Below are 119508 nucleotides of genomic sequence, written 5' to 3'. Positions count from 1 at the left end.
AGACGTTCTCTGAAGTTGACTGCTGCAGGCAGATTTATTCTTATACAGGTTTGACAAAGTATTACTATGAAACATATTTACACTGTAGTAAGTGAAACTATAAATGCCATACTTAGAAATTTGGATGATGTAGATTTTAGTACAGCTAGCACAAAACAGTGTCATGAGTGAAGGAAGTAAGGGTTTCTCATTGCATCAAAAGATTCCATTTCATGATTATCCAAAAGATTTCGAGGCGCAAGAGAGAAAACTCGCTGGGCACAATACTTCCTACTATAGCGCACTTCGGGGAATTGTATGCACTGATCATGTTGTGTGATTAAGTGTACAAAACAATTATTTATTCTTTTTGATTTGTTGCTCCTAACATAAGAGAGAAGGTTGATTTCTTAAAAATACGTTACTAAGTTCATGACCCATAGTAAGACACAGAATATTAGGCAAACGCCATATGCCTGGATATTTCTCTTTCTCTCTCTCTCTCTCTCTCTCTCTCTCTCTCTCTCTCTCTCTCTCTCTCTCTGTGTGTGTGTGTGTGTGTGTGTGTGTGTGTGTGTGTCGGGGTTTCTATAGAATCAAAGCCTGTGGCTTTTGTTTTCAGTAAATGAATTCCTAGAGATGGAGTGGGAGTTAAATACTGTTCAGTTTCAAATGAATTTGTGTTAGGAGGTAGAGCAGACAAAATGAAATGCTTGTCAAGTTCCTACTGACAGGTTTCTACATGTCTCACCTGCTAGTGTGAGACATGGCTTTGTCTGTGAAAATGGTGCTAACTTCTAAAACCTCATGTTATTACTCAAATCTTACACTGCTTGAACACAGAGAGAATCTTATAAAAACATGCAACACTTAGCAGAAACATTATCACCCCATATTTCAGTTATTTAACAAGACTGAAGATGAGTAAAACAATATATCTCTGCATTTATTACATCAATCGAAACAGAAACAAGGCTTTTAATGTTCATCGGTAGTCATGAAAGCGGTCCTGTTTTCTACTTTGGCATGCTTCAGGTATGGTACTGAGTCGCAGTAAAAAGTTTATGATTAAGTCCAATAAATAAATAAGATTTTCTGTCACACACACACACACACACACACACACACACATGTGCGCGAGCGCGCGCGCGCGCATGCACGCACACCACATTCTTAACTAGTTTCAGAAACTGAACAATTTAAAAGTCTGTTGCACATCTTATTTACACGAGAAAGAGGAATTCACACTACAGATAATCTCCGCTTTTTGTAATCAATTCTTTATTTTCTCATACCACTTGAAGTCTCTAAATTTTACATTTTGCATCTGTTAAACACTTTGGCATGTTCTACATTATTTGTCTAATTATTGGTGTTTTTTAATTTTTATGTTCAAGCAGCAAACATATATGTTTAATGTTTCTGAACTTTTGTATCATCAATTAGCAAAACTCTGTTTGAAGCTACAAAAGACCACAGTACACTGAAAACATCCATTTTGAAATTAAAGTGAACATGAAAACTCTTACATTTGCAATCGAATGCTTATCACATTTTCAGATGAACACATTGTTATTGAAAAGACTATTTGCTGCATAAATATAAAACGGTGTGAATCACAACTTACAGGCTCAATCTTTTGCTAGTAAATGCTTTTAGTGACAAATTTGGCACTAGTAGCTCAAGGGATGGGCGTGGCTTCAAAAGGCAGACTTTCAATGCCGACCTCATTGACGCCACGAATGATTCTGAAGTATCCATTTTCACCCCATTCCTCTCCCCAGCTGTTCTTCACTATCCAATACTTCTCATTAGTCTCATCATCTACACCATAACCCACCAGCAGTACAACATGATTCGTCTCCTAAAAAGCAAGAAGGAATAGATTATGCAAGGATTATGAAATTATTTATGAAATACCAGAGCTCTAACACTATATGATGATAAACTGAATACGTTTAACATAATGATTTATTTTTAGCAACTACAGCAGTACATGATACTTTACTCACACAGGCCTTGTAAACAATAGCACAAAGATTCTTGTAATGTGGTAGGTCTATGCATCTTTATTTGGCATACAAAACAATCCAGATGAATATGAGAACGGACACTTATAAATCATGAATGGTTGTCAACATGGTTTTGCATTTTGCTCACAAATAGACTTTCACTGCCACGTTGTTTATTGTTTTCCCAGAAGAGGCAACAATGGCTAAATAATACTTAGATTCTATGGTTAAGGACACCAAGGAAGACCAGGTACTTTACTCTGATGGTCATCAAAACATGGGCGTTTTCTGTCTTGTCTTTTCATCTCGAATGAGTTAATGTCCTGCTGAGAACAGCCGGGGCCTTCTTCAACAACGAATGAAAATAGTCATGTAAATTTATTTCACAGGCCTTACTAGTAAGCTTACCCTTCAGTGCAACCATAGACCTACTGAAAACAATTATATGAGGTTGGATCAAAAAGTAATAGTTTCGTATAAAAAAAATTAATAGTGAATATATAACAGTGGAATTAGTACAGATCGTATGCTGAACTATCCTCTAAACAAACTACCATCCAACATACTCACCATGCATTTCTACACATTTGTGCCTTTGCTGAACAAAGCATCAAAACCAGTTTGGGAAAAATCATGGTTTTGTTTCTTGACCCATTATTTTAAAAATCCAGGTTTTGTTGTTGATTACAAATGCTTAACATATCTGTCTCTTTGAATACTTCATCAGCATGCCCTCACTTGGCATCTGTGCCAGCCACTGTGCAGTTTATCTGTGATATACGTTTCTGCATTAACAGATTTCTTCATCCCAAGCTGCACATTGCTCACGTACATTACAGTCCCCATATGCTTTCTTCATGGATGAGGTTAAAATCACTTTAAAATCTTGGGTCAAGAAGCACAATCCTGAATTTTTCCAGACTGCGTTCAATGATGGTGCAAGTGTGTACAAATGCATAGTGATTATGTATAATGTTGAACTGTAATGCTGTGTAGAAGTGCACCATCTACCCCTCCAAGAGTGTCAACACAACAGTTATGAGACTGAATAGTTAAAATTTCTACCCGGCTGTACTTGTTTAGATTATTAGTGACTTTGTGACACCAAATGCGAGTGTCCAGGTGGTTTGTAAAACAAGCACAGATGCTGCATCTCCAATAACTTGAAGATTTCTTTCTTAACTGTGTATCACAGTGAGAAGTCAATAAAATGTGTTTTTGCTATTTAGCAGTCTGATCAGTATTCAGTCACCCAACATTCAACTCCGTTGGCTATGAGAAGGACACTGGAATGAAAAGTGTGTGTTGAATTTGATGAAAAACCTAGCATTTTCACCTGTCTTATCATAACAGATTTTTCAAAAGGTTCTACATTAGTCAATAGGAATATATTTTGTAACATACACTATCGTAAATTAATGTACATTCAATATTTGTTATGTTCAACATAACTGAATGTAGCAGGGATTCATTGCCCTTCTACCAAAGAATACCACAATTTTACAATTTGTGTATTGCACATCTCTGCATTTCTCTGCATAAGGTAGCTGTCAGTCTTTGTACCAGGGTCATATTTTGTGGTGATCTAACGAGAAATTACTAAATTTTGATACAAAAGTATTTCCTCATAGATAACCCCATCACCTCCAAAGAGCCTGAGTTACCTGCGCACACTACCTGCTAAAACATTGATACATAACCTTAACAGTAATGACCCTAGAATGAGATTTTCACTCTGCAGCAGAGTGTGCGCTGATATGAAACTTGGTGGCAGATTAAAACTGTGTACCGGACTGAGACTCGTATTCGGGACCTTTGCCCACAAAAGGCAAAGGTCCCCAATTCGAGTATCGGTCTGGCACACAGTTTTAATCTGCCAGGAAGTTTCATATCAGCGCACACACAACTGCAGAGTGAAAATCTCATTCTGGAAACATCCCCCAGGCTGTGGCTAAGCCATGTCTCCGCAGTATCCTTTCTTTCAGGAGTGCTAGCTCTGCAAGGTTTTCAGAAGAGCTTCTGTAAAGTTTGGAAGGTAGGAAATGAGATACTGGCAGAAGTAAAGCTGTGAGGACGGGGTGTGAGTTGTGACTGGGTAGCTCAGTTAGTAGAGCACTTGTCCGCGAAAGGCAAAGGTCCCGAATTTGAGTCTCGGTCCGGCACACAGTTTTAATCTCCCAGGAAGTTTCAGTAATGAATCTATTACACCTTCCTGGGGTACATTAGATACTACTTTAGTGTCTGTACACAACTCTCCATCCAGAATAATGGGCTACATCCTGCCTGTTAGGCAATTTTTGATGCAGATGCAAAACTAGTAAGCGATCCCAAAGGTACTGAATCAGATACCCTCCAAAAGTCTAGAGAAAGTGAATCAAATTGATTTCCTCTATGCATGATAGAGAGAATGTGCACTGACGAGCCTAAACATAATGATTGCTGCTCATAGTAAGACTAAATGTTGCCTGGTAGCACTGTGGGCACAAAACACAATAAGGAAACTATGTAAGTGGAGTAGACACAAATCAGACATCAATCTTGTGATGATAAAGGCCACAAATAGGAAAATCCATTGATATAAGTGACTTTGACAAAGACCAGATTGTCATGGCCCAGTCCCGAGGAATGAGCACTTTAGAAATAGTGAAGCTGTTTGGTTGTTTTGGGGATATGTGGAAACTGGTTGAAGAATGGTCAAACCAGGGAAAGATGAGAAAGTGTTGGACATTGGTGCCTCATCACAGAATGTAGAGGTAAGTGGCAAAGTGTGTCAGATTTGATAACAGAGTACAATGGTGGTGCAGGCTCAAGTGTTACAGAGCACTATGTTGAATGTGGGACTCTGTAGCTGTCACCCCTTAGTTGTTCCTAAGTTGACCTAATGACATGATCAATTACAACTCCAGCAGACACGAGACCATTGAGATTGGAATGCGGATCAATTGAAATGTTTCTGCTGGTCAGATGAATTATGATCGTTGTTACACTGGCCTATATCTGCATCTACATCTATACTCTGCAAATGACCATGATGTGCATGGTGGAGGGTACATCCCACTGTACCAGTTATTAGGGTTTCTTTCTGTTCCATTCATGTATGGAGTGCAGGAAGAATGATGGCCCGAATGCCTCTGTGCATGCAGTAATTATTCGAATCTTATCTTCATGATCCCTATGTGAGTGATACATAGGGAGTATTAGTATGTTCCTAGAGTAGTCATTTAAAGCTGGTTCTTGAAACTTTGTTAATAGACGTTCTCAGAATTGTTTATATCTATCTTCAAGAGTCTTCCAGTTCAGTTCCTTCAGCAGCTATGTAATACTCTCCCACAGATTAAACAAACCTGAGACTATTTGTGCTGCCCTTATCTGTATATGTTTAATAACCTGTTAGTCCTGTCCGGGATGGGTCCCATACACTTGAGAAATATTCTAGAACTATTCGTACAAGTGTTTTGTAAGCTATCTCCTTTGTAAATTGACAGTATTCTATCAGTAAACTGAGGTCTACCAACTGCTTCACCCATGACTGAAACTATGTGATCACTCCATTTCGGCCGGCCACTGTGGCCGAGTGGTTCTAGCCGCTTCAGTCTGGTGGTGATGGTGGTGGTGGTTAGTGTTTAACGTCCCGTCGACAACGAGGTCATTAGAGACAGAGCGCAAGCTCAGGTTAGGGAAGGATTGGGAAGGAAATCGGCCGTGCCCTTTCAAAGGAACGCTTCAGTCTGGAACCGCGCGACCGCTACGGTCGCAGGTTCGAATCCTGCCTCAGGCATGGATGTGCGTGATGTCCTTAGGTTAGTTAGGTTTATGTAGTTCTAAGTTCTAGGGGACTGATGACCTCAGATGTTAAGTCCCATAGTGCTCAGAGCCACTTGAACCATTCGAACTCCATTTCATATCCCTACAAAGTGTTACATCCAGATATTTGTATGAGTTGGCCAATTCCAACAGTGACTCACTGATATTATAGTCATAGGATGCTGCATTTTTTCGCTTTGTGAAGTGCAAAATTTCAATTTCTGAACAGTTAAAGCAATTTACCAATCTCTGCACCACTTTGAAATCTTATTAAGATCTGACTCAATATTTATGCAGTTTCTTTCAGATAGTACTTCATTATAGATAACTGCATCATCTGCAAAAAGCTTGATTTTATTATAAATATTGTATGCAAGGCCATTAACATGCAACATGAACAGCAAAGGTCCTATGCACTTCTGTGGGGCATACTTGAAGTTACTTCTACACCTGACTAACACTCTCCATCCAAGATAACATGTTGGATCCACCTCAATCCAGTCACAAATTTTACTTGATACCCCATATGATTGTGCTTTTGACAGTGAGTGTAGGTTTGGTACTGAGTCAAATGCTTTTTGGAAACCAAAAAATACAGGCTGATGGTTGTGTCTGGGTACATGGTAATCCAGGTACAATGCTATGGGGGACATTCACCAGGCCTTCCATGGGACCTGTGATAGTAACCAAAGGGACCATGACAACTGTGGACTACATGAACACGATTGTGGACCAGCTAATTACCTTCATGTCTGACGTTTTCTTCGAAGGGGAAGGGATCTTTCAGCAGAATAACTATCTGTGTCACAAGACCAGAATTGTGTTATAGTGGTTTGAGGAGCATGATAATGGACTCACATTGATGTCTTAGCCAACAAATTCACCTGATTTGAACCTAGTGGGACACATCTGAGGTGCTATTGGGTGCCATCCCTGAACTAAAAGACCACTGAACAGTAATTTAAGCAAATGGTGTGACCTGTGTGTAGACATTGAGTGCCACATTCTCTGGAAAATACTCACCTTCAGGAGGACAACTATTTAATCGCCATTTGGCCATCCCAATTTAAGTTTCCCATGATTTCCCTAAATTGATCCAAGCAAGTAAATGCTGGAATGGTTCCTGTGAAAAGAGCACAGCTGATATCCTTTCATAAGCTGAGTTTGTGCTTCATTTTTAATAACTGTGTTGTTAATGAGGTGTTAAACCCTAAATCTTTGTTTCTTCTCTGGAAAGCAATCCAGAATTTGTCAAACCCATGCTATGCATTATCATTGTTGTATTGTGTTCCAGTGGTCCAGTGGTCGACCAGTGAATTATTAATCAGATGGTCTAATCATTTGGTTCATGAGTGTATGTAATGATAGAGATGAGTTTTCCATGTTCAGCATTTTCGGAACTCAAGCTGATTCTACTTTAAATAAATCTGAGTGATATATGATGGTAGTTCTGTCAATAACTTCCACTTCCCTTTTTTTATAGATTGTTATGATCTGTGCTTGTTTGCAATTATATGGAATATACAGACAGTGGACAAAAATGTGGAAACACCAACAAAAAACACAATAAATTACCATGCCTAATTTGGTGTAGAAAAACGTTGGCATCAAAATAGCTTCCAGTCATCTCAGAATGGATAAATACAAGTCCTGTATGATTTTAAAGAGAATCTTACACCATTCTACCAGCAAAATTGTGTCAAGTTCAGGTAACAGTAGTGGAGGTGGATAGTGGGAGTGCATCCTTCTCTTCAAATCAGTCCACAAAGACTCAATAATACTGAGGTCTAGTGACTGTGGTGGCCAGGGGAGATGTGACAATTGGTCCTTGTGCTCACAAAAGTAGTCCTGGCTAATGGAAGCTGTGGGACAGTGGCCCTGTTGTCTTGGAACACAGCATTACCATTGTGGAACAAATATTGTACCATGGGATGGACATCATAAGCCAAAGTGATCACATAATCCTTGACAGAGTATCCACAGCACCCAAGGAGTACCACGGTATTGCTGCACAAATCATAACTGAATCCCAGCCATATTTTATTCTTGGGATGTAAACTCAGCCTGAAGTTAGAGACAGTGTGCAAGTTCCCTTCCTACTGAATGACTTACTTCCGTAGTTCCATAATTCAGATTTTTTGCCTTTCGCACCATGTTCTCCTGCCATGACATTTGAATCACTGCCAAGTGGTTTTGATATTCCAACTCACCCTCTAGTTCCTTGCTTATGGAGCTCTATTTTGTGTTGTTTTCGTGCTGACAAAGTTCGAAGATGCCACATTCAGCTCTACAGTGACTTTTGTGGCTGTCATCCTCTTTATTTTTTGTCATAATCCTCATCAATGACCATCTGTCACAATCATTCAACACACACTTTCGGACACATTGTGACTTAGTGGATGATGTTTTTCCACTTTCCCTGTATGTGGTGTAAATTTTCAGTTTTGTGCATCTTGAAACACCAATCACATCAGCTACCTTGGCTATGGAGGCATTCGCCATACATGCACCAAGAGGTTGCCTATGTTCCAGTTCATTTAGGTCCAACATAAAGCACCCATAACTACACAGAACACTGCTCTGGCCATGACTAACACTTGCAACACATTCACAGCTGCTGTTTATGGTCAAATACAGGAGCACAACCAGCAGGCTTGGCTAGCATCTGCATTCATGTTCAAGCATTCATTTCTCTTGCTGTTTATATAATTTTGTCCAACTCTGTAGGGCTGTACAAGAAATCTACAGTAAATTATAGAAGTTACCAGCACAGGTGCAGTGCGGAGTTATGAGCTGGGATAAACTGTGATCACATCATTAGGCTAGATCTAATGCTAACCCAACTAACAGGACCAATCTATCTAATTTTTCTCAGATACCTTCTTCCTACTGTTTTAAATAAGGTACTACTGGAAATTCATTGGTAATGTTGCTGAACATGACATAATTGCAATTCTTTCTGATGTAGAACCGTGACACCACTGGTCACCTCATACTGAAATAATGTATTGGTAGAAGAGGACATGTTCCGTGACCACTATATCTTATCTGTATTGATTGTTTTCTGTGGGGTGCAATGATGACTCGTGGATTTTACTCTTGTAACATCTCCTTATCACACAAAGCTACACTAGAATTGAAACACCAAGTGCACAGCCACACTTTTTTCATTTTGTGCTTCAGTCTCTACATTGCTTGTTTACACTCTACATTAAAACAGATCTCAAAGTTTTGCACTTCTTTTTACAATTACAGCATGAATAGTGCTATAATGGAATTCACTATATCTGAACTTGTGAACCATTCTCAAACATGCAAGCACAACAGTGCCCGTCAAGTGGTTTTCAGACAAGGGTTTTCGTGCAAGAACAGTGAGGTTACTGCTCCTCCCAACAAAAGTTTCACAAGTGTAGTCATTGCATCTATTTTATACTGATGGAAGGGTTTCAATAAACCTTGACACCACCAGTCTGAAGCTTCGATGCATATTTGGGCCCAAACTATGTATTTTCGGACAACCCATCTGAATATCCATGTGTGTTAAAAGTGCTGATTCCATGACAGGGAGGTTTGATGGCCCCAGATCGAATCTGCCTGGTGGATTAATAACGCTGGATGTTGTTTTTTAGATGGTTTCCCACATCCTACTAGGTGAATACTGGGCTGGTATCCAAGTCCTGGCTCAGTTATATGATTTGCAAACATTTAGTAAACTTCAGTCATTACACACAGACAGTTGGGATGCACATATTCAACCTCAGAGGGAGGAGGGTGGAGGGGTAATGGGGTGGCAACAAAAAGAGTGTTGGTTGCTTTTGACCATGGTCATGTGTGGACTAGCTATACACACTAGGCAGTGGTCTGCTAATGAAGTTGTTTATTTGTGCATCACAGTGTTTGTGTTGTATAGTGTTAATCAATATTGTACCTCATGTTGCACTCTTACCACTGAGTGACACTTAAGTTACATTCCATGACAAAATTACATGAATATGCACTTATGAAATTGAACAGTTCATTCGTGAAGAGCTGCACCTGGTCTCACAAGAAGTGATAGGTATTTACTTCTCTATCACCAGCAGCATCATCTACATTAAAATGACTATGGAGGAAGCATGCACTGATGTAGTTCGAGAGCACTCACACGGACGAAAGTTTAAACATTCTGACAGGCAAATTGGGGAGGTGATGGAAGACCACACTGGTTCTGGTTTTCGAACATTTTGGCTGTTCAAACTCCCTTTTGAGAAGGCACAATATGTGATTGTTGAAGCCTTCCGATCCTTTGGCAACATTGTGGGCCACATTGCGGAAAAATGGCAGATGTTCACAACATACCACATTTTAAATGGTGTCTGAGCGATCAGATTGAACTGTCAAAACATGTACCATCCTACCTGCTAACAGATGGTGCGTGAGCCATCATCATGTACGATGTCCAGCAAAGACATATGCGGATGTGGACAACAGGACAATGTTAGGTCTGATTGTCTCTGTTGTCATTTGTTCCAGATCCCGACTGGTGACATAGCTCCCAAACTGATGGTCACTGCTTTACGTAACACCTGCGCATCAGCCATGCACAACTTGAATGCGTCACTTCAGGAAACACCTGTTCTCCTGTTGGAACTTCCCCTATGAAATGATGGAGCAAATGAGACCTCACTTGCACCATCTCCTCTGATGGCAATGAGACCAACAACTCTACAGAGGTCAATGAACAGCCTGTCCACTGCAATGGACAGCAAACTAAGTGTGGTGCCTACCTCTGCTTTCCTTCAGATGGGCATAAGTTCAGATGACAAAATTCCAACAAAGAACAGCACCTCTGAAAGCAGAGGGCACCCCAAAAACAAAAGAAGCAAAGTCAAAGCCCACCAACAACACACTTCTTCATGTAGCATCACGGGTAGTCAACCAGATTCCAGACACAGATCTACTTTGAGCACCCTGACAACAATAGTGGCTGCTCCCAATGTCCCGTCTGGGGAGCATCCTTTCCATGGCCTGTGATCCCACCTGATAATGACAGATTACATGGAGGGAGGTTCCCCAGATCTAACCATGGCAGTGTCACCAGCCTTAGCCCTCGATGGGTGTGGCAGTCATCTGCCACAAATTTTGATCTCCTCGGCTGACAATGTTGACGATGTAGCAGATTGGGATGCTGGTTCACCTGTCAGGGTGTGCGCCATGTTGATGCCCAACCCAGCTTCCAGCCAGTGATTGCAGCCACAGTGGTTGCACTGAATGTTTCAAAACAGCTGGACATCTCTGCAGGACCCTCTGTGTCATTAGGGAGAGCCCATCCACTACACTACCACATTATGATGATGAATCGGGCCATCACTCAGGCTCCACATAAACTAGCAATGTTCAGAGACATCATGTACACTGCTGATGTCAACATCGCCCTTCCCTGAGAAGCGATCATTACTGATTTCTATGCTCCAACTTGCTATACGGCCCACATCTCCCATGCCTCTGATAATGGTAGTGGAGTCCTGCTCCTCCTCACAAGGCCCCGTGTACCTTTCTGATGCCAGGGGTGTGACCCTCACGCTGTTTGGTTTCTGGATCCCAAATGTATATGCACTGTCCAGCTGCAGTCAATGTCAGAATAACACATCTTCTTTACTGACAAAGTAAGGTCACATTTTTAGGGTCTCCTGGATGACATGGTTCTCGGTAGGGACTTCTACTCCACACAAGGGCCTACTGATCAACTCCCATGGCATTTCCTGCATGCACCCCTCTCTGTCATCATCGACCAACTTCAGTTTATCAGCACATAGGTGGAGGTTCATGGCACCCATGCAGGTTTCATGTACTATACGGCGCATTTATCCAGGTGACTATACATATCTCACACATTCCCTTGCTGGAGACACTCGACATGCCAAAATTTAGCTTCTGGCTTTCTCTGACCATGAGGCCTACATTTGCAATGTCACTCTCACTTATCAACAGGTGTGGCACAGTTGTGGACTGTGGAAATTAAACATTGCCAACCTGACTGTCCCTGACTGCTGACAGATTGCTGAGGATGTGCGGGCCCTCTGTCATTGGCGTCACCCTGCCTAGACATCCACCGTATCCTGGTGGCTATCCTGCATGAAACCGGCTCTATGCAGGCATTGATGAGTTATGGCTAACACGTCAAGGCTTGGCATGTGAGCAACATGGACTTCTACTACAAGATCCTACATGACTGCACTTCGATGACATTTTCTCCTTTCCATCAGGCGATAATGCATCATGCTAAAGTGCAGATCACTTCACTCACATGACATTTGGAAGGGACTCTTGTCCGGTTCTGCTCCCATTACTGTATGACTCACAAAATACCATCAATGTAACACCTCCTCATAGAACACTGGCCTCGTCGTCAAGATCTCATATACAACCTCATCAATGCGGAAGGATGACGATATATTATGCAATGCACCACTGATCACGCTTTCCATTCATATTTCACCTGGCCGCTGTATGCTGCCATCCCACATCTCCCAAATTTAATTGAGGAGGTAGAGGCACTCACTGTTAACACTATATACCAGAGGACGTGGTTTAAGAACTTCAGGAAGACATTATAACGATAGAGCCAAGACTCTAATGAAGAGACTGATACCATCTTATCACCCCCCCCCCCCCTCTTTCCTTCTTCTATGCATCCAGGTGGCTGTCGTACGAGTCAGTGCTTCCTATATATATATATATATATATATATATATATATATATATATATATATATATATATATATATATATATATATATATAGTTTGCTAAAACACTTGATATTCATTGTGAAAGCATATAGAATGTTCTGGAAGGACGTATATTATCATGATTGTCAGGGGATTGTTGTCAGCCGGCCGGGATGGCCGAGCGGTTCTAGGCGCTACAGTCTGGAACCGCGCGGCCGCTACGGTCGCAGGTTCGAATCCTGCCTCGGGCATGGATGTGTGTGATGTCCTTAGGTTAGTTAGGTTTAAGTAATTCTGAGTTCTAGGGGAGTGATGACCTCAGCAGTTAAGTCCCATAGTGCTCACAGCCATTTTTGATTGTTGTCATTAACAAAATTATGTACAGGCGCTGAGTTACATGTTTAATCAAGAAATGTTGGCATAAGTGGTTGTCACCTCTAATTACCTTAACTGCAGTTGATTGGTGGGTTGACACAGAGAACATCATTATCTCGAGAAACAGCTTAAAAGTTATTACCAAGCGATGTATTTTCATTTGTTATCTATTTTTATGTCCTCTTCTGTAATTAGTATCCTTTGTAATTACATTTATAATTAACTCTCCAATTGTTTACACCACACAACTTTCCGGTTTTCGGAATTTAAGGCCTTATTTGTAAAATTTACGTATGTAGTCAGATAAAGCATGAGATTTGTACTGCCATCGAATGTTAGTAATCAAATTCAAACTGTAATTAAAGTTCAGACTGATTTTTAATATTTAAAACTACAGATAATACTAAAAAAGTTATGTAATATGATATTGTATTTTATACCTTATTCGGCAGTAACATCAATTTCTTTACTTTTGTAAATTTTAATTGTAACATCAAAATTGTACAAAATTAATAATGGGTTATTTTGAAATTTATTGTTAAAATTCTATATAAAGCGATTCAGCGAGGCTGGAAGTTAATCGTTGAGTTGTTGTTTTCAGTCTGTCAAAGAGATCTGTGAAGTATGTCAGTCAGTGTTTTTGTTAACGTGACAAGTATGCAATTCAGTTGTCAATAAATTTTGTAAAGTTGGCAACTGTTATATTCTTTCATCAAAATGAACTCCATGCAATAGAAAGTTAAGTTAAATGTCACTATCCGAGCAGAACATTATAACATGACCACAGATGAAATCATAGAAGCTCTCAAGGTGGGAGCTGCCGATAAGTTCGCAGGCCTGATGGTCTTCTCCTCGAATGTTATAAGTATTTTAGTTATGTGTTGGTACCTACTTGAGCATCCATCTGTCGTGAACTGATGTCCCTAACAACGACGATCCCAGCCACCTTCCTTGATAGTGTCATCATCCTGGTCCCTAAACCGATTGGAGGGTCATGGATCTGTGATTACTGGCCCTTTACTCTACTCAACAGCGATATATTCATACAGCCCTTTGCTGTTACAGGGATGTGATCACACTCACCAGGTCGCGTTGTCTGCCTGGTGCATTTTCATAATTTGACTTCAGTTAGGCATTTGACTGTGTCATTCACATGTTTCTGAAGACAGTCCTCCAGCACAAGGGTTCTCTGGCTCATATAGTAACAGTAGTAATACACCTCTTGATTGGCGCTACTTCAAGAATACTCTAGAATGGACGCCTCACCGTGTCTCTAGTGATCGAGCGCTCTGTCCAACAGGGTTTTCCACTTTCCACGATACTGTACACTTCACAAGCATCTGGTGGGCCTCTCAATAATGCATATGTACTACTTCTGTTGTATGTCTTATGCTGATGATCTCGTTCTCTACCTACACAACGAGGATGATGCCCACTTGGCTCTATCATGGATGACAACGTATGGGAAGGCATCAGGCAGTTCTCTTAACTTTTTCAAATAGCAGATTCTGCTCATTGTTGAAGGCTTACCTGAGAGATGTGTCGCTCCTATAAGTGTGGCCACCACTGTGTGCTACTTAGGTATTTATTTTATGAATGATCTCCACAGTTTGGAGACGACAAACAGCAGACTCTCCTCCAAATGATCTGGGTGGCCTTGTTGATCACTGACTTAGATCCCTCAACACTGTGCAGCACATATGAAACGTGAGTGTATACTGTACCTCTCGCATCCCTCATGTGGCACGAGTGTCCCTGTTCCTGATTACCCTTGCCCATTGTATGTTGATGATGATGGGATCCTTTGTCTGTACTGGGATGCTATTCAAAGTTCAATATGCCTCCCTTGCCCTCCCATGGGGGCGTGATGGGGTTGGCTTATTCCACATGCCAGGCAGAGTTACATCCCTTCCTGTTAGCTGCCGGCTGACCGGTGTGGACGCGTGGTTCTAGGCGCTTCAGTCTGGAACCACGTGACTGCTATGGTCACAGGTTAGAATCCTGCCTTGGGCATGGATGTGTGTGATGTCCTTAGGTTGGTTAGGTTTAAGTAGTTTTAAGTTCTAGGGGACTGATGAGCACAGATGTTAAGTCCCATAGTGCTCAGAGCCATTTGAACCATTTGTTAGCTGCCAAATGAAAGTCCGGGCCCATTGCCCGACGAGCCTCGCTGGACTGACTTCACACGAATATGCGCCAGTCTGTCATGTTATCGAACATTCCATTACCCTTTTATCACTTTCGGTATATCTTTCTGGAATTAAGTTATGTCCTCCACTCCTTACCACTTCCACTAATTCTCCAGACACAGATGATCCATTAAAAAAGTACCGGGCCCTAATCCCACTGAACACAAGTTTCCCCAGGTGTATGGAGAGTGGTACATACAGGCTTTCTCAAAACCAATGTCCAATCAGCCTGTTTCCCACCATCAATGGCAAGCAGGTCAACCAGTTTCGTTTGCACTGCATCCACCTCGCTGACACACCCCTATGTGTGCACTGTGGTGTGGACGACACAGATGCCCAGTGATTCTCATGTGGTCCATCGTCTGATGTCTGGAGGCTTGCAGAGCGTATCTTGGGTTTCCTTATCTGACATACACCTGCTCAGATCACTTTCCAGACGCTTTTGTTCCAAGACGTGATTCATTATCCTGCAACAAATGCTGACGCTGTGAATTGGATACACGACCATACCTTTTCGGCCCCAACAAGAAATTGGAACTGGGTTACTGGACGTACCTTAATGATCAACACTGTACACTTATTTGCAACCTCAGATACAAGCAGTTCTCTTCAAATTTTCTATGGAGCGTCTTTCATGATCCACCTTTCAGCTGGAACGTCCAAGCTGTGTGATACTAATGCTTATTTTGCCGTCATGATGCTAAAGAACTACAAACGGAATTACCATTAAAATATCGAAAAGATACGTTTGAATGTTCCACCATCCGAAGGTGTGAGCGACTCCTGGAATTCTGGTACATAAAAAACAAAGAAGCCCCTACACAACTCCTTTCACTTTCGTCGCTCGCCCGTGTGTCCTCCGCCTGATTTCTTTCTTTCCTACTTCCGCCCCCCCTCCCGCCTCCCCCCCCCCCCACCCCCACCCAGTAACAGGGAAGTTGTCTTGGGTTAGGCATAGATAAGTGTCAACGCCTGAAGAGGTTCATTTCTTCTTTTTCTTAGGACACAAGTGGCGGTGGCAAGTGACACTTTTTGTGTCGTTACCCTTCCCGTTCAGGGGCGAAAAAATAAGGATTAGCTGTGCGAGTTAGAATCGCCGCTTCCGCGACACGGAGGTTTGTTGTTCCCATATCGAATCCGACAGGCAGATTAACGATTAGCGTTGGCGTGCCGGCCACCCTGGATGTGGTTTTTAGGTGGTGTCCCACACACTGCAAGGCAAATACTGGGCTGGTACCGAAGTCCCAGCTCAGTTGCACGATTCGCAGACATTTAGAAAACTTCGGTTACTTTCACATGAACAACACTGCATGCAGAGAGTTGGAGTGCACATATACGGTCTCAGGGGGTAATTGGATGGTAACAAGAAGAGGATCCGACCACGCCTCAAAAATTAACATCGGAAGATCGGTTTATAACAAGCCAGCTCTGTGCCAAAGCAGGACAAAGGCACAGTACTGCAATAATGGTTTGATGGGTGCTGTACTATAATGGCGCCATGAGATGCCGGCTGTTTCAGAGGCGAAGGTGTCGGCTGTTTCAGAGAAGAGTGGCACGGTAAGTGGAAAGTGCCTTACGTGCATACGCAACACGAATAGTGAATTTTTGCGATAGAAAATTTGCCGTCTCAGTGTGGTAAGTGGGCCAGTGTTGGTAGTTCAGGCTGTAGCGTCGGCGGCAACTGCAGTGTCTACAAGCTGCTGCGATTTCTACTGGCGCAAGTGCAGCGTTAGTGCGTTGACGCTACAGCTTGAACTACCAACATTATATAGCTGACAGTGAGATGGTTGATGTTTACCTCAAGGACTTTGTTACTTTTGCTGAGCACACGTGTATGTGCACTGGGAACTTTCCTCTTAATGTGCTTCTCACCTCTATAACCTATCGTGGCCATGATAAAGTGTAGTCCATACTTACGACGAACGGGTTGAATTCCCGTGTCGAGGCTGATGTTTCGACGTGCTTGTAGATGCCGCTAGTGTAGGACCGGAAGTCGTTTAACACCATGAAGTCGACGACGAGAGGTCCACGCTGCACAAGTGCTTCTTGCATGAGAACCTCGTTCCCCGCACCGTAGTAACCTGTGAAAGTAAACCACAGGGTATTGCACTGATTTCTATAATGCATGCCGCAGAAGTCTCATAAGATGAAAGATGAAACATTTTACAGGCTACTGATGGTGCTATTGCTACAATATTGTTGCACAAAATGGACCGCATATAAACCAGCGGTGCAGCAATGCACATCCATTTAGAGGTTGACTAATCCTCTGGCAGCAGCCATGTTTTTCCTAGATTACATGTGGGACGGACGATTAAACATCGACGCTAAGTGATACCAACATGGATTTGATCTGTGCACCAGAGCAGCTCTTACAACCTAGATCTGATATTAGATTATAGTCTACAGGTTTCGGCTATATACACTGACAGAAATGGAAAGTGTTAGACGTTCGGTGGCTGATATTTATCAAACTTCACTAAGATGTTCATTAAATAATGAGTACTAAATTATCTAACTTTCATTTCATTTAGAACTGGTGTCCATCATCATCAACGCATGAGGCGTGACTTCCATGGGCACGATTATCCTCTTGTATTCACTGTAGCATGGGAGCAAACAGCCTACGAATGACAGCTTGAGGAATCGACGTATGAGGTGTTACTTCCATCGGCACGATTATCCTCTTGTACTCATTGTAATATGGGAGCAAACAGCCTACGAATGTCAGCTTGAGGAATTTCTTGCATGCTTGAAACACCTACTGTGTCGCTTCACGAAGATCCTCGGCTGGCAACTTAGATGAAAGTATACATCCTCCTATCACATCTCAGACTTGTGCTAGGGGTGACGAATCAGGGCAGGCCACTCAGTTATCCATATAATCCTAAGGGCATTTGTGGTGTACACTTCAGTGAGGGGTCTTCTGTTATCACGCTGGAATATGCAGTTAGGTATTCTGATCAGTCATTAAGATGCTGTGTCCCTTATGCCAATGATTCGACTTTTTAGAGTTCGAAAGATGGCGATAAGCATCCTTCATCTGTGATGATGGTAGTTTTCTGTACTAAAACTAAGCCCACATAAGGATGAAAAGTTAATCAACATATGCTGAAGTATAAGTTTGATAGTGCACAGTCAGTGTGTCTTCGTGTAATGCTTCCATTTTCTTTTGTGTTTTGAAATGAGAGGGTAAATGATACAGCCTATCACGAAGCAATGTTTGCGTCTCATGAATGAAAGAATTAGTCACATAATTCTGCGTTTTGGAAATAAAGAGAATCAAACTGAAAAGTAAGTTTATGTTTCCATTTTTAGAGAGATAGGGGCGATTTCATTGCTTGCTCAATGTACGGATTGAACAACATGGACGATAGGCTACAACCTTGTCTCACAACCTTCTCAACCAATGATTAATATCTGTCGACTCTTATAACTGCAGCCTGGTTTTTGTACGAGTTGGAAATAACCTTTCACTTCCTGTATTTTATCCTTCCTACCTTCAGAATTTCAAAGAGCGTATTCCAGTCCACATTGCCAAAAGCTTTATCTAAATCTACAAATTCCATAAACGTAGGTTTGTCTGTCTTTAAATTACCTACTAAGATAAATTATAGGGTCAGTCCTGGCTAGTACTCTTCTACATTTCTCTGGAACCCATTCCCATCTTTTGCGAGGTTGACTTCTATCATTTTTATTTTCATTGTTCTGTAAATAAGTTGTGTCAATATTTTGCAACCATAACTTATTAAACTTTCTTGAGGTCTGAGGTCCTGTGGCGTATGTCTTCCTGACCAAGTGGAGTAGTTTCGACACGGCTGGCTCCCTAGGAGGTCAATAGCTCTCAGGGAATATAATCTTTTTCTAGGCCTTTGTTTCGACTTTTGGACTTCAGCGTTCTGTCAAATTCTTCTTACAGTATCATCTTTATGTTTACTTATATTTCGAGTCACTCAAATATAGAAACCTTGTTGAACATACGTTATAAAGATGTATCGTCAAAAGTGGCAAAAAGCAGCTAACGAGCAAGTTTAAGAGCCACAAACTGAAGAAATTTTATCTGGTCCAATGCAAACACTGAGAAAGTTCGTAACGTAATTTGATAATACTTTTCAACATAGTATTAGTTATTTGTGACTTGCAGTTTGTAATGAAGAAACTGAGAAATTGTTTTCATGACCTATGTACTGTATGACGATTGCTTGATTATAAAATATTGATTTTTTAAATTTCGTCTATTAGTAACATAAAAATTGTACATTGAAATTCTGTCAAGTTCTTGTATAATGGAGACCATGAATTATAGAATAAAACAATTACTACAGACTTATTTGTGGTTTTCTACAAGGAGAACAGTCTTCTGTCCTCTACTATTCTCTAGAAGTAATTAATACTTCCAAGCATTTAAGATTCGTCCTAACAGATAAAGTTTTGCTTGAAGCTGACTGAGGTCATTACTGCGTTGTGCAGAAGCAGATGTTATAGCTGTGCTGGAGAAAAGCGTACGAAGCAGTAGATAACTACGAGAACGAATATTTGTAGTTTCCTTTTGTGGCAACATAATCAGCGCGCTAAGGTGCACAATAACTTAAGGTAGTGAAGGTTTGACATACCTCGCAGGACAAGAATTTTGCAAATGATGTGAGAGGGTGAAGTTCCAGGACTGATTTTCTGAAGCAAGAACGTATACCTAGCATGCATCACTGACTGCCTCAACCACGGAAGTCGTATAGGTACCTCTTCAAGGAGATAGCCATTTTAACTACGCTGTCACAATACATACGAGGGTCACTTCAAAAGAAATGCACACTGTTTTTGTAAAAATACAGTTTTCATTCCGTTTGTGTGAAAGTTTTACAGTGTGTAGATACATCCTTCCCGCTTGTTTTCAAACTTAGTTCAACCTGTTCCCGTGAGTGGCGCCGTCACAGCATGACTTCAAGGTGGCTGCTACACTTCACGTTCTTCAGAAGCAACGTGTTGTCATAGAATTCCTGTGCTGTGAAAACGAGACAGTGAGAAACATCCACAAGAGGTTGAAAAAGGTGTATGGAGAAGCTGCTGTCGATCGCAGTACAGTTAGTCAGTGGGCAAGCAGATTACGTGATGAAAGCGGGCATGGCGATATTGAGGATTGTCCTCGCAGTGACAGGCCTCGTACTGCACGCACTCCAGACAATGTGCAGAGAGTTAACGAATTGGTGACTGCTGACAGAAGCATCACAGTGAACGAATTGTCACGCTACGTTGGGATAGGGGAAGGAAGTGTTTCCAGAATACTGAAAGTGTTGGCGTTAAAAAAGGTTTGTGCCAGGTGGGTTCCCAGGATGTTGACAGTGGCTCACAAAGAAACAAGAAAAACGGTATGCAGCGAACTTTTGGAACAGTACGAGAATGGTGGAGATGAATTTCTTGGAAGAATTGTGACAGGTGATGAAACATGGCTCCATCATTTTTCACCAGAGACGAAGAGGCAATCAATGGAATGGCATCATGCAAATTCACCCAAGAAAAAAAATTCAAAACCACACCTTCTGCTGGAAAAGTTATGGCTACGGTGTTTTTCGATTCCGAAGGACTCTTGCTCGTGGACATCATGCCAAGTGGAACCACCATAAATTCTGACGACACTGAAGAAACTTCAAGCTCGACTGAGTCGTGTTCCACCACATCGGCAAAAGCAGGATGTTTTGCTGTTGTACGACAGTGCACAGCTACATGTCAGTCAAAAAACCATGGAAGCGATCATAAAACTCGGATGGACAACACTGAAACACCCGCCTTACAGTCCTGTCCTGGCTCCATGTGACTATCATATCTTTGGGAAACTGAAAGACACTCTTCGTGGAACAAGGTTTGAAGATGATGACTCCCTTGTGCACGCTGCCAAACAGTGGCTCCGACAGGTTGGTCCCAGAATTTTGCTGTGCTGGTTCCAAGATGGCCTAAGGCAGTTGAGAGTGATGGAAATTATGTGGAGAAATGAAAATATTGTTCCTAAAGGATGTATCTACACACTGTAAAACTTTCAAACGTGTAGAATAAAAGATGGATTAAAAAAAATAGTGTGCATTTCTTTTGGAGCGACCGTCGTATATTCGTGAATGAAATTTGTCATAAATAATCCATCGAAAAGCTGATAAGAGCAGTGTTATACGTATCAACAACGCAAGCGAGAAAAACGACTTTTATTAACCATTGTTAAAGCTGTCAGTGGCTCAGAGAAGACTTCAATATGCAGCAACAAACATTTTTGATTATTTGCCTAATAATATAAAATGTCTGACAAGTAGGGAAGCAAATTTTGAATATAATTTAAAATCTTTCTCCTGGACATCGCCTTCTATTCTATTGGCAAATCTCTACTTAAAAACTGGTATCAGAGAAAAAATTAGTTGCATAAGTAGGACTAAAATAATAATGTATTCATTAACGTTAACATTAATGATGTATACATATCCTGTAAACTGACTCATTCCACATCATTTCAACGAAAGTATCATTTAAATGATCTATGGAACAAGTAACTAACTAAATACCTGCCATCTACAGAATTGGTAATAAGATATATCAGACATGGATGTTATGCGGATACCTAAGGCCCTGCTGTACGGAGAACTTCATGAGGGCAGATACCCAGCTGGAAAATCTAATGTAAGAAGGTTTTAAAAGAAATGGCGTCACTTCTTGCCAATGGAAACTTATTATAGATGACAGTGACTCCTTGGTGACTGGACGTGCGACACAAAACCCAGGCAAACAGAGGTGGAATGAACTAGCCTCGAAGACAGCTAGTTGTAAAGAGACAGCAACTTTATTTCAAACACTTAGAACTTAAAGCATGCAATGAATCAGTTCACTAGAGATAGCCGCATTCGTCACTTCCGAAAACGAACAAATTAAACCACGGTCCTTTAAGGACCGTTGGAAGTCTACAAATTATTTTCTTCTTTAGTGAAATAACTTAAAAAAGATCAGTTACTGAAACTGGCCATATATCTTAACAAAAACATTAACTTACGTACAATATTTAGCAATGGTTTCACCGCCTTACCTCCAATATACGTGTAGTCAGAAACGTAATGCCTGCGGCAGGAGCTGTCAGTGGTACACTGTGCGTCTGTTCCCTGATACGGATTACAAGACTCTTCCACGAGTCCATAGTCCTGAAAAAAAAAGTAGTGTCAGGAGCTTCATCACATTCCTTTTGTAGTAGGCGGTTCCTGATACGTGAGAACTGCATCAGCAGCAGATCAGAGATGCCAAAGTGTACAACATAATGGTCCTCATTTTACTTAGTTTGTAATTTAACATCGTAAGAGATACTGCAGAAAATAAGGCTACAAATAATCTCATGAACAAAATTTATTCGACGACAGTTGTTTCGGTACACTATTATTTTACTCTCACTTATTCACTCACATTCAGCCATGTGTTTTCCAAGTTGTGAGGGAAACAACAGCTGAGGCTAGTGCAATAAACAATCAACACTTCATTGTTTGCTTGCAAAGCAACGCCAATAACATTCCCCATCTCATAAAGTTGGTTGAAGTGTTTCACTTTGATTAAATAAATAACTGCACAATGATAACACATCATCTATTAGGTGTTGCGTTTTTCGTGCCGGTCAGTTAAATTGCAAAGAAAAAAAATTCGATACGTTGTGCCGTTTCCGAGTTAAGCTCTGAAGTTAGCCAGTCAGGTCGTCGTGCGTGCAAATTCAAGCATCCAGCCAGAGGCCATATGTGTTCTTCATTTGGTTAGCTGAAACCGAACGAGAGAGCAATACAAAAATTAAACAGTTGATGGTAGCAGGGATCGAATTCGTGTTTTACTGTCTTTTCCTCGTGTATATTTCCAGAATTTCGTGCGTGTTTCCGTTTACGAGGTGTAAGCCCACAGTTTTTAAGTGTAAATTCGGGCAGTCTGTAACGCAATTTTCATTCCTTGCGAACAGCCAGCAGCGAATTCGTTGTTCACTGAGGCGTCAGCGTCCATTGGTGACAAACCAGGGGAGTAGCAAGTTGCATATCTATTTTATCTGTTTTTACAGTTTACTTTTTCAGTTAGTCTTGCTAGGATGGGCAGGATGTGTGCATGCAATGTGCAGACGCTGTAGGAGCTAGCCGCAGTTGGCGAACAGCTGAATGCGGTTTTGGCTAGGGCCACTTACTTTCAAGCTGCTGCCTTGGGGTGTTGCGGTGGCAGAGAATCTGGCGCGTCACATTGAACACCTCAGATGTTGCTTGTTTCTCCCTCGGGAACTGCTACCGAGGCACCTCCTAGTCTACGCGACGCGGTTGATATGCCCTTACAGCAGAGTGAGTGGCGGGTGGTTACACGTTCGCGTCAAAATGGTTCAATTGGCTCTGAGCACTTTGGGACTTAATATCTGAGGTCATTAGTCCCCTAGAGCTTAGAACTACTTAAACCTAACTAATCTAAGGACATCACACACATCCATGCCCGAGGCAGGATTCGAACCTGCGGCCGTAGCGGTCGCGCCGTTCCAGACTGAAGCGCCTAGAACCGCTCGGCCACATCGGCCGGCAACGTTCGCGTCGCTCGAGGCAGAGGGCCCCTTCACCCTGTGAGTGCACAGGTGTCCGCTCCTTCAGCGGGGTGCGAGCAGACACACGAGGAGTACGGTTTAATGGTTATCGGGAGCTCCAACGGTAGGCAGATCAGGGCTGGAAAGAAAGCCGATGTGCAGTCAGTATGTCTGCTGGAGGAGCCTCATCTGAGATGTGGAGGTGATCCGCGGTTATAGAGCATGCAGAGTGCAGTCTTCTGCAAGTTGTGGCTCATGTCGGCACCAACGACGCCTGTCGCATGGCCATCCTCAGTTTATACAGGCGGCTGGAGGCAGTGGTGATGGCTGCTGTCCTCACGCGTGAGGTGCAAGCAGATCTTGCAATTTGCAGCATTGTTCCCACAGTTGATCGGGTCCTTTGGTTTGGAGCCGAGTAGAGAGTCTCGACCAGAGGATTCGTCGATTCTGTGAAGGTCTTGACTGCAGATTTCTAGACCTACGTTATCGGTTGGGGATTTTTAGGGCTCCCCTTGATAGGTCAGAGGTGCATTTCACAAAGGTAGCGGATACTCGTGTATCAGAGTTCTTGTGGAGTGCACATTAGAGTTTTTTTATGTTAGGCGGTAGTTTGAGGTACTCTGATGAACACGCGCTAGTCAATATGTAGCAAGGGAAGGCCGACTGCTTTCAGAGTAGACACTTTTTATCAGAAAATTGTCGAAATATTCTTAACGAAGTTTCCAAATTTATTGTCCTCCAGTAAAGTTCTGGCGCCTAAATTATTCTAGGGAAAGAAAGGCGGCTGAAGCCCAAAATGGGAAGCTCTGAGATATTTAGCGAGTCGTAGAACGTATATCGGAAAGACAGATTAGAATCTGTAGGAGGGGGAGTGTTCGCTGCAGCTGATAAAAATTCAGTCCCTATTGACGTCGAAGTTGAGCGTGACAGTGAAGTTATCTGGTCGAGTATAACAGGTCTAGGAGAAACCAATTTAATTTTTGGATGCTTTTACTGGCCACCCGGTTCTGCTGTGACAGTTCTAGAGTCATTCAAAGAATGTTTATGATCACTAGCGCGCAAATACCCAGATCACCCATTGCTAGTTGGAGGCGACTTTAACCTGCCGAGAATAGACGGGGATGTCTATAGATTCATTGCAGGGGGTACAGACAGACAGTCATGCAAAGTAATTTTGAACACGTTTTCTGCCAACTGTCTTGAGCAGCTAGTTCGGCAGCCCACACGCAATGGAAATATCTTAGAATTTGTAATTCCGATTAGGCTGGACCTTATCGATAACATCAGTATAGAAACAGGGATTCCCGATCATAATGTCATCATAGCAACTACGGTTACGAAAGTTAATAAATCAGTTACGAAGGCTAGGAGAGAATTTTTGCTAGAAAGAGCAGATAAGCAGTCGCTAGCATCTGACTTAGACAGTGAATTGACTTCACTTAGTTCCAGCAAGATGTACGAAGAGGAATTATGGTCAACGTTTAAGCAGATTGTAAATCGCGCTCTGGAAAATTATGTCCCTAGTAAGCGGATTAAGGAGATTCGGAAACTGCTGAGGAAGCGGAGGCTGTTGCACTCTCGGTTCAAAGGAGAACGCGCAAATGATGACAAGTAAAGGCTAGTGGAGATTAGCGCGTCTGTGAAAAGAGCTTTGCGTGAAGCATACAACTACTTCCACCGTCATACCTAAGCAAAAGATTTGGCAGAGAATCCGAGAAAATTATGCTCCTATGCAAAATCGCTAAGTGGGTCTAATGTTTCCATCCAGTCACCTGTTGACCAATCCGGTATGGCAACTGAAGATAGCAAAACGAAAGTCGGAGTTTTAAATTTCACGTTTAAGAAATAGTTCATGCGGGGGACTCGTACAAATATACCGTCGTCTGACCATCGAACAGACTCCCCTGGCGTGGAGAAACAACTGAAGGAGTTGAAGACAAATAAGTTACCAGGTCCAGATGGAATCCCAATTGGGTTTTTCAAAGAGTACTCTGTGACATTGGCTCCTTACTTATTAATCGCGAATCTCTATCCCAGCGCAAAGTCCCAAGCGGTTGCTGGAAAAAAGTGCAAGCGACTCCTGTGTTTAAGAAGAGCAAAAGAATGTACCTACAAAATTACAGATCAATATCCTTAACATCATTTGTTGCAGAAATCTTGAAATGTTCGCAGTTCGAATATAATACATTTTTTTGACACAGAGAAGTTCTGTCCAGGAATCGGCTTGGTTTTAGAAAGCATCTCTCGTGCGAAACTCAGCTTGCCTTTTTCTCACGCGATATACTCCTATGGGTGAAGGGCAACAGGTAGATTCCATATTTCTCGATTTCCGGAAGTGTTAGACTCAGTGCCCCACTGTAGGCCGTTAAAGAAGGTACGAGCACATGAAACAAATTCACAGACATGTGAGTGACTAGAAAACCTCTTAAGTTATAGAAACCAATATGTAGTCTTCGATGACGAGTGTTCGGCAGAGACAAGGGTTGCATCAGGTGTGCCCAGGGAAGTGTGATAGGACCGCTGTTGTTCTCTCTACACACAAATGATTTGGCGGGCAGGGTGGGTCGCCATCTGCGATTGTTTGCTGATGATGCTGTGGTGTACATAAATGTGTCGGACCCGAGTGACTATAGGAGGATACATGATGGCTTAGACAAAATTTGTAGTTGATGTGATAAATGACACCTAGTTCTAAATGTACTAAATGTAAGTTAATGCGGATGAGTAGGAAAAACAAACTCGTAATGTTCGGAAACAGCATTAGTAGGGTCCTGCTTGAGACAGTCACTTTGTTTAAATATCTGCAAAGCGATATGAAATGAAAGGAGCATGTGACGATTGTCGTAGCAAAGGTGAATGGTAACTTGGTTTTATTGGGAGAATTCTAGGCAAGTATGGTTCGTCTGTAAAGGAGACTGCATATAGGACGCTAGTGCGACCTATTCTGGAGTACTGCTTGAGTGTTTGGTATCCGTATCAGGTCGAATTAGAGGAAGACATCGAAAAAGTTCAGAGACGAGCTGCTATATTTGTTATTGGTCGCTTCGAATAACACGCAAGTGTTACGTACATGCTTCGGGAACTCAAACGGGAATCCCCGGAGGGACGGCGACATTCTATTGAGAAAATTTAGTGAATCGGGATTTGAAGCTGTTTGCAGAACGATTCTGTTGCCTCCAACATACATTGCGCATAAGGACTACGAAGGTAAGATAGGAGAAATTAGGGCTCATACGGAGGCATACAGACAGTCGTTTTCCCTCGTTCTATTTGCGAGTGGAACAGGAAAGGAAATGACTAATATTGGTACGGGGTACCCTCCGCCACTCGCCGTAAGATGGACTGCGGAGTATCAATGTAGATGCAAATGTAGATGTAGATGGAACAATGACAAAGGTAGGCATGACACATATTTTCACAGCTGCGAACGTAGTGGTTCGATAGCGCGTTATCGGTATTCCTTCGACGTATATGCCTATATGCATTTAGAATACGGCGTGCAGGATCAGAATGCACTGGAGGCCGCGCAATTTATAACACAAGATTGCCAAACTGCATAATTCCAAGTGCGAATACGTTTCAAGTAGTCGTTAGACAGTTAAGGGAGACCGGGAGTTTTGTTATGAACGAAGGTGACGCTGCACAATACTACGCGTTGACTATATAGTTTGAAGATAACGTTCTTGATATGGTTGTTTCAAATTCTGCTACCAGCTCGAGGGCCATGGGCAATTCGTCAGGAGTATGTAAGGTTAATCCGGTGTTCTTACTGTATGCCTTACAGTATGGTGAAACGTATACGTTTGTTTTTCGCTACAGGTTTCGCACGCTGTAGTATTGGAAGTCCTACGCGACAAATACATATTTCCATAACACCAACAGGAAGTGCAAGATTTGGTGGAAGAGGATTGCGCTTCTAGGAATCAGTGTTCCCTGTGGTTCTTAAATCAATGCATCGACATTCTAAAGCCGGCCGGTGTGGCCGAGCGGTCCTAGGCGCTTCAGTCTGGAACCGCGCGACCGCTACGGTCGCAGGTTCGAATCCTGCCTCGGGCATGGATGTGTGTGATGTCCTTAGGTTAGTTAGGTTTAAGTAATTCTAAGTTCTAGGGGACTGATGACCTCAGATGTTAAGTACCGTAATGGTCAGAGCCATTTGAACCATTTGACATTCTAAATTTCGAAGGGGAAGTGATGTAGACAGACGAGACAAGTTTCACCAGAGAAGGGCCATTCAACTCTCAAAACAGCCACATTTGGTATGACGAAAATACGCGTAGCACATATGTGAAATCGTACCAGCACAAGTTTGGCGTGAACATTTGGGCAGGTATGGCAGGCGACTCTGCGTTGAGTTCATTTTACTTCCTCCCCGTTTAAATAGACGGACTTATTTAGCATTCCATGTAAACATCCTTCCGTTGCTTTTAGAAGACGTTCCTTTGGCGGTTCGTCAGGTAATATAGTACCAAATTGACGGCGCACTCCTGAATTTTGCTGTTGCGATACAGGAGCATTTAGATGTTATGTATCGGCAGAGGTGGATTAGTCAAGGTGGTCCAGTTCCCCGGCGAGGTCGTTCGCCAGATATTACACCCATATGGATTTTTATCGGTGGGGGCATTGAAGAAAATTTTCTACGCGACTCCAGTGGACACCATCGAACAGATTCTTGCAAGGACAATTTTAGCCTTTGATGAAATCAGGGAAACGTTTGGTTTCGGAAAACTTGCGGTTTCCATGATGCAGCATTCATGTTGGAGAGGTATTTTCATGTACGAATATCTATAGTGTCTTTTTATTTAACGTATCCAGGCATTCTACATGTGTTTTACATTGCATTTATTACAGTAAGCATCTTAAGCTAAATTTAGAAAATAAAAATTACTGTAGTAAGTTAAAAAATACATATAGTTTATATTCGTACATGATAAATACTACAATAATTAGAGATACGGTAAGGTAGGATTTTAATTATGAGTGCTAGCGTCAATGGACATGGAGAACAGGGTGGATGAGGGAGGGAAGGAGGAATGTGATAACACACAATTAGCGAATATAGGGAAAGAGATGACGGCGTGACTCATAGAGAAAAAAAAAACTGGGAGAAGATTGAAGCATTGGCTTTACTAATAAAGTTAATGTTTGGACGTTCATGTTGCTTTACTAACAGCTACAGCCAAGATGAAATTATATTGACACCAGAAGCCTTGTTACTTCAGTTCTCAAATTCACTGGTGTTTAACTAACCCACAAGCTGAAATTATACTGACTCCAGAAACCTTGTTACTTCATTTCTCAAATTCACTGGACAGGTGTTTAACTAACTCGAAAACCAGAATACGGCGATGGTGCTTCGAAATTCAGCCACGAGGTGGCAGTTGAATCTTGCTAATCGATAACGGGCTAAGGAATGGGGCACTACAAAATTAAAGCGACGTTAGTGACGCAACAGTAACGTGGCTATTCCACAAGCAACTTCGATGACGTCACTCTAATGGCGATCTTACGGCGCCACTTCAGTTGCATATGGAAACCTGGCTGAGCTCCACGCTCATTGGAGTGCGTAAGCCTACGCTGGAATTTGTATGTTGGAAACTTACACCGTAGTTCTCTTTCTCGTTAGGAAGAAGGAAGATAGCAAGTCTATATTTTAACGTCCCGCAGGCAACGAGGTTGTCAGAGATGGAGCACAATCTCAGACTAGGAAAGGGAATTCTTTGCATCCTGCGACACCTTGTCCTGTGGTTTTTGTAGAGTTAGGTTCCAGATTCATGTAAGTGGTAATGTCATGATAGAGATTTGGAATGGTATTGTTTCTATTTTGTATATACTACCAAAGCAAACGTCAGGAAATGGTCATTGTACCTTTCAACATGAAGGCGTGTGTTTCATGAAGTAAGATTCCTAGGGGATAATTTAATGGTAAAGAGTATACAAAGTATGAGGAGATTTCGAAAGCGAGTGTCACATCGGTCAGCAATGATCTATGCCAGTGCTTCCTGACATTGCTATTTTTAATGAAGACTGGGCTGCCAAACATTATAGAGGTAGAATCAGAATCAAATGTTGACTGTATGAAGCAGTTAGTTATGTTCAAGCAGTGTGTGGCAGTCTTACACCACACGAAGATAAACTATCTCGCTCACGAAGTGCAAGCCTCTATTTCAGAAGGATGATGAGGCTAGCTTTTGCAAGGATCAGTAAGGGGTACAGAGCAGTTTAATGTTCATTTAGAGGGACAGTTCTGACAACCTTCCAACAAACGTCATGGTGACAGAATGAGATTTTCACTCTGCAGCGGAGTGTGCGCCGATATGAAACTTCCTGGCAGATTAAAACTGTGTGCCGGACCGAGACTCGAGGAATATCCTTTCTTTCAGGAGTGCTAGTTCTGCAAGGTTCGCAGGAGAGCTTCTGTAAAGTTTGGAAGGTAGGAGACGAGGTACTGGCAGAAGTAAAGCTGTGAGGACGGGGCGTGAGTCGTGCTTGGGTAGCTGAGTTGGTAGAGCACTTGCAAAGGCCCCGAGTTCGAGTCTCGGTCCGACACACAGTTTTAATCTGCCAGGAAGTTTCAAACGTCATGGTGACAAAGTCGAACTGGAATTAAAGTTAGAAAAAAAGAGGTGTAGCTTGTGTCTTTTTTTTTTGCGTTCTTCAGTGTGTCCCTTTCTCCTTTAATGTTCTCGTATAATGTTCGTTTCTTTTCCTTAGCCACCTTAGCCACGAAAGATGTCAGAGTTTTCGAAACTAGTTGGAGTTAACTAAAAGAAAGGAAGGAAGATACAGAAACGAGACTGTAGTCATAAGAACCTAAGGATATGAAAGGGAGGCAGTAGTTGAGAAGGGAAGAGATAAGATTGTAGCCTATCGCCCATGTTATTCAGTCTGTACACTACACGAAACCAAGAAGAAAATTGGAGAGAGAAGTTCAGGGAGAAGAAATCAAAACTTTAAGGCTTGCCAATGACATTGTTATTTTGTCAGAGACGGCCAAGGGTTTGGAAGATTACTTGAATGGAATAGATATTGTCTTGATAGGGGGTTATACACTGATGTAACAAAAGCCATGGGACTGCGACATGCACATATACAGATGGCGGTAGTATTTCGTGCACAAGGTATAGCAGGGCAGCGGAGCTGTCACTTGTATTTCAGTTGATTCAGGTGGAAAGGTTTCCAACGTCATTATGACCGCACGACGAGAATTAACGGACTGTGAAAGCAGAATCGTAGTTGGAGCTAGATGCATGGGATATTCCATTTCGAAAATCGTTAGGAACTTCAGTATTCTGAGATTCGGAGTGACAAGAGTGTGCCGAGAATATAAAATTTCAGGCATTACCTCTTACCACAGCCAAAACACTGAGTGAAATACCCACAAAAATCAATGTACGAAGAACGTATCCGTTAGGATACTGTGGCGAAAGTTGGCGTTCGTGGGCTTTGGCAGCAGACAACAAACGCGAATGCCTTTGCTAACAGTAGGACAATCCATGCAGCGCCCCTTATTGGCTCGTGACCTTATCAGTTGGACCCCAGATGACTGGAAAACCGTGGCCTGGTCAGGTGAGTCCCGATTTAAGTTGATAAGAGGTGATTAAGTGTTCGAATGTGGCGCAGACCCCAAGAAGCCTTGGATCCAAGATGTCAACAAGGCACTGTGCAAGCCGGCGGTTGCTCCATAGTGATGTGGGCTGTGTTTACGTGGGATGGACTGGGTCTTCCGGTCCAACTGAAACAATCGTCGACTCGGCTCCTTAGAGACCATTTGCAGCCATTTATGGACTTCAAGTTCCCAAAAAATGATGGAAGTTTTATGAATGACAGTGCGCCATGTCATTGCGCCATAATTGTTCGCGATTGCTTTGAACTTTTATGGGACACAATCGAGCAGTCAGTTCGTGTACAAAATCACCCACCGACTACAACTTCGCACTTAGGACGGCTACAGAGGTAGCATGGTTCAATATTTCTGCAGGGGACTTCCAATGACTTGTTGAGTCCACGTCACGCCGGGCAAAAGAGGTCCGACACGTTATTAGGGGGTATGCCATGACTTTTGTTACCTGAGCGTGTGGTGAATATCAGCAAAAGTGAAACCAAGGTGATGGGGCGTAGTCGAATTAAATCATATGAAAGCGAGGTAATTAGTCTAGGAAATGAGACACTGAACTCAGTGGATGTGTTTGGACTCTGCTACTCACTCCAACTGCCATCTAGTGGCAGCTTCAGACTGGCCAGGTCAGACTGTCCAGTATAGTCTGCTCCCTGTCGGAAGAATTTGCAACCTATGTGCGGAAGTGGACCTCCCAGGTCCTTTGTGTGCGCAGGTAGGATTAGCCGTTGTAACGGCCAAGGAGGTAGCTGCGAGACCCCGTAGCGGACGGGCGTGTATGTCTTCCAGCTAAGCCAGGAGCCGCAGTTGGCGCGCTGCCTGTGCAAGTTGTAACGTTTAATGTAATAAACAATTATACCAGACAACTTGTTCCGTCTAGTTATTGTGAGTGGAAACAAGGGGAGGACAGTAAGTCCTCTCGTACTATACATTCACACTTCAATGTGCCACACGGGAAGAAGAGCCCGCGCGCACATTTTTTGGTCCTCCGGGCCGGATTAGTGACCACGCGGAATTTACGTTCGCGCGGATTTGTTTTCCGGTATTTGTGAACTTCTAAAAAACCACGTGTGAGCTGCACACGTTATCGGTTTCGTTGTTGACTGCTATCGAGTGACTCAAGGCCTGTTCGGGACTTCGACAATAACAGCCTCAACAACGACGATCGGGGACATATTTGTGAACATTTAATGTGTCTCTAATTCAAACGCGGGAGGCACAGAAACGCGTCGGTGCAGCATCGTCGGTGACGTCACCTCCTGCTCCCGCCGAAACTTCGCGCCGCCGGAGACTGCAGCGCCTACCACGCCAGCTGCCAGTGCCCGTGACCGTGACACCGCTGCTGTTCCAGTCCTTACTGCCTCTGCAGCCTGGTAAGTGCAACTGTTGGCTTCCTACTATCATCTTCCTGGTCCTAAAATGGAGCCCTCAGAGAAAACAAAGTTAGTCAAGCAGAGAGGTGTAGCAAAGGCCGCTCTCGCGCGCTTAGCGAGCTTTGTGCAGTCTGCAGACAGTGCCAGCATCGAAATGTTGGAATCAAAATTAAATCGATTGACTCGGATTCAGACTGATTTTGAGTCGTCTCAAACACGGCTGGAAATTGAAGACGAATCAGCAGATCACAGTAAGGACAGGGCAGAATTCGAGGATTCGTGGGACTTTGTTGAATCCACTATCAAGGGTTCAATGAAGAGGTACACCCAGATTCCGCAGCCTTTGGGCTCGAATCCATCAGGCAGTGTCAGTTCTTTGAAACTACCCGCTATTAACTTGCCAAATTTTGAAGGTGACTACCTTAAGTGGTCATCATACAGGGATACGTTTTTGAGCCTCATTATGAATAACAATTCAATTGATGACGTTCAAAAACTTCACTACCTTAATTCGTCCTTGCGAGGTGAAGCTAAAGACCTTTTGAAACATATACCTGTCACAGCAGGAAATCTAGCGATAGCCTGGGCACTTATTACGCAGAGGTATAATAACCCAAAAATAATTGCAGCCAGACATGCTAAGGCTTTGTTGGCCTTGCCTACAGTCGGCCACGGCGCAGCGAGCGATTATAGGCAACTAATTAATCACGTATGCAGCCATTTGAAGGCCTTAGAAGCTCTCAAACCTGATGTTCCACTTCATGAAGTTATTCTTTCGGAAGAGATTCTGTCCAGTATGCGACCCACAGATCGTCATGAGTGGGAGGTAAAGATGTCTGGGTCGACATTCACCACATTAAATCAACTAATAGATTTTTTGGAGACAAAATGTCAGGCCCTTGAGTCGATCAGGTTCAGGGATAACACCTCAAGGGATTTGCAAGGAAATGTCAATAATTTAAATCAAACAAGACATGTGAGGAGGGCTCATCTCGCTAATGCTGATGCTGAGGAATCATGTAATTTTTGTAGTGAACCTCATACTATCACTAAATGCAAGGGGTTTCAAGCACTAAATGTCGATGAGCGGCGGGCATATGTCACAAAAAATAAGCTTTGTTTTTTGTGCATCCGCTCTGGTCATTTCTCGACTAAATGCAGGATTTCTCCATGTAAGACCTGTAAAGGAAGGCACAACATACTGCTCCACAAGCCTGCTGAACCAAGGAATGGGCAGAATAGTGAACCAGGAGGCCATTCCCTGGCCCATCAAACTACGAACGGGAAGGCAAACACCCATTGTAATGTTTTGTTGGCAACAGCTGTTGTCAACATTAAAGACAGCATGGGTAGACAGCAGGTTTGCAGAGTTCTGCTAGATAGTGCGAGTCAGCTATCCTTTATATCTAAGGGCATGGCAGAGAAATTAAAACTGAAACGAAGTAAACATTCGTTTCCTGTGAAGGGCATAAACAATGCCTTTGCTGCCTCAGTGTCTTACACTTGTGATGTTGAACTATCGTCTAGGGTCAACGACTTTCGTGTCAGAACCACTTGTGCTGTCGTAGATCATGTCACCAGTGACCTACCAGCGAGCAAGATAGACACAAGGTCCTGGAGTGTCCCACGTAATCTTCCGCTTGCTGATCCAGAATTCAACAAACCTGCCACAGTAGATATAATTCTTGGTGCTGAGGTTTTCTTTGACGTTGTTTGTAAGGAAAGGCTGGTGAAACCAGGTCATCCCTCACTGGTCGAAACAAAATTTGGCTGGATTTTGTCTGGTAGGATGCCTTCAGTTTCATGCAACATGCCTCGTTCTACAGTGACCTCGTGCTTTGTTAGAGGTGACAATTTAGATGCCAAACTGCAAAGATTTTGGGAGTTAGAGGAACTGCCTACGAAAACGATTAGTAAGCAGGGTAAAATATGTGAGGCTCACTTTCAGCGCCACACGGCACGAGATGAAGAAAGGAGATTTGTGGTTCGACTACCAGTGAAACCCGACTGTAAATCATTAGGCGAATCACGACAACAAGCATCTCGGAGATTGGCGCATCTTGAGAGGAGGTTTAAAAGGCAACCGAATCTGCAGAAGGAATACGCTGCATTCATGCATGAATATGGTAATGAGATCGCTTTGTTGAAGGCCAGCTCCCCTATTCCACATTATAGCAAATTAAGGGATTTGCACCCGTTTGTTGATGCCGAAGGTATTTTACGAGTGGGAGGGAGATTAATGAATGCTGATGAACCATATGATGAGTGCCATCCTATTATCGTTCCGCCTAAGCATCATTTGACAAAAAATTCTCATTATAGATGAACATGAAAATCTGTTGCACGCTGGGTCACAACTTTGTTGGCTATGTTGCGTAGGAGGTTATGGATCCCCAATGGGCGTAACACAGTCAAGGGAGTTATCAGAAAATGTATAAAATGCTTTAGGCTTAAGTCCAAGACAGCAGTTCAACTCATGGGTCAGCTACCTGCAGCTAGAGTAAACCAGTCTCATCCATTCCAGCACTGTGGAGTAGATTATGCAGGCTCTATTGCTGTAGAGCATGGTGGAAGGTGGAGTAAAGTTACCACCAAGGCTTATGTAGCTTTATTCATTTGCATGGCAACCAAGGCCATCCACTTAGAATTAGTTAGTGACTTGGTAACAAGTTCATTTTTGGCCGCCCTCAGGAGATTCATTGCAAGAAGAGGGAAACCTTCTCACATGTACAGTGACAATGGTACCACATTTTTAGGTGCAGACAATGAGCTTAAACGTTTTCTCTCCAACGATGTTACTGTTGAAGGTGTGGTGAATCATTCGACCTCAGAGGGAATCAGTTGGAGGTTCACTCCACCTCGTGCCCCTCACTTTGGTGGACTCTGGGAGGCAGGAATCAAATGCATGAAGTCGCATCTCAAACGCGTCGTCAGCAATGCAGGGGTGACATTTGAAGAACTGACTACTGTGTTAATTCAGATAGAAGCATGCTTGAATTCAAGGCCGTTGTGTCTTCTCTCTGACGACCTAGATTCTCCTGCTGCTCTCACTCCTGGTCATTTCCTAATCGGACAGCCCCTTTGTGCTCATCCTGAACCCTCTGTCCTTGAGGTTCCCGCCAACAGGTTGCACAGATGGCAACTTGTGCAGCAGTTGCATCAGTCCTTTTGGAAGAGGTGGTCCACAGAATATATACATGATCTGCAGCAACGCAAAAAATGGACATTGGAAGGAGCATGGCAACCCCAGATCGGCGATCATGTGCTGGTCAAGGAGGATAATTTGCCTCCCTTGGTGTGGAGGCTGGGTGTCATTGACCAGCTGTTTCCTGGTCCTGATAAGTGTGTGCGTGTGGTAATGGTAAAAACTGCTAATGGGGATATTAAGAGGCCTGTAGCAAAATTGTGTCCCCTACCTAAACAGTGAATCAGTTAAGTGTTCCCTCAGATCTGTGTAGTGATATATGATACAGAGCCACTGCCAAATTGTCATTTACTGGAATAACCTCATAATTCATAAAATCAGCTTGGGAGGCTGTGGATGTTTCTTGTGGACTAACTGCTGTTAGTATTGATTTCATGTTTTTATGCAGTATAATATTAATACTCTATTGTTTTGTGTCCTGCATGTTAGTACCCATCGTGTTTCACATGCAGCATGACAGTGGTGTTTGGTGATGTGGGCATCCCAAATGTTAGTATATTCATGTTTTATGTGCATTGATATTGTGTCTAGTTATATTTTTATTGTTTACTTGTTTTGGTGTTGATGTTTGTTAAAATGTTGGTTATTTGTACAAAATGTTAGTGTGTTCATGTTTTAAGTGCATTGATCTTGTACCTAGTTATATTTTTTATTGTTTACTTGTTTTGGTTTTGTTGTTTGTTAAAATTTTGGTATTTGTAAAATGAGAAAACTCATTTTAGAGTGGGAGTATGTTTGGACTCTGCTACTCACTCCAACTGCCATCTAGTGGCAGCTTCAGACTGGCCAGGTCAGACTGTCCAGTATAGTCTGCTCCCTGTCGGAAGAATTTGCAACCTATGTGTGGAAGTGGACCTCCCAGGTCCTTTGTGTGCACAGGTAGGATTAGCCGTTGTAACGGCCGAGCAGGTAGCTGCGAGACCCCGTAGCGGACGGGCGTGTATGTCTTCCAGCTAAGCCAGGAGCCGCAGTTGGCGCGCTGCCTGTGCAAGTTGTAACGTTTAATGTAATAAACAATTATAACAGACAACTTGTTCCGTCTAGTTATTGTGAGTGGAAACAAGGGGAGGACAGTAAGTTCTCTCGCACTATACATTCACACTCCAATGTGCCACCACGGGAAGAAGAGCCCGCGCGCACAGGATGAGATTCACTAATTGGACAGCATCATTACTGACAATGGCGGTGGTATATGGTTATAATATAAAGACTTGCAATAGCAAGGAAAGCTTTTCTGAAAAAGATGAATATGTTAACATTGAATATAAATATAATGTTAGGAAATGGTTTCTGAAAGTATTAGTATACAGTGTTGCCTTATATGGAAATGGAATATACGGGAAAGAACAACATAGCGTTTGAACTGTGGTGTTACACAAGAACGGTGAAGGAAAGATGGCTAGCTAATGTAGAGGTATCGACTGGAGAGGAAACATGACAATGCACCAAGGACTCGTTAATTTCGTAACGGAGGTGTGAGGGCAAAAATTGTAGAGGGAGTAAGAGGCTCGACCACAATATGCGGGTTCAGATGAATGTAGGCTGCAGTAGTTAAAGAGAGGAAGAGGCTGGTGCAGGACACACTGGCATGAAGAGCTGCACCGAACCAGTCTTTGCACTGAGTACCACAACAACAACGAGAACATGATTCATTTGCTATTTCTTCATGGTGAAATTTGGCTTACATTTTTTATTTCTTTGTAAACTCCGAAAAGTCAGAAGGTATTTGTAGCTTGTTTCAGATTGAAATATTGCCATTCACCTACCTTGCCGTAACGTCCTGCTATTAAGTAGCCGAATCCACCTGAGCAACCCTGGGCCAACTGCGAGCAGCTGACCGCATCCTGCGTGGAGAAGACCGTCTGGACGGTGTTGTTGGTCTGTATACGGAGTCGAGCCTCGATCATGCCAGCCGATGCGAAGGCGTAGCAACTGCCGCAACTTGCCTGATCCCTGAGAAACGCAACGTGTACCTTACTTAGGCTAGCTGGCGTATGACATGGCAGCAGTATGCTATTTGGTCGTAGGTAGAAACCTTCCTGAGAAAGAATGTTGCAGCCGTTTATGCAGAGTGATAACTGCGATACATAGTGTACGAATAACGATTTAGGAATCAAATTCTAGACTACAAAGAATGCTCGTGAATGGACCTGGGCTCAAGCCATATCCTATAGCATGATGAAATGAGTGTATGACGAAATGAAATATAGAAAAGCACGACAGAAGGAGACAAAGTAGAAACTCGCTGAGGCTGTGAACAACGGCCTGAGCAAAAGAGTCGAGAGTAGTTAAGTTGAAGAAGAGTGAAATATAAGAAGGAAATAGATAATTAGGACAGCAAGGTACGTTAGGTACAGCGAAAGCAGAAGTAAAGAAGGCACGGATGTGTTGCTTAAGGCTTTTCCGTGAAGAAAACCACAGGTGACTGAATAAATATTTGAACTTGTGGATGAAAGAAGAAAGTATAAGAATCTAAAGAACGAGGAATGCAGCCGCATGTGTTGATTACGAATGAAATTAAAATTAAATGCAAAAAGGATAACATATAAAGAGAAAAACATGTAAAGATATTGAAAAACGTATGAAAAATCGAAGCGACACACAGGAAGATTAAACGTGAAAATTATAAGTAAAATTTATATGTGTTAACCTGCGTGACGCAATGGACAACCACTCTCAAATGTAGAAGATAGAACAGACAAATGGCAGGAGTATATCACAGGCCTGTACGGTGGGCAGAAACTGTCTCAAAGTTTGATAGAAGACGAGGAGGTTGTCATTAGGGAAGAAATTGGTGATCCGGTAATCTGACAGAGCACGGAGAGTTCTGACAAGTCAACAGGAGTCGATGATAAACCTTTAGAACTATTGAAATCTGCAGGTGATGTAGGAACCAAAGAGGTTATTTCAGTGAATAGCACAAATCAATCACTCTTGAGGTTGACAGTCAGAAATCCGGATAAACATTACTACAGGAGCAAATAAGGCAAGTGCGGATAAACGCGAAAGCGCCAGACGCTTAGCATGGCAAATATCACGTTTGTAAACTGCTGGCCAGAATAAGTTAGGGAGGTTGATTTAGGGTTTAATATCCCGTCAACGAAGAGGTATTAGACACAGAGCACAGGCTCGGACTGAAGAAGGAATCGACCGTGTTCTTTGAAAAGAACCATCCAAGTCTTTAGCTTAAGCGACTTAGGGAAATTACGGGTAACCCTAATCTGGATGGCCAGACGGGGAGTTGGACAGTCGACCTCCCGAATGTGAGTCCAGTGTGATAATCACTGTGCCGCCTATTTCGGTAGGTGGCACAATAATATTAAAAGAATGGAAAGAAAAATGGATGGCGTACTGCGTGAATATTAGAGGTTTGGAAGGAAATTTGTAGCAGAGAATGTAATTGTGGATTTACGAGAAATTGAGATACCAGGTGGGCTATAACTGAAGTGCAGGTACTCAAGAAGGTCCAGTGTCGGATATAATTATCGTATGGCAGCGAAACTTAGAAGATATGCTAATGCGTTAAGGCAGAGCCGATTTACGCTGGAAAAAAATTAGTTCAAATTTTGGCCATTACATACAAATCTAGCGATGTGCACTGTTCGCATGACGATAAGACATTCAAACTGTCATTCGACAAACCATAACGTGAGTGGACTGTATGACTACTGAGAAGGGAAACTGTTCTATGTGAACGACAGTAATAACAGTGCTGCTTTGAGAGAGTATCGTAAACTGAGAGGTCCGAGGAGAGCCCCGATGCCTTTAAGTGGTTTAAAGAAGATGATAATGAAATTAGAAAACATGACTGAGCTTGGCGTGGCATCTGGAAGAGGAAGGCGTCCTGTTCCGCTGGAAGTTATTGCCGAGGTTACTCTTACTGTAACCGACCATGCAGCACGTTCCCCACGTAGTGCTAGTGCTTGCGCACGGTCAACAGTACGGAAAGTTTTGCAGTCTATTTTACACTGGTACTCGTACAAGATCCAGACGGTGTAATAACTGAAACCTCTTGATCTTCAACAACGTTCTGAATTTTCTCTGGTTCTTGGCACCGATCGAAGTTGATGACAAGTGACTGGGCAATATTCTGCAGAGTGACGAAGCACAGTTTACACTACAGGGTGAAGTGAATACACATAACTGCCGAATTTGGGGTACTGTTTCGTCGCGCGTTGTGCACGGGGAGCCACTTCACTCACCGTATGAGACTGTGTGGGGTGGACCCATAAGCGCCTTTATTCTAGGTCCGTTCTTCTCTGAAGAGAATACATCCAGAGGGCCTATCAGGTGCACCGTAACCATTGCACGTATCGAGACTTAGTACAGCACGTGTTACCTGCTGTGGAAGAGCGCAACTGTGAGGAAACCACTGTTTTCACGCAAGATGGGGCAACACCCAGTAAAAGATCTACCTATGCAACATTCCATAAATGTGTTATCTCCAGAGGTTTTCCAGATGCGTAGCCTGCAAGATCACCTCATCTGAATCGTTGTGTGTGTGTGAATTCCTAAGGGACCAAACTGCCGAGGTCATCGGTCCCTAGACTTACCCACTACTTAAACTAACTTATGCTAAGAACATCACACACACACCCATGCCCGAGGGAGGACTCGATCTCCGGCGGGGGCGGCCCCGCAGTCCGCGATGTGGCGCCTCAAACGGAGCGGCCACTCCGCACGGCGAATCGTTGTGACTTTTGTCTCACGTGATATCTAAAAGAACGTGTTTACCGTGGACACGCTCAGTCTCTACCTGATCGGAAGGCCAGTATTCAGGAACACTGCTCAAATTCCACCGGAACTGCTTCGAGCAACTGTTGATCATATTGTTTAAAGGATGCAACATCTCGTCAATGTCTCCTGTGCTCATATTGAAAAAACTGTGTAAGCAGCGGTTAAAAATAAAGCCAACGTTATGTCTATCTCACTTGTTTACCTTCTCTGCCTGCGACCCATTCCTCATCCATTACACGTGGAAACATTTCTCTGGTTTCTTTCATTCACTGCACCAGACTTGAAACTTATGGCGAAAACTGGAACTACTTTTTCCGGTGTAAATCGATTCCGCATTAACGGATTAGAATATCCACCAAGTTTCGCTGACATACGACATTTACAGCCCACATTGGATCTCCGTGAGTAGCTGCACTTTAATATACACTACTGGCCATTAAAACTGCTACACCACGAAGATGACGTGCTACAGACGCGAAAATTAAGCGACAGGAAGAATATGCTGTGATATGCAAACGATTAGCTTTTCAGGGCATCACACAAGTTGGGCGCCGGTGGCGACACCTACAACATGCTGACATGAGGAAAGTTTCCAACTGATTTCTCATACACAAACAGCAGTCGACCGGCGTCGCCTGGTGAAACGTTGTTGTGATGCCTCGTGTAAGCAGGAGAAATGCGTACCATCACGTTTCCGACTTTGATAAAGGTCGGATTGTAGCCTATCGCGATTACGGTTTATCGTATCGCGACATTGCTGCTCGCGTTGGTCGAGATCTAATCCTCCGAAACCCTACATTTCAGCAGAATATGGAATCGGTGGGTTGAGGAGGGTAATACGGAACGCCGTGCTGGATCCCAACGGCCTCATATCACTAGCAGTCGGGATGACAGGCATCTTATCCGCATGGCTGTAACGGGTCGTGCAGCCACGTCTCGATCCCTGAGTTAACAGATGAGGACGTTTGCAAGACAACAACCATCTGCACGAACAGTTCGACGACGTTTGCAGCAGCATGGACCACCAGCTTGGAAACCATGGCTGCGGTTACCCTTGACGCTGCATCACAGACAGGAGCGCCTGCGATGGTGTACTCAACGACGAACCTGGGTGCACGAATGGCAAAACGCCATTTTTTCGAATGAATCTAGGTTCTGTTTACAGCATCATGATGGTCGCATCCGTGTTTGGCGACATCGTGGTGAACGCACATTGGAAACGTGTATTCGTCATCGCCATACTGGCGTATCACCCGGCGTGATAGTATGGGGTGCCATTGGTTACACGTATCGGTCACCTCTTGTTTGCATTGACGGCACTTTGAACATTGGACGTTACATTTAAGATGTGTTACGACCCGTGGCTCTACCCTTCATTCGGTCCCTCCGAAACCCTACATTTCAGCAGGATAATGCACGACCGCATGTTGCAAGGCCTCTACGGGCCTTTCTGGATACAGAAAATGTTCGATAGCTGCCCTGGCCAGCACATTCTCCAGATCTCTCACCAATTGAAAACGTCTGGTCAACGGTGGCCGAGCAACTGGCTCGTCACAATACGCCAGTCACTACTCTTGATGAACTGTGGTATCGTATTGAAGCTGCATTGGCAGCTGTACCTGTACACGCCATCCAAGCTCTGTTTGACTCAATGCCCAGGCGTATCATGGCTGTTATTACGGCCAGAGATGGTTGTTCTGAGCACTGATTTCTCAGGATCTATGCACCCAAATTGCGTGAAAATGTAATCACATGTCAGTTCTAGTGTAATATATTCATCCAATGAATACCTGTTTATCATCTGCATTTCTTGTTGGTGTAGCAATTTTAATGGCCAGTAGTGTATAACCTTTGCGTCATTTATGGACCCATAGAAAGTATTCGACGATGTGAGCCACGATAAACTGTTCAAAATCCTTTGAAGACTGGGGCTGAAGTATAAAGGTAGAGGAATTATCTACGATATTCATAAAAGCCGAGTGAGAGTAAAAAAGTACTGAAAGGTCGAGGAAGAGAAACTTTTGTTAAGAAGGATGTGCGGAAAGGTTGAGCTTATCATCAGTGTTATTCAACTTGTATATCGAAGAAGTAGTAGAGGAAGAGAAAGAAATTAACGGAGAAGGAATGAAAGTTCTAAGAAAACTAGATACCAGTGATACGGTTCAGAGACGGGGTGGCTGACTACGCCTGATCTAAGGAACACTTAGGAGCCCAGTTGAAAGAAGTGGACAGCCTATTTAGTCTGCATAATAACTGCCTGTCGGGCTGTGACACATGAACTCACCTGACGGGCGACACGTAGTTGACGCCGTCGACGTCCCTCCAGTCCCAGTGCTTGGGCAGGTAGGAGGCGCGCTGCCGCTGCTCCGCCGTCACTGGGGCAGGCTCCGGCCAGTGGCGTGCTGAGGGGCTGTGCACGAAAACGCAAGCACGTCTCACAAACTGATGCTGGTGGCAGGGGGACAAGACTGGAGAGGAATTTTCGTCTGTTAACTTATTGTTTACGCACACAATATTACGGGTATGTTTGTGTTACCAAGTTTGTTCGGGGTGTATTGGTAAAGTAGGCAGAGTTATTCAAGTACATCATAACAAAATCTATTGCGGATTTGTGAAAGCAATGATATGTGTGATTTGGATAGGTGATAATGTGATTATTCGAGTAAACAAAATTATATTTCATAGAATGCAGCTGGCGCCATGGTTTTAAAAATCAAAACCAATAAAATAATATTACATCACATCTATCGATTTCCGTTCCATTCAGATAATTCCTTCGTGGCGCGAGTTTTTTTGTCTTAGTGTGTGTTTAATAGGTTCCACCTAGGCCTCGAATTGTATTGTAACCAGCGTTACTGTAGCAGTCTGTGTGTGAACTGATAAAGCTGCTACTCAGTACCTTTTCTCCAAATGTTTCCTCAGGCTACTCAGTGGTTTTGAAACAATGTTTGATCTTACACTGTACAGTTTTGTTAATTTTGTCTCTTACACAAAAATATACCAACAAATAACTATATTTCTGGGTTTCATTCATTGTTGGCAACACACACAACTACACACAAAATGAATGTAAAATTTATGTACTTCACTTTCCTACAGTATATCACACTTACACCGTGTACAAGTCAACGACCGCAGTCAAGAACACACGGCACACTTAGAGATGTAAACGTATCATGGCTTCCGTGTTGGAATGTTGGCATCGTTAGCAATCGACAGCCTGCCCCTGATAAGTGTTGCCAAATGAAAGAAAACGTTCCAGGCCCTGAATAACACCATACCCAGAAGGAGCTACTAATGACTGACATTTACAGCGCGGAAGGCTGTAATGGAACGATCTGAACGAACGTGTACGTAACAGGCCTGTGAGTAATACCACGACGTCACGGAGGTAAGTGTGCGTAATATGTTGTGTGAGAGAACGCTGTGGCTGATAATTTGAACGACGCGGAACGAATGGCACTGTTTTATATGAATTATTGAAATTTTAACGAGGAGAACAGCACTGTGTTTGAAACTGAACAGTTTTCTCGTTGCTATCCAAACACGTTGCGAATGGAGAAAACTCGCTTTTCTGCCGGTGAAATCCAATCTATGAAAAATTTAATAGGATCCATTGTGGAACGTGTTATTGTTCAGTAGGTACGACTCAGTAGCAGTGTTTTAGTAGTTACGTTAAATATCGCCAAACCATACTCTACACGAACTTCGGGAGTAGCGAACTAGCAGATTCCATACACTACCTTTGGGCTCCTCCCATGTTCATCAGGTCCTTGTATGACATGCCGTTGAACTGCTTGTACACCTTGGCTTTCCACAGATGCTGCGCCTGATTTATTTCTTTGATGAGCCGATTCTGGTCTGCAGCGGTCACCTTAAGTTCTTTCTGCAGGGAACAAAATGGCACAATTAATGATTGCCTAAGATACGTGTGAAACAGCATTTTTACTGCGGTGCGGCCAAAACTCCTAAGGCGACCTGCAATACACCCCACAAATAACAAAAAAGAAAAAAATGCAATTATTGGGTGATCATGTGTTAAAGAAGAGAAAAGATGAAGATACGAAAGGCTGCTCCAGTGAGGCAGATGGGAGGGCAGCGAGATGGTACAGGAGCGACGAAGTATGGTTAAACCGTTTACATGTTAAGTTAGTAGTTTTAAAACTGTACAGGATTTTAGTCACCACAAAAATTCTTTAACTAAAGAATTAAAATATCCTCCAAATAGCTTTAATATACACTGACGGAAAAAAATCGCAACTCCAAGAAGCAGTTGTGCTACATATATGAAAGATGGCAGATGTGTTCTTACATCTGAAAGATGATGTGTATAGAGATGGGCAAAGTCGTTCATCCTTGGGAACAAGTTCACTGGCGACCGCTCTTTCTTGGAAACAGTTCATTTTTACTCGTTCACATTTCATTGTGCTTGGTATATGGTTCTTTTGAAAAATTGAAAATTAGTAGCATAGGTGACTGAAGATGGAAGGCGCCAAGAGGAGACACTTGGCTACCCCTTGGAGTACAAAGTTTTTATTCATAACAGAATTCTCACACACTTGTAATTTTCGTGATTCTGCAAAACATCTCGTTTAGCCAACTGTAGCGTTATGTGGCTGATCGCAGTGAAATAATGTAAGGTGGCGCACGATGCATTTCGGACCCTGTGGGTCCATCGTCAGGTGTAATTTGTCTTAATACATGTTAAATTTCTTCACCTGAATGAGGTGAAATTCATATTCCTGTCACGAAAAGGTTTAATGTTAGGTTACGAATTTCGTAAGTTGAACGCGGAAAATATGTGCAAAATAGTGGAAAATTAACAGTATAAACTTACCACATAATCCGAGGAAACCATTTTTAACATTTTAGTACCGGCAAACATTGTTTTCTCCGTCGTTTTAGAACATGTCACTTCATTCAGGATGTACATTTACACACACATGTTTATAAACACTTCACAGATGTTTTTGTACATGGTGTTGTCAAAGATGATTTTATTCGTAGTGCTAAAGATATAGCTATTAAACAATTGACACGTGCAAGAAATAACTTTAGAATAGGTCTTTAAAATTACTGAAATAACTATGGTTTGCAGAATCTGTTTGTTCATTTAACATAGATTCTATGTTAAATGAACAAATAGATGTATAACTATGGCTTGCGAAATATTTCCTTTGCATGTGTAATAACAAAAAAATCTTGTCTTTTTACAAGTATTTCTTCTGCTGTTTATCGAAATAGTGAAGTAAGCTGATACACCGTTCGTTACCTGAAAAGATGTATGTAATACATACCACGTAATTTTTATGTAATTCATGTAATTATAAAATACATTTTAATTACCGATCGTGGACGCTGAATAATACGGAAAGAACCAGAAGTTCAGAGTTCAAAAAAGGTTTGAAACAGATCTAGAATGGGCGTGCGAAACGAACGAAACGAACAACAACAACTTGATACTGAACTAACTATGAGCAGTCGGCAGTGGAACTGCGACGAGTGGCCACGCGAAGGAGGACGAGTCCGGCCGAGCGAGACCGAGACCGAGACAGACGGGAACGGGACCGAGGCTGAACGAGACCAGTCGACGTGCAGTTCGGGAACGAGACCGACCGTCTCCCGTAGAAAGCCGCGACCGAAGTGAACTACGAAAGACCATTCCTTAGAACTCGTTCCTCGCTCGTTCCGTTCATCTTGGTGAACCGTTCCTTTGGACCCGTTAGTTCGCGAACGACCCATCTCTAGATGTCTATTCAGATTTCGCGTCATTCGCATAAGATTGGCACTAGCAGCACCACTATGAGGATGCAAATCAGGTTTGCTTTAAATACACGCTGTGTAAGACGTCGTGGTCTCCTGACCGTCATTGCTTACATATTCCCCATCAAGACGCTTCATTCGAACCCAAACTCGATAAGATAAAGTCAATGTTGTATGAATTCATGTAAACGATATGCAAATAACTAATAAATCGCAAGAGCGCACCGTGGTTGAAATACTCGAGGCTGGTGTACACACATACATTCCAGACCCAAGGGTCACAGGAGCTTTTAGTTCGAGAGAGGCAACCGCACGCCAGGAGGTCAGTCCCAACCCATCTACGTCGGCCGGTGGACGCCCGTGGAGCGGACAGCGTTCGCCCAAGGGAAAGGAGGAACGACCCCGTGTTCGGCTTAAAAGCAAATTCCGCTACATTGTGTGGGAGGGGCCAGCCTACGCATTCTTTACACATAGCACGCAGTTTCAGAGATTTTCACAGGGAGACAGCAAACGCCAAACGCCGATACAACAGAGTTCCGGATTGGTCGCCTTAAACGAAACGTCATTCTCCCGTTTTAGAAGAGCAATGCTGATTGGCAGACGATATTTATGATGCCTTGCGCTGAAGGAGTAATGGAAGACAACGAAAGCTATACCCCTTCACGTCTGGCGTGGAGAGACGCCATTCCGTTGTCGCTCTTGGAGCGAGGAACAAGTCTCTCCACAGTACTTCACTGGGAGAGCACCTCTGTCGAGAGCGAATCGAAGTGCGACTCTATATTGAGTCCTTGCGATTAAGCGTTGTTCACTGTGTTGGCCGACACACTTATTGTGCGGTGTGAATGGACAGAGTTGTAGTTAAACGCCTGCGAGCGAATTTTTGAGTGGCATCGCGGTGGACTCGTTATCTGACCGGTGTACCACGCCAATAGTTAGACTAGGGGCGAATAGGAATCCTTGACTTCATCAAGGCGTAGGGAGAGTTTGATTGGTGAAGGTCGATCCAGATAGGACGAGAGTTATCTTATTTGTCAGCAGCGAGCGGTGCAGACAGCAGTCATCGCATCTTACGGTATTGTGCGATACAGCTATTGCGAACCCCATATTTCCTCCACAACAGTAGACTTCACTGCATTTCACATGCGACAGCCTCGACCGTACCTAGCAACATTCTAAAGGATAATTACTCAAGTTGAGTAGGCGTGCCTCTCAGCCATTCTGCCAAGTCAACAACAATCTTAAACTTTGTATATAAATTTCATTAGCGAATCCTATCCTTGAGAGGTAACTTCACATTCCGAAAAGAACCAGGATATAACTTGTTCAGTTCATAACTAAAAGTGCCATTGTGATTTCTCAGAATTTTTGCAAAATAAATAACAACTTTCGTTAGTTTCATGTTTTCTTACACTAACTAGCACTACTCCAATACCCAAGTATCCCACTAGTTACGTAAGAAATTTTGTGAATTTTTGTGTCATTTCCTTACAGCGGACGACTCCAGAAGATATTTATTGCTGAAAGTTTTTCAGGCATTTGCCTTTAGAACGTTAGGAGCGTCTGTCTGACTTCTGTAGTAGTGTGGGGGTGGAAATTGCATCTTGCAGGAGCCACAGGGTAAAGGGTTACACCTCAGATTAACCTGTTGCGCAGAATAGCAGAATCTCAGATCAACCACACGCTCACAGCTGCAACGGTCGTCAGTGTTAGTTACCTTTGAGATTGGACGTGGTGGGTTGATGTTAGTCAAGAATACCTATAAGGCAACAAAGACGCCATTATTAACACCTCACTGACGTAGAACAAGATCGCGTAATAGGGCTACGAGAAGATGGATGTTTCTGTGATACTAAAGAAAGACTTGGGAGGGATGTAGCCACTGTACATGATTACTGGCAGCGGTGGTCACCAGAATGTACGGTCGCAAGGAGACCAGCTTCCAGTCGCCTACATGGCACTCCCAGGAGGGAAGACCATCGTGTTCGGCGTTTGGCTCCGTCGCATCTTAACTACATCTGCAGCAGCAATTTGAGCAGCAGTTGGCACCATAGTGACACGACGAACTATTACAAATTCGTTACTTCAAGGACAGCTGCGAGCCAGACGCCCTGTAGCGTGCATTCCGCTGACCCGAAACCACCGCCACTTGCGACTCCATTGGTATCAAGCGAGAGCTCATTGGAGGGCAGGGTGGAAGTCTGTTGTATTTTCTTACTAAAGCTGATTCTGCGTCGGTGCCAGTGATGGCCGTGTGTTGGTTAGGAGGAGGCCAGTTGAGGGCCGGCAACCAACCTGTCTGCGTGCTAGACACACTGGACCGACACCTGGAGTTATCGCCTGGGGTGCAATTTCGTATTACAGCAGGAGCACTTTCGCAGTTATCCCCCGTACCCCGACTGCGAAACTGTACATCAGTGTGGTCATTCGATCTGCTGTGGTCTCATTCATGAACAGCATTCCATGGACTGTTTTGTAACAGGATAATGCTCGCCCACATACCGCCGTTGTAACCCAACATGCTCTACAGAGAGTCGACATGTTGCTTTGGCCTGCTCAACACCAGATCTGTCTCCAGTCGAGCATGTATGGAAGTTCATCGGACGACAACTCCAGCGTCATCCACGAATAGCGTAAATAGTCCGTGCATCGACCGACCAAGTACATCAGGCATGGAACTGCAGCCCGAAAATTGGCCTCCAGCATTTGTACAGCACAGTGCAAGCACGTTTCCATGCTTGCATTCAACATTCTGGTGGTTACACAGGTTATTAATGTACCAGCATTTCACATTTGGAATGACTTTTCTCGCGCTTACATTAACCTGTGATCTTGCAATATTAATCATTTAAATATGTTTCGCAGACAAACGTATTCCCGAAATTTCGTTACTTTACATGAATTGTTTTTTCGGTATCGCCGTTTTTTTCTGTCGGTGTATTACACAGCACTTAAATATGTACAACTCTTAATATTTGCAGACGCTCACAACAACAAAAAGAGTAGTAAATGTCGGAAATTGCCTAAGGCGGTTTCTAGCGTGCGCTCATTCATGTGATTCGGAAATCAGTTACTAGATCGAGACATCGACAAGGTAACGTCATGTATTCCTGAGTGTGCTATCGTCCAGCTGAACAACTCTCTCCAACTTTATGAGAAATATAAACCGGCGTGTGTATTACACCTATATTGATTCTAACACTTTAGTTTGACTATATCATTATTAGTTTTCTTCTTCGGGTAATCATAGCAAATGTTAGCCATTACAGTATGTCAGTAATGGGCCTTCCCTACTATTGCCCCTAGCGAAGAACACTCATTAGTGACACAAAAGATGGAACCAGTTCTGTTTATTTTTGTTTCTGTACTTTAATTCATACCCGATAGCGATAAGGTGTTTCTGGTTATCTTTGGATGCATTCCGGTTGCTGTGAGCAACACTGAATTGGCGCCTACCCTACAAAGGAAGGAACTGTGTAATGGTCGACCCCAATCAACAAATCGTCGTTATCCAAGGCAGTTTACCCACGGAGTTTTTTTTCCAAATCGAGGTACAGACGGTGGAGACTTGTCACAATCGCACGTCAAATGCCCCTCGACGACCTCGGAGATGGAATATGCCATGCGTCCTCCAGCCACGCACGATCCGGCTGCGACCGAATGCGCTGACGTCACGCGCTCTGCCGATCCTGTGCTCTCCCTTCACGATAGTCACCAGGAGATCTGACGTCTTGGCAGTCACGTGACACGCAGAACTCTTGTATTTGTTGTGCCGGTACTGTCCGGCACATCAGCTATCTTTCACGTGTTCATAACTACATATGTCAAATCAAACAATATGATTCCAGAGACCTTTTCAAGTCTCAAAGCATCTATGACGCATATCTGCAGACTGAAGCGACGAAAATTTGTACCAGAGTCAGGACTCGAGCCCGGATCTTCTGCTCACTACGCAAATGCGCTAACGACTATGCGACCGTGGCACAGTGGCTTTGTACAGCTGGACGGATTACCCTGGCATGCCTCCTTCCTCTATCCGAATTACCATTCTCGTGGGCTCAGGACTGGATGGGAATTTTTATGGAGGAGGGAGGCACACGCGAGGCAATACTAACTCTATGACTTATCTTGGCAGATTGATTAAGGAAAGACAAAACCTACATTTATAGCATTTGCAGATTTAAAACTTTTGACAACGTTGACTGGAATACCCCCTTGAAATTCTCAAGATGGCAGGGATAAAATGCATGGAGCGGTAGCTTATCTACAACTCATTTAGGAACCATACTGCAGTTATAAGAGTCGAAAGACGTAAAAGGGAAGCAGTAGTTGAGAAGAGAGTAGGCTATCAACGACGTTGTTAAACCCGTATATTGAGCAAACAGTGAAGGAAAGCAAGAAGATATTTAGGAAGCGAATTAAAGTTCAGAGAGAAAAAAATAAAAAGATACTGAGGATTATCGATGAACTGCCATTTTGTCAGGGACGGCAAAAGAGCTGGAAGAGCAGTTGAACAGAATAGATGAAGTCGTGAAAAGAGATTATAAGATGAATGTTCGGATACAGTGTTAGTGGCGTGCTGCTTGACACACGTTGATTAAATATCGAGGCGTGACCGTGGGCGCCAGCAGAAACTTTTCCAGAGGAGGAGTCGAGGCGAGGGGGCGAGACTCTAACATTGCCATTATTGATATGAATGATTTGTCCAGTTTTGAGACGTGTCATGGTGCAAGAACTAAATTTTATGAGGGAAACAGAGAATTTATTATATGACACAGAGCAGATGATTACCCATTCACTTCTAGAAGCATCTGAGGGTTGTGTAATGAATATAAACTCTGTAAGCCAGATTCTGGGGGTAGAGGGGGAAAGGGCGAGTGCCCCCTTTTATGAACGCCTGTGGGCGTAACGTTCCAAAGTGGCATGAAATGGAGCGAGTAGTTAAGGTCGGTCCTAGAGAAGCCGAAAGATCGACTTCGGTTTATTGAGAAAATTCTAGACGAGTATGGCTCATCTATAAAGGAGATCGCATACAGAACATTTGTGTGACCTATTGTTGAATACAATACAGATGTTTGGGATTTCCACCAGGTCGCATTAGACAAATACATCATCGCAGTTCACGGGCGTGCTGGAAGATTTGTTACCGGAAGGTTTGATGAACGGAGATGTTCCATAAACTCAGTCTGTGAAGGGAAGATTGAAATCAATATCTGAGACAGATTGCTTAAGGACCATGAAGACAAGAGAGATAAGGGCTACTATAGGCAGCAAAATGACTGATAATGGCGGAAGTGCAAAGGATATAAAATTCAGATTGCCTACTAGGAGGAAAAGCGATTGAAAAAGAGTGTGTGCTTAACATTAAATGTAAAATCAAGTCTTAGGAAGTCATTTCTGAAGGTACCTGATAAGAGTGTAGCCTTTTGCGGAAGTGAAATATGGACGATAAACAGTTTAGACAAAAAGAGAACAGAAGCTACTGAAAAGTGGCGCTACAGAAAAATGATGAGGATTAAATGAGTAGCGTGACAACAGTAAGCAGTAGTTAGGAAGAGATGAAGAGGCTGCGATAGACTAGCTTGGGGAGGTGCATCAAACAGTCTTCGGACTGAAGTAGGCGACAAGAATAACAACAAATCCCATAACTGTCAAATGTTTCATTTGGTTGGTTCATATTCCATTTTGCATGTCGACTTGATCTGGAGCTCTCGCCATTTAAAACAATCCACATATGTTTCGAAGTAGCCTCATACCTTGAGTCCCAGGGCTGCGGCTGGCGCGGTGTGCGTCTTGGCGGGCAGTTGCTCGTCTTTTTGGCCATTGAAGCAGGACCAGTGTCGCACCGTGACGTCATGGGCCCAGCCGTCGAACGTCCGGTCGCAGTAACTGGTCACCGACGAGTCGTTATTCTAAGGAGCACACAAAATGACGGCGAAAGGAGACGTGTCACTTCACGTAGTGAGCTGTCGAGCAGTTTTGTAATTTTCAACACTTACAACTTCGTAGTACGAGAAAGCGAAGTAGGAGCGGCCGTTGACAGTGACCTCGAAGCCCTGGTTGTAGATGAGTGTCCATGTGCCGATATTTCCGAATTTGTCTGTGGCTACGTTCGGGTACGACAGATGTATTTTTTCCTCATTTACAATTTCTACAAAAAAAGAAATACGGAAACTGTGTTAGTAAAGGCTGTGCAACAATTCGTGCTTAGGTGTAACAGTCACTCCTGTTTACAAACAGGGTAAGGATCGGATGCATGGAATTTCAGACTAATATTGCTGACGGCTGTCTGTTGCAGGATCCTAAAGTATATTATTAAGCCTTAACATTATTATGCTCCGGGAGGAAAGAAACTTATCTCAGAGAATCAGCTCGGACACAGGGCGAAACCAGTCGTGTGTGAAATATGACTTACGAATGGTTTTCCTCATGGTTGCGGTGTGAGCTTGACGTGCTGGGGCTCGGCAATGGAGTGTGCAAACTGCCTACCACAACTCAGGAGGTGACATGCAAAGGTGAACACGTCCACAATTTAAAAAGAAAAATGAGGTACGAAATTGAACGGTACAGATAGGATAAGCAGAATCTAGATACATCACGCAGTTTCAGTGAAATCGAATACGTGCCGTGATACAGGTTGGGACAAATAAAAGTAACCCGGACGAGTGGATACGATTGGACCTGAATCTATGCGTATAACCACACCTTGTGACGCGCACACCACGTGTACGCCCAGCACTTGTTCCACACCGGTTCAGAGTGTAGTGCGGGCTGTGCTAGTGTGAGTGGAGCTGTGCAAAAGGGGACGATGCTACTCACAATGGAACAGCGGATGTTCCTTGTGGATAGTTACGTGGAAGTCATGGAAACGGTGTGGTGAGTGGATTGCTGAGAAGTTTAATGGTATCAAATTGCCAGCAAAGAGTGTCATGCAACGCTTAGTCCGAAAATGGCGTCAGACAGGATCTGTTTTCGAACAACCCAAAAAACATTCCGAAACGTGCCCACACACAAGAAAATGTGCCTGCAGTTCACCAGAAACTGCTTCAGATACATACCAAATCAACACGACCCCTTTCACAAGAGACCGGCATATCACGTCGATCATGCAGACGAATACTCCACCTGGACCTACACATGCGTTCCTGCCAAATGTCTCTTCTTCACGCGTTAAAACCAGCAGATTCTCTCTCCTCAGCGCCTCCAGTTTTGTGAGTGGTTGTTCACTGAAATAACAATAAATGATCTGGACATGGATCTGTTCTTTATCTTTGATGAAGCATGTGGGCTTTCAAAAAAATTAATGGTGGCCCTCAACTACGTACCCTCACACTCAGAGTTGAAATATTAAAAGTTTTGGCTGGTTTCGTTGTCTAGCGGCTGGGCTACGTAGTTGCCGCATTACATGCCAAATACTGCTGAGTCTACAGTTTACAATATGAATACACACATCAATCGAATGGTCGAAGGGTCCTATCACTCGGCAATTGCGAATTTTGAATGTAACATAGAAATTTATAAATGAAAGATTGCAATTAAATAAAATCTGCAGGTACTATTTTAAAGACTTTAAATGATGAGTACGATAGCGGGAGTACCTTTAAGAATGCCATTTATTACTGTAAAACACTTATTGGTGTCGATGGTCCAGCAATTAAATAAAATATAAGTTGAATAACAGGGAAACAATAGATTCCTACTTCATGTAATTAGTAATGAGCAACAACATAACTCGCGAGATATTCACTTCTAAATGCATACTACGTCTTAACTGCAGAAGCCACGGAAATCTCACAAGTGCACAAGTCGGCATTACGAAATATTTCTATCTCCCGCCACCACGTGCAAACTGCTCAATACTCTCCAAGCCTTTCCTGCGACCGTCCGTCTCGCCTTCCCGTCCAGCACTCCCCAGTGTCCTGTGCGACCCGATGCTCCTCCCCCATTTCCATACAGTTTCTCCATTGACTTCGGTAGTCGCCTACCGCAGTAACGAGCGCTGTGATGGGCTAGAGCGCTCCCGCCATGTCTCCAAGCCAACATACACTCACAAACATTTAAATAACTTGACATTAAAAAAATATTCCAACGGCTGGACCATAAACACGCTCTAACACACATTATTAAACACATAAACAGATTAAATAAACGTACTGGGTGATCAAATAGTCGTGCGGTAGCGTTCTCGCTTCCCACGCCCGGGTTCCCGCGTTCGATTCCCGGCGGCGTCAGGGATTTTCTCTGCCTCGTGATGGCTGGGTGTTGAGTGCTGTCCTTAGATTAGTTAGGTTTAAGTAGTTCTAAGTTCTAGGGGATTGATGACCATAGATGTAAAGTCCCATAGTGCTCAGAGACATTTGAACCATTTTTTTGATCAAATAGTCAGTATAAAATCGAAAACTGAATAAATTACGGAATAATGTAGATAGAGAGGTACAAATTGACACACATGCTTGGAATGACATGGGGTTTTATTAGAAAAAAAAAATACAAAATACACTCCTGGAAATTGAAATAAGAACACCGTGAATTCATTGTCCCAGGAAGGGGAAACTTTATTGACACGTTCCTGGGGTCAGATACATCACATGATCACACTGACAGAACCACAGGCACATAGACAAAGGCAACAGAGCATGCACAATGTCGGCACTAGTACAGTGTATATCCACCTTTCGCAGCAATGCAGGCTGCTATTCTCCTATGGAGACGATCGTAGAGATGCTGGATGTAGTCCTGTGGAACGGCTTGCCATGCCATTTGCACCTGGCGCCTCAGTTGGACCAGCGTTCGTGCTGGACGTGCAGACCGCGTGAGACGACGCTTCATCCAGTCCCAAACATGCTCAATGGGGGACAGATCCGGAGATCTTGCTGGCCAGGGTAGTTGACTTACACCTTCTAGAGCACGTTGGGTGGCACGGGATACATGCAGACGTGCATTGTCCTGTTGGAACAGCAAGTTCCCTTGCCGGTCTAGGAATGGTAGAACGATGGGTTCGATGACGGTTTGGATGTACCGTGCACTATTCAGTGTCCCATCGACGATCACCAGTGGTGTACGGCCAGTGTAGGAGATCGCTCCCCACACCATGATGCCGGGTGTTGGCCCTGTGTGCCTCGGTCGTATGCAGTCCTGATTGTGGCACTCACCTGCACGGCGCCAAACACGCATACGACCATCATTGGCACCAAGGCAGAAGCGACTCTCATCGCTGAAGACGACACGTCTCCATTCGTCCCTCCATTTACGCCTGTCGCGACACCACTGGAGGCGGGCTGCACGATGTTGGGGCGTGAGCGGAAGACGGCCTAACGGTGTGCGAGACCGTAGCCCAGCTTCATGGAGACGGTTGCGAATGGTCCTCGCCGATACCCCAGGAGCAACAGTGTCCCTAATTTGCTGGGAAGTGGCGGTGTGGTCCCCTACGGCACTGCGTAGGATCCTACGGTCTTGGCGTGCATCCGTGCGTCGCTGCGGTCCGGTCCCAGGTCGACGGGCACGTGCACCTTCCGCCGACCACTGGCGACAACATCGATGTACTGTGGAGACCTCACGCCCCACGTGTTGAGCAATTCGGCGGTACGTCCACCCGGCCTCCCGCATGCCCACTATACGCCCTCGCTCAAAGTCCGTCAACTGCACATACGGTTCACGTCCACGCTGTCGCGGCATGCTACCAGTGTTAAAGACTGCGATGGAGCTCCGTATGCCACGGCAAACTGGCTGACACTGACGGCGGCGGTGCACAAATGCTGCGCAGCTAGCGCCATTCGACGGCCAACACCGCGGTTCCTGGTGTGTCCGCTGTGCCGTGCGTGTGATCATTGCTTGTACAGCCCTCTCGCAGTGTCCGGAGCAAGTATGGTGGGTCTGACACACCGGTGTCAATGTGTTCTTTTTTCCATTTCCAGGAGTGTACAAAAGTTCAAAAAATGTCCGACAGATGGCGCTTCATCTGATCAGAATAGCAATAATTAGCATAACAAAGTAAGACAAAGCAAAGATAATGTTCTTTACAGGAAATAGTCAATATGTCCACCATCATTCCTCAACAATAGCTGTAGTTGAAGAATAATGTTGTGAACAGCACTGTAAAGCATGTCCGGAGTTACGGTGAGGCATTGGCGTCGGATGTTGTCTTTCAGCATCCCTAGAGATGTCGGTCGATCACGATACACTTGCGACTTCAGGTAACCCCAAAGCCAATAATCGCACGGACTGAGGTCTGGGAACCTGGGAGGCCAAGCATGACGCGCGCAAGAGATCTTTCACACGTCTAGCAATACTTTTTTTTTGTTCTAACAAAACCCCATGTCATTCCAAGCATGTGTGCCAACTTTTACCTCTCTATCTTTGAGCAATTTCATCATGAATAGTGTATGTCGGATGTAAACAAGGACATAGATGAATAAATATATTTATAAGCACGCTGCTACTGTTTTTCGTGTAACTGTGGAGTACATATGGCCTGACGCGACAAATTGTAATTGGCCACTTTCACCTCCAATAACTCATGTACTATTCAAGTTACATGCCTATAATTCATACCAATTTAGTTCTACACTAATACCTTTCTAATGACAAGTTGATCGACAAAAACGGATGAACCGTTTAGATTTTGGAAATTCGTTGCTGGTTGTTACTTGTATAATTTAGTCAGATACTAAACTTTAAACTAATAAAGATATTGAAATTCTGATTACACCATCAGAATCGTCGCGAAAGTAATGGTAATGTATATGTTTCTTTTTAAGGTATCATGATTCCTCTGGCCATTATTAATTTCTACATGAACCGTGAAATGTCGGCCATTATGGTTTCACAAAGTGCGCCATCTTTGGCACTCCCGACATACAAATCTCCTTCATCGACACAAAGCACAGTCCTCCACACAGCGTCAACATGGAATTCCCAGCCACTCGGTAGCCCTGGACCACGCGCTGCGGCTATCCCTCTTGCTCCGGCTAATATTCGACACCGTGTGGTTGCTGGTGAGCCCCAGGTTGCCGAGCTTCCCGTGCGGCCACGCCAGCTCCGAACTTGGAATACTTTCAGGGTGCCACAGCTCGCCCGTTACCTCATACGCACAACTTCCATGAAACACCACTGCATGATCGGAAGGTTGGGATTTGGTGTGCAGCGCCTGCGCGCCGCAATATTGGTCCCATCTTCTTTCACCAGACGCTGACTTCGGCGCATTACGTTGCCAACATTTTGAAACTATGTGTGACAGCAGTAACAGAGGAGGAAAAAAAACCTACAGTTACTTCCAACAGGATGGAGCAACTGGCGATACAGCTGGCTGAACCTTGGAGCACGTTTACACGGTCTTCACGCCTGACAGAGTTGTTAGCAGAGGTAGGCCACACAGGTTTCCTGATCAGCCAGTGTGCGATCACTTTGTGTGGGAGCCCTCAAGTGCAACCCTCATAGCCTTCAAGAATTGCAGCAGAACATTGAGGATGAGAAGGCAGCAATTCCAGCAGTCCAACTTCGATCACCCTTCAGCAATTTGCTGACCAGGACTCAAAACTGGTGGTCGCTGTCAACACATGCTGTAGACAGGTTAGTATTGTATTTGCTTTCCTCTGCTGGAGGGAAGTCTGACAGTACTATTTCCAAGATGCGTTCTGCTGCTATTATTCATTCTCGTGATAAAAATTTGGTCACTTTATTACGATACATATCGTTTGTTCGGCATTTAATTCTTGATTAATTGTCTTGATTGTGTCCTCTGAATGCTGCCGTCTTGTTTTCAAACTGATTAAAACCTGACAACACTTTTATCTGTTATTCTAATATGTGAACAGGGATTGAACTGCTCATTTGCAACCCATTTGGTAAATCATTACCACCTCTCAGAATCAAATAAAATATTACAATGAATACAGCCAAGTAAAAATTTTTAGAGGATATATTTTCTTCTTTGCCTGTTATCTTTACTTAAAAATCGGCATACATTTTTGTATATCCATTATAAAATACTTTATGAGAATTTGCACTGAAAAATCGTTCAAACACCATAGGATTTTGAGCATTGGTAGGATATAAAGCTATTTGCTCCATTGATTCCCGAAGCTGTCAAATTTGACGCAGAGCCATAGGCTATTGTTCAAATGGCTCTGAGCACTATGCGACTTAACTTCTGAGGTCATCAGTCGCCTAGAACTTAGAACAAATTAAACCTAACTAACCTAAGGACATCACACACATCCATGCCCGAGGCAGGATTCGAACCTGCGACCGTAGCAGTCCCGCGGTTCCGGACTGAGCGCCTAGAACCGCTAGACCACCGCGGCCGGCGGGCTATTGTTGCGCTAGTTCGTAGTTTCTTGCGTATCCCTTACTCTCGGGCCACACGAGCCAAATGTCGAGTGGTTATTCGAACAAGCTCGATACGGCATCGAACGCTGCGGCTTACCGAGAAACCTCGAGCCTGTTCGAACGCTAGTATCGTTTGCGCAGCCCTAGTAATCTGTGCTGCGCTTGGTCGCTAGCCAGTTATGCAGCGTCAGGACATTCTTATTAGAGGCATAGCAGCGAGCAGTTGAGTTTTAGAGGAGATTTGATACTTAGGAATCTGAGACAAATTATCTGGAATACCTTATTATGAAGATAAAAACTTGTTTGTAAACGTATGTTACTGATTATATTGATGGAGAAGATTTTTGGAGGAATTTTTCAAGGTAACTAAAGCATGCGCAAGAATGAAATGTTTATTTCTCAGAACAATTAATTCAGAGAAATATCTGTCCCTTAGATAACTAATAGTATTCATGATTAAGGTTAATTTTATCTCTTTGTTTTCATTATGTCACAAATAGCTCAATTGGTTTAAATGCCTGTCATTTTGTAGTGAGTGAATTTCGTAATTGTTAGAGTCTTCTTATGTCGTACAATCTTTTCCGACAATAATCATAATTTAATTTTTAAAGAATGTTTTTCTTTAAAATAAAATCCTCCATCATTCTTAGTAAAGTTTTACATATTTTGTAGTGTGTGTATTGCGCCTTATGCCACACACATTCACAGATTGTTTCTGACAAGCATAGAAAAGTTTGGTAGTGAATAGATTATTTTTATTTAGCTGCTGCATTTGCTGATTTCAATTTCTTTTCGTGAATGTCAGTATAACAGACACAAAATAGCATGCTGAAGCGAACAGTGCAGGTAACCTTTAATAGTTCCTTTCTCTATTTCGTGGACATTTTAAGTCAGACTTTGCACTTTATGTAATGTAACTCCCATAACGTACTTCAGTATTGGGTCTTAGTTAAATACTTTTCACTGAGCAAACAATTAGTTTCTTTTGGTGTCTTGCGGGGAATATGAGCAGATGTGAATAATTCGTCAATATCTCGTATAGTCTGATTTTTTTAAAACTCGTTTGGCCCGCCTATGGGCCACGGTGCTTGTGTGTTTGCTGTGCTGTTGTCGTCTGCCGCTTCTGGTGTTCTGAGTGAAGTTTAGCAGCTGTTTTCTTGTTAGTACCTCGATGTCTTCTGTTAGTCCAGTGTTCCTTCATTTTCCTGGTGATCTCTGTCTTGCATTCGTCACACCATTTTCTATCTCACTTTGGTTAACTTCTGTGAAGGATGCCAGGAAAGATCAGCTTTCAACAGATACATGGTAGTCATTATGTCTTGCCTAATACACTGCTGGAAAAAATAAATGCAATTCCCTCGAGGACAAGCCATCTCGTGACAAGTGAGGTGATAGGTAGCTTATCGTTGTTAGAGTATATGATAACAAAGTCAGACAAAATGAGATACACAAGTCACAGTAAAGGATGCCCAAACAGTCACATCAGTACATAACGTACCCCTATCTGGCAGCAACGCATGCATGTATTCTCACATGCAAACGATCATGAAAGTGCCAAACGGCATCCTGCGATAGATTTTCCAAAGTATCTTGCAACTTTTTTTGCAGTTCGGCGATGTTTCTCGCAGGCCCTAGACAATGAGGAAGTTCCTGCTTCATCAGTCCCATACACGTTCAATTGGCGAGTGATTTGAGCGTCTTTCTGGCTAGGGTAGTTGCTTACAGAACGAAGAGCTCTCTGCGTTGCTGCAACTATATGTGGACATGTGCTGTCTTGCTGTAAAAGTACGTCATCTTCCTGTTGAAGAAATGGCAGAAGCACAGGGACAACAGCCAACTTAACCCTACGAAAATAGAAAGGTAACCGCGAATTGTAAATTATGTTCTCTTGGTCCTCCCCCCCCCCCCCCCCCCCCACGCGCCCCCCGCACACCATGACGCTTGTGTATCGTGGGTGAATGCACTCTGGAAGAGGCAGCTCACCGTTTCTACGCCATACACATGTACTTCAATGACTCACAACAGACAGAACATACTCTCATCAGTGAAGCCAACAGATTGTCATTCCAATCTGTAGTCGACTCTTCACGACGCCAGAGTAGCCATGTTTGGCGGTGTCGTTATCTTAACTCCTTTGCATTAGTATGGTTTCCAGTGGTTCCCGATGATGGTCGGTTGGCCACCACTGCTCGTACAATGCATCGATCCTGACTTACGTCTGTGTTAGGCGGACCTGTTCTGTGGGTGTGGGAATGTCCCACAGATCAATGATAAAAGCAGCGACACATCATATACATTGTGCCCAACATGTGCAGCAATCCAGACGTCCATCCAGCTTCCCGCAAGGCCACAATGTGGCTCCATTCAATCTGGTGAAAAAGAGTATGTAATCGTCAGCAGTGTATGAATGTTTTAAATACTGTTCACCTGTAAACTCAGCACATTTACCGCCTGTAGACAAATACATGAAGGGTGCACAGAAAGATGGCCTCCTAAATGCCATCTGATCGCCGACGATAGTGACTAATGAATCACTAGCACTACAGCTACTCACTATCTACATATTGTTTATACCCTGGTGTGTCAGTGAACATAGTCCTTGAGGATGTTGCATTTTTTCAGACAGTGTATGAAGTTGTTCTAAGTGTTTTTCTAGTTGCTTGTGCTTTGAAGATCTTAAAGGCGAGCCTATGGGACACCTTTCCGTACATATACCCACAGAAAGCTACTCGTCTTTTTCTGATGGCATCTACGAGGTTTTCTTAGTGTTGGTAGAGTTGACGATTAGGATTGCACTATCGTCTCCCAGCGTGTAGGATCCCTGTCCCATTATCTTTCGCAGGAATTTCCTTTCTTGTAATTCGAAGACTCGTACTGGGGCCTTCTTTGTAAGAGTCAGGCACTCTGACTACTGTATTATAGCGTTTTAGTCTAGTATTAAGCGGTAGATGTTTCGAGATGTACATTTTTCTTCACGTATAGTATATCCTATGCAGTTTGAGTTTCCTTTGTTCGAGAGCTACCGTTTCACTGATGCCATATAAGATTCATTGTCCAAGGCACTTTACGGTTTTGGCTCTCTTAATATGCTTGCTATCGCTGACTCTCTTCGCACTTGGGAGAACCTTAAGTTGGTAATGAATTCGATCTTTGCTATGTTTATTGATAGACCTGTTTCCTCTGTTAGTAAGTGCTGTACTTGGTGTTGCATAGAAGCCTCTTGCATGTCGTCGGCTAATAAGGCCAGGTCGCCAGCAAAAGTCACATATAGAATCCTTAGATTATCTGCTTTGATCCACATCCTTAATCAGGTGCTCGCTAGCAACGATCTGTTCCATTCCCTGACGATTATTTCTAGGACGAAATTAAATAATATACGTGAAACACCGTCCCCCTTGCCTCACCCCTTTATTGATCAGGAAACTCTCCCTCTATGTTTTGGACTTGGTATTGTACCAGCTGACTCACACCAACTTATTGAGCTTTTCATTGAGTCCTGGTTTTTGTAATTATTCCAAAGAGAGTGGGTCAATACACGTAGGTGCAAGAGTTTTGGAAGTCTACAAAGTTATCTATCGGCTGTATGGCTCGTTTCTTGCTGTATTAGAGGATGGTCTTAAAGTTCTGCATTTGTTCAGTTCAGATCTCAATGGTCTGAAACTTACTTAATCTTCTTCTAACTAATTGTCCATATGTCTCGTTTCTAGTCGTTCTGGGATCTTGGAAGATATTTTGTATGTGACTGCAAGGAGCGATATTCCCCTGTTGTTACTAGGCTCTGTTTCGCTTCCTTTTCTGTGGATTGGTTGGATAATGCCTGATATCTGATATATTCCAATGGCTTCAAGTTTTCCCCTTTCTATAAATAACCTATAGTTGACAGAATAACTTACGTGTCATTTCATTTAGAAACTGAAGACTTCAGTGCACGTTAACAACAAGAAGGGTTGTCAGGGTGGGAAGCTGCCCGCTGTGTCAGCCAGCGTGTACCTCAGGTAGGTCATTCGAACGTTTAGCCACTACTGTGAAACACAAAATACTGAACATCTGTCTCACAGTGAAAGCCCGTGGTCAACAACAGTACCTGATAACTAATATCTACAAAATGTGACTAGTAGGTACCCCAAGAAGAATGGAACAGAACTGCGTGCTGCTTTCCGAGGCAACTCGAAGGTCACTGTTGACCAACACAGTACCCAACCGTCAATAAAACATAAATTTCCTAGTCTCCCCCCCCCCCTCCCTGCACACAGCTGTGGCGTGCAAGAAGTTGGGCATGGGAACACCTGGAATGGATCCTGGAACAGTGGTGGCAGATTTCATTCACCACTGAGTGCAGGAGTTATCAGACCCGCGATTATCTTCCTAAATGAGTGTGGAGGTGGGTAGGTACCAATGTACGTCAGAGGCATGTAGTTCTACGGATCCAGCGGGGATATGACTCAGTCATGTTTTGAGCCAGTATCATATACAAATGTCGAACACCTCTCATTGCTACAAGGGTAACTTTAGTGCTTAAAAGTGTCGTGACAGGGCTTTCCAAACTATTAGGTAGCCTTGCTGCCAACATATCGGTACAGGTTTCTTCTTTCCAGATGATAATATGCGACCACACTGTGACCACCTCATGAACGCCTTTTTGCAGGAAGGAGGAATCAACCCAATGGAAGTGCCTTTGGTATCTTCTGACACGATTCCAACGGAAGATACCTAGGACCAGTTGAAACCTGCAGTGCGGTGTTGCAGGAAGCCTCCTCACACACTGGTTGATCTCATGAGGGTCGCCGTCGAAAATTGTTATAGGCATCAGCAGCAATGTCTCGATCATACCATAGACAATATATCAAGGAGGATGAAAGCTTGTTACTGTGCACAAAGCAAAGGAAAATGGTGCTGAATATTACCCAATAACAGACATTTATTTTGCAGATGTGCACTTTTGCTTATTTGTACAGATTGTCTATATTTTCTTTATTGTTTTTGTCGTGTCGTCAGTCAGAGACAGACTTCGCAACACATTGAGGTACATGCAGGCGAGCCACCTGCAGAATCCTGCCTCCACGTACCAGAATATTGTAGGCGTAGCACTCCTCAATACAGCAGTGGACTGCATTTCCATATGCCATTTCACAACTCTAGAATATCACAGCCACCTACGTGACTGGAGGCGAGCTCTTGTCACAAAATAGCTGGCCATAGCGACTGTAAATGCCCATAGCTCAGCCATTAGCAGCACTTGTAGGTTCTTGCACTGGTCCTGGATTTCTGATTTGCGGTGACGCCGTGACAGTCTCCATGCTAGCTATCGGTCCAGTGTGGAGCTGAGCAGCTTCCACCACACCAAGCAGCGACATCGGCTAGCCGCTGGTCTGCAAACCACCAGCTAGGTCTGATGGTTCATGGTCTTGAGCCAATGCCTTCAAGTGAAGGGCGCGCTTAGGGCATCATCGTCTGACAGGGTCTTCCACCCAGCGTTAGGTGCCAGTGCTCCTGACCACTTGTTTGGAACTGTCTGCAGTCCAGCAAAAGCTTGTCGTCAGCCGAGTTACACCTACCTTGCACCAGACAGATCACTTCTGCTGAGGCAGCAACCTGCGGGATCACATACACCTCTGGTGAGTTGTGCTGAGATAGCACCCTGCCTGGATGACCTCACCGCGCCGGCCACTGTGGCCGAGCGGTTCTAGGCGCTTCCGTCTGGAACCGCGCTGCTGCTACAGTTGCAGGTTCGAATCCTGCCTCGGGAATGAATGTGTGTGATGTCTTTAGATTAGTTAGATTTAAGTAGTTCTAAGTCTAGGGAACTGGTGTCCTCAGATGTTAAGTCCCATAGTGCTTCGAGCCATTTGAACCATTTTTGACCACACCACGCGCCTGTGACGCCGACATCGACATCATGCTGATTAAAGAATTTTGATAATGAATGAGCTATCCTGACTCCGCACTCGCTGTGATACTAGCAGAACGCAACCCAGGATTCATTCACACACCATTCCCGGGTAAAAGCGACTTTCCTGGTGTCCGCATTGCCGACGCCATTATATCTTTATTTTACAGTACAATTATTTGTTTAGTTTTTTAAGACTTAGTCGTCCTGAGTATAATTCCACACAGTTACTAATGTGTGTGTAATTATTTGTTGAGTAGTTCATGTGCGTCAAGTGAATGAAAAATTTAAAGCACCTGCGTCTTAAGTGAAGCCGAAACGCTGATTTCGTAATGTATCATGCAAATTACTTTAGTTTTAGTCGCTTTTTAGTTCAATAAGAAGACATTTCGTTCTACACCTGTAGCGACAGTTGTTGTAGATGCTTGAAAACGCCCAGGCCTGTGAAGCCTTAGAGCAAGTTGTCACTCTTCGTGAAACTTGTTAAAAGATAAGATGAAGTATGACTGATCAAAATGTACTTGAGGTCGGCTATTCCTTCCTGTAATTTCACAGATAATTCAGAACTTAACCTGTAAAACTGCCCGTCACGACCAGGGAAAAATTGGGTTGCATTACTTATTGAACGCTCCTCGTAAATAACAGTGAGTGATTGTCCAACATTTCGAGAAAAGTACGCACAGTAATTAGAGGTAAACAAGCAAGAGATGATGTACACGTAATGAGCGATGAGAGAGATTTACACGAGGAAAAGAGAACAGCAGCACGTCAGTGCACTGTACTGTAGTCGGCGGACCGTCTACAGATCTGGAAACGTCTGCTAGCTATACTGTAGTCGAGACGGTGTAAGAAGATCCCTGACAGCTCGCACCACTGTTGCCAGTTTTCAACTGTGAAGCGCCAATGGCTGCAGGCGAAAACAGTAGCTGTCTACAGAGATATGACAACATTTAGGCGTTGGCTTAGGGACGTTTGCATAGTCGCTATACGTTAGTTGTTGAGATAGGCCAGCGAAGCTGCCACGCTCAGACTGCTGCATCTGCCATGGATCAGCTTACGCCGACTCAGCTACAGCGTGCGTTATCGAAAAATGCGATCAGATTCTACTCGCACATTTACTGAATACATCTGGTTTCAAAGTAATGATGTTCAGGATGTGTTATGACTAAGAGGACTGCTGACGTACATGCTAGTCTTTCGATAAACTTAAATCCACCGATCGGGATCAGGAGCCGCTTCAGAGTAAGGGTGGAGCGTGCGTCTCCAGGTTTTATCACCTCGGGGACGACACAGTTGTATTGTTACACTGCAGAAAAAAATTCCCACACTCCCAACCTGACTAGGGAGGCAGCGCTGTCCGTTTTGTGGCGGATCAGACGATCAGCTCAGGCGACCCCTGGAGCTTTCACGTTCGGCATTCTGAAGAAGCGCCAAACGGGCTCTTCCTCAAATAAGGGCGTCTCCCTCCGCCAAACCGTTACAGAAAATTGAGTTTGAATCTAATGGTAAAGATCTGTCTTTTCAATAGACTCGCCATCTTGGGATTATGTCACTAAATTGGCTTGTAGAAAGCTGAAAATTATGCGGACCTTCTCGTCCAGTAGTTCTCTATCTTGGGATGAAAATGGTCGCTTCTGAATTGGCGAGAAAATTATTTACCAAGGTGATAAGCTTCTATCAGATTTATCAGCTCGTTAATTACGCATGCTGTCCTCTCGTGACTGCCGTCATCTGATTCGTCCTCTCTCTTATAGTCTGAATCTGCACTTGTATTCTGAATTACTCAAATGTTCCATTTCTTTTTGTTTGTCAGGCTGACGGTATGGTCGTTGGGACCTCTCACGTTGGTGTTCGTATGTGTTGGAAAAGTCTCTCATTTACATGCTTACCGTACGAGGAGCAATCTACCGAGCTGCTGAAGGTGCGGGCTCCTTCATAAAATGTCCACGTGCCCAGAACTTCCCCGTAGGTACAGTTGGCTGGCGTATCAGCTTCAGCACCTGCTAGGAGCAGGACTGCCAGTATTGCGACTGTTAACGTCAACTTCATGTTTCAATTAGACCTGTAAAACAAGAAACAACCACTCCGTGATAGGATTACTGAATTGGTTACAACAAGGTTTTGAAGTTGAGTAACTATTTCACAAAAGAATAGGACATTTTTTATCTTCCCTCATAGCAGTTATTACTGATACTTGGTGTTACTATTTCAGGATATGGTGACAACTGTCCTGGAATGAGCGACGCAGCGGTGGCGTTTGTGGTGGGGACGGGAGGGGTAGTTTACTTGTGGCCGCGCAGAAATGTTGAATTCTCCTCATACTACTGAGCAGCGCCCAAGGCTGAGAGTAAGAGACCGTTATAGGAGCGAGATTGTGGTTTCATTGACGGAATGCCCGGCCATTTGATGAAAAATAAAGGTCGAAACAATGAGACGATCAGGTGTGACAGAACATATTCGGCCACTTCAAGGTCAGATCTTAGATGTGAATGAGACATACCCTAACTAGAGAAGAATATTCTTTCATTCCTTAGGTTACCATTAACTGAGTTCCACTGAGCAGGGCTAGAAATTCTGATAGCACCAGGTTCCTCGTGAGCGCGTAGAACTCTTGACAACGGGGTTCTATGGTAAGAAGATGCCATCCTCAGCAAAAGTGTATTGCGGGCTCCTGCAGCGTTTCTGTGTGACATATCGTAAGAGACCCTATGAAATACCAGCAGGCTCTCGAAGGCACTAGCGCACTGTTGAAACAGCTGCGGCCAAGATGATGTCTACGTGTTCTCACACCGGGTACTCTGCATGTCACCCGATAAAGTTCGTAATTTGCTTCAACAGCGTATTTACATTCCGGATCTCGTAACAATTGACGTTGGAAACCCACTCATTCGTGTTTCCCCACTGGAGCGTTTTTAGCAACATTCTTAATTTATTTCCATTATTCCACTTGTTTTACACGATTGCAGTCTTTCAGTACCACTACGAAATCAGTTCACAGATACCTCAGCTATCAAGGCAGTGCAGTCAGCAATACCTCCAGGAATATAGTAATGACCTTCAGTATAGATGGCCCGAACATATCCAATTTTTTTCATATGGATGTGAGGTGTAGAGAGTGGAGTAGGATGTGCATTCTGCGTCACCCAAACATAATGAATGTATAATCTTCCTCACGAAACATCCGTACATGTATCAGAAGTCTTGGCAATTAAGATAGCTACAAATACTTTTAGTGCTGACGGACTGTAGAATAGCGTTACAAAAATTGGAATATCACAACAACTGGAGTCAAGCAAATAAATGTGTAATAGATATTGGGAATGAATATGGACTGCCAAACCTTTGCATCAATATAACTTAATATCCATTAATGCTAACGCTAATGCTGGGATCCAACATAACGAAACACTGAATGCTTTCTCTTCGTATTACAAAAGGCCATTTCTAGGGCCTTTCTCTACCTTAAACTGATTTACTCGTATTTTTATATGATAAAATAACTTACTCAATGGAAATGGTATACAGTGGGGCCTTGGATAGAGGAAGATTTTATATATGGGTTCAACCTGTCACCACTCGAAAACCACGGTTTTTTAAAATGAATGTCAACAAACGGCATACTAAATCCATATTAAGATGCTCCATGGACCTGAAAGTTATCCTATAATCTAGATAGGATAAAAGCTAAGGCTGATCCGTGTTCTCCTGAGGAAACGTTTTCCAAAAGCCGGTAAGTCTCATCATTCTAGCACGTAAAAGATATGGGAATGAGCAAGATACTTATACAAAGAATTTCGAAATCAATTCGTTGACTGTGAATTACTTGACATCAGCTGTGTTAGTTATAGGTCTACTACTCAACAGCGACATCTGAAATTTAGTGTAGGACCGAGACTCGAACCCGCATATCCGGCTAATCGCGAGAGGGAAGAGTACAAAGATAGCCGAAGTGGTCAAGGTGACCTCTCGCGATAAGCAGAAAATCCAGGTTCGAGCCCCGGTCCGGCACAAAATTTCATATTTCAGTATTAGGTAGTGGGTCTATACCAAATACAGCAGATGTCAAAGAATTTGCAGTCCCCGAACTAAGTTCGAAGTACCGGGTGGTTATAATTGAAGTGCAGCTCTCCATGGAGGTCCATTGTGGGCTGCAGTTACCGTATGGCAGCGAAACTTGATAGATATGCTAATGCGTTATACAGAACCGATTCACGCCGGAAAAAATTAGTCTGGTCACCAGGTGCAAATCTGGCGCTGTACAGCGTCTCGTAGACGTCTCTGCTGCTCTTATTGAATAAATAGTGTACGTGTCGGTGAATAATAAAACCAAAATTATGCTTTTCTCACTTGTTTTAACTTTTCTACCCACGTCCCGGCCCTAATCCATTACATATAGACACGTTTGGAAGCGTCTTTTCTGCATTCACAGTGCGAGATTTGCCCATTGTGGGCAAAACTGGAACTAATTTTTTCTGGTGTTCATCGGTTCCACATTAGAATATCTGCCGAGTTTCACAGTCGTACGGTAATTACACCACACTGGACCTCTGCGAGTAGTGCACTTTAATTATAATCTTGCGGTATTTCGTACAGCTGTGGACGGTGCGTGTAAATTATACAAAATAGTTGGCAAACAAGGAGTCGCATTCTCCACATCAATAACTGTTTTATTAAATGGAAACAATGATTCCTCGAACAAATCTATAGCTTCCTATTTATCTTATGCAAACATGGCATTATAAACTAATAAATGGTCTTGCATATTTCAAATATCAATTCGTGTTGAAATTAATGAAAAGAAATCCACTGATTGTCACTGCTAATATAACACCCCGTTTCAGCACACTTATCTATTACTGTGCTTTAGGAAGCGTGTTTATTGCTTTCAGTTATCACTAAAATTTAAAAGTATGTTGCATGAGTAATTGTTTAAGACCGGCTATATAATTTTATTAACTGAGGCCAATAAATAAATAAATAAGCGGTAATAGTTCTGTACAGTGTACCATCACATGATTCATACACAGCAGAGTAAACTCACATACTGTACTTACGTGAGTTACGGCATCGGCTGACGATCCTGCAATCGAACCACCTTCCTACACTCTGAATTTTGCCTACCGCCTTCAGAAATTTTATACAAGCGGAAGGTGACAGATAGTAATCAATCATTTGTGATGTCAGATGATAATATCAGAATGAAGCTAAGACAAATCAAGCTTAGGTTGGTAAAAATCTGACTGAGAAATTGATTTTTAAGCCCTGAATTTGCGTTATCTGTGAGGCTGCTGATTCGCATTGTTCCTGCGAGATAAACTAAATACTTGCTGGAGAAATCTTTAAGTTATGTTCCAGAATTTTTATAAAACACATTTTTATGTATACCCATGACGAAGCTGCTAAAATACGTATTGCTCCGTAACTAGTTTGGGCAGTCTGTCATTACCTAGAAGAAGGTAAGTATTTTAAAGTGGCGTATGTCACCTGTCCACTATTTTAAACATGAATGTACATATTTAAAGCCGGGAATTATAACCAGAGATTATTACAATGCACGAATTACAATGCTTTGAAACCAGTACTACACTGGTAAGCAAGACGTAAGGACGAAAGTAACTTCCGCCTGATGTGTGGTTCGATTCCCTGCCGGGTTGGGGACTTTTTCAGCCCGGGGACTGTGTTTTCGTATTGTCCTCATCATTTCATCATCATTATCACCATCATTCGTGATAGTGGCTAGATTGGACTGTGAAAAAATTGGACTGTGTAAAACTTGGGACTTTGTACGGGCGCTGATGACCGCGCAGTTGAGCGCTCACAAACCAAACAACATTCCACGTGATGTGTCAGTGCCAAGGAACATATTCGGTAAACCTTAGGGCATACATAAAAAGGATCGCTACAGTGTAGCACAGAAGGTAACTGAAAGAAAGGCACAATGAGACAAAAAAGAAATGACGCTTTTATTCAAAGAGAATAATTACACGAAAGTCACCGCTATTCGAGACTGAGCTGCGCACGGCTAGTGTTCATGCCATTTATTGTTTGTCATCTTCTATTATGGTACTGCCACCTCGTTTTCTTATTCCATTTACTGGCGTCACTAACTTTCTGTCTTACTTGTCCGTGAGCGGCAGCAGCAGCGCGTATCGATAAGTGCCCTGTCGTACCATCTCTGGAGGGACTGATAGTATTTCCGGGTCGTCGTGTGTCTGGCAGACAGTTGGAGACGGACCAGCAGTGCAGTCGGGAAGCAGCAGCACTGAAATCGGGACGGAGAGCCGGTGAGGCGCGGACAGCCAGTGCTCGCCGACCGCTGGAGACACACGTGAACTGTCCGACGGAGGGAGATTGGAGCGGGACGACTGTTGGTTGGTCGTCTCATCGGCCGACGTATATTTGATCCTTTCAGCGTTTCCGGTCCTGGCATTTGGTCGGTTGGCGTGGAGCAGCGAGGAAATCTCCGCGGAGCTTAGTTTGGCCGAGGCCGCTGGCGGCGTCCACGCGCGGTCGGAGTGTGTGGTGCTGTTCCCATTGGTACGAGGTCCGTGGCTCACCGATCCTGGTCACGAAAGTTGAGTTTTGACTTAATCTACCAGCAAGTCACGACGGTTGACATAGTGTCGTTTGGATTTCGTTGTCAGCTGTCGGGACATTCCCGCAAGCAACAACGTGTGTTTTCAAGCTGGCAGATTTTAGCCACCCTCCGGTGGAGTTTAACTATACTCGGTTATTTTGAATTGAAGTGCACCACCGGAATCTTCTGCCTTATGGCTGTTAATTTTCTGGTTACGCGCCCTGGCCATTGACGTAAATTCAGGCAGTGTATATTCCTCATCGTGTTGTCGCTGTCCAGCACGGTGTGTAGTTTGACAGCTCAATGTATAATTGGTTGTGGGCGCCAATACTCTCTACGTTGTTCCATTGAACTCCCTGTTCTGTGCTGGTTGGGTGGAGCAGAAGTTATCTTGTCGGTAGGTCCATTGACTGTCTGTCGATTGGGTTGTCGTCGGATAGAGAATGGTTGGGCCGACTGCCTGTCTCACCTAAGCGAACGTTACTGTTTGAATTCCAGGCCGACCCTCGGAAACTTCTAAGCACCGTTGGGTGTACTGCCTCTTCTTATTTATTCTTGTTGCTGGTACTTGTACGGCTTCAACCGATTTTTAAATTAAAGTTGTTTTGCTCTTAACGTGTCAGATTGTTTGGGCCTTCAGCCTAATTAAAGAACTGCTTTAAGGTAAGGCCTTTTGCCTTTTAAAAATTCTGATTTTGGTTTGAGTCTTAAGTTATTGGCTTTCAACCGATTTTAAATTAAAGTGGTCTTGCCCTTAAGGCATGAGATTGTATGGCATATTCAGCCGGTTATTAAGTTCCGAAAATTAATGCTGTGTTTTTTTTTTTAAATTTCTTGGCTCTTGTAATGTTTGGTCAACTACATAAAGTTGTATGTTTGAGTGTAACTGACAGCCGCTTGTTTTGTCGCCTTTCCACAATTTAAACTGCCTTTCCTGTCCTCCGAGTCTAGCAGGGCGTCTCAATGACGGTCCCCTGGACATCACAAAAGGCAGGACATGATTCGCAGTAGGGTGTGTAATCACCTCGGATGGCAATGTGTGTGCTTTGCAACGTCCTCCCATGCTGATCACAAGATTGGTAAGAAGGTCTTTCGGTAGGGCGTTCCATTGCTCCTCCAGCGCGGTTGAGAACTGTTGGACGTTCGTTGGTGCATGTGGACTTGCTGCAGTACATCTCCCCAACACACCCCACATTTGCTCGATGGAATTTAAGTCGGGAGAACAGATAGTCTTGGCTCCAAAATCGGTCAGTACACGACGGTACACGGTGCCAGAATGTTAGAAGAAGCAGCATACGAAAATAAAAATTTTTCTGGTGCCGTATCTTGGGTTCTGTTGATCACAGAGATAAGGGGTCAAGTGTTTTGGATAGCCCTTCACCTAGCGACAACTTGTACGAGAGACGAGCATCCTACAGTACAGGGTCAAAACTTAAACATTACACACTTCCTTCAGACCAGGCAAGTTGACCAAATCGGTTGGTTCTTTTACATTAGGTGTAGTAGAACCAACCGATTTGGTCAACTTGCCTGGTCTGAAGATGTAGTGGGGAACATGAGAGAAGCCTCCACGAAGGGTGTGTACCGACTACTAAACTCTACACATCCGGGCGTTCCCTGGGCGTTTAGATATTACCCAGACGGCTGATTCTCTCACACCAGAAGCAAACATGCGAGCAAACAAACGGTCCTCGACCAGAAATACCGGGCATGAGATTAACTGCAGAAATACCGCACTCTCAGTACGGAAGCGCCATATTTGTAAGACCAGTACCCACTGCCTGTAGAAAATAATATCGAAGTTATTTCAGTGGAGCTGAGTAATTGCGTGGTTACCTCTGTATATAAGCCCCCTTCTGCTGCATTTTCCTTTACATCACCTAGGAACTTCCACAACAGTAAGACGTCTATAGTGACCAGTGACTTTAACAGCCATAGTCACATGTGGGGATATTCTGAAGATAGTGAAAATGGGGAAGCAGTCCTCTCCTGGGCTGAATCCTGCCAGTTGTATCTTATACATGACAGCAAGCTACTCCCCCCCTCCCCCCCCCCCTTTTCCTTCAACAGTGCCAGGTGGCAGCGTTGATTTAACTCTGACCTCCCATTTGTGAGTGAAAACATTGCACAGCTATGATCCAAACCAGTGTGCTCGTCCATACTAAAGACACAACACAGGCCACTGTTGTGTAAAGTTCTCCCAGCAATAAGGCCACAGGAGGTGAGTTTCAAACGGAGATGGGCCGCGCTGGGCACCCGCGCGGTCTAAGGTGTCTTGTCACGGTCCGTGCGGCTTCCCCCGTCGGAGGTTCCAGTCCTCTCTCGGGCATCGGTGTGTGTGTTGTCCTTAGCGTAAGTTAGTTTAACTTAGATTAAGTAGTGTGTAAGCTTAGCGAACGATGACCTCAGGAGTTTGCCGGCCGGTGTGGCGTTGCGGTTCTAGCGCTTCAGTTTGGAACCGCGTGACCGCTACGGTTGCAGGTTCGAATCCTGCCTCGGGCATGGATGTGTGTGATGTCCTTAAGTTAGTTAGGTTTAATTAGTTCTAAGTTCTAGGCGACTGATGACCTCAGCAGTTAAGTCGCATAGTGCTCAGAGCCATTTGAACCATTTTTGAACCTCAGGAGTTTGGTCCTATGAGAACTTACCACGAATTACCAAAATTTTTCAAACGGAGATACAACATCAAGAAGGCTGATTGGACGAAATTTTCTAACATGCTGGACAAGGAGATTAGGTCTGTGCCACCCATACCTGAAGAGTATCAGAGCTTTGTTCAAGCTGTAAAATACTGCTCCCAGGCATCGGTTTAGAGAGGGTGCTGGCCGATGTATCTGCAGGGTGTGACACCTGAAACAGCTGCTCTGCTGGATGAATATTACCGGCTATATGAAGAAAATCCTTATAGCGAAGCCTGGAGATTGTTACGACATCTCAACAACGATGTCTCCCAATCAAATACACATACAAATGTGAAGGCTGATCAGATTGCACACCACCTCGTGAAAAATGGTAAACCTGACCGTACCTGTAAAATCGAGAGACGAACCCTGGAAATGGAGCCCGAGCAAGAAGGCACCTTTCTGTCTCGACCTTTCAGTCATAGCGACCTCGATTAGGCTCTAAGCAAGTGCAAAGTCGGAAAAGCAGCAGGGGTAGATGATGTAAGAACTGAACAGACCAAGAACTTTGGTCCAGGCGCAAAGTGCTGGCTACTCGAACTAATGAATAATTGTATCAAGAGCTGCAAGATATCTAAATCATGGAGGAAAGCAAAAATTGTAGCTATACATAAGCCAGGAAAAGACCGGTATAATAAAAGCTATAGACCTATCTCCCCTCTATGCCACCTGTATAAGGTGTTGGAAAACCTGATACTCCAAAGAGTAACAGATATGATAGACCCATTACTGATCCTCTAACAAGCAGGATTCAGACAACGGAACAGCTGCACAGCACAGGCGATGAAGCTGACACAGAGGACGGCTTCGAAACGCGGCAGATCACAGGAGCTGTGTTTATATGTGTCCGCCGCGCGCGATTAGCCGAGCGGTCTCAGGCGCTGCAGTCATGGACTGTGCGGCTGGTCCTGGCGGAGGTTCGAGTCCTCCCTCGGCCATGGGTGTGTGTGTTTGTCCTTAGGATAATTTAGGCTCAAATGGCTCTGAGCACTATGGGACTCAACTGCTGAGGTCATTAGTCCCCTAGAACTTAGAACTAGTTAAACCTAACTAACCTAAGGACATCACAAACATCCATGCCCGAGGCAGGATTCGAACCTGCGACCGTAGCGGTCTTGCGGTTCCAGACTGCAGCGCCTTTAACCGCACGGCCACTGCGGCCGGCCAGGATAATTTAGATTATGTAGTGTGCAAGCTTAGGGACTGATGACCTTAGCAGTTAAGTCCCATGAGATTTCACACACACTATATGTGTCTCAGCAGCCTACGACACTGTCAACCATAGACTCTTGTTGCTGCAGCAATACAACCTCATCAAGGATTACCAACTAACCTGTGTGATTAGAAATCTACTGCAGAATCGAAGATATTTTCTGGAATATAAGGACAAAGAAGCAGATGGAGGCAGCAGAAAAACTGGCTGCCACAGGGCAGTGTGCTGGCACCATCTCTGTTTGATATACACACTAACGACCAGCCGTTACCAGAAGGAACACAAAGCTTCATATATGCAGATGACCATGTAATCACAGCTCAAGGATATAGCTTTGAGAGCGTGGAGCAGAAGCTCACTGATGCTTCGAAAAAATTGTGTGTCTATTACAAGGACAACCAGCTGAAACCAAATCCATCAAAAACCCAGACGTGCGCTTTCCACGTAGAAAGAAACAAGTAAGCAGAACCTTACAGATAGAGTGGGAAGGAACGTCTCTAGAACATTGCAAGACACCAAAGTACCTCGGAGTCACTCTGGACCGTGCTCTCATATACAAGGAGCACTGCTTAAAAACAAAGCAAAAAGTGCCCGGCGGGAAATATGTTGTTGGAAAGTTGACAGGAACAATATGGGGAGCACAGCCAAATACAGTGCGGACATCCGCATTAGCCCTATGCTACTCTGCAGCTGAGTACGCTTGCCCAGTATGGTGCAGTTCCACTCATATCAAGAAAGTTGATGTTGCTCTGAACGAGGCATGTAGAGTCATCACGGGTTGTCTGAGAGTCACACCAGTGGAAAAACTGCAGTGTTTATCCGGCATAGCCCCTCCGGACATCCGACGGGATACAGCAGCACAAAATGAAATGAAAAAGGCATTAACACCTAAAGGCCATCCACTACATGGTCGTCAACCGGAAACAGCAAAGACTTCTGTCTAGAAAGAGCGTTCTTCGCAGCACAGAAGCGCTCGCTGACACTCAACACCAACACTGGGAGAAGAGATGGCAGGCAAGATAACAGCATCTGGAGGAGTGGCTGATTCCACAAGAAGCTCTTCCCCCGGCCACACACAGAAATGGTCCACACGGAAATCACTTAATCGCCTGCGTTCCTGTGTCACAAGATCGAGAAGCAACCTGCAGAGGTGGGGCTTCCAGGCGGACTCTCCCAAGTGTGACTGTGGAGCTGCCGTGCAGACATCATCACATCCGCTACAATGCACATTAGCTCCAACTGTGTGCACTATGGACGATCTTGTAAATGCTACACAAAGTGCACTGGACGTTGCTATTTTTGGGCATCCATTGTATAGTAAATTTAACCAATGTCTGTTAATATAATATATATATATATATATATATATATATATTATTCTTTGATTGGTTAAATTTATAAACCATAATGTATGTAGTAATGTAATGCAGTAATGTATGCAATAATGTTTTAATTTGCATCTGACACGAAATAATAATAAAAATTAGGTGTAGTCTAGGGTGGACCTTCGGCGGCTGATAAAAGTATCATTTGTTCATGTGCGGTTCCTGAGAAGACAGTGAGAAACCATGATTTTTGGTACGAAAAATACTAACTGTGGGAATGGCCATTTCTATAACTTGGAGATAAGGCAAATCGTCGAAATTTTTAACATATGTTCTGAAGATAATGTTTTCGGGGATCCTTGAAACTTTTTCGATATAATTGTGTGTTACCGAGATCCAGAAGTTCAAAGTTTCCGTACTTATGCAGGTAAAATAGGCAAATAATATCCGGTCTGAGGCGTAAATGTAATTTTAGCCGACCTTTTGAACACATGGCAAGGGTTCCAGGATCTTAGAAAGGGTGCTAAGGTCACATTCTACGTATTTAATCAACATTTTTTCACCAGTAAAACACGGGATCTCGGTAAAATAGGTATTTCACACCTGTGGAAGTGTGCCCAAACTAGCACTGAAACGACAAAAAGTGGGCTGAAAAGGGTCTCAACATAGTTGAAAAGAACTTAAAATGACTCCCAAAAATTATGTGAAACAGGAAAGACTGAAAATTCCGTAAAATATTTCTAACAGTACTTTTACACTTTTAAGAAAGAAATCATAAGGCAGTCGTTTTCGATGAATTGCGATCGATGAGCGAAGTATGCAGAATAAATGTACAGCAACCGAGTTTTTGTTAACCTTACACAGAGTGTTCAAAGAAAGTGTCGAATACTTCGAGAGGTGGTAATACTCATCGAAACAAGAAACGTAAGTCCAATAAACATGGGTCCGGAAACGCATACTTTCCGCAATAAACACATGTTATAGGAACGGCTGCGCGACGCTTGGATGCGGATATTAGCACAGTCGTTGCATTGGCGCTCCGTCAAGTGTGTCGGCTTTTTATGTCTTACTCATAGTACTCTACTTCACATTAAGTGGTCTGCAGTCAGTTGTGTGATTCGAGTCATGTTGTATGCTACGTTAGTTTTCGTCGTGTTTGTGTGTCTTATTATACAGTACTGTCAACCCGGGGTACGCGTCATGGCGTTTTATTTTCTTCCAAACGCAGATTCACTAATGTGGTTACTGTTACTGCGCTGTTTGTACGTACAAATGGTGTAGGGTATTTACGTTTTCTCTCTTCAACCACTTGTTAGCAATGGAAGCCATTTACTTGACAAGTGAAATGGCGTTTATGGTATTCTGCTACGGTTTAGCAAATGGAGGTGGCTTGCGAGACCATGCCCTCTACGCTGAAAAATATCCACAGCGCAGAGTGCCCTCTGATAAGCTGTTCGACACTCTTTCCCAACGTCTGAGCGCCACAGGTACCCGTTTACCGCGGAAGACTGACAGTGAAAGGCCCCGCACAGTCCGCACGCCTGATGTGGAGGAATGTGTGCTACGCTTGGTGGAAGAAACCCCTGGGACCAGTGTGCGACGACTAGCAGTAGCAGGAGGCGTGACTCACTCTCTTATATGGTGGGTACTTCATGAACAATTACTGTACCCATATCATCTACAGCGTGTCAGGTCCTAAGGCACAGCATCATCATGCAACATGGCAGACGGCGGTTCTGTCAGCCGTTGCAGAAGTGTGCCGCAGATCCACCGTTAACATCCAAGATTTTACCGATGAGGCAGGGTTCACAAGAGATGGTGTTGTCAACTTCTGTAGCCAGACAGATGTAAACCATCAGGCAATTCAGGAAAGAGGGCATCTACACCGATTCTCAATCACCGTATGGGCAAGTGTTCTTGGTGATAGATTAATAGGGCCGTCTAGACGTTTTGGTTTTGGGACACTTGAAGGAATTGGTCTACGCTATGCCAGTCAACGATGTGCGGACACTGCAGGGTAACATCTTCAGTGCGTGCCAGCAGGTACAACAACAACTGGGTATACTTCAAAGGGTGCGTTATTAAATACGCCGGAGGGCAGAGGGGTGCATTGTCATGAAGGGACGCCACGTTGAACACCTGTAAACACGTGTTTATCGCAGGATGTATGCGTTTCCGGACCCACAGTTATTGAACTTGTCTCAGAAAATATGCCTTCCCGGGCCCTTGTTTATTGGACTTATTTTTCTTGTTTCGATGAATAGTACCATCTCTCAAAGTATTCAACACTTTTTTTGAATACCCTGTATCATACATATTGATTGTTTACGTGTTTCAAAGTAAGCAAATGCGTCGAAACACATAAATGAACTGTCAAAACTTTACTGGCCGTTAGATTTCGTTCCGTGCAAGGAGCATACCATGCTGTAGCAGAGAACAGAGGGGAACAAGTAGAAAAATGCTCTTGCCAGAGAACGAAAAAGACGAATATGCTCCTTTTTAAAAGACTGTCAGAAAAGTGGAGGACCACTTTTACCAATCCTCATTACGCCTTCATCACCAAAAATTTTGGCATGCGAATGTATTCGCGCTTTTTTGTAGTGGAAGAGAGTAACAGAGAGACAGTGACGGCTGCAGAGGGAGGAAACAGTGCCACTGCGAGAGAAAGAGAGAGAGAATACAGTGATGGCGGGAGAGTGAAAGTGGCAGTGAAAAGGAAAGAGAGATGGATGAAGACATTAGTAGTGGGAGCGAAAGAGAGAGGACGTATTGACGGTCAGTGAGAGACAGTGGCAGCAAGAGAGAAAGAGAGGTGGATCGAGACGGACAAGCAGTGGGACCAAAAGAGAGAGGAGACAGAGGAAATGAAACATACGGATGAGCGGAGACCATTAATAGGCTCCAGACTTGCGAACTTTAACACGTAGATATAGAGGAGGGCGGATTTTGGGCCGAAATTTTAAACACGTGGTGTAGGGGAAAAATAAGGTGGACTCCCAGAATTTTTGAGCCGTCCAACTATGTAGAGACAGTGGGGCTGGGATAGAAGGCCAAAAGGAGAAAGTGTAAGTGAGAGAGGAGACAGTGGCAATGGGATATACTGTTAATCAATGGGGGAAAAAGGAGACAGTGGGAGAGAGACATGTATAGACAGTGACAGTGATAGGAAGATGCCGAGTATGGTGGCTTAAGCACAAAAGGCACTGGGTACAAGGAGTTAGAGCGTTCTGTGTTAAAAAGAGCGCGAGTATGTTCACTTGCCAAAATTTTTGGTGAGGAGGGCGTAATGAGAGTTGAGGAAGCTGGTTCGCCACTTCTCCGTCAGACAGGAAGATATTCGTCATTTTTGTGCTCCGACAGGAGCATTTTTCCGCTGCTTATAATTTATGTCCAATGTAATATGCCGGGCGGGGTAGCCACCCGGTCTGGGGCTCCTTGCCACGGTTCACGTGGCTCCCTCCGTCGGAGGTTCGAGTCCTCCGTCGGACATGGGTGTGTGTGTTGTCCTTAGCGTAAGTTAGTTTAATTTAGATAAGGTATTGTGTAAGCCTATGGACCGATGACTTCAGCAGTTTGGTCCTGTAGGAACTTACCGCCAATGTAATGAGACAGTCCTGTGTTGCAGTATCTCTAGCTACACTTCTGACCAGTAGAACAGCAATATCATGATGAGCGCGAACAATAAACGTCAAATTGGCATGCCTGGCTACACAAATGATTAGCATTTCAGCGCAACAGTGCAGATTAGGTAGGAGTGACGCCATTTACATCTATATATGTAAGAATAGTTAGATAGGCAACGTGCAACTCGTAGCGGTTACCGCGCCCCCGGTTATACATCGTGATACCGTGATGCTGCTACAAACTTTCAAGGGTGATGGAGATGGGTAAATGTATTAATCTGAGGTAAGGGAACCTAGTCCGGAAACCACAGAGTCAGGAGGTATAAGCGAAAATCTTCTCAAGTTCCGTCTTAACCACGCGCGGCACTCACACTAAGGGCCCCAATTTCCGACCCCTGATGATGACGTACAAAATTCCCGCTGAATATTCCATAATGGTGTCAGGTAATTCGCCTGTTGATGGGTTAGTAACGCGCACGTAACTTGATGTCAGAGAGTCCGAAAATCCAAACTCTACAGTACAGTGATAATGAATTCCGTTGACCTACACAAGTTTCACAAGCTGCTAAATTTACAACAATTGTTCATAATGGCGTCCCCCAGCGTCAATGCAGGCATGAAATCGTCGCACACAGTCCTGTCGTTCCCTTTCTAATACACCTAGTACCGTTTGAACACTGTCTCAGGCAGCTAGAATTCTTGCAAAGAGATTCTCTTCAGTCTCGATTAGTGTTCCGTACACGAGACTTTACACTTGGGTCCACAAGAAGCAGTCAAGTGGGGTGAGATCAGGTAAAAGTGCTGGCCACAAAACAGAACCTCCTCTCCCTACCCACTTTCCAGGGAATGTCTGATCCAGGTGTTCACGAACCCTCAGTCCAAAATGAAGTGGGGCTGCACCATGTTGGAATCCCATTTGTTGACGAATAACAAGTGGGGTGTGTTCTAGAAACCTGGGTAGAGTACCAGTACATATTTTCCACTGTCAGTGGTATCAAAACGATTTTCGCTCGGATCTTGCGACTCGGTCGCCATCGGACCAGGGTCCCTTACCTCAAGTTTATACATTTACGCTTCTCCATGATCCCTGAAATAGAGATCAGAAATGAGCTCCGTATACTAGCTTTAAGCTAGCCAGCCAGTCCTGTGACGTCATCTCCGTGTGCCCGCAGACTCGTGAGTCTCCGCCGCAGTCCACTCGGGACCTGAGTCTGTTGTCGGGTACAAGTGGAATCGACGCGCTCAGAAGGGAGAGCCAGTACACGAGATCGCAAGTATAACTGCGGACTCGCGGTGTTCCCGTTACATATGCAACCATTTTCAACGAAATTTCCGCCATTAAACTTTAAATTACTATTCATTTATTCCACACAGCCATGATTTCGACTCTATAGGCAAGTTATGATTGAAATGTCACAAAATGTCCGACGTGTCTAAATGGCAGTATAACGACTGATCGGTTAGCAGAGTACATTGTTCTGTTTACACATACATTTACACACACAAAACTTTTTCGAAGACTGCAATAAATTTATTTTAATATTTAATGTCTATTTCCGGTAGGCTTTTGACACTGTACTACACAAGCGGCTTTAGTGAAATAGGTGTTTATGAAATATCGTCTCAGTTATGTGACTGGATTAATGACTTACTGTCAGAGAGGTCACAATTCGTAGTAATCGACGGAAAGTAACCGAGTAAAACAGTAGCGATTTTTGGCGTTCCCCAAGGTAGTGTTAAAGGCCCTTTGCTGTTCCGTATTTATATAAACGATTTGGGAGACACTCTGAGCAGCCGTCGTAGGTTGTTTGCAGACGACGCTGTCGGTTATCGACTAATAAAGTCGTCAGGAGATAAAAAAAATGTAAAACGATTGAGAAACGATATCTGAATGGTGCGAAAATTGGCAGTTGACCCTAAATAACGAAAAGTGTGAGGTCATCCACATGAGTGCTAAAAGGAATTCGTTAAACTTCGGTTACACTATAAATTAATCAAATCTAAAGGCCGTAAATTCAACTAAATACCTAGGTATTACAATCCGAACAATTTAAATTGGAAGGAACACACAGAAAATGTTGTGGGGGAGGCTAAGCAAAGACTGCGTTATATTGGCAGGTCACTTATAAAATGTAACAGACCTACTAAGGAGACTGCCTACACTACGCTTGTCCGTCCTCTTTTAGAATACTGCTGCGCGGTATGGGGTCCTTACCAGGTAGGACTGACCCTTTACATCGAAAAAGTTCAAAGAAGGGCAGCACGTTTTGTATTATCAAGAAAAATGGGAGAGAGTGTCACTGAAATGATACAGGATTTGGGCTGGACATCATTAAAACAAACACGTTTTTCGTTGCGACGGAATTGCAATCACTAACTTCCTCCTCCGAATGCGAAAATATTTTGTCTTAGCTACATAGGGAGAAACGATGACCACGATAAAATAAGGGAACTCAGGGCTTGTATGGAAATATACTGGTGTTCGTTCTTTCCGCGCGCCATACGAGATTGCAATAATAGAGAATTGTGTAGGTGGTTCGATGAACCTTCTGCCAGGCACTTAAATGTGATTAGCAGAGTATCCACGTAGATGTAGATGTTGATGTAGATGTAGATGTAGAAGTTACGTTGGCATATACACACTTTCGAGGCGTTACCGAATGTGTAACGACAGTACCAGAAAACAAAACATGACATAAGGATGAAGTGCAATTTCTAAATGGTGATTAATTATTAAAATAAATTACAAAAATGAATGATAAGCTATACAACTCGCGGTTAGCCCAAAAACACAAGTCGTCATGACCAAATGAGTACAGAAATGGCGATCTTTTTGTCGCAGTGATATAAAGTGAGGTTGCTCTGTGCCCAGTTTTCGTTTGACATAACACATTTGTTTTCTTATGGTGGAGATGGAATAAACATGAATACAATCATTTTGTTTGCACTGGACAAAATTTGTTTGTTTTTCGTCTGCAGTATGGACTACAGCGTGAAACTTATTCCGTATATCGCTCATCCTCTATCCTCTAATGAAACACGTTGCAGTTGCCAACACTGCACAAATCAACTTTCGTGTTACACCCTCCATAGTCTTACAAAATACACATTCGTTAAAGGCCGTCTGATCCCGACAGTCGGTCATTACGCCTTCTCGGTGCTACTCTGCAGCGGCAATGTCGTGTACTCATCTTCTGTACTAACAATAAGCCACGACTAGCCTTTCACTCCTGCATGATTCAGTAAGAGACAACGGGTCTACGAGCAGGACGCGATCGCACAGCCACAGTTTTCAGACTCCTCGTACTCGCGGAACTTCAGCGGGAGCAAAGGAAGCCAGTTAACACTATTGTGACATAGACACCTTGATTTGTAAATTATGCAACCCGAGCGTTAGACTCGTACTCGCTCCGATTCTGATCTCTACCCTGAAAGTTTGAAACATCATCACGTAATCATCCTGTAGATCCTTGTTTGCAGTGTGACGACAACCACACGAGCAGTAGTCGTACTACGTCTGAATCACGGCGACCATTTGCGGCTTCCGTTGACACAGAGGCTGTGGTGCACCCAATTACAACAAGAGTGGAACCACGTTCTCTTTCCATACGGGTCTCAGTTCAGCATCACGATGGACGTATCTGTGTGTGGAGGATCTGACAAAGGAATCCCCCCCCCCCTCCCTCCCTCATAGTAAGGTACCCAATGGACAGACTGTCAAAAACTGAACACAGATCGAGCATGGAAACAGAAGGTGTACTGAACCGTGAAAAAAGAAGCAAAATGGAAACTGAATGGTCCAGGGTTAATATATGCAACATCGAGCACAAATGAATAGCCAATGCGTCGTGATTATTATTATTATTTTTTTACAAAATTATGAAACATCAGTTCGGTTAATGACGAATCTGTTCATCGAATTCACATTTGTGACTGCGTCGTGGTGTAACTTTCGTTTACAACAGCGAAGTGTAAGGGAGCAGCCTCCAGACACGCGTACCTCCCATTTGTTCTACACAAGTAACACATATTATGACTCTTGCGTTCTGTTTTGGAAGTTTTGAGTCTTGAATTCCTTTGTTGTAACACAGTATAGTTCACACCCGTTTATTCGTTGTTTTGATTTCTGTGAGAGGTCTATGCGGTATCTCGCCTGCTCTCACTATTCATCACATTAACTTGCGACTGTTTTACTGCATGACCCATAATCTATATAGTACGACAATTCCCAAGACTACAGAAGGAGAACAAACACGTCAATGATTGGACGAAAAAGTTCATAATTAAGTAAAAAAGTTGGCAGGAGGAAGATTTGAACACGGATCTTCCACTTTGGAGACTAACACTTTTTTTCTCTTTTTTTTTGTGGGAAGTGGATCAGGTAGTGGGGTGGCGGAGGCGAGGTGGGCAGGGCGTCGCAACCTGAGGCCTGGCCACGATGTCTCCTCCCTCCCATCTTGGGGATGTGGTAAAAAGGATGCAAGGGGCGTTCTGGTTCCGCACGCCACGGAATTTGAATCCCCGCCAGATGTCAAGGACGTCGAAGACCCATAGAGGTCTCTGTACCATCGCGCCGTAAGCTGTGGTGGCGCGCGCCTCCTGGCCCACATTTAGAGTGAGGGCGCCACAGTGGAACACGTGGTTGCAGCGGCCAATAGCGGCGTCCCCGATCGAGTACTTAAGCGCCTGTCTGTCGCTCAGCCTGCAGTTCCTTGCCACCCTCCATGGTGACCTTGTTCCTCTCCCACAGCACACTCATCCTGAAAGTAACTCCACCCCCGATGTTATCCTCGCTTCCCCCAACCTCCTTGGTCGCATCGCCGTTGATGTCCTCGATCCTGTCGGTAGTGACCATCTCCCTGTCCTTCTCACCATCTCCTCTACCCGTCCTGCCCCTGCAGCCACCCGCCCAGCTGCCCCTCCAAAGTCTGTCCATGACTACCACTGTGCCAATTGGGATGCCTACCGGGAATCCATTGCCTTGCAGGTCGAAAGCCACCCCCTCACCTTTCACCACCCTGATGACATCACCCAAACTCTTCCTTCAGAAGACCATAACTGACACAGTGGAGGCTCATGTCCCTACCAAACTCATCCACCCTCACCACCCTACGCTTCCTCCACAGGCCATCCTTCTTCTGCGTGAATCCTGCAGGCTCTACCGCTCCTTCCTCCGCACTCGTGACTGGGATACTCTCACCCACCACCGGCAATTACAGTGACACATCCGGAACCTCCTTACAGCGAAGAAACGCCGGGACTGGCGCCAGACATGCACACACCTCAACTCCACCCTCCCTGTCAATCCTCCAAGTACTGGTCAGCCTTCCACCACCTTACTAGCAGCCATCCCACCCCACATTACCCCATCCTTCATGATGATCGACCATTTCCTGACAGCCTCAGTAAGGCTAACCATTTTGCTTCCCACCTATACGAGGTCTTGTCCATTCCTGACGATCCCCATTTTGATTACTCCCTCTTCCCCACCATCCTTGACCGCACTGACACCTCTGTCCCCCCGCTCGCCCCCCCCCCCCCCTAGCTTCCAGAACTTGGATCGGTTACACCCCTCAGACATCAACACTCCCATCACTGCACAAGATATCACACTCGTCCTCCGCACCAAACACAACACCGCCCCTGGTCATGATGGCGTCACCTACCGCCACCTAAAGGAATCCCCCCATCCTTCCAGTCTGTCCTTGCTACCCTGTGCAATGTCCTCCTCTCCACTGGATTTTACCCCGACCTGTGGAAGACTTCCCGTGTCCTGCTGTTCCCTAAACCTAAGAAACCCCCCTCTGATACCTCTTCCTGTCGTCCCATCTGCCTCACCTCCATGTTTAGTAAGGTCTTCGAGGCCATCCTCTCTCACCATATTCACCGCCACCTTAACCAGCACCACCTCCTTCCCCTTAGCCAATGTGGCTTCTGGCTTTCCTTCTCTGCTGACGACCAGCTCCTTAACCTTACCACCCGTCTCTCTGCCCAACTTAACTCCCATCGCTCTGCTGTCTTTGTTTCCTTTGATCTCAAGAACGCCTATGACCATGTCTGGCATCTCTGTGTTTTAAGACTCGCCAACTGTGTTTTTTAACTGTCCACCCTGAATGTCTCCATGTCAGTCTATTTTTACCTCCATTTTCTCCCTTTACTCTGTTTTATGTTCCCCTTTTTATCGCCTTATGTGTGAAACATTTTATTCTTATTTTAGTAGCCATGTCACTCGGCTGAAGAGCGGCGGATTGTGCCGCTGACAGCCCTCCCCTGCCCATATGGGGCAGGGGAATGAAATCACAATAAAGAAAAGCTCAGCCTGCCAGTCTAGCCTTGCATGCGTCTCAGGACATATCGCCTCGCATTCGATAGCGTTTTGACTTTCGTGTCTTCTTTACGAGTGGACGTGGTTGTCTTTTTTGGTTCGTGCCTCTGTTGTCTGTTCTTGTTGTGTCGTAAGGTCCTTCGTTGGTCGTGTCCATCCTCTCTCGTTGTGTTGTTGTTCACGGGCCGCTCTGCGGGTCCTGCCGCGCTTTCCATCATTTCTACCCTGCAACCGTCCCGGTCGCAGTTACAACATTTTGGTGACGAGGTAAACGGTGGTCATTGTTGGTATGTAGGAGAAATTGGTCTGTCTGCTGGAGCAACAGCAGCAGCTCATGCAGCAGCAGCAGCTCCAGTTAGACATCTTACAAAAGTCGCTGCAGTTGCTAACAGACAAAGTCGATGCCCAGAACACATTACCACAACAGCTTCAGGGTCCTCGGATGTCTGATGCTTTCCCACGTCCGCCGTCGTTTCCACCCTTTAATGACGCTAACGAGGACTGGGAAACCTATTTACATCGGCTGAAACAACATTTAACGGCTTTTCAAGTCATGGACGACTCCTTGCAGTGGTCGTTGTTTTTGTCTGGGGCCTCCCCAGACACGTTCTTTCTTCTCTCCAAGTTGACACAATTGTTTGATCCTGTGGCTCTCTCTTTCCAGGAGATCTGCCTCTTGCTGACAAACTATTATTCTCAACGCTACCATGTGGTCGCCTCTTGGCTGGAGTTCACCCAGTGCCATAAACAGCCTGGTCAATCGCATCGTTCCTGGGTCACGGTCTTGCAGGGTCTCAGCCGTCGATGCGATTTTACGTGCACCAATCAGCAGTGTAAGGCTTCATATGCAGACTCCCTGATCCAGGATGTGGTGGTCCAGCTGGCTCCCGATCCTGAGGTCCATACTGCGGCGTTGAAACTCGACAACCCCTCCTTGGAAGAGATTCTCCGCATTGCCCACTCCTTTGAAATTGCTCAAGCGGCTAACGAGCGTCTTATGATGCGACCGCAGGTGGCGGCGATCGCGGCGTCACGGCGGGTTCCGCCCTTGCGACGTCGACGTGGCCCAGCCGACAGAGGCCAGCGCCATCGGGACTCCTCGTTGTCTGACGTCTCTATGGCATCGGCGCCTCCGGTCGCCCCTCGTCGCTGGTCGTGCGGCGCATTCCATCTTGCCCACAGTGCTTTACTGCACATTCGCGGGCTGATTGTCCCCATCGCTGGAAAACGTGCACGCTGTGTAACAAGGAGGGCCACAACCGATCGGTTTGTCATAGTAGCTCGACTCGCTCCAGTCTTGCCCCCCCTGGGCCTCAAGATACAGTCCATACTCTGCAATCGGTCGTCCCACAGGACGACCCGTCAGCGTGGAAGCTTTTCCTCACACTCAGCATTTTCACGGAGGATGTCAGTTTTCAGGTCGACACTGGGGATACCGTCTCCCTGATTAATATGGCGACATATATCTGGCTGGGCTCTCCTGTGTTGTCGCCTCCCTCTCGCTGTTTGGTCAACTACGGAGACAGTTCCATTCCCCTTCGTGGGCAGTTCGCCGTCCAGGCGATGTACAAGTGTGTTCCCCTCTTTGTCGTCGACCATCCGTCGGCTTCGAATATATTTGGCCTGGATGCGTTTCAACTGTTTGGGTTTTCAGTTTCCGACGAAGTTACAGTCGTTTCCACGGCTGTTCCCTTTCAGGACTTGGACGATCTGTGCTCTGCTTTTGCGTCGTTGTTTTCACCAGTTCTCGGATGTGCTTCCGGCTTTCAGGCACACATCACCCTACTGTTGGATGCACAGCCTAGCTTTTTCTGGGCCTGGCCCCTTCCGGTGGCCTTACGACCCGCAGTCAAGCAGGAACTTGATCGGCTCCATGCCGCTGGCGTGCTGGAGCCTGTCACTTACAGTGCATGGGCGACACCACTGGTGGTCATACGGAAACCCAATGGGTCCTTTCGGCTGTGAGGGGACTTTGGTGCTACAGTCAATGCTCAGTCCCTCATTGACACTTACCCGATCCCCCAGCAGGAAGCCCTTCTAGCTAAGCTTGCCGGGGGAGAGTATTTTTCCGAGATCGACCTGGCTGAGGCATACCACCAGGTGCCCTTGGACACCGAATCTCAGAACATCATGGTTGTCAACACATCTTTCGGATTGTATAAGTTCAAGCGCCTTCCCTTTGGTGTCTCTTCAGCGCCAGCCATTTTTCAGCGATTCTTGGAGCAGCTTACGCAGCCTATCCCTGCCTGTGTGAATTATTTGGATGACATCTTGGTCACTGGGCGTTCCCTCCAGTAACATTTGCAAAACCTCAGCGCCTTATTTCACGCTCTGCAGTCTGCTGGTTTACGCTGTCAGCTGGACAAGTGTTGTTTTTTTCAACCAGAAGTGGAATGCTTAGGCCACTGGCTTAGCAAAGATGGCGTTTTTGGGCAAGGCTACTTATTACTTAAAGTTCTTGCCCCAGGATGCCTCCGTTGTTCAACCCCTCAATCACTTGCGTCCCAAAGGGGTGCCTTTTGAGTGGACCCTTGCCTGTGACCACGCTTTTTTCCATTTAAAGGCAATGCTGAAGTCCGCCCCTTGTCTTACTCCCATTTCTCCGGACTGCCCCTTGGTTGTGGTGACTGATGCGTCGGCATACGGTATTGGGGCCATTCTTGCACACCGGGACGCCGACGGCTGCAAACAGCCTATCGCTTATGCCTGTAAGACGTTGACCCCAACACAACGGAACTACTCCCAAATTGAAAAGGATGCTCTGGCGATCGTGTTCGCTGTCCAAAAATTTCACACTTATCTCTTTGGGGCAACTTTCACCCTCCTGACAGACCATAAACCCTTGGTTACACTTTTCAGACCCCACTTTCACCTTCTGGAGCGGACGGCTCAACGTCTCCAGCGCTGGGCATTGTTTATACGTAATTACGCTTACACCATACGATACAATCCTACCGCCCACCATGCTAACGCAGATGCTTTGTCACGTCTCCCACTGGGCCCCGATTCTGCCTTTGACCAACAGGAGGTCCTCTGCTTTCACATTGATTCCGTCTGCCGGGATGCGCTGGACAGTCTGTGTTATATCCTAGCCAGTAATGCCACCCGAGCCCGCTGCCAAAAAGGTTGGCAGCATCAAAGTCCGGACGCCGTCCGCATAAGCAGCGCCAGCGAGACAGGAAATCGCCGCAAGTCTGCGCGCGCCACCGCTGGCTTCTGGTTTCTTAAGCGCTGGAGTCGCGAGCGCTAGGACAGTTCTGTATTCGCCGCTCAGTTGTATACTCGCCACCGAATTGTGTACTTGCTAGTCAGTTGTGTGTTCATCGCAGCAGAGTTGTTGTTTGTCGTCAGCCGACGCTGACCTAGCCGCTCCGACTCGAACTAGACAGATCTCTGTAGACACGGAGTTCACTACTGTGTTTCTGTATCTTCGTTAATAAAGATAAGTACCGACTTTTATTTAATCAGAGTGTTTGGGTTTTCATCTTTCTGTTCACTGTTCCAGCGGACCGGTCGGCCCGTTATTAAAAGTGTGGCGGTGACTTCGTAAGCCGTTTCTACAGCGAATTGTTTGTCCCTACGAACGCCGCCACAAAACTGGCGACGAGGGCTTCCGAACTCGTGTGCAGGGCTGGTTCAACTTGTTTCTGGTTATACTAATTATAGCGATAAAATTTTGGGGGCTGGTTTAATTTGTGTTCACTATGTCTGCCGAATTACAACAGTTGATCTTGTTACAGAGTCAGCAAATACAAAGTCTGGTGGAAGCAATCGCCAAACAAGCGGCTAATCCTCCAACACAAAAGGAACCAGCACAGGCAGCTCCACCTTTCCGTGCTTTTGATGCATCAAGAGAAGAATGGCGAGAATATTTCGCGCAGTTGCAGGCGCACATGACAGTCTACAAAATCACGGGTACTGAGCGGCAGCTTTATTTAATTTCCACTGCAGGCGTGGAAGTCTATCGACTACTTTGTAAGTTGTTCCCGGAATCCAAGCCAGAAGCTTTAGACTATGACGTTGTTGTTAACAAGCTTGCTGAGTATTTCGAGTCGCGAGTTCATGTGGCAGCAGCCAGATTCAAGTTCTTCAGATTAAAGAAACTGCCACATCAATCTAATAAACAGTGGTTAACAGATTTACGGGGCCTCACCCGTCAGTGCCGATTTAATTGTGTGTGTGGAGCTTCCTACAGTGATGTCATGTTACGAGACGCTGTTACTCAAAACATTGCAGATTCTCGTATTCGTTCTGCTATCTTAAAGTTGCCTGACCCGTCATTGGAGACTGTGATGAACATCATTGAAGCCCAAGATAATTTTGACTATGCTGAGTGTGAGTTAGATCAGCCATGTATTTCTCAAATTGCCTGTGCTAAGCAAGTTATGTCACGCCCGCGGCCCCACCGGCAGAGTCAGACTGTAAACACTAGCCGGCCGCGGCATGTTAAACACATTCGTCAGCCGCGTGTGCAAAATGATAGAGTTAAGTCTTGCCCTAAGTGTGTTCTTGCTCATCCTCGTGAACGTTGCCCGTTGAGAAACGCGGTTTGTCACTTTTGTCAAAGGAAAGGACACATCCAGACTGTTTGTTTGCGTAAACGCAAGAACAATTCTAGTGCTGCCCAGCCCATGGATATTCATGTTCTTCAAAGCTAGCCCGCCCAGAAGGTCGCGTTTAAAGACTCTTCCACGGTTCGTGTGGGTAATAAACTTGTTCGCAATAAGCCACCCACCCAGCCCTCTGCTATGCGACCCAGGCGTAATTCAAACGCTGTAAAAAGTAATGTACAGACTGCAAGTGAAGCGGGAGTTGTTGTTCCACCCGCCCAACCCACGAGTTGTCATAAGTAGCGAACACGCGCTAAACGCGCTGATTTTGTGTCTTCCGCCTCCACTGCACCGATCCAGAGACAGTGTAATAAACTATTTGTGAAGCTACGCATCCAGGATAAGACCTTCAATTTTCAATTAGACACTGGTGCGTCTGTGACTCTCATAAATAGTACTACGTATGCGGCTATCGGCCGCCCTAAACTTTCAGCGGCAAAACATTCTTTGGCTACTTATAGTGGAGAACAAATTCCTGTGTTAGGTGTATGTAGCGTGCCAGCCACATTCCGTGGCAATACAAAAACAGTTTCATTCACAGTGCTCCGCGCTACAGACAGTGTAAACATTTTCGGATTAGACTGTTTTGACTTGTTTGGCCTGTCTATCCAAGACAATGTGTTGCAAATTAATTCTGTTGTTGTTCCTCAAGACAGCATAACCGATTTGTGTAAACGATACAGTGACATATTTAAAGACGAACTAGGTTGTGCTGCGAACTTTGCCGCTCATATTACGTTAAAAGATAATGCTCAGCCTCGATTTTTTCGTGCTCGTCCAGTGCCTCACGCCCTCCGGGCACCTGTAGCAGCTGAACTTCGTCGTTGGCAAAACAATGGTGTTATTCAACCCGTTTCAGCGAGCCAGTGGGCTTCTCCCTTAGTTATTATAAAGAAACCGTCTGGCAAGTTACGTTTGTGTGCTGTTTTTAAGTCGACAGTTAATCCTCAGACTGTCATTGATTCTTTTCCTTTGCCTAGACCGGACGAGCTGATGGATAAGTTAGGGGAAGCTCGTTTCTTTTCCAAAATCGATCTCCGTGAAGCATATTTGCAATTGCCCCTCGAAGAGCAATCACAACAGTATTTTGTCATAAACACGTCGTTGGGGTTGTTCCGTTTTCTGCGTTTGCCTTTTGGTTGTGCGTCAGCTCCAGCTGTTTTACAGCGTTTTTTGTCACAACTTCTGGCTAATGTGCCATCGTGTTGCAACTATTTAGACGATATTGTTGTGTCCGGTCGGACGCCTGCTGAACATTTCCGTAATTTGGAGTGTTTGTTTACAGTGTTGTCTCAGGCAGGCCTACGTTGCAACATCGATAAATGTTCATTTTTCCTTACGGAGATGGAGTATCTGGGACATGTTATTAATGCTCAAGGCATTCATCCCTCCCAGTCACATTTAGCATCTATTCGTGATTTGCCCGCCCCTCGCAATCTGCAGGAATTGCAAGCAGTTCTTGGCAAATTGTCATATTATATTAGGTTTATACCTAATGCATCACAGATTGCTGCACCGTTGCATCGTCTCCGCCGTAAGAATGTTCCGTTTGTGTGGTCAGCTGATTGCCAATCAGCCTTTCGGCAGCTTAAAGAGGCTTTATTGAATGATCGTTGTCTGGTCCATTATGACCCTAACAAGCCTCTGGTGTTAGCTTGTGATGCCTCTTCTTTCGGCCTCGGTGCTGTGTTGTCTCACCGAGTCGGTAACACCGAACGTCCTATTGCGTTCGCATCTAAATTGCTAAACAAAGCTCAGTGTAATTATAGCCAATTGGACAAGGAAGCGTTGGCTATTGTGTTCGGTGTCACAAAATTCCATCACTACCTCTATGGTAGACCATTCTATTTAGTAACAGATCACAAGCCCCTGACGTCACTGTTTCATCCGTCTAAACCAGTTCCTCAGCGGACAGCTCAGAGACTACAACGTTGGGCTCTTTTGTTATCACAATACCAGTATGAGATACTGTATCGCCCTACAGCTCAGCATGCAAACGCTGACGCGCTTTCTAGATTGCCGATTGCTGCGGATGATGTCTTCGATTCCTCTGACGACTCTTGCCATCAGATTGACGCCGATGAGCATCAATCCCTCCGGGATTTTCCGATTGATTATCGTCAGGTGGCACGTGAAACAGCTACGGATCCTCATCTGAGTTTACTATTACGTTTTGTTCAACGTGGTTGGCCGTCCAAGGCAAAGGACATATCGGATCCTGTGGTTCGTCGCTATTATCCGCAACGTCATCTGTTGTCTGTTTCGCACGGAGTTTTGCTGTTACGCACCGAGAATGACCAGCTTCGTGTAGTGGTTCCCCAAGTGCTCCAATCCAAGGTCCTCGACTTGTTGCATCAAGGTCATTGGGGAGTGGTCCGCACCAAGCAGCTTGCCCGCCGTCATTGTACATGGATCGGCATTGATAAGCAGATTACGCAGATGTCTACAGATTGTTCGACGTGTGCCGAACACCAAGCTGCTCCGCCTCAACGCTATTTTGAGTGGGCACGCCCTGCCGGTCCCTGGCAGCGAGTACATATTGATTTCGCTGGTCCATATTGGCATTCTCGTTGGCTCATCGTGATAGATGCATTTAGTAATTTTCCGTTTGTTGTGCCCATGCAGTCTACAACGTCTGCACAAACTATACAGGCGTTGACTTCAATTTTTTGTATTGAGGGTCTTCCAGAAGTTTTAGTGTCTGACAATGGTCCACAATTTACCTCTGCTGAATTTGAAAGTTTTTGTTCTGCCAATGGCATTCGCCATGTTCTTACTCCGCCGTTCCACCCTCAATCGAATGGTGCAGCGGAACGTTTTGTACGCACATTCAAGGATCATATGGACCGCCTTCGTGCTACGCACTCTCGTCAGCAGGCCCTCATCACGTTCCTGTAGTCGTACCGGACCACGCCACGCGACGGCCCTTCGCCTGCGGAGCTTCTCCACGGCCGTCGTCATCGCACCCTACTACGGTTGTTGCACCCCCCGGATCGACCCGCCGCTTCTGAGCATCGCACGCGTTTTCAGCGCAACGACGCCGTTTTTTTCAGAGTTTATCACGGTCGCCGTCGTTGGGAACGTGGTACCGTGATAAGTGTCCAGGGTCGCGGTTTTTATACTGTTCAAGGTGCTACTGGGGTGCACAGGAGGCATCAGAACCAGTTGCGCCGCGCTGGCCGCCCGGATTCTGCCGCTCGTTCTTTGTCCACAGATTTGGTCCGCGGCGGGTTCCAGCCGCGCCTTCCGACTTCGCTGCCGCCCCCAGGGCAGCAGCAGCAGCCGTCGCCGCTACCACGCCGACAGCCCGTCCCGTTGATGCCTCCCGCGCAGCTTCATCCGGGAGCGCCCCAGGTGGTCGCTCCGGCGCCTGCGGTCCCTCTTCAGTCGCCACCGCCTTCGGAGCTGATGGACGTCGACCCCTCAGCCGGGCCGCCTTCCCAAGCGGTGGCTGTGCAGCCTGTCCTGCAGCCGCTTTCCTTGGGCACCCCCAAGGAGTCTGACACCGCAGCGCCTTGTCCGGCGCCCACTCAGCAGCCGTCGACGCAGCGTCAGGAGACGCTGCCTCTCTTCGTGGGTCCCGACGCCCCGTCGCGTCCAGTACCAGAAGCTGCGCCCGTGGTCACAGGCGTGCACCCTGACCTCGGTTTTCAGTCGGTGTTTCCCGAGGCCCCGCGCAGCCAATGCTGGGGTGCGGACCGGGGACTGCCACCGACAACAGTCTCCGCCCCGGTCTCGTCCGCTACGCCTGCGGCCAGACCCCTCCCCCGCCGTCGACGCTCGCCACGTCATTATTCAACGACGGTGCGGCGATTTGGGGGGGAGGAGTGTTATATCCTAGCCAGTAATGCCACCCGAGCCCGCTGCCAAAAAGGTTGGCAGCATCAAAGTCCGGACGCCGTCCGCATAAGCAGCGCCAGCGAGACAGGAAATCGCCGCAAGTCTGCGCGCGCCACCACTGGCTTCTGGTTTCTTAAGCGCCGGAGTCGGGAGCGCTAGGACAGTTCTGTATTCGCCGCTCAGTTGTATACTCGCCACCGAATTGTGTACTTGCTAGTCAGTTGTGTGTTCATCGCAGCAGAGTTGTTGTTTGTCGTCAGCCGACGCTGACCTAGCCGCTCCGACTCGAACTAGACAGATCTCTGTAGACACGGAGTTCACTACTGTGTTTCTGTATCTTCGTTAGTAAAGATAAGTACCGACTTTTATTTAATCAGAGTGTTTGGGTATTCATCTTTCTGTTCACTGTTCCAGCGGACCGGTCGGCCCGTTATTAAAAGTGTGGCGGTGACTTCGTAAGCCGTTTCTACAGCGAATTGTTTGTCCCTACGAACGCCGCCACAAAAGTCTGCCTCTTATGGGTGCTCACATTGCCGCGGCTACCTGCCACGACCCTGTCTCGCGGCAGTTTCTCAACTATGTGGTCCACAGATGGCCGTCCTATGTCACTCGTCGGGTGCATTCAGATTTCAGCCCCTGGCGCCACTGTCACACAGGCTCTCCATGGTCAATGATGTCCTTCTGTTGGCCACGGAGTCCGATGCCCATCGGGAGGTCATCCCTCCAGCATTGTGGCTTCGGGTGCTCAGTTCGTTACACCGCAGGCACTGGGGTATGTCCCGTATGAGAGTTTTGGCTCGCCGGCATGTGTATTGGCCCGGCATCGATGGCGATATTGAGTGCATGGTCCGTGGGTGCACTGTCTGTGTGCGTCACCAGGTGGTCACCCTCAGTCCCTTGCACCCTAGCCTGTGCCTCGCTGGCCCTGGGATCGCATCCATATCGATGTTGCGGGTCCGTTTTTGGGGTCCATGTGGTTACTCATCGTTGATGCCTACTCCAAATACCCATATGTTGTCCGAATGGCATCCACCACCACGGAGGCTACACTCACGGCCCTGGCCCAGGTTCTCGCCATTGAGGGTCTGCCCCACACATTGGTCTCCGATAATGGTCCCCAATTCCCGGCGTCCTCCTTCCACGACTTCTGTCAGGCCAATGGTATCAAAAATATCTGTAGCCCACCTTTCCACCCTTCATCCAATGGCGCATCAGAGAGGCTTGACCGCACTTTTAAACAACAGTTGACTAAGGTGGTCGACACAACTATGTTGAACATCACCCTGTTTTTGAGCACCTATCACGCTATGCAGTCGCAGTCCGGTGGAGCTCCTTCATGGGCGACAGCCGCGGACCCTGCTCAATTTGCTGATGCCATCCTCCTCCCGCCCCCACTCCCTGCCCTCGCGGCAGTACGCCCCTGGAACGGCCGTGTGGGCCCGCGAGTACGGGCTCAAGGCACCTTCCACGGTCGTCGCGGCGTGTGACGTCGGCGCAGACATCGAAAGGCATGGAACGCCGCCATCATATCAGCTCCGCCCACGTGCCGCCGCGGGACTCTCGCCGCCGCCTCTGTCCCTACCTCCTTCAGGTACGGACGTGGTCCTCGAGTCGCCGTCCCTGCCCCCGGTTGCCGTTTCCCCGAGGCCTGCCGCCGGCCCTCTCCGCCTCCGGGTGGATCGGCGGCTCCCTTCGCCGCCCTGGACTCTGGATCGGCTGTCATGGATACCTCGGGCGTCCCTTCCTCCCCCCCCCCCTCCCCCTAATAGCGGTTGATGAGCCCGGCTCCTCTTCCCACCGCCGCCCACCTCGGCACCGTCCGGGGCGTTTCTGCCCCCACGCGCAGGTTTCAGGGGGGAGGGATCTGGTACCGCACGCCGCGGAATTTGAAACCCCGCCAGACGTCATGGACGTCGAAGACCCATAGAGGTCTCTGTACCATCGCGCCATCAGCCGTGGCGGCGCGCGCCTCCTGGCCCGCATTTAGAGTGAGGGCGCCACAGTGGAATACGTAGTTGCAGCAGCCAATAGCGGCGTCCCCGATCAAGTACTTAAGCACCTACCTGTCGCTCAGCTTGCTAGTCTAACCTCTCATGCGTCTCAGGACATATCGCCTCGCATTAGACAGCGTTTTGACTTTCGTGTTTTCTTTACGCGTGTGTGTGTTTGTCCTTAGGATAATTTATGTTAAGTAGTGTGTAAGCTTAGGGACTGATGAACTTAGCAGTTAAGTTCCATAAGATTTCACACTCATTTGAATATTTTTTTAAACTGTATGAAACGCCTTGCGGAAGTCAAGAAACACGGAATCTACCTGGGAACCCGTGTCTGTGCCCCTCTGAGTCTCGTGGACGAATAGCGCGAGCTGGGTTTCTCACGATCGTCTTTTTCGAAACCTATGCTGATTCCTACAGAGTAGATTTCTGGTCTCCAGAAAAGTCATTATACCCAAACATAATGCGTATTCCAACATTCTATAACTGATCGACGTTAGAGTTATGGGTCTATAGTTCTGCACATCTGTTTGACGTCCCTTCTTGAAAACGGGGATGACCTGTTCCCTTTTCCAATCTTTTGGAAAGCTACGCTCTTCTAGAGACCTACGGTACACCGCTGCAAGAAGGGGGGCAAGTTTCTTCGTATACTCTGTGTAAAATCGAACTAGTATCCAATCAGGTCCTGCGGCCTTTCCTCTTTTGAGCGATTTTAATTGTTTTTCTATCCCTCTGCCATCTATTTCGATATCTACCATTTTGTCATCTAGAGAACGAACTACAGTTCAGTCTTCCTCTGTGAAACAGCTTTGGAAAAAAGACATTTGATATTTCGGCTTTTAGTCTGTCATCCTCTGTTTCAGTACCATTTTGGTCACAGAGTGTCTGAACATTTTGTTTTGATGCACCTACCGCTTTGACATAAGACCAAAATTTCTTAGGATTTTCTGCCAAGTCAGTACGTAGAACTTCACTTTCGAATTCGTTGAACTCCTCTCGCATAGTTCACCTCAAACTACATTTCGCTTCGTGTAATTTTTGTTTGTAGCCAAAACAGTGGGGAATAATATGGTTATTGGAATCCTTAATAAGACCATGTAGGTTGCAGTAAGTACTGGGAGATGTAGAAGCTTGCACAGGATAGAGTAGCATGGAGAGCTGCATCAAACCAGTCTCAGGACTGAAGACCACAACAACAACAACAAGAATAAGACCGTCCTGCTTCCAGAAAAAAAATGTATTGCATTACTTACTAAACGCCCCTCGTATTTGCATGCTAAGTGAAAAATAATTGCTCTCGCTACGATATATTAACAGAACGAGTCAGTGTTGCAGTTATAAACTGCTGTGCAGAACTTAAGGACGAGACAGACACAGTAACGTGGCATATTAACTACTCGGTGGAAATAAATGAATGTACAGAAATATGTTGCCAGACGTCTCCCAGTCGCGCACAGAAAGCTGGACGTCACATAGCATTAGGTCAGCGTGACTACAACGCCAAATGGGGCTGGCCCGGCAACACGAGGCTCTTGAAGTAACGGGTAAAGATAGTGAGCGTCGATCAGGGAGCAGTTACGGTGCATTGTAGTGGCGGTCTTCATTCCAACATAGTCCAGAGACAACATATGTATGACTTCACACAGGGGACGAATCTTGGGGAAACTGGAAGAAGGACGAATGACTACAAGTGTAGCCCAGGAGACTGGTACTGCTCGTAACAGTGTTACACATGCATGTGAGCCCGAAGGAGAGCAGTTGGTCGACCACGGCAAGCTACAACATAAGATGACCGCTACATTGTGCGACAGACAGGAAGGGACCCACGTCAAATAGTGGGTGCAATTGCAGCCACATTTAAGGCACACTGTCGCACGTCCCACAGTGGCACAGTGACTGCATGGGGGTGATCTCATCGTCCGACGTGTGCTAGGCTGAGTTGCGTTGACACCTGTACTTCTGCGACGGTGTTTGCGATTGTGCCAAGACCAGAGGGGCTGGACCAACGAGAAGTGGGATCACATGCTCTTCTCGGATAACAGATTCAATCCAAGTAATGATTCTAGACGCACATCATATGATGAGAAGTGAAAACGTAATGCACCCAGGAACATTGTGGAACATGATCGTTTTGATAGTCCACGTGTTATGATGTTGGGAGGAGTAATGCTGCATTTGCTTGCTGATCTGCAAATCTTTGAATACGGGACACTCGCCAGTCAACGTTATCGCGAGAATGTAACCCTTCCCCCACGTTCGCCTTTTCAGAGGAGCATTCGACCTTGACTTCATTTTTCATGGATGACAACGTGTTATCCCATCGAATAGCACAGTTGGAGGAGCTCTTGAAACGAGAGGATATCCTGCGAATGGACTGGCCTACCCGTTCCCAAACTTGAATACCACCTAACGTGTGGGCTCCGTTGAGAAGACGTATTGTAGGACGTCCACATGCACAACAGCTGTCAACCACAGTGGTGGAGGAATAGGATGCTTTTCCACAAGAACAACTCGTTATCAACATTGTAGTTAGAATGAGGGCATGTTACGGAGTATGTTTTGCTGTCCGCAGTGATCACACACCCAATTAAGAATCATGTACCGCCTTTTGTAATGTTCAGTGGACGACCATAAATCACGGTATGAAATTACAATGAAGTCCAATTAGCTGTTTACAGGCGTTGAAAATATCAACGGAGACAGTGGAAAATGTGTGCCCCGACCGGGACTCGAACCCGGGATCTCCTGCTTACCTGGCACACGGTCTATCCGACTGAGCCACCGAGGACACAGGGGATAGTGACTTATCTCTGGCACGCTCCCCTTGAGACCCACACTCGTCTCCGAAAGAACAGATACCATCTTCATATAAATCGCAGCGATCACAATGTACTTAAATGTTACACTACTGGACATTAAAATTGCTACACCACGAAGATGACTTGCTACAGACGCGAAATTTAACCGACAGGAAGAAGATGCTGTGATATGTAAATGATTAACTTTTCAGTGCATTCACACAAGTTTGGCGCCGGTGGAAAGTTTCCAATCGATTTCTCATACACAAACAGCAGTTGACCGGCGTTGCCTGGTGAAACGTTGTTGTGACGCCTCGTGTAAGGAGGAGAAATGCGTACCATCACGTTTCCGACTTTGATAAAGGTCGGATTGTAGCCTGTTGCGATTGCGGTTTATCGTATCGCGACATTGCTGCTCGCGTTGGTCGAGATCCGATGACTGTTAGCAGAATGTGGAATCGGTGGATGCAGGAGGGTAATACGGAACGCCGTGCTGGATCCCAACGGTCTCGTATCAGTAGCAGTCGAAATGACAGGCATCTTATCCGCATGGCTGTAACGGATCGTGCAGCCACGTCTCGATCCCTGAGTCAACAGATGGGGACGTTTGCAAGGCAACAACCATCTGCACGAGCAGTTCGACGGCGTTTGCAGCAGCATGGACTATCAGCTCGGAGACCATGGCTGCGGTTACCCTTGACGCTGAATCACAGACAGGGGCGCCTGCGATGGTGTATTCAACGACGAACCTGGGTGCACGAATGGCAAAATGTCATTTTTTCGGATGAATCCAGGTTCTGTTTACAGCATCATGATGGTCGCTTCCGTGTTTGGCGACATCGCGGTGAACGCACATTGGAAGCGTGTATTCGTCATCGCCGTACTGGCGTATCACTCGGCGTGATGGTATGGGGTGCCATTGGTTACACGTCTCTGTCACCTCTTGTTCGCATTGACGGCACTTTGAACAGTGGACGTTACATTTCAGATGTGCTACGACCCGTGGCTCTACCCTTCATTCGATCCCTACGAAACCCCACATTTCAGGAGGATAATTCACGACCGCACGTTGCAGGTCCTGTACGGGCCTTTCTGGATACAGAAAATGGTGCCCGAGCAACTGGCTCGTCACAATACGCCAGTCACTACTCTTGATGAAGTGTGGTGTCGTGTTGAAGCTGCATGGGCAGCTATACCTGTACGCGCCATCCATGCTCTGTTTGATTCAATGCCCAGGCGTATCAAGGCCGTTTTTACGGCCAGAGGAGGTTGTTCTGGGTACTGATTTCTCAGGATCTATGCACCCAAACTGCATGAAAATGTAATCACACGTCAGTTCTAGTATAATATATTTGTCCAATGAATACCCGTTTATCAACTGAATTTCTTATGGTGTAGCAATTTTAATGGCCAGTAGTGTATTTCGGTTCGTTTCAATGCAAATTTCTTTCAGTTACCTTCTGTACTATACTAAAGCAGTTGTTTCTATGTATAGTCCAAGATTCATCGAGCTGCCAGTGACACATCTTGCGAAAGCTGCTCTGGTTGTAAGTTTTGCACATCAGTGTAGTACATCTTACTGTGCTAATGTATAAGTTCGTAGCGTTTTCCTTAAGTTTAATAAACAAAATATATATACATAACAAGGTCTTCAGTTACCAATTACATATTCTCTTTCACTATTTACAACAGTCTACCAACGCTTCGGTAACTTTTCGATTCCAGGACTGTAGAAATCGCATGGTTTTGAGGCGAAGAACTCGTCGAGTCTTGCTCGGAGCGCATTTTCATCTGGAAAGTAAGTTCGTTGAAGCGGCTCGATGGGGAGCGAAAAAAGTGAAAATCTGAGGGCGCAAGATCAGATGAATAAGACAGGTGCGGAATGACTTGCCAACCCAACTTCTTCATAGCGCTTTTTGTCAGTCAAGTAGCGGGCGGACGTTATCGTGGAGGAGCATCACTTCATGCAGTCTCCCTGGTCATTGTTCCTGAACTGCTTCTGCAAGACGTCTTTGTTGTTGACAGTAAATGTCAGCACTGATGGTTACACTCCGGGGAAGCAATTCATAGTGCACCGCACCATCGCTGTTTCCCCCACATATATAACGTTATCGTCTATGGATGCGCGTAGGTCTTTGTAAGAGTAGTTGCTGCTTTGTTTGGGCTTAGCCATTACATTCTGTTCCCTGTGTTAGCGTAAAGAAACCATTTATTGTCGCCAGTAACGATACAGGATAGGAACGGTCGTGTTGTTCACGAGCCAATTGATGACGAGCAAGCAGAGATGTATTTTTGAACCTTCCCCACTGCATGGCCGAATGATCGCAGTTCACCACATTTGCCAATTCTCGTATACACTGACGTGGATCATTCTGGATTAATGCGTTTAAACGCTCGTCATAAAACCCCGGAGGTCTTCCCGAACGCGGAGATTCAGCAATGTCAAAACGATCCTCCTTAAAACGAGAAAACCATTTTCTTGGCGTACTCTGTCTAATGGCATTATCTCCATACATGGCGCGTCCGCTGCTGTCACCCCGCTATCGAACTAAAACAGAAGAATATGTCGAAAATGTTCCAATTTCTAGACTTGGCACACCATTTTCTAGAGTCACAGCTCCACTCTATCTCCAAATGAGAAACTGACATTATGTAGACTCAGATGCAGCGAACTACAAATAAAAAAATGAGAAGCGATAAATGAACCCATTGTTGTTGTTGTGGTCTTCAGTCCAGAGACTGGTTTGATGCAGCTCTCCATGCTACTCTATCCTGTGCAAGCTGCTTCATCTCCCAGTACGTACTGCAGCCTACATCCTTCTGAATCTGCGTAGTGTATTCATCTCTTGGTCTCCGTCTACGATTTTTACCCACCACGCTGCCCTCCAATACTAAATTGGTGATCCCTCGATGCCTCAGAACATGTTCTACCAACCGATCCCTTCTTCTAGTCAAGTTGTGCCACAAACTCCTCTTCTCCCCAATTCTATTCAATACCTCCTCATTAGTTACATGATCTACCCATCTAATCTTCAGCATTCTTCTGTAGCACCACATTTCGAAAGCTACTGTTCTCTTCTTGTCCGAACTATTTATCGTCCATGTTTCACTTCCATACATGGCTACACTCCATACAAATACTCTCAGAAACGACTTCCTGACACTTAAATCTGTACTCGATGTTAACAAATTTCTCTTCTTCAGAAACGCTTTCCATGCCATTGCCAGTCTACATTTTATATCCTCTCTACTTCGACCATCATCAGCTATTTTGCTCCCAAAATAGCAAAACTCCTTTACCACTTTAAGTGTCTCATTTCCTAATCCAATTCCCTCAGCATCACCTGATTTAATTAGACTACATTCCATTATCCTCGTTTTGCTTTTGTTGCTGTTCATCTTATATCCTTCTTTCATGACATATCCACATGCACAACAAAAACGCTGCAAACTTATGCACCAACCTAATATTAGCGGATGATATCGGTACATGTTGGCCAATTACATGGTTTCTTTACGATTTTTAAAAATGTTTTATGTTTGTTTTTGTTTCTCTTCTTCTATAAAACGCACACACAAATCACAGTAGTACACTGTTGCGGCCGATGTGGCCGTGCGGTTTTAGGCGCTTCAGTCTGGAACCGCGTGACCGCTACGGTCGCAGGTTCGAATCCTGTCTCGGACACGGATTTGTGTGATGTCCATAGGTTAGTTAGGTTTAAGTAGTTCTAAGTTCTAGGGGACTGATAACCACAGATGTTAAGTCCAATAGTGCTCAGAGCCATTTGAACCATTTTTAGTACACTGTTAGAAATTCTTCTAGAGAGTAGAAGTTATAAACCACGTATGACTTCAGTTTGTGTTTGAGGTTAATTTTATTATCCACTTAATTCATAAATTCATTACATCACTGAATACATATAAGATTTTTGTAGCTGAATACCGCATTCATTTCTGTCACGTTAAGTCTGATGTCGCAGACTGTCATTTTTCCTTTTAGTATTATACTTACCGACGTTACAATTGTACAACAAGCTAAATAATGAAATGTTCTTTGATGCTGCTGTCAGTATGCTCAGCTGTTTAAAAAGCAGTCTACAAGAGGCTCTAGAGAGGACACCACACATTATCATTATTGCGCACTTCAGCGCAACAAACATTTTTTTTCCTCGGGTGACGAGTTACCGCAGAATATGGATCCATAAGCTTTTAGTGAATAAAAATAAGGCAAGTAAGTCGCCTTTTTCTACACTTCCATTTCCAGAGTCTGATATTTCCTGCAACACAAGAATTACAGAGGTTGGTCATTTGGGAAGATCTGTAATACCTGTCTATACAGTTCATGTTCTTATCAACACAAGCAGTTAAGGATTTAGAATATTGTGTTTCATTTAATTATTTTCTCCCACGCATTATTTCTAATGATGCGGCCTGGCATATTGCACCACTGAATGTCACATATTGTGACAATTCGTTTGCAGAGAAGCAGCTATTAATTTGAAAAATTGTCCGGGTGCGACTAAGACACGCACACTGAGGGTTTCTTACAAACTTAATTATGTATACAGACGATTCATTCCCTCCGGGAATAGAGTATCCCGACCACATTTGCCTGTTAGTCGACTCTGATACAAGCAAGATATCGCTCCCAGGGATACCAAGACTTTAGAGTAAGTTTTAATTTTAATAGTATAATTGTAACAAAATCATGTAGTAGGCAGGCGACCATTATTATAATAATCAGCAGTTCTCCATTCAGGCAATAAAAGTCAAACATCAGGCAAGGAATGCAGGCCGCTGTGGCCAAGCGGTTCTAGGCGCTTCAGTCTGGAACTGCTACGGTCGCAGGTTCGAATCCTGCCTCAGGCATGGATGTATGTGATGTCCTTAGATTAGTTAGGTTTAAGTAGTTCTAAAGTCTAGGGGACTGATGACCTCCACTGTTAAGTCCCATAGTGTTCAGAGCCATTTTTGAAGGCAAGGAATACAAATGTTTGTTTCACATACAACTTGAAAGGCCTTATCTACGTGCAGTAAGTGCTCCTGGATATCTGATGAGGGATGAATTCCGAAACGCGTCATGTGAGCAATAAAGGGATTCCTTGCCTGATGTCTGACTATTACCATTGCGATCCAGTCAACCTGAATGCAGAACTACTGATAGTTTTGATTTCGAGTTTGACGTCGGATAACAGATGACGAAAGAAATATTTTTTCGCATGATATAATGAAACATTAACAATATCCGTATTTTTTTCCTTTGATTGTTCTGTGAAACTTTGCTTCTTGCCTAATCGCACGATTCTAGTCCAACAGGAAAGAAGCTGTGATTACCTAGATTTGTCAGGCGTAATGCTTGTTGATGCTCTTCACGGCTATGCTGCCGGACGACACGATATTTCGACATTGCAACTGGCCGCCATCTTCAGGTGCGGTTGCAGGTGCACAATTACGCCGGAACTGAGGTAACATCAGATGCGGTGACTCCTTTATACCCCGAGAACTAGCTGCTGCGCGTGCGCGAGAAGTGAAAGGGCTGTTCTCTGCGAAGCGGAGAATTGCAGCGCCGCGCCGCCCGTGGCAGGAACTAACAAAAGCGATGAATCGCACGTTAAGATGTAGCCGTTCGAAAACTAGGACGCTGTTTTTTTTGTATCTGATAAAGTAGGATGCCACACCTCGCTTAAAGAAAAACCTTTCTCTATATTAATAATGTCACCGGATAATCTTATTTCGGTGGATTCCTTAAGTACACAATACCAGTAACGGGAAGCGAAGCAACAATTTGTGTCTCTTTAAATGACACATTACGACCTTCATTGAGACAATGTTCAGCGACGCCAGATTATTCTGTCTGGGGCGATCGACAGTGAAGCTGATGTTCCACACATCGGTCATGAACCGTACGAGTAGTCTGTCCAATATACGCCTTCCCGCTATGACAGGCAATTTTATATACCCCAGCCTTTCTCAATCCCAAATTATCTCCCACAGATCCAAGAAGGGCTCTGGTTATGGCCAAAGGCAAAAGGACACTTTTTACGTCGTATTTTGTGAGGATTCTTTAAATTTTCGAAGTAATAGTCACGGACAGGGCCAAAGCAACTGTTTGACAAGTGTCCATTATTGGTTCGTATGGTGGTCCAAATTTAAAGAACGAACAATTTGATAATTAGTGTATCATTTTGCCTGAAGACAACATTAAGAGAATCCAGTTCCTGCGTCAAGAAAGGGGAAAGAGCTGTGTCGTCCTGTGTTGAAATAAACACATTTTTTATTTGATGATATATTTTTTCAACAGACTGAAGGTGAAGCTATGTGGAATCCTCTTTTTCCTATTGTCGCCAGGCTTTTCGTGGAAGATTTTGGAAATACTGCGCTCAGAAATTCTTCTCTCAAACCCATATGTTTTTTGAGATACGTGGAAGATATTTTTATCGTCTGGCCACGTGGAATGGAAGCTCTTCATCGGCTTTTAGATCATTTTGGTTCAAATGGTTCAAATGGCTCTGAGGACTATGGAACTTAACTTCTGAGGTCATCAGTCCCCTAGAACTTAGAACTACTTAAACCTAACTAACCTAAGGACATCACACACATCCATGCCCGAGGCAGGATTCGAACCTGCGACCGTAGCGGTAGCGCGGTTCCAGACTGTAGCGCCTAGAACCGCTCTGCGACTCTGGCCGGCTTAGATCATTTTAGCTGCTTTCCTCCACACATAAAATTTTCGATGGAAATTGAAAAAGAAGGCAAATTACGCTTTTTGGATGTTTTAGTACATAAAAAAGAAAATGGGACTTTGAGACACAGGGTACTCTGTAAACCTGCGCCTACGGACCGCTACCGCCATGCTACTAGTTGTCATCCACCACACCAGCATCTTTGAGTTTTACTTATGCTGGTCAAGAAAGTTCAAAAAATGGCTCTGAGCACTATGGGATTTAACTTCGGAGGTCATCAGTCCCCTAGAACTTAGAACTACTTAAACCTAACTAACCTGAGGACATCACACACATCCATACCCGAGGCAGGATTCGAACCTGCGACCGTAGCGGTCGCACGGTTCCAGACTGTAGCGCCTAGAAACGCTCGGCCACCCCGGTCGGCAAGAGAGTTCATGCTATTTCGGATTCTGATAATTTGACGCAGGAACTGGATTATCTTAATGTTGTCTTCAGGCAAAGTGTATACACTGATTATCAAATTATTCATGCTTTTCAGTTTGGACTACCATGTGAACAAATAATGGACATTGTAAATCAGTTGCTTTTTTACCCCTTCGGGCACTGATTTTCGAGAATTTCAAGAATCCTCAGAAAATACATTAAAAGTGTCCTTTACCCTTTGGCCAATACTAGAACCCTTCTTGGATCTCTTACAGATAATTTGGATTTGAGAAAGTCTGGGTTATATAAAATTGCTGGTCATAATGAAAAGGCGTGTACTGGATAGACTGTTCATACGGTTCATGACTGATGTGTGGAACACAAACATCGCGCTCGATTGCTCCAGCCGGAATAATCTTGAATCGCTGAATATTGTCTCAATGAAGGGCATCATAATATGTCCAGAATGAGATTTTCACTCTACAGCGGAGTGTGCGCTGACATGAAACTTCCTGGCAGATTAAAACTGTGCGCGGGACCGAGACTCGAACTCGGGACCTTTGCCTTTCGCGGGCAAGTGCTCTATAATATCATAATATCATAATATGTCATTTGAAGAGACACAAATTATTGCTCCGAATTCCCGTTACTGGGATTGTGCACTTAAGAATTCTATCGAAATAAGATTATTCGGTGACATTATTAATAGAGATAAAAGTTTTACTTTAAGCCAGATGTGGCATCCTACTTCATCAGATACAAAAAAACAACGGCCTGGTTTTCGAAAGGCTGCATCTTAATTTACTATTCATCGCTTTTGTTAGTTTCTGCCACTGGCGATGCTGCAGTTCACTTCGCAGAGGGCAGCCCTTTCACTTCTCGCGCACGCGCAGCAGCCCGTTCTCGGGGTATAAAGGAGTAGCCGCATCGGATGTTACCTCAGTTCCGGCGTGATTGTGCACCTGCAATTTCACCTGAAGATAGCGGCCAGTTGACCATCGAAATATCGTGTCGTCAAGATGATGAAATCAAGCTGCATACCCGTGAAGAGCATCGACAAGAAAATACCCTACAGGTTTTGATGACTAAGTTAGCGAGTATCAAAAAGTGTGACCTTCTGGTTGCATTGACTTTGAAGCTTAGATTTATTATAGCGCCAACAGCCTTTAGACCGTAGTATGTAACATACATTTCAACTTGATACGACTGCCCTTTCATGAGTAAAAGGGATCTTAACAGGCAGGCAAATAAGAAATGTGTAAAAAATTGTTTCTTGCGATATAATTTTCACAATTATTACAATTTTCGGATGTTTCGCTACAGGTCTACTGCGAGACCTTGCTTCCTGCCAAATTTCACGATTCTAGTCCAACAGGAAGTACGCTATAGGTTTTAATGAGTGTGTTTGCGAGTATAAAAATGTGACGAAAGTGGGCGTATCTTTTGATTTTAATGACTTAGAAGTTTCATGTCCTACACCGCCAAGGGACAATGGTTTACTGTATGTGATATAAATTTCAAATTGAAACGTTTACTCTTTCCTGAGAAAAAGGGTTTTGAACAGTCGGGAAGGCAGACGGACGTAAAACAAAATGATCCTATAAGGGCTCCGGTTTTACAGACTCATACACAGAACTCTAAAAAAATGACGGAAGCATTGAATGAATGTATGATGAGGCAAAATAAATTGTTCACTTCCTTAAGGGAGACAAAAATTTAGTTGAGACGAGGGCCTGGAGTTCGATATTAGGAAAAAGAGGATAAGGAAAGAAGGGAAAGAAATTAAGGGGAAAAACGTCTGATAGAATTGTGTACAGAGCGCAGTTTAACCATTGCGAATAGTTTCTTTAAGAGGCATGAAGGAGATTCTACACATGGAAGAGACCTGGAGATACAGAAGGTTTGGTTCAAATGGCTCTGAGCACTATAGGACTTAACTTCTGAGGTCGTCAGTCCCCTAGAACTTAGAACTACCTAAACCTAACTAACCTAAGGACATCACACACATCCATGCCCGAAGCAGGATTCGAACCTGCGACCGTAGCGGTCGCGCGGTTCCAGACTGCAGCGCCTAGAACCGCTCGGCCACCCCGGCCGGCCCTACAGAAGGTTTCAGATAAATTATATAACAGTAAGACGGAGGTATGAAAACCAGATATTTAACTGATAGCAATTTTTAGGGATAGATGTGGACTGCGAATATAATTTATTGGGTACGACTTGCAAGTTAAAGCTGAAGTAACTGCAGAAATTTAGGAAATTAAGGATGGGACCTGCAGAAATTGAAAGAAATAGGGTTTGTAGAAGGTTTCAAAAGGAGCACCAGGCAGCGAGTGACTGAAATGGATGAAAGAAATGAATAGAAGATGAATAGATAGCTTTGAGAGATGAAGTAGTGTAGCTATCAGAGAAACAAGTAGACAAAAAGACAAAGCATAATGGAAATCATTGGGCAACATAAGAGATAACAAATTTAATTGAGGAAAGGAGAGAATATAAAACTGTAATAAATGAAGGTAAAGGGGATACACACATTTCGAAACGATACGACAAGAAGTACAAAAAACCAAAGCAGGAATGACTAGAGCAGAAAAGGGAGCCTGTGCAACCACGGATAGGTGATGATAATAGGAAAATTAAAGAAACCTTTCGAGAAAAGAGAAGCACCAGTACCAGCCAAGGAAGGGGGGGACAGAGAGGTGGGAGCAATATGTAGAAAGACTATGCAAAGAAAACAAACATGAAGACAATTTTGTGGAAAGAGAAGAGCAAGAAGATGAAGATGAGATGGGAGGTATGATTTTTAGCAAGAAATGAGATGATATGGGTGGTACGATTTTTAGCAAGTAAATAAGATGAGATGAGAGATATTATAATGAGAGAATTGACAGCGCTGAAAGGCCTAAGTCGAAACAGGACACCAGAGTAGACAATATTCCCTCAGAATTTAATAAGTCGTATTGTAAAATGTCGTCACCAGGGAAGGTCAGTTTGGTGACAGAGAAATGAAGGAATACACGGGGCAATACTGACCCTACGACTTACCTGAGAAGATAGACTGAAGAAAGGCGAACGTATTTTTGACTGTTTTCCAAGATCCAGGTTTGAAATTCTGAAGGTAGCAGTTGTAAAATGCCAGGAGGGAAAGGTCATCTACGACTTGTACAGGAACCAGACTACGGCTATACTGAACTGAAGACAAAGGACGGCTATAGTCGGAAAGGTAGTCAGACATGTTGTGGCCTATCCCATGCTGTTCGATATTTCGATATTTACATTGAATACTCACGGAAGGCAACGAAAGAGAAATCAGGAAGGGGTATTAGGGTTCAGGAGAGGAAATAAAAACTTGTTTGTTTCCCGATGACATCATAATTCTGTCAGAAACGGCAAAAGAATCTGAAGAACGGTTGAATGGAATTGATACTGTCGGGAAAAGAGGTCCTATGATGAACAACAGAAGAAAAATAACAGAAGAAAAACAATGGCAGTGGAGCATATTCCTGTCTTTCCTGCACATTTTTGTACTTCCTTCGTTAGTCGATCGATTGAAATATTTCTTCTGTTGCCCAAGATTTCTTCGGAGTTACCTTCCTGTGTTTGGCTGTCAGACATCTGTTATTGCTCTTTTTAGAGAAGTCCACTCCTCTTCAATTGAACTGCCTACTGCGGTTTTCCTAAACGCAGTAGCCACATCCTTAGTGAACCTAAAACGCGTCTCATCATTCCTCGGTACTTCAATACCTCACTTCTTTCCACACTGATTTTTCTTTATGATTCTTTTAAACTTCATTCTATTCTTCATCATTGCTAAATTGTGATCTGAGTTTTTATCTGCTCCCGGATATGCATTACAATCTAGTATATGATTCCGAAATCTCAGACTGACCATGATGTAATCCAACTGGAACCTTCTCGTATCAGAAATTTATTGCAGAACTCTTTCTCTAGTCTTTCTCCTCTCTCATTCCTACTACCAAGCCTATGTTCTTCTGTATCCTATCTTCTACCTCTTCTCCTACAACCGCATTCCAGACTATTAGATTTTCATCTCGCTTTGCTAAATTAACCGTTCAGTATCCTAATATACATTCTCAATCTCCCCATCTTCTTCTTGCGATGTTGGCATGTATCCTGAACTATTGTTGTCGGTGTTGGTTTGCTGTACATTGTAACGAGAAGAATTCTCTGATTGAACTGTTCACAGTAATTCACTCTCTGCTTTATCTTCCTATCCATAACGAATGCTACTCCCGTTATACCATTTTCTGCTGCTGTTGATATTACCTATGCTCAACTGACTAGAAATCCTTATTTTTTTCCATTTCACTTACTTATCCTCACTACATCTAGATTGAGCCTTTACATTTCCCTTTTCAAAATTCGTAGCTTTCTTACTACTTTCAAGTTTCGACATTCCATGCTCCGACTCTTAGAATGTTACCCCTTCGTTGGTTATTCCATCTTTCTCTCATGGTCGCCTTCCATTTGGCAGTCCTCCCACGAAGATCCGAATGGGGAACTAGTCCGGAATATTTTGCCACTGGAGAGATGATCATAACACTGTTTCAGTACAGGCAACATATCCTGTGGCTTAAATTATGTGTCTTTAATACAGTGACTTCCATTTTCTTCCGCATTCTCATGGCATTGATCATTCCTCCATGAGGGTAATAGAGTGCCCTGAACCTTTGACCGTCCCTCAGCCCCCTGTGATAAGACAGTTGGCAGAGCGAGGGTGACTTCTTATGCCGGAATTCTTCGGCCGCCATTGCTGATGACTTTTATTCAAAATTTAATCAATGGCTGGGTCCTAACCCGAGACGTTTCGATTATTAGTCAAAGACGATACTCCTACATCAAGGAGAAATGGCTGCAGGAAAATTGTGAAGAAATCGGAAGGGAAATAATCGTTGGAAGGGCACTCAGCAAGCATAAAAAGTTAAAACAACCTCTGATGAAATTAAAAGCAAGGATAGTAACATGAGTATTTCACAACGCAGAGGAAAAGGCGGATAGGTGAAAAGAATACACTGAAGACCAGTATGAGGGGAGGACTTTGTCGGATGACTTGATGGATGAAGAAAGTGGTGTCGATAAGGGAGACATAAGTGATCCACTATTATAGTCAGGATTTAAAAGCGTTCTGGAAGACTTGAGATCAAGTAAGGCAGAATGGAGAGATGCCATTCCATCGGGACTCCTAAAATCATAGGGGGAAATGGCAACCGAAGGACTATTCAAGTTGGGGTGTACAGTCTATGAGTCAGGCGACATACCATCAGATTTTCGGAAAAATATCATCCACACGGTTCCGAAGACAGCAAGCGAAGACTATTGCAAAATCAGCGTAACAACTCGTGCTTCCAGGCTGCTGACAAGAAGAATACACAGAAGCATGGAAAAGAAAACTGAGTGTATGTTAAATGACGATGAGTTTGGGTTTAGGAAAGGTAAGGGCACCTGAGAGGAGGATCTGACGTTGCGCTTGATAATGGAAACAAGACTGAAGAATCATCAAGACACGCTCATATTATTTGTCGACCTGGAAAAAAAGTTTGTCAGTGTAAACTGGTGCAAGATTTTAGAAATTTGGGTAAAAGTAAGCTGCAGGGAAAGGTGGTTGATATACTCCTACCATAAGTGCAAGAACCAAGAGGGGATAATAAAATTGGAAGACCCAGTGTGGCGTCAAAGCCAGACTTAACGATTTTTTCTCCATGTCAAGAAAAATAATTACTAAACGAGAGCATCTGGTATACTTAAGTGAAACAACATTTAATTTTATTAGTATCAACATCTACGTAATGCAGTAATGCAGGAACCCTGTAACTAGTACTGACATAAAAATTATGCAACGATAGCACTGTTGGAATATTATAAAAGGACATGCACGACTGTAAAAAGCTCTCTTGTTATCTTGTGCTCTTGCTCTCTTGGTACTGGTCTTGTGTGGAATTAGGTATTTGTCGCTGAGCTGAACTAATAAAAGAGAGTCCGATTTAGGTTTGTAGACTGAGTGTTCATTGAAGCATAAAAAAATAAACTGCGTATTACACTACGTTATTTGAAGATCCTCTTCCATTTTAGACATAAGAAAAAATAAATTTCGTTCACTAAAAGTGAGGAAATTAAATACGGAAGCCTTTCGTTTGGTACGCGGTGATTTCAAAAGCCATTTTGTGTCTAATTACTATTTGAATTTACATTCATTAGAACCTGAAGTAATTTATTTTTCTCGGAGTCCGCTAATTTTTCTGAGTGCAGTTACTACGAAAGGAAACTTTTCACAGTCAGTAAAATATCGAACGAAATGTTTCCAAGTTAACTGTGGCCGTAGCAGTTTCGCAGTTTCGGAAGTAAATGAAAGTTAACAATATTATTATCATTCTTGATTTTTACAAAAATAATTGAGATTCAACAAAAGAATATCAGGCCCTAATTGTCTTACAACGGTACCACCAAAGATAAAGTTTTCACAATATTTTTACGTAACACTTCATGCTCGTGAATATCAGATACATAATACAAGGCAAATTTCTCGTAATTACAGGCGGTAGTGTTATACAAGAACAAAGTGTACGCTTTAAAAAAATCGTAAGACAAGGATACAGTCTTACGCCCCTACCGTTCAACCTATACATCGAAGAAGCAACGATGGAAATAAAAGAAAGGTTAAAGAGTGAGATCAAGATTCAGGGTAAAAGGAATATCAGTGATAAGATTCGCTGATGGCATTGGAATTCTCAGTGAAAATGAAGCGCAGTTACAGGACGTGTTGAATGGAATGAATAATTGCTACAGAATTTCTATTAGAAGTAGACCGAAGAACGACGAAAGAAACGAGGAGTAGTATGAATGTAATTAATGATAAACTAAACTTCAAAATTGAGGATCGTGAAGTAGACGATCTTAAGAACTTCTACTATTTTGGAAGCAAAATACATGACAGACGAAGCAAACAAGACAGAAGAAGCAGACTGCCAAAGGCAAATAGGACATTCTTGGCCAAAAGAAGTCTACTGTATCAAACATAGGCCTTAATTTGATAAATAAATTTTTTTGTATGTAAGTTTGGAACACAGAATTGAATGGTAGTGAGTAATGCACAAGGGGAAACCGAAATAGAAGAGAATCGAAGCATTTTAGATGTGGTGCTATAGAAGAATGCTGAAGACCAGATGATATCGTAAGAAAAGGAATGAGGAGGTTCTCCGCAGAATCGGTGAAGAAAGAAGGGTTTGAAAAATGCTGAATAGAAGAAGGGACAGGATAACAGGACATGTATTAAGACGTCAAGGAATAATTTCCATGATACTAAAGGGAGCTGTTGAAGGTAAAAACTGTAGAGGAAGACAGAGATTTGAGAAATCCAGCAAATAATTGAGAACGTAGGGTGGAAGTGCTACTCTGAGGTGAAGAGGTTGTCGCAGGAGAGAAGTTCGTCGCGGGCCGCTTCAAACCAGTCAGAATACTGATCACTAAAAAAATGGGGTGCAGTAGAATTAAATCAGGCGGTGCTAAGAGAACTAGAAAGAAGGAAATGAGACTAAAACTGTGCTATTTTTGGTATAAATCGACGATTGAATGTATAGATTGGTAGGGCATAATTTGAGGCATCAAGAAATGATTAATTTGACAGCGGACGGGAATGTGAAAGATGAAATTTTTAAAGTGGGTGCCCAATAGTTCACTACAATAGGCAGATTAAAGCGGATGTTGTTTACTGTAGTTATGCAGAAGTGATGGAGACTTACACAGGATAGAGTAGAGTGACGGTGGGCATCAGACAACATATTACGCATTTTCAGGTCGAACAACTGCATGTTCTTAAATTATATTTATTTTGTAGTATGAACATTTCTGTAGTATATGTAGAATGTTTACCTCATGAAAACAACGAGGTTATTCTGCTTCGAAATGTATTACGTAATAACAGTCTGGGAGGGGCAAATGATGACGGACGTGAAGTGACTTGTTCTTATTGGGTGAAAGGACGACGCCGTTGGGTGGAACGAAAGTAATTACCGATATCTAATAAACAGGTTGTTTAGGACGATTGTATTGTAACACCAAGTTATTTAAGAAAGATGGTCCAGTGGATGTAAATAATAAGATATTGAGCTTATTGTTACCGCGTATTGCCAGGGACGTTGCATAAGTAAAGACAGGAATCACTGTGTGGTTAAAGTGCTGTGAAAAAATAATAAAATCTACTATTACAGTAAAACTATCTGACAAACGCGGCATTGCCAAGATATTTATTTTACCAGTTTTCTATTAGAAAAGGGGGAAAATGGCCTGTGTTTATAGGGTAAGATCGAAAAAAATTCATTTCCATGTATTCGCGAAAGCACCTTCGAAATCTGAACCAGCCGTACAACGATCCGGGATAGTTTCTGTACGACGGACGCAGCTGTTTCGCATGTCTACGTGCAACGCGATTTTGTGAACGTTTCTTTGGTAACGCCTTTTCATAGCCCTGTGGACGGCTATTGTTTTAGTCTGCAGCTATTTGCGCTTCACAGCTGAAAGCTGTCAAAAGCGCAGGAATTTACTTAACCCGACTGTCAGAGAATAAATGTGTTAAAACTTCATGCATGATGCAGCATTTTTTCAGGCATCTCAGTCTTCATGACGTCATGTCTCTTGAACTATGTATCATGTAATCACATAATTTTGCAGTTACATCCAGCGGCATATTGTATATGGTCTGCAAAACGTCTTGCGAATAGAGTGAGTAACAAAAAAGTAAAATTTGTAAAATGTAAATTTGTGTGCCGGCCGCGGTGGTCTCGCGGTTACGGCGCTCAGTCCGGAACCGCGCGACTGCTACGGTCGCAGGTTTGAATCCTGCCTCGGGCATGGATGTGTGTGATGTCCTTCGGTTTAAGTAGTTCTAAGTTCTAGGGGACTGATGACCACAGAAGTTAAGTCCCATAGTGCTCAGAGCCATTTGAACCATTTGTAAATTTGTGGTAAGATCTCATGGGACCAAACTGCCGAGGTCATCGGTCCCTAAGCTTACACACTACTTAATCTAATTTAAACTAACTTACGCTAAGGACAACAAACACCCATGCCCGAGGGAGGCCTCAACCTCCGACCAAGGGAAGCAAAGAAGTAATAAATTTAATGAAACTTCCTGGCAGATTAAAACTGTGTGCCCGACCGAGACTCGAACTCGGGACCTTTGCCTTTCGCGGGCAAGTGCTCTAGCATCTGAGCTACTGAAGCACGACTCACGCCCTGTCTTCACAGCTTTACTTCTGCCAGTATCTCGTCTCCTACCTTCCAAACTTTACAGAAGCTCTCCTGCGAACCTTGCAGAACTAGCACTCCTGAAAGAAAGGATACTGCGGAGACATGGCTTAGCCACTGCCTGGGGGATGTTTCCAGAATGAGATTTTCACTCTGCAGGTTCGCAGGAGAGCTTCTGTAAAGTTTGGAAGGTAGGAGACGAGATACTGGCAGAAGTAAAGCTGTGAGGACCGGCCGTGAGTCGTGCTTCGGTAGCTCAGATGGTAGAGCACTTGCCCGCGAAAGGCAAAGGTCCCGAGTTCGAGTTTCGGTCTGGCAGTCAGTTTTAATCTGCCAGGAAGTTTCATATCAGCGCACACTCCGCTGCAGAGTGAAAATCTCATTCTGGAATAAATTTAATGTTATACACAGTGCGCCAGTTTTTCACGTATCTCAGTATTTATGATGTCATATCTCGCGAACTACGAGTGGTATCGTGACACAATTTTGTATGTACATTTAGCAGCATATGTGGATACTGTCTGCGAGATATGTTACGAATAGAGTTAGAATCACAGAAATAATAAATTTAAACGTCGTGCATGATGCGGCAGTATTTCACGCACTCATTGTTCATGATGTCATATCTCCTGAACTATGATCGGTAGGTGGTTCTTACCCCAACAGTGTTTTATACCTGACAGTAAGGGATACGCATACCAAGTTTGGTTGAAATCGGTGCAGAAGTTTAGGAGGAGATGTGGAAAATACGCACATACATTTTTGTAATTTGAATGGGTACACAATTTTTTTTATCTGTTTTCCCAGGTACATATTTTCATCTAACAGCCAACAGCTCGCTTAATTCATTACCTTCACTACATATAAGAAATGATGAAGTTCAAATATTCCGTTGAAGGGAGAGCAGGCTTTCATAAATATTCATCAAAGTGCTCGGAAATAACGATTCATGAGGAAGAGTAACCAAGAAGTAACAAACCGTTGTAATTTGTCTTCAAACACATATCTAAATGTGGGATTCAAGAAATTGTAAGCCTCTTAATAATATTAATATCGTAAAGTTATGAAAGTATTAAATACAGTTCACATCTATATAAACATTAATGCTATCATTTTTTCCACTATTAATTTCTTCGCTGTGGTTAGGAAATATCATAGACTATCAAGGTAGGAAGGACGTTTGTTGCTGGATTAATTATGATAAGGGGCACTATGAATTATTGTTGAAACAAATTACCCAAGATTCACAGCACAAATTACATAGACCATCACAGTTTCGGTACATAATAGCTTTATTAGATTACTGCTTATCTAATAATAATATATGCTGTCATTATTAGAAGATGTGTAATTTCATGTCATGTTTGATATATGTGTTGTATGCATTTTTACCTGACTGGTATACCTTCCAATAATAGCGCGTTGTATTGTACACTTCGTTAATAGGTTAGGCTTTGGTCGCCCATTCTGCGTATACTTGAAATGTTGTTCGCATTGTATAAAGCCAATTAGTGTCCACTGTCAGTTGTCAAATGGATCTCTGATAAGCGTAACTGAACAACTGACGCTCTTTTACGTTTTGAAAACTAAATGGAATCAGTGCATGCATCCAGGTCAGGGGGGTGCAACGTCATACTGATAAGTGGGCTCATACCGCCAAATTATTTGTAGTTTTGAATCGATTTTGCAGCCACTGAAAAAACATCACACCCCCTCTAAAGCCGTGAAGTTTAGTTTCCTTCACTCCTCCTGGGTGCTTTATTTGTTTTTGTCAAGCAGTGTATTTGAAGGCCCATTCTTGAACACTGATCAAGTCTATGAGACTTTGAGTGAAATGGGACATCTAACGTATATACAAGAGACTCACTGACGAGATAGGGTAACATATAACCGCAAAACCGTCATAGGTAAACACTCTAAGGAGCACCACTTTTGGAGCAGAAACCCGAGTATTCTTCAGCAAGTAACAACTCGCACAGAGAGTAAAGTAGTCTTCTTTCAAAGCTCCATCCGTGAGTGAACGGGAAGAAACTTTTAATATAAGACACAATAAAAAAGAACACCAGCCACGCATTTCACAGATATTGCAGATGCAGATTCGCCAGTTTCGGCACAACTCCCACCCGTCAACAACCTCTCTGGAGTTCCTCTTGTAGTCCATGCTCCCAGTTAGTCTGACCACGAAAGGACGCGCTGACTGTCTCTTGGAAAATTGAAAGTTGCCAAGCGGGAAATTTCCTTCACGATTAAGACTTTCTCGAACGGCAGTCAGTAATCCCCGCTTCATGTTTTGCAGCAGAAAATAAAGGTTGACGGCCACGCATGATCGCCGCCAACTCAACGCTCAGAGTCTGCCTGACCGTTTCCTATCGAAAAGATTGTGGATTTCGGGTGGACATCCGTGGTAAACACTTAAGTATTATCAATAACTGACCTTATCTGTGCCCGAGACCAAAATCGTGTAATACGAATTATACGTCGTGCGAATTGAAGAACGTCTTGCAGGTGCGTGCTCAGGGAACTAAGGTACAGCCTACTACATCTCCGTTTATTTATTCCTTAATGAATTTTGTCATAAGTAATGTAACACTTTTTTTCAAACCAACATCTCAGGTCATGGAATCGATACTAGAGATAAAAATAATCCTCCCGAAGATTTAAAGTCAGTTACTTTGGTTCAGAAAGGTGTCCACTATTCAGGAATATCCATTTTCGATAGCTTACCAGCAGCCGTAAAAAGTTTACCCGCTATTGGATTTTAGTTTAACAGGAGCCTAAAGGACTTATTGGTGACCAACTCCTTCTACTCCACTGGGGAATTTCTTAGCCGAACCGAATGATGTATGTATGCTATCAGTAATATCAAATAACGTGAATATTATTTAAAATGTGACTTGGTAAAACTTGAGTGCAGTAATTAGATCAGTGCGAATAAGTTCTGTAAACTGATTTTTAGGATTCCGTACCTCAATCGGTAAAAACTGAATCCTGTAGGATCATTCTGTTGTCCGTCCGTCTGTCTGTGTGTTCGATTGTTAAAAACACTTTCCTGGCGATGGTAGACGTATCAAGTTCAAATATGTGTCACGTGCTCAGACCCATGGACTCTTGGCGACGTAATAAACGTTAGCTCCTAAGTCAGTGAAATCAAAAGGTACGACCATTTGTCACGTGTGTTGATGCTCGCAAACTCACTCATCAAAACCTATAGGGTACTTCCCGTTGGCGTAGAAGCATGAACATTTGGCAAGAAGAAAAGCTTTAAAGCGCAAGTAAAGGGAAACGTCCGATAAGTGTTAATTTGTAATTATCATACGAAAAAAAAAAAAATCCTGTGTCGTTTGTTATCTGACTGTCTCTCTGTCCGTCTGCTAATACGCCTTTTTCTTAGAAATGGCCACATGTATGAATCTGAAATTTCTGTCACATGATAAGATCTATGATCTCTTGGCGATATAATAAACGTTAGCTTCAAAATCAATGCAATCGGAAGATACGGTCATTTATGTCACAGATTTAGAGACTCGCGAACTCACTCATGAAAACCTGCAGGGTACTTCCCGCTGACGTAGAATCATGAAAACTGGCGAGAAGAAAGGTATCATAATATCAGTAAAGGAGAAAATC

The 119508-nt window shown here is 44.3% G+C and overlaps 1 protein-coding gene across 1 annotated transcript; it reads right to left on the bottom strand.

Moving 5' to 3' along the window:
- Positions 1-1635: 1635 nt before the first annotated feature.
- On the bottom strand, positions 1636-96442 carry LOC124578090 (dipeptidyl peptidase 1-like). The gene is made up of 11 exons (XM_047131229.1): positions 96182-96442; positions 94123-94489; positions 66415-66555; positions 52311-52462; positions 52068-52223; positions 44295-44437; positions 42836-42961; positions 37581-37767; positions 22122-22233; positions 16985-17148; positions 1636-1843 (listed from the first exon to the last, which is right to left on the bottom strand). The coding sequence occupies exons 1-11, from the start codon at positions 96440-96442 to the stop codon at positions 1661-1663; spliced, it is 1992 nt and encodes a 663-aa protein (XP_046987185.1). The 3' UTR covers positions 1636-1660.
- Between the last annotated feature and the right edge of the window lie 23066 nt (positions 96443-119508).

This window comes from Schistocerca americana, chromosome 1 (genome assembly GCF_021461395.2).
Source record: "Schistocerca americana isolate TAMUIC-IGC-003095 chromosome 1, iqSchAmer2.1, whole genome shotgun sequence".
Classification (NCBI taxonomy): domain Eukaryota; kingdom Metazoa; phylum Arthropoda; class Insecta; order Orthoptera; family Acrididae; genus Schistocerca; species Schistocerca americana.
Note: the sequence above shows the minus strand (reverse complement) of the source record. Positions and strands in the feature narration are given on the sequence as shown.

Excerpts from the sequence above, each read along its gene's own strand:
- LOC124578090 (XM_047131229.1), bottom strand. The coding sequence starts at position 96,442 with ATGACAGCCGATCCAGAGTCCAGGGCGGCGAAGGGAGCCGCCGATCCA. Across the intron at positions 52,463-66,414 it reads GGTAGATTGCTCCTCGTACG|AAATTGTAAATGAGGAAAAA; the intron begins GTAAGCATGTAA and ends CTTTTTTTGTAG. Across the intron at positions 22,234-37,580 it reads TAGCAGGACGTTACGGCAAG|GACTATGGACTCGTGGAAGA; the intron begins GTAGGTGAATGG and ends TTTTTTTTTCAG.